At 32.6% G+C, this 126426-nt stretch overlaps 9 protein-coding genes and 1 long non-coding RNA gene across 11 annotated transcripts; 2 read left to right on the forward strand and 8 right to left on the reverse strand.

The window, feature by feature from the left end:
- Positions 1-1431: 1431 nt before the first annotated feature.
- On the reverse strand, positions 1432-4251 carry LOC139514966 (putative tyrosinase-like protein tyr-3). Its single transcript, XM_071304543.1, has 3 exons — positions 4108-4251; positions 3553-3681; positions 1432-1635 (listed from the first exon to the last, which is right to left on the reverse strand). The coding sequence occupies exons 1-3, from the start codon at positions 4208-4210 to the stop codon at positions 1517-1519; spliced, it is 351 nt and encodes a 116-aa protein (XP_071160644.1). The 5' UTR covers positions 4211-4251; the 3' UTR covers positions 1432-1516.
- Positions 4252-4772: 521 nt separating this feature from the next.
- LOC139514967 (uncharacterized) lies at positions 4773-20460 on the reverse strand. The gene is made up of 6 exons (XM_071304544.1): positions 20329-20460; positions 9584-9688; positions 8409-8591; positions 6752-7191; positions 6169-6346; positions 4773-5579 (listed from the first exon to the last, which is right to left on the reverse strand). Exons 1-6 carry the CDS (start codon positions 20411-20413, stop codon positions 5371-5373), a joined length of 1200 nt encoding a protein of 399 aa, XP_071160645.1. The 5' UTR covers positions 20414-20460; the 3' UTR covers positions 4773-5370.
- Positions 20461-30981: 10521 nt separating this feature from the next.
- Positions 30982-35969, reverse strand: LOC139514968 (putative tyrosinase-like protein tyr-3). The gene is made up of 6 exons (XM_071304545.1): positions 35851-35969; positions 35230-35349; positions 34311-34508; positions 33483-33608; positions 32855-32980; positions 30982-32249 (listed from the first exon to the last, which is right to left on the reverse strand). The coding sequence occupies exons 1-6, from the start codon at positions 35951-35953 to the stop codon at positions 32131-32133; spliced, it is 792 nt and encodes a 263-aa protein (XP_071160646.1). The 5' UTR covers positions 35954-35969; the 3' UTR covers positions 30982-32130.
- A 3190-nt stretch (positions 35970-39159) lies between these two features.
- Positions 39160-50734, reverse strand: LOC139514970 (uncharacterized). Its single transcript, XM_071304546.1, has 6 exons — positions 50528-50734; positions 45506-45616; positions 45034-45216; positions 43242-43681; positions 40246-40423; positions 39160-39419 (listed from the first exon to the last, which is right to left on the reverse strand). Exons 1-6 carry the CDS (start codon positions 50625-50627, stop codon positions 39271-39273), a joined length of 1161 nt encoding a protein of 386 aa, XP_071160647.1. The 5' UTR covers positions 50628-50734; the 3' UTR covers positions 39160-39270.
- A 6972-nt stretch (positions 50735-57706) lies between these two features.
- Positions 57707-68291, reverse strand: LOC139514613 (neutral cholesterol ester hydrolase 1-like). The gene is made up of 7 exons (XM_071304036.1): positions 68154-68291; positions 63337-63509; positions 62405-62515; positions 61355-61475; positions 60810-60873; positions 59124-59245; positions 57707-58384 (listed from the first exon to the last, which is right to left on the reverse strand). Exons 2-7 carry the CDS (start codon positions 63469-63471, stop codon positions 57729-57731), a joined length of 1209 nt encoding a protein of 402 aa, XP_071160137.1. The 5' UTR covers positions 63472-63509; positions 68154-68291; the 3' UTR covers positions 57707-57728.
- Positions 68292-70097: 1806 nt separating this feature from the next.
- On the forward strand, positions 70098-72543 carry LOC139515470 (uncharacterized). Its single transcript, XM_071305043.1, has 2 exons — positions 70098-70419; positions 71780-72543. The coding sequence occupies exons 1-2, from the start codon at positions 70098-70100 to the stop codon at positions 72541-72543; spliced, it is 1086 nt and encodes a 361-aa protein (XP_071161144.1).
- LOC139517674 (uncharacterized) lies at positions 72520-79906 on the reverse strand. Of its 2 annotated transcripts, none has more exons than XR_011663185.1 (2): positions 72863-79906; positions 72520-72593 (listed from the first exon to the last, which is right to left on the reverse strand). XR_011663185.1 is itself a non-coding variant. In XM_071308960.1 (2 exons), the coding sequence occupies exon 2, from the start codon at positions 79364-79366 to the stop codon at positions 73232-73234; it is 6135 nt and encodes a 2044-aa protein (XP_071165061.1). In that variant the 5' UTR covers positions 79367-79453; positions 79723-79906; the 3' UTR covers positions 72600-73231. The 2 variants fall into 2 exon arrangements, 1 of the variants encoding a protein (XP_071165061.1); XM_071308960.1 differs by lacking the exon at positions 72520-72593 and having other exon boundaries at positions 72600-79453; positions 79723-79906.
- A 4514-nt stretch (positions 79907-84420) lies between these two features.
- Positions 84421-86817, forward strand: LOC139517675 (uncharacterized). Its single transcript, XM_071308961.1, has 3 exons — positions 84421-85015; positions 85388-85494; positions 86044-86817. The coding sequence occupies exons 1-3, from the start codon at positions 84790-84792 to the stop codon at positions 86803-86805; spliced, it is 1095 nt and encodes a 364-aa protein (XP_071165062.1). The 5' UTR covers positions 84421-84789; the 3' UTR covers positions 86806-86817.
- An 11-nt stretch (positions 86818-86828) lies between these two features.
- LOC139517676 (uncharacterized) lies at positions 86829-89267 on the reverse strand. Its single transcript, XM_071308962.1, has 2 exons — positions 89134-89267; positions 86829-88297 (listed from the first exon to the last, which is right to left on the reverse strand). The coding sequence occupies exons 1-2, from the start codon at positions 89230-89232 to the stop codon at positions 87989-87991; spliced, it is 408 nt and encodes a 135-aa protein (XP_071165063.1). The 5' UTR covers positions 89233-89267; the 3' UTR covers positions 86829-87988.
- A 24387-nt stretch (positions 89268-113654) lies between these two features.
- LOC139514614 (uncharacterized) lies at positions 113655-119168 on the reverse strand. Its single transcript, XR_011662643.1, has 3 exons — positions 119056-119168; positions 117876-118313; positions 113655-114045 (listed from the first exon to the last, which is right to left on the reverse strand). It is a non-coding gene; the product is annotated as an uncharacterized lncRNA (long non-coding RNA).
- Positions 119169-126426: the final 7258 nt, after the last annotated feature.

A 126426-nucleotide genomic window follows, 5' to 3' on the forward strand; every position in this document is an offset into this window, starting at 1 on the left:
CCAACAACAAAAAGACACTAGGTACAGATCTGAAAGTACTCTCAGTTAACTGACAGCTAGTTCAAAGTCACTTACAGCCAATAAAAAAATCATGCATCTAAGACTAATGATGCCTTTTATCGCCGATCATACGCTATGGGTGTTTTTCATTGTTGAAACCGTGCGGTTGCATCCACTTCATTTGATCTTTGGTGGATAGTTGCCTAATTGGCAATCATACCACATCTTCTTATGTTTATAATTAACAGTTTTTAAAATGTTAGGGAAAATTGGTAAAGCCTAGACATTAAGATTATAAATTCAAAAAACGACTACTAAAGAATTACTATCTGCACCCAATTTCCACAATAACAAGAGGCTCTCAAGAGCCTCAATCGCTAACCTATAATTTTTTTCTTTAATCTTTCATCTATGATTATTTTTGCTTTTTAATTAATATTAATGAGTGGCTTAAACAAATCTATTTAAATGTTCTTTGTATCTGTCATATTTTCTTCAAAAGCCAAAAAATGCATATTAACCCTATCTTCCATTTTAGCCATAGTGGCTAATTCTCTTGACGTACAAGGAAATAGAATACAAAATTTATACTAGATTCTCTGAAACTCATTCAGCCCAAGTTCATGCAGCCTAAGCGGAAGTTTTAAAGGAGAAGATTTTTAAAGTAAGCAAACTAGATGAATAATTTGTAAAATAAAATTGTATTTAAAGGGCAATAACTCATTAAGGTGTCAATTGACAATTTTGGTCATATAAACTTATTTGTCGATCTTACTTTTTGCTGTTTACAGTTTTATCTTTATCCTTAATAGTATTCAAGATAATAACCGAAAACTGCAAAATTTTCTTAAAATAGCCAATTTAGTGGCAGCAATCCAACACATTTGAAAATTTAGTGGCAGATAGAACTTGACCTAATATAAAACAAGAAGATGTGGTATGATTGCCAGTGAGACAACTGTCCACAAGAGACCAAAATGACACAGACATTAACAACTATAGGTCACCGTACGGCCTACAATGCACATCAGATATGCTCTAAATGCTTAAGTATTTGAAAACTGCATTTGACCCTCTGTTCCATTTTTGTCCATGTCGGCGATGTTTGTATAGTAGGAAACTGAAAATAAAACACAAACTTTATTCTTGATACCCTAAGGTTCATTCAGTTGAAGTTTGGTAGAAATTGGTTCGGTAGTTTCAGAGGAGAAGATGTTTGAAATTGTTTACAGCGTAAGGACGATGACGACGGACGCCAAATGATGGCAAAAGCCAACAGTTCCTTGGGAAAGTAATCTAGTTGGTATATAGTTTATAATAGAACTGAGTATTACATGAGAATTTAACTACCGTCGATGCCGTGTTTTTTTTTGTTGCAGATTGAATTTTATAATCTAATTCAAAAATCGTTTTTTTTTAATATCTTCGATGAACATGCGTGAAATTATTTATTATTTAAGACAAACAGTGTTAGCACAAATTTGATCAAATCGCAGGAACATCAAAGGATTGTTCATCAACATACTTTACAGCTTCGTCTACATCTATAAAACATGTAGTTTGGATTTTTAACACATTCACCTATGAAGGCCCAGTAATGACAGCTTGTATTTTCATCTAAGCAGGGTTTATCTTCTAAAAATATATGTAAACAAAATATGACAAACAAACCAACAAGAACTTATCTGTACTTTATTATTGTTCATAGCTGCTGTTTTAAATAAGGTGAAACGCAACAAAAACGAGGTTTTAAAATTCAAAAGATTACTCATGACTAATTACAGTCACTGACTGGTAATTTAACAATTTAAATATAAAAGAGCATTGCATGCACAAATTCAGCACAGGTCATATAATGTACTAAAAGATAAAAGTGATATACTTTTTATTGTGTCTGTTCCAAGTCATAACATGCCTTCTGAACAGATTCATGTCCATACCTTTTTTGCATAATATATGTGGACATTAGTGTATTTTTTTTTGTGTTAATTATTCCTAACTTACAATTATGTGGAACATCCTGCATTTACAGGACGAGATAAATGATTTCAATAGCAGGTAGATCGAACTGAGAGGAATATGATTGTGTGTTTCATATTATCAGAAATTTAAATCTGAATGTGAAGTTAAATAATCTGGCTTCTTTGATCTTTTTGTTTTTGACTAGTGTCTGAAGGAACTCCTACTCAAATGAAGGTCGACAAAGCGAGGCTTTTCCTCAGGGCATCATGAAGATATTCACATTAGTTTAACTAAGACAGGCACTAAATTCAAACAGATTGACAGTACAATTTTCAAAGGAATTTATCTTAAACCAACTGAGACTTTAGAATGTATACAATATAAAATTGAGAAAGGAAATGGGGAATGTGTCGAAGCGACAACAACCCGACCATAGAGCAGACAACAGCCGAAGGCCACCAATGGGTCTTCAATGTAGCGAGAAACTCCCGCACTCGTAGGTGTCCTTTAGTTGCCCCCTATGTATATTATACACAACAACTTAATGTGCCAACAATTACTTTTCATAAGAACTTTCACTTGAGTTTTTTTCAGGGATTAGAGTAAAGCATAAGACTCATCAGTAATGCTCGTAGCAAAACTGTTGGAAAGACAAATCAGAAACGAAGTCAGATGGCATTACACACAGTACATTCCGATAAGTTTAACCAAATACAAATGTTTCAACATTTTAAAAAGAGTACAGTTACAGAAAATTATCGTAATAACGATATTTTATGTCTGCATAAAATGCTAACCACTTTGCAGGCGATACTTGCGACTAAGAATCTTTTACCAGCAGCGGTAACTTAATCTATAAAGGTGTCAGACCACCAATTACTTCCTCCAATTTAGAACGTAAAAGTAGTCCTACTTTGACACACAATAGTGCTTTTGATGTCATTGTTTACTTAAACTAACCAACAAATTTGCAGAAATGAAACTTTTGGTGAAAGGGAAATATATTTAGACCATTTTGAGCCAAAATTCACTTGTCTATGAGTTTGCATTAAAAATTCAGGATTAATGCGCTACATAGTACACTAATTTAAGATTCCAAGAAAACCGGGAGTTATTTTGGTAGTACCTGTCTTTTCAAAATCAGAAATTTGTAACAAGACTTTAAACATTGGTTGAAAATTGGCATGTAGGAAGGTGATACATGTACAATTCAGGATATACCTGGTTTCCTTGAAGTTAAACTTAAGGTAAAATATTTAGAAAGCTGTGAAAATTGCAAAATTTGGTTGAACAGATAGGGATTTTTAATTGGTGGTCTGACACCTATAAAATATATCAAAAACGTATGAAAAATGTTAATACATTTCTGTGTAATTTTTGTAACTTTGTATTTTTTTTAGAAATAAAAAGCACCAGAAAACGTATATATATAGTAAAACAAGAATGGTTCAAGAAAGCAAACTGTTGTTGTCTGTTTCTTGTCTGATTACAGGGAATACATTTTATATCCTTAACTTAAAATATCTTCTTATACATTTTTTATGTGATCAGTAATATTGATGTTGCAGTAAATATGTATATACAATTTACCTAAATCTTTGCGGCCACATACTTTGCAGCTTTTCTGACAATAATATAGCATGTACTTTGGGTTTTTGTGGCATTCACCATTTGCAGACCAGTTCGGACAGTTCTTGTTCTTGTCAAGACAACGGTAACCTATAAAACATCTTTTTAATGTATTTATTTGTATAAACTTAGATGCAAATGACTTTGCAATTCTAAATGGAAGACTGTGAGCACTTTGTTTTCTTTTAAAAATTTACCAGCATCACTTGCGAATAGCGGCGAAATTTCTGACACCTTCCTTTTTAAAGTTGTCGTTAATTGAACCGTGTCACACAGTAGTAAAATCTAAAAACCTTACATCTTTAAAATAATTAAATTAACAATAATATAAAAAGGTGGTAAGGGGATTTATTTACAACAGGCCACTATATATCTTATAAGTATACGTTAAAGAGACATAAGCTATGGTAATATATTTGAAAACGATGATAAAAAAAAATCATGCTCAAAAACTTACAGTTTAAATATTTACATCAGTCTGAATTACAAAATTTCAAAATAAGAGTTTATATTTACCTGTTATGGAGCCATCACAAACTCGACAACTCTTTTGACAATTGTAAACCATATAAAATGGATTTTTCGCACATTCCCCTTTACTTGCCCATATCATGCACATGTTGTTATCATCTTTGCAATCTGTATAAAACAAAAACTTGTTCATTATAAAAAAGGCGAAATATTTTCATATAAGAAAATTTGAAGCTACATGAAATACATGAGGATGTGTATTCTTTTGTTTTCATTGTCAAAAATTTTGTACTTTGGGGTCAATTGTGTGTTTCTGAGTGTTTGAATTCGTTGTTTTGACAAATTCTTAAAATTGAAGTAAAAAAATATGGCTTACTAGCAATATAAAACGAAATCAAGTCCACCATTTTCTATATAAGAACAAATGCCTGTATCTGGTCGGGAATAATCCAGTTGTTATCCATTCGTTTGATACGTTTGAGCTTTTGATTTTGCCACTTAATAAGCGACTTTTCGTTCCGAATTTTCCTATAGCTTGTTCTTATGTTGTACTGTTACACCACTGTCCCAGGTTAAGGAGAGGGTTGGAATCCGGGTAACATGTTAAAACCCGCCACATACTGTATGTATGTGTCTGTCCCAAGTCATGAACAAGTAATTCAGTGGTTGTTTGTATGTTGCTGTGTTATATATATTTTTTCGATCTATTATTGTATATAAACTCGGCAGTTAGTTTTCTAGTATAAATTGTTTTACATTTGTCATGAATGGGCTTTTTAAGGCTGACTATGCGGTATGGGATTTGTTCATTGTTGAAGGCCGTACAGTGAACTATAGTTGTTAATTTCTGTTGCATTTTGTCTTTAAAGAAGGGTTGTCCCATTGGCAATCATACCACATTTCTTTTTTTATGTAAAATAAATACATCCAAATCACATAGTAAATTGTCAAAAATGTTCAATATTTAAGGTTTCATATATGAATATGTAAAATAGAATATGTATGTCAACTGTGATAAAATTAAAACACGTTCGAAAGCCTTAAACTAAACGCGCATGTTACAAGTTAATCCTTGGAAATTTAAAAACTGTTGACTACACATCGAAATGCAGGTACTATGCCTTTACGATATCAGAACCGATAGACTATCACGCGTTTTAGTCAATTTGTAAATATTTTTTCAGACAGAAATACTGTTTTCATATTTAAATTCATCATACATCCCTTCTTCATCCTTTATATACCTATACGTATATATATACTTACACTTATTTACCAAACACTTTTCACTCTGTTACAATGGTTGAATTAAATAAATTGTATACACAAACCGTCTACATATATATATATATAGTTTACATTATTTAATATGAAACACTTAACTCCAATGCAACTGCTACGATCTCCTAGCCTTAAAATACCATATTTAAAATTCACATCTGGCAGACTGTTTTCGGTAATTTCTTTATCAGTGCTCGCTTTACAATTCATCTTTATGTCCTGTTCCAGCTCTTTACCTACATAATATTACACTTCAACGGGTTAATGTTCATCAAATGCAGACATAATCAACAGATTTCAAAATAATAATGAATCATATATTTATGATAACAATTTATTTAATATTTGATACAATATTAATGAACCATATTATTGGTCATAATGAATTTCTACCTAAAATAAATGCATATCATCAAACATCCTGTACAAGGTACAAAATCAAAGACAATTTGTAAACACATAGATAAAATATATAATTTTTGTGGTAGATCCAACTGAACGTTTTATTTTTTTATCTGTTAACTAAAAGTAGTAAAAGAGAGGCGAACGATAACAAAGCACGAACCCAACCAAAAACTTAGGGTGATCTCAGGTGTTCCGAAAGGGTAAGCACAATTAAAACATCCGTTTCATCAGAATACAATAAAGTTCTGTAATGCGTGTGATGGTATTGCTTATACATGTAGCATGAGTGTACATGCCGTGTGCTAAAAATTGCATAGCTGAAAGGCAAGTAAAACTTTCGCTATATATAAGAACTCTAAGTTGTGGACTTTGCTGATTAAATCTTTTAACCTGATCTTCGAATAAATGTGCAATACATACCTCTAGTCGATTCACATCGTTTGAGAAACGTATTTTTACATGGAAACACTTCATGAATCAAATTATATAATTCGGGATCATATTCTTGCAGTCTTTTTTGGTTGCTGATAGGACCATTAATTCCGTCAGTCTTATCCAAATGAGTATTGACATTAAAGTAACTTTGCACTCCTTCGGCCTATTAAAAAACGTTCATCTAAATTAATATTAACTCTTAGTTTAAGACAATACACTACAATGATAAAACGTACATCAACAGTATTTTGTAAGTTATGAATATAAAACAATTTTGAATTAAGGTAACTCTTAAGTTCTCTATGTTGTGTTCTCTGTACTATTTTTTTGTGTTTTTCAACTAGCCATGCAAGGCGTTGTCAGTTTATTTTCGACTTACGAGTTCATTTTTAGACTCTTAGTGAATCATGTCATTCAATAATTCCAAATCAGAAAGAAATGCAAAGCATTTTTGCAATAAAGTGCGGTTGCAAAAGCATAAATGTCTATGTTTCCACTATAAGAAAAGAAATACCATTATATCAAATAAACATATTTTATTGTGCGAAGAAACAAAAACATTACGTACAAAATATTCAGCCGATGAACTCATTGCGTACGTGCTTTTCCAAAGACCCTTTCTCTTTGCAGCTTCAAACTGTTTTATTAGTCTTTTATTCCAACCAGCAATAGCGTATTTTGCACCCAGAAGATGAGCTCCATGAGCAATTTCGTGGACAAATATATCTTCGAAAAAATATCTATCCTTGCAAAAACATGAGGCGTTTTCTTCTCCTGCAGTACACACCGGTGCATAATCCGTTGCTCCTAGACCACGTGCTCTCTCATTCATTCTTTTCGGAAGCCAACTGTGTTCTGGAATATCTGTCGTCCCCTCCGAAGCTCCAATTACTGCCACTCGTCCATGACGTTTGTAGTAGGACATTCGAACATCTTTGTTATCAGCAAACATAAATCTCACTACGTAACAAGCTCGTCTTAATGCATTATCTGATACTTGAGCTGATGCTTAAATGATATAGATTAAAACATAGTAAGGATTAATGAAATGTCGTTGACTTTGATCTTAAGCTGTATAACAAAACGAAACTCAACAAATGTTTGCTTCTAAACTATAGCTTAATCAAATGAAGATAAACTACATGTATGACTCGGTCAGATTAAGTAAAGTATCATGAGGAGAAACGATGGATAATTTACATCATGATCTGATGAGTCTTTTGTGGACGAAACTCGCGTCTGGAGTAAATATAAAATTTTAATCCTGGTATCTATGATGAGTTTATTCTTAATACAGAATCACACCAGAGATAATATCACTTCCTTTAAAGTCATTATACCATTTAACATGTTCGTTTTGTTAAAAATCATCGAAACCAGTTTCCCCCTTGGACCTACTTGCCAACTAACATTATTTTCAGTGACTGACCGCATACATATTCACATAAATAGGGTTGTGTTTTCAAGTCACTGACGTGTTAGCGATGTTTTGGACTTGCATAATAAAAACAAATTAAAATAAACTGATTACTACTAATGAATACTTATATAATATTTCGTTCTTGTTAACATTCAAAACAAAATGCATAACAAAACATGTTTTCTAGACTTGTTCTACATTTTTTCGATTTCCATAGCGTTGTTAGTTTTCCTCAACTTATAAGTTTTAGATATCCACTTTTTTCTTTAATGATGCCTTCCGTCTCTTTTCGTTAATGTTTTCAGTTTACACCGTCAAAATTGTAGCTTATGTCCCTAAACGCCAACTATTCATCAACTAAATCAATAAACTCATCATAAAACCAGGACTAAAATTTTACGTTTCGTCTACAAAAGACTCCTTAGTAACGCTCGATTAAAAAAAAATTTAAAAGGCCAAATAATTAATTACGAAGTTAAAGAGCATCGGGGACCAAAAATTCCTTAAAAGTTTTGCCAAATACAGCTTAGCAGGACAGTCTCATTGTAATAATTGAACAAAATGAAATATCCCTTTTACATTCCTTTGTAAAAGATCTCTAAAATCTGAGAATTTGAAAATGACAAGGCATTGTTTATAGATTTTGTTAGGCTTTAACATGTTGTATAGATACCGGTCTATGTACAAAGTATGTTTATAAACCTCTACATGTCGTAAGGTTATGAATGGTGTTATTTAACAATTTCATTGACCTTTACCCCTCATCTACTTTTATTTATAGTGGCTTTTATTATCTAGTGTATACCTATAACAGGAATACCATAAGCTTCCGTATATTTCTGGTAGAATGTATCTAGACCATTTGGTCGCATATTGTTTTTGTCCCGTAAGTCTTTCGGAACATCTCTTACATGACAACAACTATGTGATATCGATGGTGTTCCTGGTCGCAGATTAAATGCTGAACGACTGTTTCTAGTATTTAACTCTAAAAAAAGAGATAAATGACTTACTTAAACTGTACTAACTAAAATTACGATAGTTAAATATATTGTATAAATACGGACTTTTTTAATCAAATATTGCAAGACAATAAATGGCATGTGTACTTTTAAAACAGATAGTTTTCAATGAAAAATTCATGTCAGATTGGTAAGACATTATAATATGGGTCAAGTTATAACGTATTTCCTAAAAAAAAGTAAAATAACAAAAATACCGAACTCCAAGAAAAATTCAAAACGGAAAGTCCCTAACCAAATGGCAAAGTCAATTGCTACATGTACATGTAACACTCATCAAATAAATGCGGCGTAAAGCAACCAACAATCAATCAATCATCAAATGAATGGGTAACAACAGTCATATTCCTGGCTGGGTACAGGCATTTTTGTATGTAGAAAGTGGTGGATTTAAATAGCCTGGTTTTATAGCTAGTTGAACCTCTCACTTGCATAAAAGTCGCATAAATTCCATTATGTCGACAACGATGTGTGATCAGAACAAACAAGTGTCCCAAGTCGGGAGCAACTAGACTTTGTTAGTCGTGTATGCTTTTTAATTTCGGTTCATGAGTTAGTCGATTTTAACTGAACTAGTACACTTTTTTGTTTTGGGCCAGCTAAAGCACGCCTCTGGGTAGGGGATTTTCTCGCTGTCTTGGAGACCCATTGGAGGCCTTCGGCTGTTTTCTGTTCTTTTGTCGGGTTGTTGTCTCTTTGACACATTCTACATTTCCATTCTTAAATTTAAACATAATAGGTAAAATATCAAAATCGGTCAACATTATTTTATAATCTTAATTACAATAATAATACAAACACATATTGCAACAAAGAAACACAAAAAGTCTTACCGACACTGTCTTTAAGTACTTTCTTCAAGAAATATATGTTTCATTTTAATTTTGCTAAGCCAAAAAAAAAAATGCATCAGTTTTCGTTTACTCTATAAAATAAGAATAATATAATAACATCTTACCAGATTCAGTAAAATATCTGTAATAGTCAGCTTCTGATGATATACCCTTCATATCTATCAAGTTCAGTTCTAACTGTGATTTTGTTAGATTCACTTTTCTCCCATCTTGAAAAGAAATATTCGTTAATTATGATGTAAACTTTGACGAGCATGCTATATTCCCATGTTTTCAGAACATTTTCTTAAAAAGCTTTAAGCTTTCATGTTTGAGGCAGTTATCTTGTGTGTAAAACATTTGAGATTTTTAATTCCTGTAGTTAATGCAAGTCAACTAGAAAGATGAATTTATGAGATCAAACTTAACCCTATATCTATAAATACATTTTCAATGACTTTAAACATTGTTTTCCCTTTGATAAATAGTTCTGAATGTCTGCACTCGCAGACATTGATGGATCAATTAGTATTGAATAAACAAGATGATTCGGAATTTTCAGTCACTGATAAAAAACATATTCTAAATGATTATTGTTCCCCTTTTCCCATTTGAAATGAATCTGCATAAATAACTGGTTTTTTTTTGTTTCAAACATTTATGAAAAGAGAAATTTTGAAATAATATTTTCGCAGTCAATTTTGGTTCAATTTCGTCAAAATAAGCTCCAAACTTGGATAATTTATCTTGGCTCGCTAGTCAATATTCAACTCATTTGCATGCGAACCTCAGAACCTAAATGGGCTACGCTTGGGCTAAGCATGTTTACTTATTAATAAGAAAATAATGTGAACATTGAAATCCATTTCATCAAGTTTTTATTCAGGACATAAAATCAATTCAAGCAGCGTATTCACCTGAATTAACAATGTAAATAAAATCAGGCTTTCATTAAATCTTTTTTGGGGTAAGTTGATGCAAGTGTAAGATCTGTAATGTGTTATATACTATCAGGGGCAAATACTGTTTAACGACTATATTAAATTTATGTGTAATCACGTTAACTATGAGATATAAAAGTCAAATAGTTCGTACATTTTTCTTAAAAGGTCTTAAAAAAATCAAACAAAATTACTTTATTGTAGGTTAGCATTCGTTAGCTATCCTTCTGATATAGATTAGCAACTGTTGGTGATTTTGATAATTTATAGAATTTTTGAAATACTAAGGCTTTTCTACCTCAGGAATAGATTACCTTAGCTGTATTTGGCAAAACTTTTAGGAATTTTGGTCCTTAATGCTCTTCCACTTCGTACTTTATTTGGCCTTTTTTCACTTTCTTGGATTCGAGCGTCACTGATGAGTCTTTTGTAGACGAAACGCGCGTCTGGCGTATATACAAAATATATTCCTGATATCTATGATGAGTTTATTTAGAATATTCTTTGCAGGTTGAGTACGAATGTTTTGTTATTCGATTCTTTTTATGTTTCATTTGTATAAAAACGTCTAGTGAATCGATGCGTTTATTGCCTCGTTAACATTATAATAAAACTAAATATATTCAAGATTTTTTTTCTTTCATATCTAGAGGCATTATGTTTTGGAGTGTGCGTCTGTTCGTTCGTTTGTTCTTCTGTCCGTGTATCCCGCTTTAGGTAAATGTTTTTGATTCAGGTTGTTTTCGATGAAGTTGAAGTCTATCAAATTGAAATCTATGACAAGCATCTACCCCTTGCGAAGCAAAATCTGACACCCCGAGCGACACTATATATTTTGATGAATAACAGTTTTAAAACCAATTAATTTTAACTAAGAAACTGGTATTTGGTATAAGTCAATGAGAGGAATACAATTCTATATAAATGATACGGGGGATGGCTGTGTAGAGTAGTTTTTTATACCGAAATTTGCATATAAAGCCTCAAAATCTGCAACACGGAAAACTAGGGCGAGGTGTTTTAGAAAACTGAGCACTGAAAACGACTGCTTCTGCTTTCAGGAAATAGATTATGTTGCGGTTCCTTCCGTGCAATACATTATATGGTACTGAGAGTTCTAGAAATAAGAATTTTTTATGCTTGAACTTACCATGTTACTTTTTCGTCGCTTCAAAATTGCCACCCCATGTCAAACATAGCCGACACCCCACATGTGGCGTTCTTCACGGTGATACCTGACTTTCTCTTTTCGGTGAAATAATTGCCCATTTTCAGAATTTGGTTTTCTTATTGCTAAGGCAGAGATGCAACGTAATGCTTTGAAAAGATCAATCTATTATCTTTTTGTGAATTTTGTTATCGTCGACATTTGCACAAAGAAGATTCACCTATCACAATCTACTGTATTATGAAAAATGTGTTTATGATACGAAGGTTACAAATATATTATACTTTATTTGGCCTTTTTAACTTTTTTTGGATCGAGCGTCACTGATGAGTCTTTTGTAGACGAAACTCGCGTCTGGCACAAATAGATTGCCTGTGTTTTTATGTTTTATTATATTATTTTGGTTAACTAGCTTATATTACCTACAATAGTATTTAGATCATATCGAAGGTTAATAAGATGGTGTCTATTTTAAAATGCATGCTCTCAAGAAATGTTGATTCAATTTAACGAGTCCAAGTATTTTTATATTTGGATAAACGTTTTTAATTGCTCCGAATAAATTACACGTATCAGATTTTGAAGCGAAACGCTTACGTTGATTTGACTGCTAGTGTCCTATTGTATTGGCTTAAAATGATAAAATCTCCACAAACCAATGCACAAAATTGCATTAAGAAATTAGGAAGCTAAACATTTCATAAATCAAGAAATGTAGAAATTGATATAATGATTGAATGGATAAAACACATGTTACAAATTAAGGATTAACATTTTACAAGTTAAGAAATTGCATTTTACAAATTAAAAAAAAAATATTTACAAATTAAAATTATAACTTGATACGCCTTTTCATAACAACGCGACGACTCTACGCTTCGTATCATGTGTTAGTGTATTATTTTACATAAAACACCATTTATTTGAATGAATATAAAAAATAACGCAATATGTTACTGTATGGGCATTTTACATCATTAAAATGTAAATTTATCTGACAACAACACATCGATTATTAAGAAAATCTATAATGCACGGATTTCACAGAAAGTGTATACAGATAATTTTGACACAGTATAGGCCGTGTTCACATTGACCTAAATTCGGTGTTGTGTTAGTGTAACTCACACGTAAACTAAACACAATTGCGTTCCCATTGATAAAACTCAATGTTTACATGTAGTTTAAATCATGTTTTATCTACACACAGTCGATAGTCAATGTAGGCCTTGTGTAGGTTAAGTGTACACAAAACTAGGCATTTAGGACATTAGTTTTACCGTGTATATATATTTAAGGAGGAAACTATTTTTGAGTAAAATTGATATTTTTGATAATTATTAGTACATAGTTCTTTACAGAAATTATTGTCTAAATTTTACAGATTTTTTTTTGTTAAAAAAAATTAACGTTCTTTATCAAGACTCAAAGCAGCATCATTGCCGAACCCATAAGGCAGCAACCAATTGATTTTTCGGGGGGGGGGGGGGGTGCTATTATAGTTGAGTATAAAACATAAAGGCAAGGGGGTGGGGGTGGTGAGCTATGGATTTTGTTTTGGAAACCAAAAATGTTTCCAGTTATTGGCCCTGAATTTTTTTTTTCACCCTCAGCTGCCACTATATATAATGCTAAAATTGATTTCGACTTGTCACCAAAATTTGTCCTGAAAAAAATCAAAAGCCCACGCCCCCTACCCCCCTCCCCAAAAAATGGAGTAAATAGTTGCTGCCTAATTCATTTGAAAAGGTCTTCCCGAATCGACTTGGCGTACACAGAAATATTCGTCACTGGTCTTTACTCAAACAACGATTCACGCATAAATGCATGACTAAAAAAAGTGTGAGGTAAATGATACGTTTGTCTAGTATCTCAGATCCGTTAAATAACACTTAAAATAAATTTAAAAAAACGTTACCCTATTCCTTTACCAAATACTACTTGGAGAAGAAATACCATTTGAAACAAACAGAAAAGATAAAAATGTAGTGATCCCTAATATCTCAATCCTTTTTTTCGGCTGTAAGCACGCTGCTGCAGCTAACGTTTTCTAATGCGTAATCGAGACATCTCTAGTATATTCAAACTACTACAAATAATAAAAATGGCTTTCATAAAGTAGCAACCACTTAACTTAAAAAAAGGGGAGGGTTATTTTTTTTTTATCTGAGTCAGATTTTTTTTCGCGCGTACGTTTTTATTCCTTTTTTTTCGATGCTGGTGATCAAATACTTTTTTTTCAATATTTAACACTATAATGTATGGGGAAACTCTTGATTCAGAATAAAAAAAATTTTATCATGTGTATGACCACTTTTTTTTTTTTTATCAAATTGGGGAACGGAATATTTCCATTTCCACCCCACCCCCTTTTGAAGACAAATGGTTGTTCCCTTACCGCTAGAAAAATTGTCCAAAAATTTTGAATTCAGTTCTACGTAATGAACATTTAAATGACATATAGTTTACAAGTGGGAGCACATCTTATGTACAGGTAGCTAAACAAGGTGTATAGATGTGAACAAATGTAATGTGAAACCAGTGTACACTACACTAAACTAATTGTAAACATGTTTACTCTACACGGCGTTTGGTGTGAACACGGCCTTATAATTAGATAGATTGTATGTACATGATATACATGGTGTCATTCGGTTTAACGAGAGAAATGATCGTGAAAGAATATCTAACGGCGGTCAAGTATTGAGAGACGATCGTGAAAGCTCTGGTAACGGATTGTGAAAGACATTTAATGTAAATTCTAGTTCAGAATCTTTGAAAAAATCGCTTAATTTTCAAAACGCGGAACAATTCCGAACAAAAAAATATGTCTGTCAAAATGGTTTAACTTCCTCAACTTAACTGTGAAATAAGATAACGAAAATATGCAGTACTTTATGAAAAAAACAAATGGCGCAATGCATGTCTATGAAATTAATTACAAATAACACGCATTTTGTACCTATAATGGTAATTTATCAGTTTATCATGATATATTTGAAATTTAATCTTTGGTGTGTGTGATAGAACAATCAAATTAAAGTATGTTCTTCCCTTAAAAGCATTAACTTGTATATGAAAACCTTGAAGTTGTTGAATTTCTATCAAACTTGATCGTGAAAGATCAGGCAACGCATTATTTTGATCGTGAAAGATAATGCGTGACCAGACTTAATACTAGTAATCAGAAATCGGTATTTCTTTTACCATTTGATAAACCTGCAACTGGTTGAAGCCTGTAACTATTTTGATAAGGATGAACATTAACTAAAAGCTATCATGTTTTTTTATTCAACACTTCACCTCGAAATGTAAAAAAAACAACTAAAAACGTGTCTAAATAAGTGTGAAAGATTCAGATCTGAGAATCGGTCAAGTGCAATTCAGGCAGACCGACACTATTTAACCAAATAATATGGATATGCAACGTTTAAACCAAAATGATATCAATCAAACAAAAAATTACAGCAAAGCAGCATCTTTCATGAGCAATTTGAGATTGAATGATAACCAACATTTTCTTCAACAGTACTTTCATAAGTTCTTTATATACAACGCAGATATGGAATGATTTAACTATATACTAGACTATAAAATACCAGAGCACAAATGCTGTAATGTTTCGTCTGCTTTACTTATGATAGTATATTTGTTGAACGTCCATAATATCAAGGGTTTTACTAGAAGTGTCAAATGCGCTTAAGATTGTCAATGGTTCATAAAAAGAGTTCAAGGTCAGATAAACCATGCCATACAGATCTCTACAAATATCCCGTACACCAAATAAATGTGTTCCGATCCTTACAGTGCCTTAGAAACTGACAAATATAAAAGTTATGCTTGGCCAATGAATTCGGCACATAAGGTCAAAAGTATATGAACCCTGACCGACAGCCATACATAGACATCTTACTATCATTCAATATATCAAATACAATTGACGTCATCATGGTCATATATGAAACATGCAGACAGAAATGTACACCATACACGAAATACCTAGGCGCTATAGCATACAGGTATATATCTGTTCCGGACCACATAGGTATTTGGACCGTACGCGTATGGTCGGGGTAATTAACACTCTGTTACAGTTTATTTTTAATACTTCTAAACTCTTCATATGGTATGACCGTTCATTAAAAAGACGCTATCATATAAGTAATTTTATTATTATATTATTATATTTTAATAAAAAGATTAGTTAAATAAATATTAGAAGTTTCACATAGTTAATTTTACTTACTTGTCAAAACTATAATTAACACATTTTATAACGATGGTCATTACCGATGGTCATTATCAATTTGTTATTTCGAGTGAATGGCAATATGTCGACTTAAAAAATAAATTCTAAAATTTTCTTAATAAACTGTTACACAAGAATTCACTGGAAAGTAACATAGTTTATTTAAGTTGTCTTGCGAATATGGTGTATTACAATCATGTTACGATATTTAAGATCTAGAGCTTCTTAAAAACACCGTAGAAATATTAGAATGGTCAAAAACCTCGGTATCACTGTACGCAGCTACAAAAAGGCTAGCTTTTCACTCGCAAACAAAAGGTGTAAATGAAAAGGATCGTGCACAACCAAGACTTGCAAATGCAAAAAATCTATGATACCATGAGGAAGTAAATGTCACCTCATGCCTACATGCAAGAATGCAATTAGCGATGAAAACTAACTATGGCATCAATATTTAATTTTTACGTAGTATTTGAAATATAGAAAAATAATACATTGTCATGTAATCATCATTGTTTTTTTAGATACAGTTTTTGTATTATTGAAACTTTTATAATGTAATTTAAAAAACAAATACCTATATCTTCCAAATACTCATATGGTCCGGCCCGTTATTAACCAAACGAGTATTATACTCATATGGTCCGACCATACGCGTATGGTCCAAATACTTATGGTCCGGAACATATCCAAAAGGCTAAACAACATAAAACGATCATTGCCAAATGATGCATGATAATGAGTTCGATGCTATCTGAAACCTTGCAGAAGTCAAAAATGTACACCTTACAATCATAACAACAGACAGTCATCCTAAAGCTTAACGAATCCGTGATACGGACTTGACCACAAAAATGAATCTTCATCAATGAAATGAGGCAAATTCGGGGTCAGGTGAATCATGTCTGACGGACATGTAGTTTATAGGATCCAATATACAAAATGTGGGTATCTTATAAATCGTGATAAATGAGTACTTCACATGACAATACAAAGCTTTATCCTACAATCATCCAACTATTTTACATTTCATTTTCTGAAAATATAAATACTTTGAAAAGCTTAAACCTATTCAGGATGTTGACCTATCTAGCTTTTCTCAATACCAATAACCAATATTAATTACGATATAATTGAAGAATAATTTGAACGTCTTCGTAGCATCAGATCTTTCACGATTCTTCAAAAATGCGGTACGTAATCTTTTACGATCCGAAAAATCAATTTTTGTGTAAATAGTTCTTTTTTTACCAAGTTTCAGATTACGTTTATACAAAATAACTATGAGAACCATTTGATTAATACAAATAGAATGTCTTTATTCGGATAAAAGTAGTTTTTTTAGTCAAATTTGTAAATAAATCATGTTTGTTTACATTTTTTATGTCATTGAAATGTCGAGAAGCAATCTGCCTTTTGTTGTTTTGTAATAACTATGTACTTTTAAAACTGGATATTCTCACATACTTATCATAATTTTGAACCATTTTGACAGACAGTTTTATTTTGTCGTAAATGTTTACAATGTAATACACACAGAAACGGACCAAGCATCAGACAAAATCCCACGAGAAAAACAAATATAACATCAAAACCAAATACATGAATTTGGGACAGACAAGTACCGTGACACGTATTATTGCAATGTGAGTTTACACTCAAAATTAAGAGAAAACAAACGACGCAACGTTAACATGTAACACACACAGAAACGAACTATAATATAACAATGGCCATATTCCTGACTTGGTACAGGACATTTTTCAAGAACAAAATGGCGGGTTGAACCTGGTTTTGTGGCATGCCAAACCCCCCCCCCCCCCTTTTATAGCCATCTGAAATATAACATTAAAATGACAACTCAACACCACAGGACTACAATATAAATAAATTGGAGAATACAATTGACAAAAAAACACAAGAAAAACAGCCAACAAAAGGCAACAAGTTGAAAATTTTAATACGTCAGAAGTGCATTTTATCCACACAAGATCCACCAGTGACGCCCAGATACAAAAGTTTGAAAGCCGAAACAAGCACAAAGTCGAACAGCATCGAGGACCAAAAGATCCTAAAAGTTGTCCGCAATAATTATAATTTTTTTAAATATATAAAAATGAAATTTATAGATTTTTTAAATAAAATTTTTAGACTTTAAAATACTAGTTATAATTTTTTATGATGCAATTTCTTAATTAGTTAAATGTCATTTTAAAATTAAAATATGTATTTTTTTTCAATTCGTGATATGAATTACTACCTTTATTGATTTGTGAACTACAACTTCATGATTTATTCATTTGTCAACGTTTTTTCTTCGCTTCTTACATTTGTACATGAAATTCTACACTTCTTAATTTATGAAATGATATTCCTTTATTTGTTCAATTACATTTCTTCTTTCTGAATTGTAACTATAAAATTATGAATTTCTTAATTTGTAAATTAGAATGTTTAAGTTTGTATAGGGCGTAATTTTTTTCATTCAAACTAATGTTTGTTCCATCAAAACGGCAGTATGAAATGATAGATTTTGTCTCACTGTCCTTTCAAAATTTCGATCAAATTCAACAGACAGTCGAAAAAGATTTGCCACCGCAAAGTGTACCTATAGTTTCAAATTCAAAACTACTTACTCCACTAACTCCTATAAAATTGTCAAATCAAAATGGCAGGTTGGATTTATCAGAATTTAATCTATATTGTTTATAACTATCCTACAACATTCTAGTAAAATCAACTTGCCTGTATTAAAGGAGTTTCGTACACAACTACCACAGACAGACAGAACAATCTGTGATGGTTGACGCAAACCATTACTTATCATCTCCTCCATCACACTACCGGTGAGGACAAACATGTTCTGGTTCCAAAGATTTTTATTAATTTATGAGTAATATTTTAATACAGATTTTTAGCAAGCATATAGTGTGTTTTTCAGATTTCCAATTAAAATATATTTTTCGGGATATAGAAAAATCATTTGGTAGAAAAAAGATTTATATATCAATCTACAGGAAAGAATTTACGGAACCTTAATCGGTTATACATTTTTCGGACTCACTGCAAAGCATTCACCTTCAGATAAAAAGTTGTCTGAAATGCCGTTCCTTGTCGTCCATCTGGTATAAATGTCCAGTACCTTGATTTTTTTGCAGAAAAATTGTCTTTTGAGCTTTAATATACGATAAACATTATAGCATGGTCTTTTGTTGTTAATTTTTTGACACAAATGCTGTATTTTCTGTATCCCTTCACTGTGCTTCAAAGAAAAATGAAGAACAGCTTCTTTTTAATGAGTCTTTTGTAGACGAAACGCGCGTCTGGTGCAACTATATGATTTAAATCCTGGTAAATCTATGATGAGCGTTTGTGTCATTGAAGAACAGTACATACGATTCAATCACATTGTAGTCACATTAAAATAAAAATAATAATAAAAATAAAAAAAATATGAGACACATCTAAGTGCTTTTAGGAATACCAAAATCTATTTAAAATAACAAAAAATTAATTCATAATAAATAACTTTAAATTCAATAAGCCAACTACCATATAAGTAACACATAACATTTCAATTCCAACATTATTATTTCATTCCGGGGAATGATCCGCATTGGCTGCGGTCTTATATGCTGGGGATGTATAAAAGAATGGGCAGAACTACATGACAACGTCTTTGGTGATAATTTTCTACCAGGAATAATTTTTTACAACATAATGTTCCCTTGATTAACGTGATTCCCGCTACTTTTAAACAGAACTGAGACATGTATCGATTGCTAGAAGATTACCCATTAAGACACTACGTGTCACAAATCCATAAAAGTAGAAATTCATGTAACAGATGGGGGAAAAAAAGGTTACAAATTAGGATATTACATTTTACAAATTAAGAAAATGCATTTTACAAATTAAGGAATATATACTAATTTGTAATTATAGCAGATATTTTTTTCCATAGCATATTCAATCTTTTCAATAAAATGATAAAAAAAACTATCATTCTTTATTGACAATAATATCATTTATACACCTTGAATTTGTACCTAGTAGTTACATATTAATTTACACAATATTAAATGTCATAGCGAATGGAAGATCAGAAGGAAGGTTGCAATATAATATTTTATTTTAAATATAAAAGCGCTTGAAAATGTTTAATATGGTTTCCCATAGATAAATATTTCTTTTAAACGTTATATAAATTGTTCAAGTTTTCATCTATAAACTTTTACAGGGTCATTTCATAGAAAAATATTATTGATTCATATGTTTAAGATTATTAACTAGAAAACAAAAATGTGTTCTTTATAAGGTGAAAGAAAAATTACAGTTATCTGATGCAGTCGGAAAAAAGCTTTCTATTGTTTGTTTCTCATGTCACTTTTTTACATGGTTATCATTTAAAGAAATATTTCTAAATATCCACTTTTTTGCTCGTGGCCAGTTGGATATCAAATGTCGAATAAAGAACCGGCGGATTACTTAACATATATTTTAAATTGCTACCTTTATGCTGTAGATCTATGTGTCTTGCTTCAACAAAAAGAGCAGTTACGACAATTACTATCCACATCAACATGTCCTCTAGCATTGTATTTTGACGGTCTTTTGGAAAAAAAATTCACGACTTATCTCAATGTGTATGTGGGGGGAAAACGAAGGCTGTAACCGTATAAAAAATCTACATCATTAAAATGAAAATTGATCTGTAAACAACACATCGATTTTTAGGCAAAACATCTATGCTCTGGCATCAGAGAAAGAAAAATTTACGTATACGTATAGGTTTGACTTAGTTTTAGATCGATTGTATGTTTATTCCATAAGCATTTTTAACTATGTCATATATTTTCACTCAATAATATATTGGAAGTTTAACATTTTTGTTTCGATTTTCAATTTGAATTTAACGTTTTAAAATCTCTTGCAGTATTTTAACCAAATCAATTTACTGTATCCTGACCTTTATTATTTAAATATGTGCTGTAACGTAAGTCTTACGACTCATCTGGCTGTACATTGAAAGTTTATCATCATACTTTGTAACTGAAAAAAAGATATGATAAACACACCAGGAATATCGATCCGAATCAGCTGAGGGATTCAAATCCCGAGGACCGATTAACCGAAACCTCAAACGGTGGATAAGTTAAATCTGGATCCGATTCCAACGGAAGATTATTACTGACGTCTTTGTTTGCGGTTATAACGGACTTTTTTCGATTTTTCGAAATCAATATTATATTTTATATGTGGTCCACAACTACATTACTAATTTAATGTTGATAAAAAATAGTTTCCTTACACTGTGACAATGGCATTCATATATCACATTGTTTCAAGCATCATCGGTCTTCAATCTGAGTCGATTGACATTTTTTCTATTATGTTTGTTTGTTATAGTCAAACATTTTTGTCAATGTTATGGAATTGTATGCTTCTGTCACACAAGTAAGAGGTGTAGCTAGCAATAAATCTACCATCTTCTACGTAAGAAATACCTAGTCAGTAATGTGAAAGTTTCATTCGCTTGATGTGTTTGAGCTTCTTATTTTTTGCCAATTGATCAGAAACTTTCCAGTCCGTTTAGAATATTCCTCGAAGTACGTTTTTTTTTGTTTTTTTTTACTTTAAGATCGAAATGTGTGCCTTCAAAAAATAGGGTATTATCAGCAACATATCGACGAAATACATGCCTCATTAAATATGCTTTATTCAGGAGAATTATAAATATATTGTAAAATTATTTTAAGACAGAAAGCTAGATACTATAAAAATACTATGTATACACAGGCCAAAGTCTGAGCTTGATTTGCTATATGATATAAAAACTAAACTGATGACAAAAAGGTCATTTATTCAAAACATAAAATGCAAAAAATTTTGAAAATAAAACTGTTGACATAAAAGTTCATATTTAGAATGAAATAATAATACATAATTAATATGAGATGACATCAACGTATATCATATAAATTGAAAACATGACAAAGAATAGCAAAGGTGGCGAGAACAATCTGCCCCATAAATAAATACATACACATATCTACTTCAAAAGATAATATTAGGGAGGTATGTAGGTGGGAATTTCTAACAAATTGTTTGAAAAAAATCACAAGTTAACACATCAAATGCTGATGATAAAAGGAAGACAACACAACGCACTTACACGTGAAATTTCTCTGCACGAGAAAATATGTTATCTAATTTCAACAATTTATTGTTTAATTAAGTAGGACACTCTGACCCTTTGACCAGACTAAAGACATCATAAATTTACAGTATAAACAGCTCACCTTTTATTTAAGTCTAAGTAACAACCAATTAAAACAGAATTATCTTATCTGCTGTCTTAAATTATTTTATTCAGCTTAATTTTCAATTAGCAAATAAAATTTGTTATTTCTTCCAAAAATAACATTTCAAATAGTTTCAGGAAAATTAGAAAGTTATATACTTTATGGACGTCCATTATTGATAAACTAACAAATGTGACCCCGACACTTCAGATAACGGTTATAGCTCGTAAAAGGAAATCTACCCATCCTGGTGAACTACAACCCAATTTGAAAGTGACAATTTCGTTTCTATGGTTTCATCCAGTAAAATATATAGTGAGCAATGTATTTCCACGTTTGGTAAATTTGTTTGTGTATTTGTTACTTTATATTAAATATAGCATTTCAAGGACTAGAAAGCGGAATGTCCACCACTAGATATAGAGCTTCCACAATACGATTTCAGATGCAATTCTCTTTCTGTATAATACATGATAAAGATATTTATAATATTTGTAATTTATCAAGTAGACGAACAATACAAACAAACCAGAAAAAATTTATTTGATTGTTGCTTTATTTTAAATCATCTTTCCTTAAACGTGTTGAAATTTGAATAATCTATCAATGAAAATATTAAAACGATAGGACAAATGACAACACGAATACAATATTTGAACTGAAGAAAAAGACCAGTCGTATAACATAATTTGTCTAAAATCTGTATTTTGTTCTTTCGAATTGAAGGGATCTTGAAGTTTTTGTAATTTAAGGTAGATCATAAGTAAATCTTTTTTGAGACAGAATTTTCTTATACTTAGCCAGAATGAAGATTTTAATATGCTCTTTTCAAAAATATAATAAAAAGTAGGGGTCACCGTGCTATTTTTCAAGCTATGAGTCGTTGAAAATTGCCTAAATTTGGTTAGATTGTTAATGGAAAAACACAATTGTGTGCATAACAAATAATCTATGAGATAGAATTTTGAAATAAATTGTGAAAAGATAGGTTTTGTAATATGTTTTAAGAAAATAAAAAGAAAAAATGGTGTCACCAAACTTGTTTTCTTGCTACAAGTAAAAAGAAAAAAATTCCCTATCTGTCCAGTATAAATTTTTTACTAAAAGAGTTATCTTCCCTTAAATGGCTCATTTGAAAAAAATGATTCAAAAAGCAAAATAAAATGATATTTGTTTAATTATTTTGAATTATACAATAAATTGCCAAGTTTTCTTTATATTATTAAACAGTCTAACTATCAAATTGCAAATCTGTCTCCAAATTTGCAGATTTAGGCAAATAACTAGACCGATTTTTTACTGTGATTGTTCAATCCAAGATGGCGGTATACCATGAATCTACCTTAAAAATGTTTATTTAATGTGCGCCAGAAATAAGCAAACAATCTAAGCATTGTTTTCAGTTTTCAGTTTTCTGAGAAACTTTGTTAGCAGTAAATTAACCTTATTAAAACACGAATCAGGTTTCGATTCTCTCAGAATCGTAATAAACTGTGTATGTTTAACGGATTTAACTTATCAACTGTTCCAGCTCAGTTTCAATAAAAGAAACGAAATAAGGAAATGTTTACAAATAGTTTTGCCTCGTGCATATTGCTGATTCCTTATCAAAATATATATTTTGTCGACTGTGCTTCATTAACTGATCAACGATTTTATTTTACTGTATGTAAGCAGTTCTAAAAGGTAAAAACATAAAAATACTGAACTCCGAGAAAAATTCAAAAAGGAAAGTCCCAAATCAAATGGCAAAATCAAAAGTTTAAACACATCAAACGAATGGATAACAACTGTCATATTCCTGACTTGGTACAGGTATTTTCTTATGTAGAAAATGGTGGATTGAACCTGGTTTTATAGCTAGCTAAACCTCTCACTTGTATGACAGTCTCATCAAATTCCAGCATATTGTCAACGATGCGTGAACAAACAGACACAATAGGTAAAAATGTCAAAAATAGGGGTACATTGCAGTCAACATTGTGTTATCATCTTAATCACTATAAAAACAACAAATGTAACGAAGAAGCACAAAAAGGCATACATCGAATTTAACATCCTCATTTTGTTTATATTATACGATTTTATTTTTCTATGTAAAATCCACCCATAAATGATGGAAGGTTTTAAGTACTGGGTCGATAAATAATTTTGTCGTTCAAAGTATGACGGGATAAATAAATACAGAGTCACGTAAAATAGATATAACAAAATACAGACTTAACAGTAAAATTAATAATAATAAATAAAATAATTGTGTGGTTCAAATTATGAAGTGTTACTAACTCTCAACAACAACCAACGAAACAGTTTAATAATTTATTCAGAGACACATATATCATTAATAAATTTATATACACTTCACCTGGTAATTGGAATTCAATTGATACCACGTCAACCATGAGTTGTTAGTCATGTATAGTTATTGGCCTTCTATATCAATGAACTTTATTCTTCATACTAGTATACTGTTTTTTGCATCGAATCGAAAAAAGAAAACATAAAACTGTTGAAATTTGCTACCACACACATAAATCTGATTGACAGTAATAGTTCTTCTGCTGTTGTCTGTTATATGGTCGGGTTGTTGTCTCTGTGACACATTCTCCATTTCCATTTTCAATTTTATATTTTATTCGTTCATAAAGGACGAATTAAACGCAGGTTTGTAAATTAGACCAAATCAGTCTTAAACAATGCTGATATCAACCTATGATTTAAGTTTCATAAATTCGGGCATGAATTGTACATATGATATGAAAGCACCTACATTACCGTCCTCCATATAATTATATTTCCAAATGGCACAACTTTTTTTTAAATTAACTGATCGGCACTGATTTTTATCTTCGTCCAAGACATTGCTAATATAAACCTTCGATGTAAGTTTCAATAAAATTCTGGCAAGAATTGTACATATGAGAGAGTAATAAATGCAGTTTTTAATATAACTAATGTATCCAAGGGGCGTAACTCAAACCAATATAATTATGTAGAACGTTTTACATTTGCATTGGATTCGAGGATAGAACAAACATACTTTTGAACGCAAATGCATATTCTGAAATAATATCTTTGCAGTGTGCATGCTACTTTATTACTATTGTTATGTCAGAAATCACGAGTATACATTGTAGACACCAACGTTTATGTATATTATGGAAGCGTTAAGGTAAACCGGAGGAAGTATTCCAGTTTTTTTCTATACTGTAAACTGATCTCCAAGATCTCAGTTATTCTTAAAAATGGTTAGAACTCCTCATATCAGACTGAGTTATCAACTTCTTTTCAATATAAAACAACATTTAATTTGAATTAAAAAATTTGTCGGAAGTTGGTAACTTTTTAAAACAATGATCGTAAATTTGCCAAAATGTTCTGTACTTCATGACTGTTTGGTTAATTATGTGTTTAACTTATATTTTGTGCTTTTTCGTAATCCTTATTGGGTGTAATTTGACAAATATACTTGTTATTATTAGACAATGTATTTCCCTTGTATGCGAAAGGTAATATAGTATGACAAATACATCTTACAAAAGCACGTGGGAACGTAAACTTGGTTCAATTCCGATAAAACAAATTCGACGGATATCGGATTTCATTATATCCAATTTTAATTCAGCTTGCTTGTGAAATGAGTGTCGCTTATGTTTCAAGATTATCAATTTATAAAATAATGAATATGGTAGCAAGAAGATGTCATTGCAGAAAACATAAAATCCTTGTGGAATGATACCGTGCAAATTTTTCTTTCTTTGTTATAGTTTTAATACTAATAATTTCATTAGTGCATTCCTTCCAACTGGTGCCCATATTTTTATAAAACCATTCAACTATAAAACGTGGAGAATGATACACCTTTATTAATGATATATCTTCTTTCAGTTGAAGCTTAATATTTTTAACAATATCCTTTTGGTTGTTTTTTCTGTCAGTAACACCTGTGTCTATAGAATCTTTGAATAATTATGAAAAAAATTTAACAGACATATCGTATTGTTTTATTACCTGTTTGCCTTCCGACTTAATGATATAAACACACACTATCACGTTAAAGACATTTAGATCAGATTATATGATTACGTTTGGTTGTTATACAATGCACAATAACAGAACTAGGCACCATCTCAAAAATAGTTGATATTTACTAAACATTTACACCAACATGCATATGTTTCAAAGGGCTAATGCGATTGCAATATTTCAACTTTTGATTGATTGTTATTACTGCAATCTAGTTTACATGATTGATTTCCCCATCCACAAATGAAATTCAATTGTAATAATACACTATACCAAGATGTACACTGTCTTTTTAGTGACTGTAACAAAGACAAATAATTAACCATTAAATTTTTTTTAAGGTGTTCTGAAAATCTCGTTTCAGACGATATCTGTATGGCCCGTCGATTATTTACCAATATAGATGTTCGCCTTAAAATTAAGTACTTAAGTCGTGTTTCAAACTACAATTTAGCTACTGTGACTTTGTTTAAAGCGGGGCATACATAACTGTTTTTCTCTCAACATGAAAATATAGCAATATAGGTATTAATTGATTGGCATTTCATTGAGAATGACACAGCCGCTACCTATTTATTTCAAAGACCTAGCCTCTTTAACGAAATCGTCTTCTTGAGAAAATCTTACTGCTACAGTATTTCATTCATCTCCATTGTTTAGCAGACTTCATTCACTAATGAGTCTCATGTAGACGAAACGCGCGTCTGACGTATTAAATTATAATCCTGTTACTTTTGATAACTATTTATAGTATACCTCTTTTAGTCCAATATCTGTTTTTCCTGATTATTTGTTTTTAACTTTAATAGCTTTGTAGTAAAAGAGGGCTGAAAGATACCAGAGTGACAGTCAACTCATAGATCGAAAATAAACTGACCTGACAACGCCATGGCTATTATAGTTTAATCATTATAAAAAAATAGGCACATTTATAGTTATACAACTGCTTATTCTCACGATATCGTAGGAGGTCATCAAGGTTTTTAAATATGAAAATAATAACATAGTCTTTAGATATTTTTATTTGGGTTTGCGGTAAATTTGGGAATGTTGTGTTAAGTACTTTCAACTCACACCCGCACAAAATCAAGGATCTTTAACTATTTATTGAATTTGTTTTTAAGGTTTGTTTGATTTCATTATGATGATACTGAACTGCATATTGAAATTGGCAATTTATCTACCTTTTGTTAAACTGGCTAAAGAACGACCGGCACTTAGGCATTCAGGTAGGTTTTCCATATGAGTGTTATTTTTCTGTAAAATATATATCTTTCAATATATATTTATGATGTTCTGTTCATTAACAATCCAAACTTTTTTGATCGGATACCATTAAACATATTTTTCATTGGATACGATGAATAAATCAATCAGAACTTGTTTTTATCCTACTGATTGAACTGCTGTCTCACTCATTACAGTCTATTTTTGCAATTAAGCAGTTGTCCTTAAAATCATTTCTATTCTGTAGCCAACTCTCTGTTTTGTAGTATAAGAGACACATCTTTGGCGTGAATCTGTCAACCATCTACTCAGACGACTTGGTTAGCAAATAATGTTGCAGTCGTAAATATGTCACCAAAATGTCGTTGTGTTTAGAAATTGTATTGACCTGGCTGTGTCACTACATATTGACTTGGTCTTGGCTGGTTATTTACCAATCCCGCCTGTCTGTGTCATTTAAAAAAAATGTAAGTGGTGTTTCTGAGGTGCACAGCACGTTGATGTATTACCGGCTACGAAATGATTATGACCTGATTCTAATTTTCATTGTTCGGTCTCAAATATTGAAATAACTTTCTGACGGAGTTAAAACTTGGAATGGATTCCGAAGAAATGATGTACAAAAAACTTTTAATATTGTAAATGAGTTTCAAATTTAAGACTTATTTCGCCTTCTATAAGTCGGTATGTTCGATAACCCCAAAGAATTCGGTTATTATATTTTCCAAACAGAAAGAATTAGATCGCATTTTAGCATGTAAAGAAATTATATGATAATTAATAATGATTTTGTGAAAAAAAAATCACACTACATGTGTGTTGTGTTTTTAAAGTCCGCTAGTATAGGTTATAGCTCTTCATTTTCGATTTCAAATATTTTGGCCACGAGCATCACTGAAGAGACATGTATTGTCGAAATGCACATCTGGTGCAGGATAATTGTTACCGTTAATGTTATTATAGTATTATCACTACAAATTACATTTTTTTTGTATCAATTGTCCTATCTTTTGTTTTAATTAGGTGGCTCACGATTCGTATATAAGAACAGAAAGTGTCAGAGATGGGCATCGTCTAGCGATAAATGTAGGAAAAATCGCAAATACATGCTTCAGAACTGCAAAAAAAGTTGTAATTCGTGTTAGAATATCTGTACAGTATGAAACATATTTCAAAATAATTTAAAACAAATGCTGTAACAGTTTAATTTTATTACTTGGAACATTCAGATATCGTTTTTTTCTCAATCAAATGACATACATTATCTATGTAAAAATAACTGTTGAAGAATTTTTCACATATTGCCTCACCAATAAGCAATCAATCATAAATCCTCTTACTGCTCAATCAGTTGTATTGTAATGCATTAACCTGTAACATGAGTTTATCGTGTTTAACCAAAAGTTAAAAAAACACCGAACTTCACTTCAATGGGATAGGTCCACTCAATTACTGACAAAATCAAACTCCGTCAATCAACGAAATAATAAAATAAAATTGCTATATTCCTGACTTGGTACAGGCATCTTTTAAAGCAAGAGGTGGGTTTAACTTGGTTTTATAAATATCTACTAGAAAAGGGTACAGTAGCGAATGAATTAAACAATGACGTTAACAAAAAGTAAAACCACAAAAATACTGAAATCCGTGAAAATTAAAAACGGAAAGTCTATAATCAAATTGAAAATCAAAAGCTCAAACACATCAAACGAATGGATAACAACTGTCATATTTCAGACTTTTACATACATTTTCTTATGTAGAAAATGGTGCATTTAACCTGGCCTTATAGCATGAATAGCTAGCTAAACAACTCACTCAAACAGTTTTTGTCATTGATAGTACATACCGTGCATTAACTTTTACGATAAAGTAAGAATTCAGAAAATATGAATAGATAGCTAAACAAAATAGACACGACTTTGTCAATATCCTCCGTGTCTGAGGCAGGTAATAAGAAACTTCTCCTTAAGTTCTCGTAAGTTATAGTTTACGAAATCAAAAGAATTCGATAAGAATCTTTTAAGCGTGTAATCTGAACCATTCTTTCCTCGTCCCTTCCTTTCTCTTGTTGTTCAATAATACCATTAAGGCGGTGTTATTCTAAGCACACTTACTTAACTCCCGTCCTGTCAGTTAACGTTCACTTTCTTTGAGTTAGTCATTGCTAAATAAAAAATGTCTAGTGCTTTTGAAGTAACAGTACTTTTTGCAAAAATAGTCTGCCTAACTTTTGATCCTGATGAAGTTAACAACCGTTGGAAATTTAAAAGAAAGAAAGAACATAATAATAATGACTCAGTGTAAAAGACAATGAAATTTTCAAACAAGAGGAATTAGAAATTCTTGTGGATGAGATGAACAAAAAATGTACTGTTTGGGAAATTCACGGACACAACCACCAATGATAGAAAGGGGAAATTGTTGCGTGAAATTGCTGGAAGAATTCGTGATGTGGGGACAAAAAAAGAAACCCAGACGACGTTAGGACAAAATGGCAGGACTGGTCGAGTATCAAAAAATAAAGGAAAATAAAAGCAGGATCGAGAAAATGCAGAAATACGGGGCGGGGTAAGAACATCAGAAAATCTCTCTGTGCTGGAAGACAGGATTCTTGCTATAATGGACAAAACTGCATCAGATATTTGCTTGGTGATTTAGACACGCTCCCAACATTTACAGGCGAGTAAACCAATCTTAATATTGATGCAAGGACAGTATACTGTAAGACTCAGTAAGGATAGATTTTGTTAATAAAAAGTAGTTTGAATTGTAGAAGAGGGTAATTCCACTAAAAATGTCATTTACGAAAGTGATAATCAGTTATTAAAATGGTAAGTGAAAATGAATTAAATTGAAATAGTTCCCAAATTGAATCAATATCAGCAATCAGCCTGATAAAAAAAAAATCAACAAAACAAAATAGTGCCCATCTATGTATCGAATGAAGATGAATGCATACAGAAAAGAGAGACGATAGATACCAGAGGGATAGCCAAACTCATAGATTAAAAATAAACTGACAACGCCATGGCTAGAAATAAAAAGACAAACATACGCATAAAAGTACAGAAGACACAACATAGAAAACTAAAGACTAAGCAACACGAACCCCACCAAAAACTGTAGGTGATCTCATGTGCTCCGGAAGGGTGAACAGATCCTGCTCCACATGTGGCACCCGTGTTGCTTATGCTATTACAAATCCGGAAAATAGTCTAATTCGGTAGGTCACATTCGTGAAAAGGGAAGGGTAGTTACGACAGAAGTTGCTAAATTTTGAGATATACAGACTGAAATAGAACAAGAGAGATTAGAAATTGAGAAAGAAAGGATGAAAATAGAAAAAGAAAGACTAAACATTGAAATAAACATAAATTTGTATCGGTTGGTGACCTTCTGCTGTTGTTTTTTTTTCTATGGTCGGGTTGTTGTCTCTTTGGCACATTCCCCTTTTCCATTCTCAATTTTATAGATTGATTGTTTTGTCTAGTGGTTGTTATTTCAAGAATATTCAAGATCATGGTCAAAAGGCCTTATGATGAGCTAAAAATGCATATCTTAAAGGTAATGCATTTGCAATTTATTTGGTCTTTGGTGGGTAGTTGTCACTTTTTACATAATCCTACCATATCTTCTTATCTTATTTAAATAATTAGGATTCACAATACAACTATTGTAACTATTGTTTAAATGGAGATGTGTTATTAAGAATGTGTACAACAATACTAAAGGAGGATAAAAATAACACAATGAAATATCATACAAAACACACACACACACAATTAGAAAAAACAATATTACAGATAAAGCTTATAAAACATGGCAAAAAAAACATCTGCAGATAACCCATGTGCCTTGGATCAGTAAGCAGTTCTTATTCTAAATTAAAAAAAAAAGCATCCGTATCACATGCCGTATCATTCCGAGATACCAATATCAGACCTAGGGCCTTTAGTGATTTTGCAATGTATTATTCTCGATGTATTTTGGGCGCATGTATCTCAAATTTATAAACGATTGACAGGTATCCATTATAACACAATAACAGCATACTGCATTTATGCAATGGTACTGAATATTTCTGAATTTACCACAGTGGATAAGTCTGAAATTACACTGAATAGCTGAATACGGCTTTTCAGATCCTGATAAAAATAAACATGACCATTTTAGACCAAAATGTATTTACTAGCAGATGCTTAACGATTTATAAATGTTTTCAAAACAAAATATGTGCAGCAGTCTTTTGTAGAAGAAACGCGCGTCTGGCGTACACAAGTATAACCCTGGTATCGTTGGTACATTAAGTTTACAACTCCTTGGTAGATGCCTCTTCTGGTGGCGTTTTTTTCTCCAATAGTATAACCAGCGCCGAAGTAGTCAGTACTTCTGTCTTCATTGAAATGGTAATATTAATTAATTAACTGGTACATAAATTCGAATTGTTCGAAAAACGAAGGATTTCCTACCTAAAAACCGTATTTTGACAAAACATTTAGACATTTTATTCCTCAACACTTTTCAAGTGTATATTACCTTATTTGACCTTTAAACTTATTTTTATTTGAAGTCACTGATGATTTATTTTGTAGACGATAGTCGCATCTTGTGAAAAAAACCTAAGCTCAGTGGTAAGTTTTTTGTATAGGAAGATGGTTGTTTTAAAAGGCTCTGAAACTAAGTAACTTTGTATAATTCATTTCAGCCCGAAAGTTATTTTGTATGGAATCGCAGGAATAGAATGGATTGTTCATTAACATACATTGCAACTGTGTTTACATTTTGACAGCATGTAGTTTTGATTTTTAACACATTCACCTATGAAGGCCCAGTGGTTACACTTTGTATTTTCATCTACACAGTTGATATCACCTAAAATATAGAAAATTAAAATATAATACACTTAGTAACTTATATAAAAAAAACATTTGTATCTCCTTTAATCGATGATATTTTGAATTGAACAAACATTCTTTAAAATATTTTTCAACACATACACAATGATTGACGCGTTAGATTCACGATAATGTCAATTGCAACGCAAAAAAGCATAGCAAGCAAAACGCAACTAAAATACAAAAATGATCAACGTTATTCCATTTTATTACATGTTCAGGGTCAGGTTTGATGGTGTTTTTTTTTACAAATAAGAAATTGAAATGAATGTACCATTATCAGAAAAAAACATGTTTAATTCATATAGCATTGACATCATACACATTACCGCACCAATTATCGAATTATTTTGCTTAAAAATAACTGACTAAACTATATTCAATGTATATACAATAAATAAAACATCTTATCGCTCCAACAAATACTTTTAATAACTTTTTTTGAAGAATTTGTATTTTAAGCTGGTTGTTTAGAAACGATGATACTGAATCATCGAAGATACCAAGCTTCTTTTTTGGTATTCAAAGTGCGTGTTTCTATACTGCTACAAGTTAGATAATTTTTTAAGAACATGTCTTTACCGTTTTTCCTTGGACTTTCACATGCATCACAACTAAGCTTGCAATATTCAAACATGTAAGTTGAGTGTGTCTTGCATCTACCACTTGACGCCCAATCAGAACATTGGTGGTGCCAGTCTTTGCATTCTGCATATTGATACAAACATATATTTTTGTAATTGTGATTGTGATTTTACTTTTTATTACAAATTTGAGAGCATTGATTGTTTGACTAAACTAAAATAGATTAAAGAAAATCCTTCACCCGGTACACTCGAAACAAGTAATAATGCAATATACTTCAGTATAAAAACCAACTGAATCTAAATAAAACGTCACACAGTAGATTACAATGCCTGAGTAATGACAATAAGATGGATTATGCCCGTTTGCACCTGGAGCGGAAATAGTGAACGAGAGGTAATTTGAGGAGTTTTTTTTAATATGGAATAGAAATGAGCGTCCACTTCGTTTTGGTAACCTTTTTCATTAAGTTTTTATATTACTGCGGTATTAAACTTTAACGATAGGTGTAATCAGAATGAAAGCCAAAATTTTTATTTTCGTTACCCAGTAGGCAATGTTAATCATTTTTACAATATCCTCAATGCACTTTTTACGAGACAGATTTAGTTCTTTATCATAATACCTTTGGCAATTGCATCACCACAAGCATTACAACTCTTCTTACAGTTGTACAGCATATATTCTGGGTTCTGCTTGCATTCCTTTTGTAAAGCCCACATTAAACATTTTTCCTTAATGTCCGTGCAATCTTAAATAAATTATATTCAGTAAATAAATTTAGATTGTATTACAAATAAAATTTGATAAATGTTCTGTAAAAAGTAAAATAACAAAAATACTCTGAGGAATATTCATAACGGAAAGTCAAATGTTCTGCGTCACTGTCTTTGATATTCTGATGTGTTTGTCGTTGATGGAATATGTTGTTTTGCATGTTGTGTCGTCTATCATAGTATTTGTTTGTGCATTTTTCTGTAAGGAATGTTTTTGCGTGTGCTTGAGCATACCATTAAACCAGGTTCAACCTACCATACATTGTCCTGTACCAAGTCATGAATATGGCAGTTGTTATCAAATAGTGTGTTTCTATGGGTGTTAGCGTTTGATTTTGTCCCTGTTTTTCCTTTGTTTTTCTCTTATAGTTGATTAATTTCCCTCACTACCATGAGTTTTTTCTCGATCGAATTATGACGTTTGACATCGGTATAATACTGTTGCCTTCATTTTACTCAATATTATTGTAGTTGCATAAAGTCCCTCGTTTTGTAATAACGTTTACAATTATGATGTATGTTTATTTCGTAAATTGTGTTTCTGGTATTAAAAGAAAACCGCCCATCCTTCGACTGATTATATGAAGAAATAAAAGATCATGGTGTAGTAAAGCATCTCAAAAACATGGCATGCACATTTAATTAACGAACGAGATATGCTAAAGAAAAGCGAGTACCTGTTACACCATTGGTGGTCGTGTCGTTAGTTTGAAATTCATTCTCTTCTGTTTCCTTTTCTAATTGTGTTGATGCTGTTGAATCAGTTACGGTTAATTTGTCTTCGTTGTCTGCAATGGTGACTTCTTCTCTTGCTCCATTTGTTGTTTCAGCAGATTTCATTTCGTCTTTTATCTGAGTGTTTTCCTTGCTAATGCCTATTTGAGAGATTAACAAACTAATTGAGTGGAGTCTCCAACCTTCGGATTTGTTGATTGTTTGTGTCATTGCCCGTATAAAAAGTCTCTTTGATTTTCATCTACCCAATTTATGCATTGTCTATCAGATGGCTATAACAGTAAAATATCCTGACATAAACTCATTCATGCAAACTTCAACCATATGAATTCGAGTGACCTCGCTTTGAACTGACTTTCATTGTCCAATTCAAGACATTTACAACGAGAGAGATACTCAATTTTAAACTTCGTTATACAAGTATTGTTTTACTTTTTGTGAATGAAACAATGAGCCCACACTTCTCCATTTGTGCTACTGGTATGTCTTGACTGTTAACTTAAAATATCCACAATTGATAAATGTACATGATTATTCAGTGATTGCAACACAGTCACGATTTTATGATGACTTGTATCAGAGACGCTTTCTCTTTATTTTGCATATAATTTAGATACAAACATTTAAAGTGACTTTTTTTTTGTTTTTGGCATGTACAATATGCTTACCTCATAATCATAGTGCATTATATGAAATTGTTACAAGCACAGAATAACAAGGCAAATGATTCGTGTTTGTTTATTGTCTTGATGATTGCATTTTTAATATCCTTGACTTCGAAACATCTATCTTTTACATTATTTCTAAGTGAAGCAATATTATGAATGTTGCAGTAAATAAAGGCAACATTTTAACATTTACCTATTTTGCCGTCACATACTTTGCAGCTTTTTTGACAATTAAATAACATATACTTTGGGTTTTTGCGACATTCACCGTTTGCCGACCATTTTGAACAGCTCTTGTTCTTGTCTATACAATCTATAAAATTGTTTTAAAAATGCATATATTTGACGAATCTTGGTTGCATGTGACTTTGCAATTCTGAATCCAAAATAAGAGTAATTTTGATAAAGAAGTACACGAGCATCAATTGCTGTGTTATTTAAATGCAAGTAGGTTCTTCTTCTTCTGACGGATGTTCCAGCATCAACTTCTTTGCTATTTCGTGGCAGTTTGGGTACACGTACATCTATTGTTATAATCCAATTTGAGCTTATTTTTGTTTGACTATAAAACTAGCAGTCATGATGTACATTATAATACACATAATTATATGCAGGAGCTACTGTTTATTTTTCCTTTTAAATGGTACCTTTTGCTTTAGATAAAATTCGGATATATAAAAAGAAGATGTGGTATGATTCCCTATGAACATTTGAGACAACTCATCACAACACAAATGACATAGTTCATAGACTAGAACATAATATACTTGTCTAAATTTGTGATTATAATTCCATATTATATTTACATATATACCTGTAAAGGAACCACTGCAAACTTGACAACTGTTTTGGCAATTGAAAACCATGTAACCTTGATTCTTCGTACATTCCCCTTGAAATGCCCATAGCACGCACATTTTGTCATTATCTTTGCAATCTGTTTTTTAGAACACTATTTTATGATGCATGGTTCGAGATATGTTCGCATGAAGAACGGTTATAACTTATATAAATAATATGGAGTCTTTTCCTCGGAGTTCAGTAATTTTGTGATTTTACTTTTTGTTTTCATTAGCATCGATGTTGTAGATTGAGTATCAATTGTATTTACATGGATACTTGAACTCGATGTTTTGACCATGGCGACATACCCAAGACTATTTACCATTTGAATTTCGTTGAACACCAAAAGTCACGGCTTAAATATACACACACGAAAATGTGTCCGCCACGAATTTTAATGAACTCTTAGATAAGAAGATATAGTGGAGCAGGATCTGCTTACCCCTCCGGAGTACCTGAGATCACCCCTAGTTTTTTGGTGGGGTTCGTGTTGTTTATTCTTTAGTTTTCTATGTTGTGTCGTGTGTGCTGTTGTTTGTTTGTCTTTTTCATTTTTAGCCATGGTGTTGTCAGTGTTTTAAATTTATGAGTTTGACTGTCCCTTTGGTATCTTTCGTCCCACTTATATAGAACATACATTAATGCAACAGCAACCCAAGTAAAATATTTAGCCTATAAAGCCTACATAGAAAGCTAAATACAGTCCTCAATAATAGGCAGCTGGATGGTAATGAAATATGTCGTTATCTTAATCCTCCATCGTCTACATAAGTGACAATAAAAAATCAAAGATTGATCATGAATTGAAACAAGAGCTTGACTATATGTTGGGTTCAACTTGATTTTAAAATATCAACCCTCTCAATCTCCACGAGTAGACTTTTTACATAAAATACACAAAAATTCATTGAATAAAAATCAGTATATACAAGCAGCGAGCTCTAATTTAACCAGATAAAAAAAATCACAACCACAAACAAGCATTAAATAAACAAACGTGATGCGTACTATCTAAAACATATATAGTAAAATCGACATAGTCGTTAAATATTTGGAGTTCTATTTTTGAATGTCATAATTGCTTTTTGATATGATAACAAAAATAAGAAATATTATTATACCTGTTATTTTTCAAATATTTAAAACACAGCAATATGCCAAATATTGATACACAATTTTGTACAACTCAATTACGACATTATATCAGAGAAAATAAAATTCGATAATTACTATCGAGTTGTATGTTATTGGGTTTTTTAATTGTCAATAACTTGACAATAGACGAATAAGAAAATGAAAACTATCCTATCTAGAATCAAATGAACTTCAAACATAGTTAGTTCGGTATGTTTATTCGGTAAACACCTCCTACTCTGTATGAAGCATCTGTATTACAATTATAAGGTCACATACAATAATGGTACACGTCAAAGCTAGTCACATGGTGAGATTGGTAGCGTTGTCAGATTAATAAATGCGTTTTATAGTTACATAATAATCATTTTCCAATCTGTTAAATCAAATTGATCATTAGGCAGAAACAAACAAATATAAGGAAATTGATTGACTCACTGTTGACATTTTGGAAAAGTATGAGAAACATTTTATGTCAGGTTTTTAAATTTCTGACAATTGCTATTACTGTGCTATAACGTTAAAATGTGACATTTGATCTTCCGTCACTGTATTAGATACATAAGCTACACAAGTGTCTGTATAAACAACGTTATATCGATGGGTCGTCCTTCATTGTATTTGATAACTAAACTACATTAATGTTTTTACCAACAACGTTATATTGCTGGATCTTTCAAGTGATCCATAAACCCTCTTTCTAAATCATTAACATCCATTTTATTAGAAATCAAAGCCGCACTTCAAAGATTGTTTGCAACTTTCAATTCTAGAGGTGGCTTGGAGAAGTTGTGATTACTAAAATATTCCAAAAATCTTTTGCAGTACATACAGTCTACAACACTTTAATCTGGAAAAAGTATTTAAACATTTGACTTTTCTATCCTTTAGTACTTTCCATTTCAAACTAAAAGACAAATCGAGAGAGTTGGTCCATTTTCGTTTCCTAAAAAAACATGGAGAATTATCTTGTCTTTCGGGGGGATAAATCGTTCTTTTTAAAATAAAAAACACTCATCAATCAAACAAAACATTCTCTGAAACTGAAGTTATCAAACAGCGGTATACTACTGTAACCTTTAATTATCAATCTTTGATTTCTTGGTAGACAACATGACTTTTACGTTTTGATGACGTGTTTTGCAACATACAATCGGAATTCCCATGGAAATCAACTGTGCGTCTCTTCTTTTCGACTTTTACCTTTATTCATATGAGGCTGACTTCATGATCCGGATTTGTTTTCTTTCAATCGATTAATGACTTTCAAATAGCGGTATAATACTGTTGCCATTTTTCATTCATACAGGGATTTTTTTAAAAGACAAAAAAAAAAAGCAGTTTCTCTTTACTTCACTCTTGCTATATACTAGTAAATGATTTTGTCTCTCTGGATAATTTTATATTATTTTAATTATTTGTATCATCAAACTTGAGATGAAGGATACAATATATACAATTAAGTTTGTCTCACATATTGACTTACATTTAGAAGTTGGCAATGATGGTCGGTTTAAAGCTAAACCTTAGGACAAAAGAGATGATTACAGCCTTCGAATTGTAAACTTTTCATATCCATATAGAAACATTCAAGTAGCGCATGCATACGGAGTATATATCTCCTAGTTAATACAATATCCTAGGGTTTGTATTTTCTATCCTGATGTCCTTGACAGAGAGTTGCTGGTCCCATGAAGCTATTAAACAAAGAGATCCAAGTGGTGAAATCATCCCTTCGTAATTTTTAAGGACGCTATTACAAGTTGGTTGACCGTAATGGAATATCGGCTTCACAGATGACGAAGAATATGTTCCAATTGTCGTAACTACAATCTCGCTTCCTTTACTCTGAATGTGAACTACCAAATAAGACTTATAAGTCAGTTTATACTTACATGATCAACACGACGGGTACAACATGTTGAGCAGGATCTTCTAGCCTTACAGATTCACTCGAATCATCCCAGTTATGTAGTGGTTCGTGTTGCTCAAAGTTAAGTTTTGGAGAAGAAGTGTTTTTGTAATGTTTTTTCTCTGTTATTTTGTTTGTGTGTGTCTTTTTTATTTAGCTTTGGCGTTGTCAGGTTACTTTCAACTTATGATTTGAATGTCCCTTTGGTATTTTTTGCCCCCCCCCCTTTCCCTTTCGTTACAATGTAGTTTTTCATAAATGTCCATATAAATATGATTCTCTATTATAATGTTTGAGATGCAAGAGTTGTACATAAATATTTCCTGAATAACATACACTAATGGATTAAGTAAACTTAACTCCAATACAGCTGATGCGATCTCCTACCCGCAAACTATTATCCTCAAAATCGACATCTGACAGGCTGTAGTTGGAGATAGCTTCGTCAGATCTCTTTTTACAATTCATCTTAAGCTCCTGCTCCAGCTCTTTACCTACATTTACACTTTACATTTAGTTGATAAAATGCAGACACAATCAACAGATATTTGACACATAATAATATAATGAAAATTTGAATGAATAGTATAACACCTGCCATTTTTATCAACTCGTGCTGGTCTATGTAATAATATATACATATCATTTCTTTACCATTGACAAATTCATGAAAAGTTAAAGATTGACAAATTCATGTTTTCTCCGCAAAATTAATATGTCAGCTCAACTATTCGATTTTGGTAATATTGTATTTTGAATGCGAGATACGTTTGCGTTAAACAATACTAAAGACACATCAAAGCAAAAAACAGCAAGAAGTTGCCATTTGATTAGTAAACCATATAGAAAAATCTTTGGAATTCTGTTTCCTTTTTTGTGTCACTGTCTTATTGACGTGTACCCCCAACAATCTATATTTATTCGTTTTGATGTTCTATTTTACTGTTTGTAATATTAAATAAATAAAAAAGGGTAAGTCATGAACGTACAAACAATAACGAAATCCGGGTGGTCCAATTACCCTGACATGGTCCAGCAATAAAATTTGATTAAACCAGATTTAAACCAGTTTTACATAAACACAATTCTTCTTTTGTGTCTATCTGACCATATTGCAAAATTGCAAAGATGTTGACTGTGTTGATATCATCGTCCCAACTAAACTTCAGTTAGGTATGCTTCCATTCTGATTTTGACAATCCCTGCCTGTCAGGCCCTTGTGGTTCAGTTGTTTGTGTTTGTTGTATAACACATTTGGTTTTCGTTTAATTTTTTTCATAATCAATCAAACTGTACAAGTGTCAACTGTACAATACATACCTCTCGTTGATTCACATCGTTTGAGAAACCTGTTTTTACATGGAAAAACTTCATGAATTAAATCATATAAAACGGGATCATATTCTTCCAGTCTTTTTCGGTTGCTAATAGGACCATGAACTCCATCAGCCTTATCCAAATGAGTATTTACATTGAAGTAACTTTGTACTCCTTCAGCCTATACAAAAGAAATCAAATCATCTAAATTCAACTAAACGTTGTATGTAGCCAATAAATTTAAATAATAAAACGTACATATAAACAGCAAGTTATTAGTTGTGAATATAAAATTATTTCCAAGTAAGTTAACATGCATCATCTATATCCAAAATGAAATAATTGTCAAAATTTCTCATCATTGAAACCAGGAAATGTGTATGTTCAAATTGTTTACGCCAAAAAAGTCCATATATTTAATGAAATGGCCATATCTATAGAAGTAACTAGTCTCCTTATGTATGTTTCGGCAGAGCACAAAAACGTCGTCTACAGAAACCCCTACATAGATAATACTATGACAACCTTGTCCTGGGTGTGATATGGGAGAAAACGTTTTTTTCACATAAATACATTACTTAGATATAGGAAGATGTGGTGTGAGTGCCAATGAGACAATTCTCCATCCAAATAACAATTTAAAAAAGTAAACCATTATAGGTCAATGTACGGCCTTCAACACGGAGCCTTGGCTCACACCGAACAACAAGCTATAAAGGGACCCAAAATTACTAGTGTAAAACCATTCAAACGGGAAAACCAACGGTCTAATCTATATAAGATAAAAAAAAAACAAAAAAAACGAAAAACACGTAAAAATTACATAAACAAACGACAACTATGCCTGATGTTCATATGATGAAATCATAATCTTTCAGTCAGTTTAATTGAAGTCTGGAGCTGGCATGTCAGTTAACTGCTAGTAGTCTGTTGTTATTTATGTATTATTGTCATTTTGTTTATTTTCTTTGGTTACATCTTCTGACATCAGACTCGGACTTCTCTTGAACTGAATTTTAATGTGCGTATTATATGCGTTTACTTTTCTACATTGGCTACAGGTATAGGGGAGTGTTGAGATCTCACAAACATGTTAAACCCCGCCGCATGTTTGCGCCTGTCCCAAGTCAGGAGCCTCTGGCCTTTGTTAGTCTTGTATTATTTTAATTTTAGTTTCTTGTGTACAATTTGGAAATTAGTATGGCGTTCATTATCACTGAACTAGTATATATTTGTTTAGGGGCCAGCTGAAGGACGCCTCCGGGTGCGGGAATTTTTCGCTACATTGAAGACCTGTTGGTGACCTTCTGCTGTTGTTTTTCTGAATTTCCATTCTCAATTTTATACTGTACATCAAATTACTGGCTTATTATTGTATGTACTCAAAGCGTAAAAAATATATATATCACAACAAATGTGTGTAAAAAATCCAGACGACACTGAAAGATTGCCAAAAGCACTGTTATGAACGAAGTTGTAGGATTTATGTCAACCAGACAGCAATTTAAACAAATAAAACATTATGTCCATTAATATGGTATTTAACGATATGTACTCTATATGAAAAAACTCTACAAGAGAAACAGATTCAAAGCAAATTGTAAATCTGAACAAACCAATTCAATCTGACAATATATATTACAAAGGACAAATATCTTTACGATATAGACAAATGGAGGAACTAGTGACGTCCTTGAATTTTCAACAATCAGTCGAATATCACACATATTGAAAAGTTACACTAATTACACATTATTTCAGGACTTGCATTACTTACTGACAACCAATTAACATCGAATCATTAACCAAGAGGAAAACTACCAATATAGAATAGTTATAAGCATCAATGCAGATTTTATTCTGGATCATCATCAGTAGTTTTAGACAAAATCGTATGGTGTAACGATTTAACAAAACAGGAGAGAAGATTCCAAGGTCCATAAAAGAATACAAGTTCAAGAACGACGAACAAACCAAAAGGAAAACAGAGGCGGACAGGGAAACAGCAACAAACGACACCTAAGGAAACTAATAAACATTAATTCACGACAGAATATCCAGTCTTTGAACTGATTTAGTTTAATGTGCCCTGTTAGAGTATAACACTTTTTTTGCCATTTGTTACATAATGGTACCCCCTCTTTTGTACTGGTTACTATTTACAAACACTGGAAGATTATAGATTAGAACATATCCTATTGATCCAGTGTTGAAATTCAATACCCGTATTCTGTCATTGTAGCGCATCATGTCATTGAATATGTCGTAAAAGGTAGGAGGAATGTGCGATACGATTTTGTGCTCAACCTAACCTAACCTGGGGCAGTTGGTTAAATCATAACATATGAACCTGATGTTCAGTAGTTGTCGTTTGTTGATGTGGTTCATAAGTGTTTATCGTTTCTCGTTTTATATAAAGGTTAAACCGTTTGTTTCTGTTTGAATGGTTTTGACTACTTATTTTTGGAGCCCTTTATAGCGTGCTGTTCGGGGTGAGCAAAAGCTCCATGTTGAAGACCGTACATTGACCTATAATGAGTTACTTTTACAAATTGTCACTTGGATGGAGAGATGTCTAATCGGCACTCATAACACATATTCTTATATCTATATAAAAATCAATGGAAAAAGGCTAAACTCATCAGATCGATACTAAGTAGAAAAACAAGGAACAAAAGCTCAAAACGAACACAGTCGAGTATTTGTACATCCCCACAACAAAAATGACACTAAGTACAGATGTGTGTGTACTAGCACAGTTCTGGTAGTGAGTTGAAAACAAAAAACAACTATGTATCTAAGACTAAAATATCAATCAGTACAAAACCAACACCCAATGGATGAAATGTAAAGACGTCGTTAACAGTCAGAGAAAAAAACATGACCATGTACAATGCCAATTGATATGTTTACTATATTTGTATGAAAATAGAAATATTGCCCTTAAAGATCAGATTATCGTATTTTTACCGTTTGAAAATAAAATAGAAAATGCTTACAAAATATTCAGCCGATGAATTCATTGCATATGTGTCGTTCCAAAGACCAGTTCTCTGTGCATCTTCAAACTGATTGATAAGTTTTGTACTCCAACCATCAATAGCGTATTTTGCACCCAGAAAATGAGCTCCATGAGCAACTTCATGGACAAATATATCTTCAAGAAAGTATTTATCCTTGCAAAAACATGAAGCATTTTCTTCTCCTGCAGTACACACCGGTGCATAATCAGTTGCTCCTAGACCACGTGTTCTCTCATTCAATCGTTTTGGAAGCCAACTGTGTTCCGGAATATCTGTCGTCCCCTCCGAAGCTCCAATTACAGCCACTCGTCCATAACGTTTGTAGTAAGACGTTCGAACATTTTTGTTATCAGCAAACATAAATCTCACCACGTAACAAGCTCGTCTTAGTGCATTATCTGACACTTGATCAGATCCTTAAATGGAATGGTATTATGATGAAATTCGTTTAGATAATTCTATACTAGTAAATGTTTTAGTAGGTTTATTGTACAAATTGAAAAATTAAAATCGGCACCATTCCGTTTATTTCTCTCATACAAAACCCCTGATGCTTTAGACAATTTCGAGAATTTAAAATATGGCTATTTTCTTAAGACTGTCATAATGAGTAAACCGTTTCAAAACACCACTGCGCACACGAACATGTATTTGTTTATTAAAATAACTTTCTGTTTAATTATTTGATTTTATAAGACTCGGGGCAAATTAAAATTTGATATGTTTTATAGATACTTTTTTTCAGTCTATATATATATATTAACGTCTAAATGTCTTTTCGTTGTTGATCATATTTTGCTCTGACTGTTTATGACGTTTTCACACTAAATCCATTGGATGTTTGATGTGTACTACTTACTATTTAGTCTTACATACGTCTGGTTTTTTTTTTATTAGTTGTCTACTTTGTGTTTTTGTTAGATGTATTTCTCTTTGATTTCATCTGATGAGTTAATCCTTTTTTCAACTGATTTATATAGTTTGATTTTATACTGTACTATTTAACCATTGTCTAATGTTACGTGAGGCTCTCAAAAATGTTCATTCCCGCCACATTCTTTATGTTCCTGTCACAAGTCAGGAGTCTGTTACTGTAGTTCTGCGGTTGTCGTTGGTTCATGTCAGTCATATTTGTTTTTCTTTAGCTGTCTTCATTACGTTTTATAACGTTTAAAACAATAATTCAAATAGTAATTAACAGTCTACATGTTCGTCTATGTCATAAGTAATTTTTAATTGTCTGACTTGGTTTTATTACGACAAACAAACAAATACTTTTGTAGGCGTAAAACCACCATTGATTTTATCCGATTAGTCTTTGTTAAACTTGCACTTTTTTTTAATTTATCTTTGTTTAAATAAAGAAATACATGTACTTGCCATGGCATGAATAAACTTTAAGATTTATCCTACACAGTACTATGGACACAATTTCACAAACCATTTCATTGCATATAAGGAAATAACCATCACTGGAAGTCAACCAATCAAAATAATGTGCACATCTTTTTTACCTTTAGTAACCATGTAACCTCCAGTTTCCAAAATATTCTACAGAAACACCTAAGATATATGTTTTTTATCCAGATTTATTTTACTGCAATGAAATGTAGGATTCATTTACCCAATTGTCAAATTCAAGGGAATATTTTTTTCGACAATTTTTCGTACGCAATCGGATGTGAAATACTTTGATTTGGTGGTATCACTCTTTGCAGACATCATTTCGTAATGATTCAGAAGCATGTTAACATGATAAGTTTTATACCTATGACAGGAATACCATACGCTTCCGTATATTTCTGGTAGAATTGATCCAGACCATTTGGTTTCATAAAGTTTTTGCTGCGTAAATCTTTCGGGACCTCCCTAACATGGCAACAGCTATGTGATGACAATGGTTTCCCTGGTCGCAGATTAAATTCTGACCGTCTTTTTCTAGGATTAAACTCTTAAATAGAAATAAATTAGTAATGTTCATTGTACTTACTAAAATTACGGTATAATTACTATACATTGTATATATAACGTTACGGACTTTTCTATCGAATGTTGCAGCGAAATAAATGCCTTCTTCAGACAGTTGTCCATGGTAAATGACATCGTTTTTACAGTAAAGTAACCTTGGCTAAAAAACAACGTTTTTCCATTTAGTACATCTACCCTCAATGTGTCCATTATTTAGAGGTTTGTGTGCAGAAATACTGTAGGTTTTTTTTACTTCAAAGTAAATTTCTTACCAGATTCAGTAAAATATTTGTAATAATCGGCCTCTGATAGTATTTCCTCCTTATCCATCCAATTTAGTCCAAATTGGGATTGTATTACAGTGTCCATATCTTGTCGCCTTCCTTGGAAAGAAATATTCGTTAGTTATAATAGAAAATATGACGAACGTATATTATACATCTTGATTTAACGTGTTTGTTTAGATATAATGTATTATATTAAATACTAAATATGTTTCTTAAGTTTATAATCAAGGTTTACATGCATAAATGGTATACCAAATATATAATTGAAAATACACACGCAAAGGATGCTATAAGTGTAAAATACAAACTTGGAGATTAAAGCAGACCTTAAAACTATGTTTGAGAATTCATTAAATGAGTTTTACCTATTTAAGTTGACCTTTCATATTGCACATGTTAATTTTAATATTCATGCTGTGAAGTTTTGTTTGTCTTCCTTTTTTGTCTTTTTGAAGATGTCGATGATTTTCGACATATTCCTGTTTGTACTTTTCTTTTATTCTTTGAATTTAAATATTTACACAAAATTTTAATTAAAATAAAATCGCATACGTAGTTCATATGAACTAATGTTATTCTTAGAGTTATCAATTCAACATTGGATATTGCCCTTATCGTTACTAACATTGATTTTAAATTTGAACAAAAAAAAATATGTATACTATTGCTATCCAATAATTGACACTTATGGTCATACATCCGTTCGATTCTTATTTTTTAGTATGGTATTGGGTAATAAAGCTTATCTATATAAAAAGAAGATGTGGTATGATTGCCAATGAGACAACTATCCACAAAAGACCAAAATGACACAGACAATAACAACTATAGGTAACTAAAAGGCCCCGATAAGACAATGTAAAACAATTCAAACGAGAAAACTAACGACCTTATTTATGTAAAAAAAATGAACGAAAAACAAATATGTAACTTACACATAAACAAACGACAACCACTGAATTACAGGCTCCTGACTTGGGACAGGCACATACATAAATAATGTGGCGGGGTTAAACATGTTAGCGGGATCCCAGCCCTCCCCCTAACCTGAGACAGTGGTATAACAGTACAACATAAGAACGAACTATAAAAATCTGTTGAAAAAGGCTTAACTCATCAGATGGACAAAAATACAAGTGGACGTGGCTATGACTGCTTTTAATTGACAAATTATTGCTTGCTTACCTGTCAGTGGGGACATATTTGTTGCATTCCCAGGATGGGAATAAACTAACAATTTGTACAATAGTTAAAAATGTAGTTGCTGGCCTGGACGAAGTACGGGAAACTTAGACTGTCAACAGCAAATGAAGGTATATTGGTTAGGTACAGTAATTTTCCTCTGAAAGTTGTTGCAAGATTCTACAACTTTTATAGAGCATTACAACAAATTGCAAACTAAACGTCCCACAGGTATTTTCTGATGGACGGGTAACCATGTTTGTCTGTTTATGACATCTTTAGAATACATCGTTTGGTAGTGTACATATTGATTTTTAAGTATCATGGGGGGAATAAAATAGTTTATATATTAGTTAAAATCGGACTTGGACGTTACATTCAATAATTAAGAATATACTTAGATCGGTACTTTTTGTCTTTTGGTTTCTTATTTGTTTTCTGTTAATAGTGTCGGTCTTATATGTCTATTACTTTCTAACTGAGGATTACAGCTTGTGCAAGTGTCGTGTTGCTATTGTTAGAAGTAAGGGAATAGAGGACAGCACTTACACATATTTTAACCCGACACATGCTTGGTCTCTCATTAATCTGTACAGATTGGCTTATGTATACAAAAATGTATCTTTTATAATGTATTGTGTAATTTTATACATAAGGTGAGACGTAAATAAAATATTGAATTGAATTGAATTGAATTGATTAATACAAAAGCATGAGTCTATTTTCCAAAGCTTGTTATATGTTACTAGCTGCCATACTTGTTTGTTTTTTATATTGGTGAAACAGTTGTAGTAAATAAGCTTTCTATAAGCCTTCGGTTTTTTGTTTTTATTGTTTCTGAATTGAACACTCCTGGCTTAATTTCTATACGGTACTGTTTTTTGCTTGTTTTTTTTTTTTTTTTTGCTAGCCTGGTCCAAAGAACCAAGTAAGCTTTTCTCGTCTCTTGTCGGTCGTTGTCGTTATCGTCTGTCTATATCATCATCCATTAACTTCTACACAAGTATTCTCCTCTAAACACCGGAACCAAATTTCGCATTAATTGGCCACACTCCTTTGGGGTATTTTGAAAAAAATGACCTCGCTTGCCAACCGACATGCACATCGAATTGTTAAGATATCAACATAATACATGTGTTAGGATAGTTTAATGTTATAATCTTAGCTTAAAAATCGATTTACATATAGAAGATATGACAGGACAGAAATTTTACTGCAAGAAGACAATTCACGTCTTAAGGATTGAGATCGAACCCCAAGTTTCGCGTCTAATTTCAATTTCAATTTCAATTTCAATATTTTATTGGAAAGAGCACAATAGAGGCGTGATCAAAATACAGACAATTATAATATTAAAACAACATATAAATGAATTAAAGATGCATGTAACAACAAGTCATAGGCCAATTCTATGTATACCATTATAAATTGATATTGATACCATAAACTTATACATCAGTATTATTTTAAATTTTCATAAATTTACTTCAAACACACAATCGCCTATATGAGATATATGTGTATATGCACGAACTACTGTAAAAGATTATTACCTGATGAAACGGTATGGTGGTCTCTCAAATCAAGAGCTTCTTCAATATACATACAAATAGATTTTAATTCATAATAGATAACCTTGAAATCCTGTTAAATAACGAATTTTACCAATTGTTTGCGTTTTGTCTGAAATCTTTTATAGATAGGTAGAAATTTTAAAAAGAAAACAATAAAAGGATCAGCAAAAAAGATATAAAAAAAATCAAATGGTCGGTATTGTCATTTATTAACTTAAGACTTGAAAGTTCTTCAACGTTATTGATCTTTAAAGACACTCTTTACTTAGTCTACTTTTAAGTGTTTGTTCCTATTTTTCTTCAAAACCATTATGTTATCAGTTTTTGTCTGTTATCATGAAAACTCTAGAATATAGATAACACCAACAAGACAACATAATATACAAATAAGTCAATGTTTCCCAAATCGTTAATAGACTCTTTATAGGAATGATTGCCATTAATTGACAATGTTGTTGTTGCTGTTTGATAATTGCCCTGTCAATTGCATAAGAAAGTACGAAAGATATAGAAAATTGTAAAATACTCGATTAACAAGAAATACATTGCATTAACACAAAAAGTCATTCTATGCTAGTCTACAATGTGTGAACGTGTTCGTTGTTGAAGATTCACATATACGTTGAATAGGATTGCCCTCAAATAACTTTTTGTTGAAACAGGCCGATATCACGGTGTTAAAGGGGCACTTGCTTCGAGATAGATAAAAAATATAATATATGATTTTTTTGTTCAATCATTAATGATAGTGAAATTGTGAAATAATTCTTCGCTTTTAGCAGCCAATATGGTTCAATTTTGTCAAAATAAGGTAAGAAACATTGATGAATTATTCACTTGCAAGTGAATAATTCGACCTCATTGAATCTGTATTTATGTGAACTGCAATGTAACCCCTTAGCCACAGATGGATACCACGTGATGTGTATGTGTTAAGTTATTTAAAGGAAAAAATGTCAACATGGAAAGTGAAACAAATGAGAATCATTTGATTGACTGATTCGATCCACAAAAAACTAAGAAATTAAACAGACCTCGTTTTTTTGTCTTTATTTCTGTGTATGTCGCATATATGGTCATCGGATGACTTCGGAGGTCAAATCGATAGTTAATTAGATGGCGTCTAAACTAAAATACACACGAAACGAAGCTACGTATTATCATGCCCATGCCCTGTTAATTATTATTTTATGCTTTTAATAGTTTGGATATATGTTTAACATTGTTACAAGTCAAATATGAAAATTTGACTCAAATCGGTGAACATGAATTTGACAGCTACATGTAGTGCCCCTTTAATAGACCAGAAAAAAATGCATTTTTGTACTTGAAATACAATAGAAGACAGGTTTCATTTCATTTTACAGATATAATGCAATAAGGAGACAGTATATTAAGCCATATTATTATAGGCGTCCATCGTCATTTTAGCTTATACAGTTTTTGATCACAGAAAATATAAAAGACATAATTATGTAATAAACCTTTGTCCATTCTTTTCCATGCAATTAAACGTAAAGCAGACATGTTATAAGTAGCCGATACTTACATGTAATATAGATCATTATTCTTCTCGGATGTATTCATTTATCAGTTATGTATGCATTATGTATTTATTTATCATAAAAAAATATATTGTATTTGCATATATATTATATATATATATTACATGTCTTTCAAGTGATTAGCATTATTTTCTGAAAGTAATAAAATAATTGAAATAAATTGAACGTTGGACAATGCTCCTTCAATTGCTTTTGAATGTTGGAGGTCCTTCGGTGACTAGCAATTTTTCTCATCTTCGTTCATTGATCCATGTCATTTTTTTAATATACATTCTGCATTTTTAATAAATAAACCACTTTGATATTAAACATTATTTTAAAGTTTTCAACAAGCATTTTTATTGCATATTAGTAAATAAAATAAATATGATTAGTGTCATTCAAACCCCATGCATTGGTAGTAATACAACGAAGTAAATTAAACAGATGACAGCCAAAGTGTACTTTAAATATCGTGTGATTTGGATAAAATTAAATACAAATAGATGTTGTAAACAAGGGATATTTTGGACTAGATTGTGCATACTGAATCAATGAAGACTTTGTTGTCGTTTTCTTTTGTACCTAAAGTAGTCATTTGATGTTGTCAGCTTCACGATTACAATTTAACGAATCATTAATCATTATAACTGTGTTAATTTCAATCCTACATCGTCATGCCTATTTAAAATATTTAAAATTGGTACCTTCATGTTGTAGATCTATATGTTTTGCTTCAGCCAACGGAATCGTTACGGTAACTATAATCCACATCGAGATGTACTCTAGCATTGTTTTAACAAACATTACAAAGAAACACACTTAATATTTTCCTAGGTAGATACAACTATGATATAACTCATAAATAAGATTGTCAGGAAGAAACTGGACTTGTGAATCCAATACACACATCGGAAGGATTATGATCGTACACCAAGTTTTACGTCTAATTAGTAATTATTCATTATTAGATAGCTTAATAACCTTGAAATCATATTAATATACATAATTATGGAAATCACTTTAGCCTGTCTCGAATTATCATTGCGTGCCTATCGATAACACAAGTAATTACGGACGAAATTCGAAACGGACCTGTTGAATATTCGTTAAAAAAAAGAGGAAAAGAACAATACAAAAGTTTACATACAAGCACTGAAAACATATAGTTTCGTTTTATAATTAAAAGGCAAGGATGCAGTGAATCAATTCATAATAATACACAAAAATCGTCAAAGGCACATTAAGAATCAAAAGCGCCTTTATTGCTGTGTTTCATCTCAAAGTCACAATGATCACTTCAACAGGGAACAGCAATTCTGATCTAACTGCAAGTTCAAGATGGTCCATATCACCGGTTTGAGTTGAATCCCTGATAGATGTCGATCACGCTTCGACTGTAAAATTGATAAATTATGTTTATTGTATTCACTGTTTTTTAAAACAGTAACAAGGGTTACCATAAAATAAACTTTCAGTACTTTTTGATGAAATTAATAGCGCCAGCACAACTCGTACAATGCTCATTCCAACTGCCTTTGTAACGACAATCTGAACGAATTAACTGTATTCCTAACCAGGAAAGCTTAAAATTATTCAATGATCCAAGAAAATGAAGGCAAGGTCAGACGAACCCTGCAAGACAGACATGTCCACCTTATAATACTTGCATGCTTTAAATAAAGTTGACCTTCGGCATATAGTATCAAAGAAACAAACTTATCCAGGAAAACTGAAGATTAAATTGAAAAAGAGCTCATTGTCAGATGATAATTGAAAGTGAGACATAACCACCTCACAATCATTCACGAAAGATTGTTAACCTATTACTTATAGTGTTAGAAAAATAGACCCCGAAACAAACACTTAATTAACATTGAGTTATAGAAAGCCTCAGCTGTCATATATTAGAGATTTACAAAACGTTATGCTGAAGCTTAAAATGTAAAGTTTAGACATCGTGATATTGAATTGAGTCATCAAAATCCTAACTCTAAATTACAATATGCTAAGTTGAATCTGTGCAATGTTGACTTGCAATGACAAGTGCTTTAGTCATGATAGTATAATGATAAGTCACAATGTTGTGATGATATGCCAAACACACGTAACGTTGAGTTAAAAGTAAATGATGTGAAGTTGACGTTGCATGATGTTAGCTTGCAGATTGATAATGCTCAGTCATCCACTTATATTGCTATGATAATAAATAAATAGATAAAGTCCTTACACATTCCATCATTAGAGACGATATATGCCAAAGGGGTTTCAAACTCATAAGTCGAAAACAGACTGACAATACCATTGCAAAAAAATAAAAACAGACTGACAATGCCATGGCAAAAAATAAAAGAAATAAAAAAAAACCGAGGGAAGAATCGAAAAAAAAACCTGAATAAAAATACACAAAAATGGATAAAAGAAGGCGAAAGAAACAAAAAGGGATAGTAAAACTTTTAACAAAACTGACAGTGTCATGACAAAAACTCATCAGCTGAAATAAAGAGAGAAAAAAAAATAAAAGCCAAACAACAGTATATTAAGCGCAACATAGAAAACCAAAGACTGATCAACACGAAACCCTAAAAAAAGGTTTATCTTAGGTTCTCCTGAAGGGTAAGCAGATCCTGTTTTGTATGTGGCACCCGTCACTTGGCGATTTTGCAAATAAAGAAGGAATGTGTTATAATTTTCGAGGAACTCCAAAAAACATGAATTACAGGGTGTCAAGTTTATAAACGTGCTCAAAATAGATATAGGTAGATGTGGCTCCTTTTCATAAAAAAAACAATTGATGATAATGTATTTGTGTTTAAAGTGGAAAGTGGCAAATATTACATGCATATAAGGACGAGAGTGTGTAAGTGTGATATGAATATAAATACATCTTGGCTCTGTACAAGACATATTTTGCTTGCTTAGCCGAATTTTTGACACACTAGTTGACAAACCGTCTCTGACAATCTAATGACATTCAAATAGCATCGGTTTTGATTAAGACCAGATTTTGTGGTTTTATTTTGGGGAAAAGGGTGCGTTTTATGTACAGTGGCAAATATTACATGCATATCAGGACGAGAACATGTGATATGAATATGAATAAACCCTGCTTTGTTACCAGACATACTTTACTTGACTAGCCGAATTTTCAACGAACTAATCGACAAACCGTCTCTGACATTCTATGGAAATCTTTATCGCATCGGTTTTGATTAAGACCGGTTTCGTTTGTTTTATTTCGGGGAAAAGAACATTCAAATTTTCAGATACCTCTAACAAGGCCCGGGGTCACATTCTCATATAGCTCTGGTCCTCTCAGTCCTACGTTTTAGCGTAGTATTTGTCTTATCAGTTAATCTTTGTTTTTTAAGATTAGGACTCCAGATTCTTATGTTTTATTTCGCGGAAAAGGGGAGTGGTAAATACAAATTCTCCGATAACTCTTACATAGATGTGATTTTATATGAATAAATATTTGACCCTTACAGTCATATGTCATATAAAGCCACAACATTATGTTGTATATATCAACACACAACACAGATAAATATTTTCTTAAATATTGATCATAAAAAAGGTCTGGGTTTAAATCATAAAAAAAATAAAATCCAAAGAAAACATGTAAAATATACGGCAAAACTGTATTCAAGTGTAATATATAGCTATGGGTAAATTTTTTGCTTTATGAATTTATGGAAAACTTTCTTTGTATATCCTTTTGCCTCTTGAGTTAAATTTCATTAATATTCATCAAGTTGCAAATGAAGAAGAAAACATCCTGGGGGATTTGTCCCTCATTCTTTTCCATAGAATTTCAGTTTCAATTCACATAATTCTGTATTTGTTCTACGCATCATTATTGTCTTTCAATTTAACATAAAAACGATCTAACATTTGTACTATATTCGAAGTCAACACAAAAAATCTTCAATTCTGCGCAAGTATATGTCATCCTATCATTGTTTTAATTTGATTTTACGCTCTGTTTTTATAACATAACATTTAAATGTTTCAAGTAAAGCCAAACTACTTCAAATTTACATCGTGTAGTTTCAAGTCAACACATTGTATGTTACGCTTCTCGTGACGTGATAATGATATAACATCGTGCTATCTTAGCTCAACAACACGTACTTTCAACTGTACGTCGTGTAGTTCTGAATGGTAAAATTGTATGGCCAGCCTATCGTGATATTATTACGATATAACATCGTGGTATCATAGCTCAACATCACATACTTTCACTTGTACGTCATGTAGTTTTGAATGAGCATAGTGTATGGCCAGCCTGTCGTGATATTATCATGATATAACAACATGCTATCATAGCTTAACATCACATAATTTAAACTGTACGTTGTGTAGTTTTAAATGAGCATAGTGTATGGTAAGCCTATTGTGACATTCAAATGATATAACAACATGCTATCATAGCTTTACATCACATACTTTCAACTGTACGTTGTGTAGCTTTAAATGAGCATATCGTGTTGTAAACCTATCGTGACATTATACTGATATAACATCATGCTATCTTAGCTTAACATTACAAAATTTCAACTGTACGTCGTGTAGTTTTGAGTGAGCATATTGTATGTTGAGCCCATCGTGACATTATACTGATAAAACATCGTGATATCTTAGCTTAACATCGTGTACTTTCAACGTTGCATCGTGTTGTTTTAAGTCAAAATATTGTATGGTAGACCTTTCGTTTCAATATAGTGGTATAGCTTCGTGTTATCTTAACTTATCATCATGTACTTTCAACTGTACATCATCGTGTTTTAAATCAATACATTGCATGATTGACCTATCGTAATATCATAATGAGATAACATCGTACTATCTCAGCTCAACATTTATTAATAATAAGTCAGCACCATACATTTTAGCTATTCATTTTATTTATTATCATAGCAATGGAAGTGGATGACTGAGCATTATCAATCTGCAAGCTAACATCATGCAACGTCAACTTCACATCATTTACTTTTAACTCAACGTTACGTGTGTTTGGCATATCATCACAACATTGTGACTTATCATTATACTATCATGACTAAAGCACTTGTCATTGCAAGTCAACATTGCACAGATTCAACTTAGCATATTGTAATTTAGAGTTAGCATTTTGATGACTCAATTCAACATCACGCTGTCTAAACTTTACATTTTAAGCTTCAGCATAACGTTTTGTTGCAGGTTGCAGTCTTGTAATTGACTGCTCCATAGGCTTACATGCAAAACAGCTGATCTTTGAAAATAAAAAAATAAAAAATGATACATGGATAGAAAAAAAATTTCATGTTCATTACATGTATGTACTAATGTGAAATTGTGATTTAATCGGAAAAAAAGGGGGTCTTGCCACGAAGAATAAAAAGTTACGCAATCCTGAAATTAAAACATTTTTTTTCTAGTTTCTGTTTGCTATTTTTACTAGGCCGCACCACTTCCAGTAAACATGATATCCTTCCACTTTCCTGGATTGATATCCCCAAAAGATGCACGATTTTTTTAAAAGTCTATATATATGATTCAATTCAGCATAAACCTATAATCAAACAGAAAAAATTGAGTTCAGAAAAAAATTCAGAAAAAAATGCACTATTTTGTTTCCCTCCATGTTTTGACATGCACCGGAAAATGGAGTTGTTATACAAGACTGGTACCTTGTAAATCTCTAATATATGACAGCTGAGGCTTTCCACATTGAGCAATGAACCATAAAAATTACGTCCAGGTCAAATAACACATGCAAGGCTGACTGGTACATTTTAAAATATGTTCATACAACACCTAGTTGATATTGCATTCAGTTTTATAAAAACAAATAAAAAAAAAAAAAAACTTAATACTAACCACAGAACCATGAAAATGAGGTCAAGGTCAGATGAAAAGTGCCAGTTGAACATGTACACCTTACAATTATTCTATACACCAAATATAGTAGACACAAAAACTTAACTATAATAACTAATGAATCATGAAGATGAGGTAAAGGTTAGATGACACCAGTCAGTTTGACACTTATACCAAATATAGTACAGCTATTGCTTATAGGATCTGAGATATGGACTTGACCAACAAATCGTAACCTTGTTCAGTGATCCATATGAAATGAGGTCGAGGTCAAGTGAAAAATGTCTGACGGACATGAGGACCTTGTAATGTAACCTTGCACGTACTAAATATAGTTATCCTATCACCATGAATAGAGAGTCACTGAAACATGAAAATGAGGTACAGGACAAATGACTTGTGACAAAGAATCTTCCTAACATCAAACATATATATTCCAAGCATGAAGCATCCAGATTTACAACCTTCTAAAATATAAAGCTTTTAAGATAGCCGCCGTCACCGGATCACTATCACTAAGGCTCGACAAAAACACTTCAAATCCTCTTTCAATCTAATGTATAAAATAATTGAAATCTAAATCTGCAGACGTAGCATAAAAAATTCCAAAATTATACGAAAACTCTGTCAGTCGGATCAAACTTATTTGTAGCCATCATTTTAAAAAGAATTTACAAATACAACACCAAATCTGCAGGCGTTACAAAAAAAGTCAAGACAAGTACAATGGTCGCATTTCAGTAAATTAGATAAAACAAATAAAAACAGTACTCGATCTGTAAATCATCATTCGTGGAAACTCCCCATCAATACTGCATAAAAAAAAATAGTCAAGACAACTGTTAAAATTGTTACAATATAACCCCTATTGACGGGGATACAAAAATACATAGAATAATATTTAGAAAAGCCTTTACAAGAAAACGGGAAATAGGACATAGCAATTGCAATTAAACAACATACCACATAAGCACATTACATAAAAAATGTGAAACAATTTAAAACTATAGAAAACAAACGCCGTAACTTATTCAATTCAATACTGGTATACAAAAAACAAATATAACAGACATTTTTTATATAAATAAGACCGTTGGTTTTCCCGTTTGAATGGTTTTACACTAGTAATTTTGGGGCCCTTTAAAGCTTGTTGTTCGGTGTGAGCCAAGGCTCTGTGTTGAAGGCCGTGCAATTGACCTATAATGGTTTACTTTTATAAATTGTTATTTGGATGGAGAGTTGTCTCATTGGCACTCATACCACATCTTCATATATCTATAAACCAACAACAACAACTGGATTACAGGCTTCTGTATGACGGGACTAGCACATAAAGAATATGATGAGGTTGAAAAAAAAAAAAATATTGAATTGAATTGAATTGTTTGTGAGCGCTGAACCCTCCACATGACCTGGGACACCCATAAGAACAGGTGCCTAAATATCGATGTATGCTATTGATAAATTGATAATGAGCTTACGTTTGGCTGTGAGGAATATTTAAATAACCTCAAAATACAAACAAATAATTTTAATTAACTGTTGGTTTGTTTGTGTATTTGTAACTATATTTTTTTTCAATTTCGAAGGTAGTTTAAAATAAATGATAGGATGAAATCTATATATAAAAAAAATGCCACACATGTATGTTGTCGTTGATGATCAAATGTTGATACCATATCTTGAACAATCGCTGTTATTTTTATTCAAATGTTTTCAGACGCTATCCTGTTTTTAAAATGTCCACTTGTAGAGGCAACCGACTTATGTAACAGTTGATGCCAATACGGTCTTCTTTAGACAATGTCCTTGGTTTTTTTTTGTGTCGTTCGGTTGGCTTGCTGACTCATTGACGTATATCATAATAATCTTTTACTCGTAATTGTAACATGTATTTTAACATTGAAATAATATAATAAGTTTTCACTCTATTACACGAACATTACACCTATTGACAATTTTACTTATAGGATATGGCATATCCTTCCAATTGCCATACTTTATATAGATAAAACAACATGTAACAATTACATATTTACTGAGTTATACACTAACTTCTTTAATGTATGAAGATAAATGTTCTAATCCAGCTTTGTATGAATCATAAAATGAATAAATCATAAATCCATGTTCTACTCCATCCCAATGTTTATAGTTTAAAGGATGATTTATTCGTCGTAGGCGATGTCCCAAAATCATTCCTTCGTCCCGTAAACCGTCATATTCTGCTGTTATAAGGTAAGTTTTGGGAAGAAGCTTTAGCTCTTCGTCTGTTGCCATTAATGGTGCGAAATAAGGATTAAGTATAACATTGGCAACTTTGTTTGCAATTTCTATATTTTCTTTAGAGTTATCATCGTCTGGTATCATTTGGTACTTCCACGTTAGTTGGCTTGGATCGACCAATTTTCGGTATTTCTTCTTTGTTTCACGTGTTGTATGAGTGTTTTCTTTAAAATATTCCACGTACTGATCCCCGCCAAAACCATACAGATTATAGTAATGTATCATTGTAGTCTTGGTAACAGGTGTATAAGTATTTCTCATAGACAAATCAAACTCCCTGTACGACGATAAGTTGTAATCCATAGCTTGTAATATAGGGTAAATGAGACCTTGGAAATTTAACTTCGGTGTAATGTTTTCTTTCCCAAAATACAGGGAAACTGCCATTGCCAAATTTCCACCAGCACTATCACCTGTGAAACAAGAATGTGTCCTCAGTACACGAATGCCCCACTCGCACTATCATTTTCTATGTTCAGTGGACCGTGAAATTGGGGTAAAATCTCTAATTTGGCATTAAAATTAAAAAGATCATATCATAGGGAACATGTGTACCAAGTTTGAAGTCGATTGGACTTCAACTTCATCAAAAACTACCTCGACCAAAAACTTTAACCTGAAGCGGGACAGACGGACGAACGGACGAACGAACGAACGAACGAACGAACGAACGGACGGGCGGACGCACAGACCAGAAAACATAATGCCCCTCTACTATCGTAGGTGGGGCATAAAAACAAGATTAAGGTAATATTTTAAAAATGCTTAATGAAAGTGTCTTAATAAAATTTGCATTTGTTTAATGCAAGAACAGTGTATGTTGCACTTTATTTTAGGACAAAGAGAAAATTATCGTGTTTTTCAATTAGGTTTTGTTTTCTCTCATGCATTTTATTCCATGGGTAGCATTTGAGTTATATTCATTACGGAGACTACACATAATAATGGCAATGTACGTTCAGGTTCTGACATGCGTGCATACATCAATCTTTGGGTAAGATATAGCTTAGTGTTCATATTCAGTCGTTTATTTTTTTAATATCTATTAAAATGATTGAAAATCTTTAACTCATTAATCAATGAAAACAAATGTAACTTCAAAGCATTTCTAGCACATGATATGCGTAATGTAGCCAATATATTCATTATTACCTGCAACGCCAATTTTTGAGGAATCAACACCAAATACAGCTGCATTTTTCATAAAATATTTGGTTGCTTTCACACAATCATCAAACGCTGCTGGGAATACATGTTCTGGTGCAAGCCTGTAGCTATGATGAATAAAATAAATGGGACATCATTCAGTACAATTATTTAAAAATAACAAATTAAAAAGTGGTCACTATAGTTTAATTGGTATAAAAAATAATAATATGTTACACCCCTTAACTGTCAATTTATTATTTCTTGATAGAGACAAGTTATCTTATATATTGTGTTTTTATTACTTTTTACCCTTCCACGTCTGGTCTGTGTTTTAGTGTGATGTTATTCTACTTTGTATCGATTTGACGAGTGAAGCCTTTTTTTTTAATGTGCTGTTACACCACTCTCCCATGTTAGCGGAGGGTTGAGCGCTCACAAACATGTAAAACCCCTCCAAATGTTTTGAGTCTGACCCAAGCCAGGAGCCTGTAGTTCAGTGGTAAGCGTTGGTTCATGTCTTTTATGTCTGTTTTTCTTGTTTTCTTATGATATGATATAAATTAGGCCGTTAGTTTAGTAAATTGGATTGTTTCATATTTTTCATACCGCCGACTATAAGGTATTTGGTTTCTTATTGTTGAAGGCCGTATGGTTGCCCATAATTGCTTACATCCACTTTATATGACATAACTGTATTTTGTTGGATAGGTGTCTCATTGGCAATCATATGTCACCGGGGAAATGGGTGACTTATGAGGTTGTGCAACAAGAGCCTGACTGAATGGCCTCTTGTTCTGAAACTGTGTGATGGACCTGATCACACAACGAACGATTGCTCTGAATAGCAATGAGAACTACGGGTGAAACCTAACTTTTGAGACTCTGGAACAAAAACGCGATGAATAAACCAATAATTCAGCATGGAATACTAATACTTATATTACAGATGGACTGTGTTCGGTGTAAAGTCCCGAGTCCAAATCTTGCTTTTTCAAATTATAAGCAATTGAAATGACAAGAATACACATGACAAATAACAATTAGTTTGAGTGATATTGTTCACTGACAAAGGTTAAACTATTTTTAGAACTTGAAGAATAAATATTAAATGATAATCTGATTATGATAATTAAGAACATACATTATGAATAAGGTAAAATGTCACTAATTAGCTAACAGAGTATTACATGTCACTCAATATCCAAACTGAGAATTAAATGCATATCAAAGCATGTTGATTTTAAGTCCTGGATACGAAATGTAAATAGAAACGAAATTATAAAATAGAATGAATTATAAAACACAAAAAATTAAAGTCTAAAATATCACAATTGAGAATTTTATATTTAAGTCCAAAATATTAAACGAAGCTGCTTTTTCCCTGGTCACACATACACAAACCACATCTACTTATTTTTACAATTCAGCAATACTTCAGAAAAAATAAAGATGAATACTTTATATTTTTCACGATTCCTAGTTAAAATTCACCAAGTCAAAATTGTGTAAAATGACATATATCCCATTTACTGATTTTGACTTAGTTCACAGTTTTATAATTAACGTGAGAATAAGGTATTTATACGATAAAGCTATCAGATCGTCGACATACACTAATCTAATAATCGCTGTGAATATAAGATAGACCGATAGTAAATGAGTTTTTTATTCACCTGTGTAAATACTTACTCTACTGAAATGACTATTGCTTGGGTCTTTTTAGCAAGAGCTCTGGTAAATCTATCGTATCCGTCTTTAAAAAACACCAAAAAGTTAACAAAAAAAATCGACTATCATATTTTTTAAAATTTAATTGTTACTATTTTCAAAACAATTCATCATTTGACAAGATCAGAAAAATCAGAAATTACAGCCTTTCAAAAACGCCTTTCTCCCCCTTTTTTTAATAAATTTACACTTTATTGTAACGAACTGAATTCTATCGCATAAATACAACACCGGACTCGCATCTCAGTGGCCATACAAATGTGTGAATTCGGAGTTTATCATTCGTTCCCTGTTTCGTTTAATAGAGTTATTGTACGGTAGAACGATATATGCCTTTTCAAGTAAAAGAAAAACTACAGTATCATTTGTGTAATTAAAATTCTTTTTATTGTGTTTATATCGCTCGATGGAAGTTCAATGCAGTATTATCATTTATATTTTTGTTAAGAAATTTCCACATGCTCCGGATTCGTCTTTCCGTTTTATTATACGTGTCTAATTCTTACCGACGCTTAACAATGACCAGCCACCTCCATGTATATACACAACACCGGGTCGTAATTCTTTTGACGGTGTTGTTGGTTTGAATATTCTAACGCCAATGCCATCAAATGTACCTTCTTCTGCCTTTAATATATGATAAACAAAAAATTTATAAAAAAAACCCTTTAAGTTATATCATTATACTCAGTTCAGGATTTTTATCACATGAATACAAACCATTCAATTACCTACCATTCCTTTTACTTTAGCCAAGAAACATAGACGATAGTTTTCCTAATGCAATGAATGTTGTAAACGTCCAAACTATCGGCGAAATGGAAGCGGCTGCAATGCAGATGTTAAAGGCGCACTAGCTGTCATATTCATATTAACCGATTTGACTCAAAAAATATTTGCAAGTGAATAATTCATCATCAATTTTACTTAGCTTGTTTTGACAAAATGGACCATACTGGCTACTAAAAGTAAATTATTATTTCACTTTTTCACTTTCATTAATGATTGAACAAAAAAAATCATACTATAGATTGTTTACATATCTCGTAGCTAGTGCCCCTTTAACATTGCTTATCCGCAACAACTTAACATTTTGAAGCTCCAGACCAAATATTAAATCAGTCCTTTTCATAGATGTTTGACGAAAGTTTTCCAAGTATAAAGAGTCTTGTAAAATGCTAGAAAAGTTTGACGAAAGTTATATACTCATTCTATTTCCCACAGACGGGGTCGATTAGTTTTATATACTTGATTTCGCTTTGGCGACGCAGTTGAAACCAACAGTATCATCTATTGGAATGATACGATCGTATATGACTGATAAACGAAATATTTGTACGCGCACTCTTAAATCGGTACTTTGTGGGTTTTGTTTCCATTTGTACAGTGTGTTTCGTGCATATCTGTTAAGTTAAGTCCTTTCCTATTGTTATTTACAGATAGTTATTATGTAGCGTTTTTTTTTGGTCAGAATTCAATACCTGTTACATCTCATGTTCATATCATACATGGGCTTAACAATTAAAAAAGGACACAAAATTGATTTTTTTTTATACCTGAATGCCTTCTATTTTAGGATGTAAATATTTTCCAGCCATCAGAGACATATCCGTTACTGCACGAGTTGCATTTAAGCGTGAAAATCCAAACAATTCAGCAAGACGTCCCTATATGAAAAAGAAAAGATATTTACTTGTATATATTTTTTCATAATCATGTGCCAATGTAGAATATATCTGATTTATCGAAAACATACCTGAAGGCAAAAGAAACACTCATTTCAAAGCTTAGTAATATGACTTAAAACCACGGCTCATAATTATCACTTTCAGTAACATGTAGCAGTAATATCAATGTTTGAAGAAGAAAGAATGTTTCAATTTATACTCGTGAACCTTGTCAGGGTTTTTTTTTTGTACTTGGGGAAAATCTTGCGATTGTTTTCGATAATTTATTTTGTTGATAACTTGTGAACACTCGTGGCGATTTAGAACTTGGTATATCTGTGGTTTAGCCAATTGACCGTTGCTAAAGATCACATATTTCCTTATTGTGTTGTTAGATTGTTGCCTTATTGATAATTACTCCAGAAAGGTTTTTTTTTAACAAGCTAGGAATATGACAGTTGAAAATCATTTGTTTGATGTGTTTTTTTTCTGATTTTGCCATTTGATTAGCCTAAGGGATTACTTTTTTTTTAATTTACCTCAGTATTTTTGTGATTTTCCTTTTTTTTTCAAAAAGAAGCAAAAAAGACGCTTATTGCCTAGCGCTTTTAAAAAGAACGCGGTTACATAAGACGCATGACATTCATAAAGTATCATTTTAATTTTAATTAGAACGATAGCATTGTCTTCAAATATGACTCGATTTTTTTTTCTTTGTTTGCTTTTGATATATATATACATGTACATCTTATACTAAAAAACAGTTGTATAGTTCGGTGAATTCAGCAGTGAAAGTAGAAAAGGAAATATATTATACTTACAACATCGTCAACAATTTTGAGCGTTAATGCAGGAATGTGTTGTTTATATGGTTCAATGGCATCTTCAGGAAGTGGAATGTAAGCGTAATACGCCACGGAAAATAGAATGATGGGTGCAATTACCCATCGTTTCATTGTAAATCAATGGTTGATGAATGGAATGATAGAATTGTCTAAAGAAAATATAAAATACTTTAGTAACGTGTTATTGATAAACTCTATTTGTATAGACAAAATGTCAACTCAAATTCTTTTAAAAAATCATACAAAGAAATATGTTAGTTGTTAAAGCCCCAGTCCCACTAGACCACGATCGCACCACGCTCACCGCGATCTAAAATAAATTTAGATCGTGGTGAGGTCGCGGCATGAGCGGCATGAAAATGAAAATTTTCGTTTCTTTCACGATGCTACTACGTCATCTCTACGCTTCTACAAAGATCCCGCTACGATTATACCACGTTCTCACCGCGCTTATTCTGCGACCTCACTACGCTTATCAAGATCTTGCTACGCTCTTCACGTTCTCACTACGACCATACCACGAGTTATCCGATTGCAACACGATCTTACTGCGATTATAACACGTTCTTACCACGATTATACTACGTTCATAGCGCGATCTTACTACGTTCTCAGCAATTTAACGTCAACATCGTGTTCCATATCAATACAGTTCAATATTCCTTCTATTTCTGATTAAATCGTAGATTTCTCGGAAACAATACAGTCATGCCACCAAAAGGAAGATGTGGTATGAATGCCAATGAGACAACTCTCCATCCAAGTAACATTTATAATAGTAAACCATTATAGGCCAAGGTACGGCCTTCTACACGGAGCTTTAGCTCACACCAATCAGCACGTTATAAAGGATCCAAAATATTACTAGTGTTAAACCATTTAAACGGGAAAACCAACGGTCTAATAACGAGAAGCATGGTTGAGCCGTTAGAGCAAATAGATAATTACATTCAAACAAACAAAATCTAGGGAGCTTTTTTATATATTTTATGTGAAAATGACAATGAGAATGATGATCGTAGTGTGAACGTAGTCAGATCGTAAGAAGAGCGTGATGAGGACGGCAAGGGCGTGCTAGAATCGTACTATGGTCGTGAACAGCGTGGTATAGTCGTAGTGAAAGCGTAGTTGGGTCGCAGAGAGAACGTGATGGTCGTAGTGAGGTCGTGATAACGTCGCTGTGCGATAGTAGCGCAGTCTCTCCGAATAGAATCACGCTTTCGCTACGCTCTCACTACGATTGTACAGCGACCTTTGCGATCTTACTACGATCTTAGTGCGCTCTCACTACGCTTCTACTACGACCTGATTTCGCCACGACCGCACCACGATTGTTTTGAACATGTTCAAAGTTGGCCACGCTCTTCACGATCTTGAAGACCTCACAACGACCGTGATACGACCTTACTGCGATCTACACGATCGCACTACGATCATAAAAATTTGCATTTTTTTCACAGATCGTAGTGCGATCGTGGCCTAGTGGGACTAGGGTATTAAGTGATATAGATGCAATGGATAAGCGTTGATTCGTGAAAAACAAACCATTCGCCCTCCGGTTTTTCATGAATCAACGCTTATCCATTGTATCTATAACTTAAACTATTGTGTTAATGTCTTGTCAAAATTAACGCCTATTCTTAATTAGAAGGTATTGTAAGTGAGTTCAAATAACCATGTTATCGTGTCAAACGATCCATTACAATTAAATATCACAAATAAATGTTTAAAAATACAAATACATTATTACACAACACGTCTGCCCTTTAAGATCTTCATATTATCAGGCATCTGAATATTATCTGTTTATACAAAATAAGTTCTATTCGGACTCATTTCTATTAAAATTGAAAATGGAAAAAGATACATATAGTGCATATAATAAGTGTGTTTCCGAAATTTTTTAACACGAAGCCTAATTCTAGGCACATAACGATTTTCTAGCATAGGAATTTGCGAATTAACATTTGTAAAAGTATGTAGTAAAACAGATGAAATCATATTATATTAATTTATAAAACAATAATGGACAAAAATAATGTATTCATTTTTATTTCAAACATGTGGAATATAAAAAAAGAAGATGTGGTATGATTGTCAATGAGACAACTCTTATTATGAGACCAAAATAACACAGAAACTAACAACTATAGGTCACCATACGGCCTTTAACAATGAACAAAGCCCATACCGCATAGTCAGCTATAAAAGGCCCCGAAATGACAATGTAAAACAATTCAAACGTGAAAACTAATGGCTTATTTATGTAAAAATTGAACAAAAAACCCACTGAATTACAGCTATGCTCCTGACTTGGGACAGGCACATACATACAGAATGTGGCGGGGTTAAAAATGTTAGCGGGATCCCAACCCCCCTAACCTGTGACAGTGGTATAACAGTACAACATAAGAACGGACTATAAAAATCAGTTGAAACAGGCTTAACTCATCAGATGGACAGAAAAACAAGTGGACGTGGAATAGCCAACATTTATCCGATTATAAACGACTAAACTCGCTTTTATATGTCTATCCCAAATTACTTGTCTATCTTTTACGACTAAACTCGCTTTTATATGTCTATCCCTATTACTTGTCTATCCCAAATTCATGTATTTGGTTTTCTTGTTATATTTGTTATTCTCGTGGTGTTTTGTCTGATGCTTGGTCCGTTTCTGTGTGTGTTATGTCGTTGTTCTCCTCTTATATTTAATGCGTTTCCCTCGGTTTTAGTTTGTTACCCCGATTTTGTTTTTTGTCCCTGGATTTATGAGTTTTGAACAGCGGTATACTACTGTTGCCTTTATTTATTACACAAAATATCCACAATAACATACAAAACAAGAACAAAAACTGGAAAACCAGAGATTATTGACAACAAAGAGAATTCAGGGATTCGAACCTAAACAGACAAGACCTAAACTTTACCTCATTAATCTTAACAATGAAACCTCGTGGCTACCAACTTATACTGTACGTTTGCCTATTATTAATATATAAAGGTACAAGCCCTGTGTGTATGTTGAACCGATGTATATCATTTATTCATTTTTATATATAAAATAAACATATAAATCGTAACCAATTGGTAGCCCAGAGGTTTCATCGATATGTTGAAGTCAGTAACATTTAACAGAATTCATGGACGGGTTCGATTCCCAGTGAAGGCATACAGAAATTACAAAAATTAAAGGTAAGTTTTTAAAATAATTCCATTTGTGAACAGAAATCAGTAAATTAGTCAATTCAACCTTAATGAAATTAGACACACAAAGGAAACAAAATATAATCTGGTGAGTCCATTTCAGCGACGGATTTAGGAAGCGTAGATTCTTTAATAGTTATACCAAGTCCGAATGGGATAACTATTTTACATCCCAGATTTTAGATTAGACGGAAAACCATTTACAATTCATAAAATCTAGTTTAGAATGCCACACGACCATTATAATATACTTTATATATTACTATATGATGTATACCCTTAATGACCCTCAAACACGATGAGTAGATATCAAATAAGGTCAACTCGCCCTACTTACCAATCGGCCCACACTATATCGCCACTTTATAAAAAAAATTCCCCCACTCTTGTTTACCGACTCGCCCCACTTTTGAAAAAGTGTAAAATCAAATTGAACAATCAGTCTGAAAACTCACTTATTCATGTTATTAACGAAAAAGGTTTAAACCCCACTGAATAAAGGTTTGACAACTCGCCCCACTTATAAAAAGATCTTGCTTCCTTTAAGTATGTCAGATTACTATTATTTCGTATCCAGTCGTCCTGGTGTTATATTATGAAGGAACTTCTATTCCGTGACAGTAGTATGTGTCGTGGCTTGATATGCTAAAGGTCTTGAGTTCGAATCCCAGCATATACACTGTATTTTTTCTACGTGAATTTTGATAGATAGTCTTTTCCGTATAATTAATTACTAGTATAAGTTTTATAGTGGATTTGACATTCCCGCCAAAATGTTACAGAACAAAGGAAAGCATGCATAACAAAGAAACACAAACTGGGGTGATCTGGTAGGGGTGATCCGGCTCAGATCACCCCTGTTAGAACAAAGGAGCTGGGATGTAAAGAAAAAGAATTCACGGTAAATGAATAGGCTGACGTCACCACAATGGTTTAAGAACTTACATGTTGTTCCTGTATTCGGTTTTGTAAAATTAGCATGAGTTTTCATTCGAACATGTTAATAATTGCTGTGAAACTTTTTCTTGGTGCTTTCTTTTTAGTAAATTGTGTCGAGGATTGAAGTATTTGTTTACGTTATACATCTGATAGGCTGCTATTGACTCTTGAATTCATTGGCGTTTTCCATTTTAAGTGCCTAGATACATGTTTTAGCATGCCCATAAGCATTATTTGAATATACAAATGAAGATATGTTGTATGAATGCCAATTTAACAACTATCCATCGGAGTTGAAATGAAGTGATGTTAATATAATAAATGCCACATTATGTCCTTCAACAATGAGATAAATACACACGTTTGTACAGTAAAGTCAGCTATAATAAACCCCGACGTTATACTAATCTATTTATCTAACGTCCTTGTAATTCTTATATGATAACTCGGTGGGATAATATTTGCACGTACTCTTCACACCCTGTATGTTGGTCTTATAGATACCTTTTATTTTCAAATGTACTTTACACATTATTATGTTATTAATACATGAACCAAGATCTGATTTGATACAATGCAAAAGTACGTTTGAAATAAACAATAAAGTACGTTTAGAAAAATAATAATAATCTAATACTTGGGCTTACCTTGTCCACCTAAAATCCAGGTTATCATGAGTTATCCATGTGATTTAATGATATCTAATGTCATAAGTTTACAATTTATCATTTTACAAATGCACATGGTAAAATTGTACACACTATACATGTAAATACATTTACCCGTTTACATAGGTGTCTAAAGGAATCAATTTAATCTTTTGATTTAAATACATGTATACATTTATGTGCTTTTAGAGAGAACATGTTGATAATAGCACAGAATAATACTCATTATCTATAATACTTTTTTGTTAGTACATTTTTTTAGTACAATACGAAATATTGCATTGTCCTTTCCATATAAATACAATTGGTCAGTCATAACCTACAAATATAGAAAAGTGAAGAAAACAAAATATATTTAAAGTGGTTTATTTTATACGCTTTATCATATATTTCAACAGGAGAGTTATATTATATCAGTTGGAAAGCAGGTCACGGTTTGACCCCAAGTTTATCAGCAACAATAGAGTCACGTGACCGTGAAAATTCAGTAAAAAAACGGATGAGACAAACCTCTTTTTAACTCACTGAATACTATTGTCGTAATAAAAACTTATTGACCTAACTAATCTTGAGTATCCATAGTTTATTCTCGTCAAAGCTCACACATCAAATCAAAGTCCTTTATTCTTTATTTTATCTGCAAACTTGGAGTTTGGGTGAAAATTGTCAAGTCTCCTAAACGAAAAATCTAAATATTTACGAGGAAACTAAAAATGATGGGCTGAATTTAAATTTAATAAAGCATCTCATTAAGACAAACACTCGATATGAATATCTCGGCAATAGAATGTTGGATACGCAAACGTCAAATTGATTTCAAACCGAAGCGGTGGTTTTTATGCCGATTTGTTCAAGTGGTTATCTCCTCTTAATATCACCAGTCAAAAATAAAAACCCAGCAAAATGCATAAAAATTAAAAAAGGAGTTTACTTTACAAAAATTAGAAAGAAAATAAACTAAACTCAATTTATAACTATGTTATGATAATATAAAGAATACTTTCTCCTATTTTTCAGAGAAGGACTAAATGTAAATATTAAAAGACAAAATATTACTGCAGTAAAATAAAAATAATTCAAAAATGTGGATAATGACACCTATACATGTAAAATGAAAAACCTAGCTATATTGAAAGAAATTAGATCTGGCGGATGAAATATACTACATGTAATTTTTATATGTGGGATCATTCCTAGCAGAATTTTTTTATAAACACTTCTGATTATATTTAATGCAATAAAACATAGTTTATACAATTTCCATAATCTTTCTGAAAATTGATATAATTATTAAATAAATAGTACTGATCATATATATTTTATATTCTATAAAGTGTGACCAAGTTGAACAGTAAAATACAAAAAAGGGATTTATAAGTTTTATACCAAAAACATTGACAGAAATTCTGTAAAAAAATATGCTTTAAATTATAAGTGAAAGTGACACAATTTTGAATTTCAGAATCATTATTATTGTAAAATTGAACTATTAGATTAGCTTGCACAGTAGCCCTTTGTCTTATTTCTCAGGGTATTTTATAGATTATGAAAGTAAACTTTTTGGAAAAAATGGGGCTTCTTCTCTTGAACAGGTTGCTGTATCAGCTTCTTTTTTAAAATAATTACATATTTATAAACAAAGTTTTGTGTATATACTTTACCCGAATACTAGTAATAGGAAATTAAATGAAACTGGTGGGACAAATCTGGTGCATTTTACTTCAATAATGATCAAAGATGCTTAAATTTGACAAGAATTTGCCATTTGAATCAATTCAATTTTGTAAGAACACATCTCTATGAATAAACTTCATATAGATCTCTTTACGGATAAAACGCGCATAGCAGTTCGCGCATAACAAAGCGTTGCATTGTGGGATTGTTTGCGTCCTTAGTTTCCAGCTGTACAATACATAAAGAAAGATGACTGAGAATAAAAACGTTAAAGATTTAAAACGGGACGAGTTGGGAGTTTTTTTGCGGGACCGCGGAATTCCATACGCAAGTAGGAACAAAGAGGACAGACTGGTGTTGGCATCAATTGCTGAAAAGAGAAATGTACCCCTGAAATCTTCTGTTGATGACGACCTCAAGACAATCATTGAGGAACGGAAGAAGAAGATGGTATTAGAAGATGGGCTCATAAAGCTTCCCGATCCTGTGAAGATGTTAGCTGGGTGGGAGAATACATTTATTAACTTCCCGAATACATCAGCCACAGATGTGGAAGACTACATAAAGTTGTGTAAGAACAATATTATAAAACTATACCCCCCCCCCCTATATTCACTTATAAATATAAAGACATATAAAAGGCACGGACATTTTTTTTTCTAATGGGCAAAACTTGATGTAGGTGCTGTCAAGATTGTTTTTTTAACAACAATGAGAGCCAGAATAAAACCTAGTTTCCCCCAGAAAATCAAATGGTATATGCCAAAGTGTCAAAGTCATTTAAAAAAAAATAATAAAAAAAAATACACCATCAATTTCCTATTATATCTTATATATATATAAGGCTTATATTTTTTTCTACATCAGATGCGCATTGTGTCTATACAAGACTCATCAGTGATGACCAAATCACAATGATTATAATGTCTAATATAGTGAAAAGTTGAAGAAATAAAGAAAAAAAATCCTACAAAATGGAGTTGAAATACACTGTTAATGATTTGATTTTCTTATTAGATAAGTGGTGCCCCTAAATCACTATAACTGTAAATTCCAGTAAATTCCAGAGAGTAAATTGTCACTATAGTAAAAGAATCTTCGACTTGTTGAAGGAGGCTATTATTCGGCAGATGCAGATGCAGAATGGTGCCAAAAAAATCCTGTTACCATACTAAGGGAGCTACCATTTGATTTTTATGGGTGTAAGGGCTCTTAGAGATGAAATTAAAAAAAAAAGTCAGGACAAATATTTTGAGTAAAAAAAAGGCAGGATGAGCAACTGGACAAAAAAAAACAGGACAAACTTGTAAAAAAAATTCATCCTAGCCCCCCCCCCCCCCCCCCCCCCCCCCCCCCCATTAAAATCAAATGGTAGCTCCCTAATGTTGGAGCAGACAATTTTATGTTGGTATCATATGAAGGAATTTTTCATTTACCAAATAAAGTTTAGGCTGTCTTTGGGTAATATTTGGTAATTTATATCATATTAATGTGAGACTTCATTCCACCAGAGTTCAAATGACAAAGAGACATTAATACCGGTAAGCAAAAGGTCTCTATACAACCTTCAACAATGAAAAAAAACATACCACATAATCAGGTATAATTTTCATTCTCAATTTTATAAAAATGTGTGACATGACAAATCCAAAACAAGAAAATAAACAACCAAATTTATAAAAATACAGTTTCTTTAAGAATAAATCTGAGAGACTTGAACAAATGACAATAAGTGAATTACAGGATCCTGACGTACAATATAAGACAGTCAAACTGTTTTATTCGTATACAAATGTGCATTAAGTTAAATCAGAACAAGGCACTGGGTAACTTGTTTGTTTACATGTACTTTGATTACAACATCCTACAAAAATGAGAAGAAAACTACATGTATTTATGTAACAAGTATATATATGTAATAATTTTTACAGGTGCTGAGAACCATAATGTTCAAACAAAAGGAATTAAATCAACAAAAGAAGGAGAAAGTCTATACTTGTCTGGACACGTCACTGGAGTTGAATACCACCGCATCAGTCCTAATATTTCTTACTGCTACATAAAGGCTATTGTTGCAAGGCAAAAGGCACAGACACAAGCGCCATATAGTGTTTGGATTATCCTGCATAAGAGAACAGGTAAAGTCGAAAATGCATATTGCAATTGCCCTGCAGGTTTGCGAGGACATTGTAAACATTGTGTTTCTTTGTTGCATTTTATAGTTCGGCAAATAGAGGCAGGATGCAACAAAGCATGTACATCCAAACCACAGGAGTGGCACAAACCGCATGCTCAAGGGAAAAGGGTTACTCAACCTGACTTCGTACGCAATCTTGTTGTGAAAAAAGTAACTGGTAGATTTGATACTACTCCAGAAGATTTGAAAAAAAAGGGAAATAAATCAAGATTGGCATTTGACCCTAGAGCAGTTTGCTACAGAAAAGAAAAAACATTGTTAGATTTTGATTTGAAAAAGCTAGAAGACATTACAAATGGAAATTGTGGTGTTCTACTTTATTCACCAAGAAGTAATATTGAAAAAAATGCTGGGCATCCTGATATCGAAAATATACAAATTGAAGAGGAAGTAGAAACTATTTCAAAAACAATACCTGTTCTTGCTAACGAAATTATTGAAGCAAAACAAAACATTAATCAATGTGACTTTGGGGAGTATGATGTCTATACCAAATAAATACTAATTCCTTCCGTTCAAATCTCTTTATTCAGGTACGAAAAGATTAACTACAAAATAAAAGATAAAACACACTAAATTCTACTATCAAAACTAACATTTTGTGAATTATAATACAATACAAAAGTGCATCTATCATAACATTTACGGTAGTGACATACACTTGTTCTCATTCAAAAATGTAATATCATGAACATTTACGGTAAATAATTGCCAAATTATCAAGTTCAACTTTCATCGGTTTTAAATCAATTAAACTCAAAATTTCTAACTTTAAACATGAAAGATAATTTATCTGTAATAAATAAAAGAAACATACCATATTGGTTGACTCTGGTATTCCTAATTTTCATCATAATCTAAGATTTTCACCAAGCACGTTTCGTGCAAATTCCCTGAAGGGGTTCATTTAAGTAAAGGGAAAGTAACTTGTCTTAAAATAGAATATCACTAATTACCAAAAAATACAACAATAGGCAACAATGGTTTTGTTCTCAAATTTGGCCGCTACATTCCAGCCCCTTAATTGTGGTCTTAAAGAACTCAATTATCAAAAATTATAATAAGGCCAAATAATTTCCCAATTTAAGTGACAATCAATAACTAAACCTTTATATAGTCCATTTATACAACAAAGTACTTTCAAACACAAGTTACTGTTCTAACATGACTAGTTCAAACTATGACTCTAAATATCAGCTTCTAATACCAAACACAACTTTGCGACTGGTCGTAATAATGTTGTTGAATATGTTTTTAGCCTCACTATACGAACATTGTCTGACTTGTCCTTTAGTACTTCAATGATTCTTCCTAAGTTCCAAAGATTCCTCGGTGTATTATCCTGGATCAATACAATGTCTCCTATTTTCAAGTTTCGCTTTTCAGAGTTCCACTTTTGCCTACTTTGTAATAAAGGCAAATACTCATGAGTCCATCTCTTCCAGAAAATGTCTGCTAGATATTGTATTTGTCGCCAACGTCTTCTTACGTAATTGTCTGTCTTACAAAAAGTTCCTGGAGGAAAGTATTCGCCAGGTCTTAATAAGAGAAGATGGTTCGGAGTAAGCACCTTTAAATCGTCTACGTGTTCAGATACTTCAGAAATCGGACGGTTATTCAAGATTGCTTCCACTTCACAAAACAATGTATTCAGATTTTCATCGTTCAATCGAAGACTCTGCTCTTGCATGACAGAATATAACACCTTTCTTACTGATCTTATTAATCTCTCCCACACGCCTCCAAAGTGTGACGCGGCAGGAGGGTTGAATGCCCATTTTATACTTTTCTGAAGCATGAAATTATTTATCTTGTCTATGTTCCATCTTTCTATTTCTTCTCTCATTTCTCTTTCTGCTCCAACTAGATTTGTTCCGTTATCTGATCTTATGAATTCTGGCTTTCCTCTGCGAGATATCAAACGTCTGATTGCGTTTATACAAGAATCTGTATCCATAGAATGTGCGATTTCCAAGTGAACGGCACGAATGGAGAGACATGTAAAGATAACCCCATATCGTTTCACTAAACTTCTTCCTTGTTTGATCTGAAACGGTCCAAAAAAGTCCATTCCAACCATCGTAAATGGTGGTTTATCGGATATAAGTCTCTCCTTTGGTAAATTAGCCATTTTTTGGTCAACAAATGGTGCACAGTACTTCCTACAGATTACACATTTTGATACTATTCCTTTAATCATAGAGCTAGCACCAATAATCCAAAATGTTTGCCTTAGTTGCGCCAGAATTGAGTTTTTACCCAAGTGTCCTACTGAACGGTGAATGTCTTCAATGATCAACTTTGAAATGTTAGAGTCTTTCGGTAATAATATTGGATGTTTCGCATCATACGGTAAATCAGCACGCTCTAATCTTCCTCCTACTCTTAACAAACCATTCTCGTCTATAAATGGATTAAGTTTGAAGAGTTTAGATGACTTCTTTAACACTTTACCTCGGTCTATATTTTGAAGTACATGTATTTCTTCTTCAAAGTGAACACTTTGTTCATATTTAATGATAGCCATTTCTGATCTATTAAGAGTTTCAGTTGTCGGTAACGTGATCTGAACATCTTTCGTTACTCCGTTCAATGATTTTCTAACTGTTCGTTCATTCTGATTATCCACTGAGTTCTCACCTTCTGACTGACGTCTGTTTCTTATCTGTTTTCTTTCCTTAACAAGTTTCCTAAAGTTGTCCAACGCAATAAATAACCAACTAGTTATTTTCTTCAGTTTCTTCCATTCTGAGAATAGAGAGAACAGTCTATCTAATCCGTGATGTTCGCTTGACAATATTGTAGTGTTAACGACTCGTTTCACTTCTTTATCTTCATCAATAATAGTCTTGTCTATGCGCCCTTCTGGCCATTCTATTTCTGGTTTCCAAAGATACTCTGGTCCATTGAACCAGTCTGGGTTTGATTCAAACTTTGAAACTGACATTCCCCTAGATGCATAATCGGCGGGATTAAGCTTTGTATTTATATACTTCCACTGATCAACAATTGTAGCTTCATGAATGATTTCTAAGCGGTTTGCAACGAAAGTGTGGAAACGTATATTCTGATTGCTGATATAGCGTAATACTGACATACTGTCTGTCCAAAAGAATGTTTTGTCTATGCTGTAGTTTAACTCCTCTAATATTACTTTACTTAGTTTTACTGCTCGTGTTGCGGCTGTAAGTTCCATCCTAGGTATAGTTACCTTTTTCAATGGTGCTACCCGAGACTTGCCGAGTACAAAAGAACAATGAATCATACCTTCATCATCAACAAGGCGTAAATAAAATACCATTCCGTAGCCAATTTCACTAGCATCAGAAAAGCAATGAAGCTGAGATGAAACAACCTTTCCAAAGTTTTCAGGTTTATAGCACCTGTCTATTCTCACGTTCTCAAGGTCAGAAAGCTGATCTAACCAATCGTTCCATTTCTTTAAATCAGGTCCTGTAAGTTCTTTATCCCAACTAAACCCTTGTCTACACAAACCCTGTAGAATAGATTTCGCATTCAGCACGTACGGCGATATAATTCCTAAAGGATCGTATACTGAACTAGTGATTGAAAGAATACTTCTTCTAGTCGCTATCATTTCTTTGCACTTAATTCTGAATCCAAGAGTGTCAGTCTCTATAAACCATTGCACGCCTAATGCACGTTCAACCGGGAGGTCATCCTCAAGACTCCACTGCTTGACCTCTTTGGCACGCTCCTCCTCTGGTATCGATTTAATTACGAGTGGGCTGTTACTGATCCATTTTGTCATATGAAATCCACCCTTTTCACACAAAGAAGTCACGTTCTTTATCAACGATATTGCTTCAATGTCAGTCGATAATGACGAAAGACAATCATCAACATACATGCTCTTAGTTATTGTGTGTGCTACTTCTTTGTCGTAATGTTCACCGAAGTCTTCAGCTGTTCTTTTTAGCGCATAGTTACAGCAACTTGGTGATGATGTGGCACCGAACAAATGCACGGTCATTCTATACTGTTCCGGTTCATTCTCCATGTTACCGTTTGGCCACCAAAAGAATCTTAAACAGTCTCTATCAAGTGGTGGCACTTTCACCTGGTGAAACATAGCTTCTATATCTCCTAAAATTGCTACTTTCTCTTCACGGAATCTTATGAGAACACCTAGTAGGTTATTAGTGAGATCTGGTCCCTGTAAGAGTTGTTTATTCAGAGACACACCCATATATGTAGCTGAACAGTCAAACACAATTCTAATTTTGTCTGGTTTCTGACTGTGGTAAACACCATGATGCGGGATATACCATACTCGTCCATCGTTTCTGCTGAACTGTTCCTTTGGGACGTGTTCCATGTAACCTCTTTCTAACAGTTTGTCCATAAAATCAGTATAGTCCTGTTTGAATTTAGGATTCTTTATAAACTTGTTCTTAAGACTTCTCAATCGCTGCTGGCCCTGGGAAGCATTATTCGGCAGTTTCACATTGCTGTCACGGAAGGGTAGCGGAATGTAGTACTGTCCCTTCTCAAAATGAATATTCTTATTCACATAATCTAAGAAAGAATTGTCGTCTACTGAGTTTTCTCTCTTGTCATCTATAATGCGTTCAGGAAAATCAAAGTTCATAGATTTTTCAACTAACTCGTTAAGCCTTGAATGCTCTTCTTCATGAATCGCAGACATCTCTACTCGATTAACGACTTTATTAGTTCCTGTACATTCTCGTATCATGTTCCATATAATCCATCCCAATCTAGTGCGTGTGGCATGTGGGGATCCACTTGGTCCTGTTGCTACCTCAAATGGTGTGTAGGCATCTGGGACATTATTGCCTATCATAAGTCCAATACTAGCATCAAGGTTAGGCCATTTAATTCCCGACAAGTGACTCCATTTCGAGATTTCTTCTTGTTTCGGAATGTGATCCACTGAAACTGGCATCTCATCCTTTGTATAGACTCTTGGAAGTTCTACAACGTCATTCATTTCTAGGTCCAATACTTGTAATCCAGAAACTGCATAAGTTGTCATCTTATACGGTTCACCCATGGTATTCAGTGTAATCTGCATTCTTTTACCATTTCCACCTAGCTTGTGCAACAGATTTTCTGTACAGAATGATACGCTACTTCCTGAATCAAAAAATGCGTATGTCTCTACACAAGGTGCTTTATTCTTCAGTTTTACCCTTACTGGTATTATAGCCATTGCACATGACATATCTCCAGCCCCTACTTGGCTGTTATTATCTGATAAATAGCTTGTGCACGCGCTAGTCTTGTTTTCCACTTCTGTCGAACTTTCACTCTGTTTCATTGGTGTAACATCTCTTGGTACTTTGTCTTTGTCGTGAAGTAAAGTCGGATGTCTTTTGTTACAAATGAGGCATGTGGCTCTCATTTTACAGTTAACTGTCCTGTGTCCTATTTTGAGGCAACCAAAACAATGACCTTTGCTCTTTAAATGTTCATAACGGTTTCTAATACTCAAAGATAGTATGCTTTTGCAATCTTCTAATTTATGACAGTTTCCACAGTAGGTACATTTCAGTTCATTTACATGCTTATCATGTTCGTTTTTAACGTCTGTGGCAAAGCTCATTCTTTGAGTCTGTTTCGATTTGTTATCAGTCACATTTTTAGCCTTCTGGTCTCTTGTATTATTCTGTTTTGCAGAAACCGCTATATTACCATAAGTTGGGTCATTGGCCTTTTTAGCTTCCTGTTTAACAAACTGCACAAAATGTGTAAATGTTACTGACTCTTTCTTTTCCTTTGTTCGCATAACTACATTTCTCCATCGATCATGAAAGTAGAATGGTAATTTAATCATTAGTCGTTTAATGTTCTCGGAGTATTCCAGAATACGCATAGCTTCCATGCTTACAGCTGCATTTTCACATTCAATCAAAAATAAAGAGAAATCATCAAGTGACTTTGAATCTCCAGCTTGTATGGTAGGCCACTCTAGTGCTCTTTTAATGAATGCATTTGCAATAACTTCTGTATCTCCGTATCTTTCTTCTAACTGTTTGATTGCTGCACTATATGCATGTTCACCTATTAAATGGCTGAATCCACTTACTACTTTGCTTGCTTCGCCATATGTAAATTGTTCCAAATAAGTCATTTTCTCCTCCTCGTTATCTGTATTTGCAACTATTCTTGCTTGAAATTGTCTATAAAACTTTCTGTATTCTAAAGGGTTTCCTCCAAATTTCTTAATATCAGGTGTAGGTTTTCGTAAGTGTTTCACTACTGCAGACATACTATTTTCCGCTATATTGCTATTTTCCACTGTATTAGTCTGAATATTGTTCATATTTTCATCATGTTTAATGCTGGATTTTACAGTCCTAATATGTTCATTTTTAGGTTCTTGCAAATGTGTGTTGTTTGAGGTAGATATAATTTTATTGACCTGTAGGGCTTTAACTGGTCTAGTATCGAGTACTTCTTTTATCTCGTTCTTTGGTACAAACGGTTTTGCCATTACGTTATAATTCACAGCTGTTTTTTGTGCATTGTCAGATTTCTTTGGTTTTGATTGTACTTTCGAAACGTGAGTACTACATGTACTATTTGATTCAGATTCAAGATTTTCATACTTGTCTAATAATTTTGTTTTTGCGTCTGCTATAGCTATATCAGTGTCAAGTTGCAATTCTTCTTCTTCTAATTTTAATTTTAACTTTGCTAACTCAATGTCTTTCTTTCTTTTAAGTGCTGCCAATTTTGTCTCTAATTCAACTCGTTTTTGTTCTTCTTTTAACCTTTGCGATGATAAACTTGATCTTGAAAGTGATGATCGTTTACTAATTACACTTTTTGACCTCTGTGTTTGTTTATTTTCTTCGCGGATAGCGTTGAAATAATTTTCTATTGATCTCTTGATCTCACGTAAAGATTCATCTCTTTCTTGGAAAACCATCATATATGATTCTTTGTCTTCCTCATGACCTATCTTAGGCATAATGTTTTGGTGTTGTTCTAAGAACATCTCATATTTGTCCATCCATATTGAATACTTCCCTTTGATTGTATCATATGGTGCTTTATCTGCTATTAGATCAATAATGTTTTCAGAAAGACGATTTAAGCCACCGTAACTATGGGCAAGCTTATCAAATTCGTATTGTTGTCCTTTTTCTGATAATGTTCTTGCTCTGGCACCATCTACATGTTCTGATTCCAAACTACATGTAGTCGTACTGGTCGTTTCTTCCGTTTCATTTGTGTCCTTTATATTTGCACTTTCTTCAATTACATTTGTGTCTATTATATTTGCACTTTCTTCATCTTTAGTAGCTTTGGTGTCGCTTTCTGTTAAATCCATGTCAATATGTTAATGATATGATGTCTATACCAAATAAATACTAATTCCTTCCGTTCAAATCTCTTTATTCAGGTACGAAAAGATTAACTACAAAATAAAAGATAAAACACACTAAATTCTACTATCAAAACTAACATTTTGTGAATTATAATACAATACAAAAGTGCATCTATCATAACATTTACGGTAGTGACATACACTTGTTCTCATTCAAAAATGTAATATCATGAACATTTACGGTAAATAATTGCCAAATTATCAAGTTCAACTTTCATCGGTTTTAAATCAATTAAACTCAAAATTTCTAACTTTAAACATGAAAGATAATTTATCTGTAATAAATAAAAGAAACATACCATATTGGTTGACTCTGGTATTCCTAATTTTCATCATAATCTAAGATTTTCACCAAGCACGTTTCGTGCAAATTCCCTGAAGGGGTTCATTTAAGTAAAGGGAAAGTAACTTGTCTTAAAATAGAATATCACTAATTACCAAAAAATACAACAATAGGCAACAATGGTTTTGTTCTCAAATTTGGCCGCTACAGGGAGGAACTCCTGTTAAATCTTGATAATTCAATAACAGATGAAACGGTTGACTATGTTGTCCGCAAAACCTGCAAACAAAGCAGTTCAAAAATATGGTTTGATCACAGGATTGGACGCATAACTGCATCAGTGGCAAATGAATGTTCAAAAAAAGTTAATGAAAAAAATAACTCTGTTGTTGCGAAAATTTTCAATTATAAAAGTGCACCGGCTTATGTTAAATCCTTGAAATGGGGAAGAGAAAGAGAATTACCAGCAATAAAAGAATATGAAAAAAATGCAAAAGGCAAACACAAAGATTTCAATGTACAAAGCACAGGGCTTCACATTTGCAAAGAAAATCCTTGGTTGGCAGCCACACCAGACAGTTTAATAATATGTGATTGTTGTGGTCTTGGATGTTTAGAAATTAAAAATCCTGAAAAATATAAAAATGACACAATTCAACAAATGGCAACCTCAGACCAATCTTATTTAAATTATTCTGACAATAAACAAATCAGTCTTGACAAAAAACATCAATATTATACTCAAGTACAAATTCAGATGTATGCTACACATACTAAATATGCTGATTTTGTGGTAAAAACAGTTGCAGCAGATGACAACATTTTTATTCAAAGGATTGACTATGATGAAATTTTTACCATGAATGTAATACATAAATGCAAAGTTTTTTTCACCAAAGTTATCGTTCAGGAATTGTTAACACATAAAGTAAAATTGTACTATGAAAAACTTCAAAATAATGAACAAAACAGCGATCAAGTTTTCACAAATTCTAATTTAGAAATTAATGAAGTTGTCCAAGAAGTTGACACTGGCAGTGCTACTACATGTATGAATGAAGATAATACTGACATACATGTACCTTCTTCTAATCCAGCTGTTGTATGTCCAATCTGCAGCTGTGAATGTAAAGACGAGCCTTTGACTTTAAATGAAGAAAGTATTTGTTGCTCAAAATGTGACTTTTGGTTTCATTACCCATGTGTTGGAATAAAAGGGAATGAAAATGTTGTGAGGTCAAAATATAGAAATTGGTTTTGTAAGAGTTGCAAAGGCAAAAAATGATTTTTCTAAATATAAAGAATTTATATATATTTAATTATATATATTAATTTGTTACAGGTTTACTGTACATTGTACACACTTTAATAATACAATGTAACACATGCAGGACTTTCAACAATATTTTTAGAAGGTAAAATGATAGGTGTACAAGTCAAAATACAAACAATTATATACAACTTCATGTATTTCTATCAATACATCATCCTTGTAAGTTGTGTTAGTATTGAAAAAAATAATTGAAAATGTGGGGAAAGGGAGATAATCTGAATCCACAATAAAAGTCATATTACTTCACACAGATTTTTTCAACTGGCTTTTCCAAACTTCTGTAAATTTGATTTTTTTTTAAATTTAAGACTTTTATTTTGTCTTGAAAAAATGTTCATTTCATTGAATATTTTCAAATTAAAAATTTGTGAAAGAACAATATGCTTTAAAAAAAATTGTTCATTGTTTTGTATTTCTTATTATTTTACACATTAAATTAGACATGTATTTGTTGCTGTCATATATAAACTGTACAGTGAATTAATAAAATTTTGCAGTAGTATATGAACATGAATGCAAATTATGGATAAAAATAACATGTGGTATGAGTGCCAAAGGCAATGAGACAATATCAAAGTCAAAATGCATTTAAATTTAGCAATTATAGCTCACAGTACGGCCTTTAACACAGAGCATTGGGCTGGCATGACTGATCATATAGATGTACTTCATAGCTATTCATTACTCTGACTTATTATTTGTGTGTAGTGGTACCAACACACCAGACAGGTTTACCAGACAACCACATACAAAAACAATATTGTCAACTACATCACTTAAAATCAATGGAATTGGTCCTTGCAAGATTTTAAAATCTTTCATTCGTCCAATAACACGCTCAACATGAATCCGAGCATTTGAAATTTCAGTATTGCTGATATTTTTGGATTCCCTAAACTGAATGTTTTTTCTTGCAAATGCTGGAATTATTAGTTCAACATCTCCTAGTAGAAAGTCATCTTTATTATTAAGCCCTTATCTGCCATAACTTTATCACCTTCTTCAAATAAATCTAAAATGCCACATCTTCTAACAAGTTCAACATCTGACATGTCACCACCTGTTGCATGAGATACAAATGAGACTGTACCCCCTGGAGTACATGCAACTAAAACTTTGTATGTGTGTCTGGACTTGTAGTTAGAATATAAAGCAGAATTAGTGCTGTCCAAGGATGGCCTCTCTGTCTGTACCTCTGTGCAATCAATAATTGCCGTTACTTTTCCGTATTTAGAATAACAATCAGGATAATATTGATCCAATTGATCCCGTGTTGGCCAATGAATAAGCGGTCTTAACTCTAGGGCAAGAAGAGAAATCCAAGTAGTGATAATTAATGAAACTAGTGAGCTAGAAACATTAAACAAAGAGGCCATAAATTCCTGGTTCAAATTTAACCTTAATTTCATTAGAGTCATCAACAGTTCATCTTCTAAGGATAATTTGCGCTTTGGTCCAGGCTTTTTAGCATTATTTTCTTGGTAACTTGTTGTCTCATGAGAATCCTCACCTTTGTAATACTTCATATTTGAAGCTGGTACACTAACTTCATCAAGTAACCAACAAAATAAAGAATATGACGCTAATCCTGTATGTAGCCTTATAAGATTATCCGAATGTTTAATGCTGATTATACCAAATGAATTTTTTTTTCAAGATCCTTAATTTTTTCTTTTGCACTGGAAAGCTGATGGTCTTTTTCAGCCAGCTGGATTTTCAGGAATTGTATTTCTGCACTCAGACTTTCTTTTGATATTTCATTCTCATCAATTATATCATCAGATATATTACATGTACTTGAATCCGTACATATATTTGTTGTCAGACTAACATTTTCCGAGTCTACAAGTTCTGAAAGTTTTTTCCTGCTTTTTGAAGCCACAGGTTTTGAATGCACTTCAGTGTTTCTCATTAGAAGCCGTCTAGGAGTTGTTATTTCATACCCTTTCATATGAAGTTTGGGATGTGGTGCTAACTCACGTGGCTGACCATATTCAAAATGATTTGAACACACTCGTGTATTTTTGTTCACTTCATAGTTGTCCCTGTTAAGTAATTTGCTCCACTTTTTGTACCATTCTTCTTTTGGACATTTGTGTAGCTTTATTGATGCGTTTGAACCGAGATGTTCTTTCACATGGGGCATTACCAAAAACCTGAAAAAAGAAGGCTAAGTCAGGGTGGGGCCACTAAGCAATCTGCCCTCTTTGCAACCAGCTGATATTGATTAAAGCCTAGGGAAGGAATCGAACCTTCGTACCCTGACCAAGCCCTCTTATTTTTCAGAAATTTACAAATAAGTTTAGATACAAATGTAAATATAGTTTATTTTTAAGGAAGAAACATGGGGATCCACGGTAACACATATAAGGAAACACTGAAATAAGTAAAAAAACGTTAGTTCTGACGAATCTGTAAAATAATTTTTAGTCTGTGATTCCTTTACTAGCCAACGAAAAAGAACTATCAGCCAGAGTTATTCAGATCTATAGAAAACACAACCTCGAATCACACTTGAATTTCTTCTCATTTCTAAATGAAATTAAGTGTAATTTGCAACTCAATCTATCTCTAAATGTTTAATTACTTGAAATTAAAATATCATGCTTTATTATATTACCTGTCCTGCTGATCGTAATCATTATTGCATCCGTAAACTGCACACCTATGCGACATAGTTTTAGGCAAAATGGCGCTAGAGTAAACAACGCAAACTGTCCCACAATGCATTTCGGCGTCAGCCATCAATGATCCATGAAGAGATCTATGGCTGGTGGTCACTAAAATAGTCGACTTTCATATTATATTTGATGTAAGCGGTTATGCGTAACGTAAGCGGCCTACGTCACGTGATACCCGACAAGTTTTTTTCCGCGAAAATATAAACAAAGTAAAAAAGAATGGTAAAACGTTGTGTTTGGGGAACCTGCAACAGCGATGACAGATATAAGCATAAACCTCATATGTCAGGAGTGGAATTCTTTCCTATACCTAAGCCTAAAACAAGATTGGAAGAAACTTTACAGTGGGTAAAAGCTTGTGGCAGGAAAGATTACGCCGTATCCAATGTAAACAAACATGCCTATGTGTGCAGCAAGCACTTTGTTGATGGGAGACCTACCACCCAACATCCATACCCAATCATGGCTACCCCTTTAAAGCAAACTGTGCACAAATCCAGGAAACTTCCGTTTGACAGAGCCACTGTACATATCAAAGCCAGCATAACCACGCCCACTACCAGTAAAATTGTCGATCAAGTATGGAGGGATGTTGGGGCGTATGTAACTTTAAATGGATCCAACACATCAAAAGACCAACCTCTTCAGGCAACACCACATTTCTGTGAAGAACTTAAAGGTAATGACAGGTATAATATATATATGAAATGACAAGGCATTGACCGATAATAAGTAATCAAACTCCGAAAAGGGGGGGGGGTGAATTCCAAGTATCATGCGCCTCTAAATTGATGTATGTGTATGCTGTCCACTTGCTCTGTTTCTTAATAATGTCTGATGACTTATTATGTCTGAATCATTTAATCAATGTTGTATACCTGCTGTGCCTTACAGATGCTGCATTGGACTACCCTATCAGTAATCATCTAATGTTTTATGTGCATATATCCACCTATATAGTATATGTCCATATTTTTCTACAAAATATATGTCATCAGTACATTCTAAGTCTTTTGCTCAATATTAGTTGGTTTACAAATAATTTTGAAAATTGAAAATCAACCAAGTCATGCAATATATATTGAATCTTGATGTTTCAGTGGATGCAGACCATACTTACTATGCTGTAAAGAGGGGATTTCATGTACAAACTACAAGTATATCTACACAAACAGACATTACCATGGCAGAAATGGATTCTCTGACCGATAATATGATGGACACTGGTAGCATGAAGAGAAAGAATCTCATGAATGACATTATGAAAGACAACAAATCCTGCAAATTCTATACAGGTACATGTAACTTAAATTTTTAAAGATTTAAAAATGTATGGAAGCTTGATGGTATTTTATGCACATTTATAAATGGGTAATAAATTACAAATTACATTTATTCTGTATATTAACCATGAAAATAAATTATCACCCGACCACAAAAGGCTGAATTCATTTTGCCTATGGGTCAAATTGTCTAGACTAAGTGTGCTTGACACAGTACATGCAGGTGGTATTGTTTCAATTTCTTTAAAGTTTGAGATTAAATCCTATCTGGAGACAAAAAATATAATTTGATTGCTCAAATTTGCCTTTTTTAAATTGTTGTGTCAATATTTAGACGCTTTACCATGAGAAATAAGTATATACATTTTGTTTTCTTCATTCAAGGTGTATCACTGGCAGTATTTTGTTTCATCCTAAATTTCCTGAGGAAAAAGGCTTCATCCATGGTGTACTGGAACAGTGCAGATACATCCGAAAGGGAAAATTCTGAGGTAGAAGATATATTAAGAGGTTTATACTTTTTATTGTGTCCTTTAGCATGTTTAGTATACCAGAAAAAGCAGACGACAAAATTTTTGTTCACTTGTGTACATGTACATGTATTTATAATGTAATGTCAGTACCTTAAATCTGTTATCCAAATACATAAAACAAAATTAATATAAGAACAGTGTAAATGGTGAAAGTATTAGGACAGTTTCTGCTTGATATTCTGGAGCATCTAGCTACATTTGTTGTAATGTCATTTGAGTTTTTAAATTTTCACCATGGAAAAACTTCGAAGTCAATGAACCAATTTTTGCATGCCTCGAGGTGCAGGTACAATGTGTAATGTTTTTCAGTCTGTGCGTATGTTTGTTCAATATTGAATTGTTTGCCAAATTGATGTTTTGACCCGGATTTCGTGTTCCACCTATTTAACATTGAAAAATGACAGCACAAGTCTCAATAACAATTGATGGTAACTGAAAACATGACTCTAGAATCAATATAGGTTTCAGATTATATGAAGAATATGCATCATCATTTATTTATTTCAGACACCTCGCAAAGGACCGAGAAGAATATTAGACATAAAGGAGGAATTAGCACTCACTTTGTTAAGACTAAGAAGAGGATTCGATACCAAAACTCTTGGGGACATGTTTGCTATATCAGAAAGCTCTGTGTGTAGAATATTTACTACTTGGCTAAATCTAATGTATCATGATTTGAAGTTTTTGGTCAGATGGCCTTCAAGAGAACAAGTTCTTAAAAAAATGCCAAAATGTTTCAAACACTTTAAGAAAACAAAATGTATTATTGATTGCACAGATTTTTTTGTACAAAAACCTAGTCTGCCATCAGCTCAGCGAATTACATATTCTAGTTACAAACATCACAACACTTTTAAGTGTCTTGTTGGGATCACACCCAGAGGTTCATTTAGTTTTATATCCGACTTATTTACTGGTAGCATATCTGATCGTAAAATTGTACAAGATTCTGGCTTCCTACAGAAAGTTGAGTATGGTGATGATATAATGGCAGATAGAGGCTTCCTTATTCGAGGTGACTTAGCGCTTAAAGGAGCAACTTTAAATATCCCCCCTTTCTCAATGGGAAAGCAGATGTGTGCAAATGCAACTACAAAGACACGCAGAATTGCACGTGCAAGAATTCATGTGGAAAGGGCAATAGGAAGACTGAAGAACTTTACACTTTTACAGAGAACTATTCCACTGAGAATGAAACATACATTTAATCAAGTTGTAAAAGTGTGTGCCATTTTGTGCAATCTGGACAGTCAGTTGGTTAAATAATATATAACTTATTGTTGACTTTTTATTCCATTTCTTTAAATTACATGTATAAACAAATACATGTACATACATAGACATGATAAATAAGATGTTGACCAAAAAAAATTTTTAGGTCAAGTTTAAAAACAAAGATGATATGGTATGACGAATACCAATGAACTCTCCACAAGAGACCAAAATGACACAGAAAATAACAACTATATGTCACATAACAGACTTTAACATTGAGCAAAGTCTAAACCGCATAGTCGGCTATAAAAGATTCTGAAATGACAATGTAAAAAATCAAATGAGAAAACTAAAACCCTATTTATGTTAAAGTTAAGTCCATTCAAAATTGAATATAAAATAGAAGATGTGGTATGACTGCCATTGAATCACAACATTCAGACAAGTATCCATACAAGAGACATTTTATTGTAGTTAAAGTACTAAGCAATTATAGGAGACAGTACAACCTTCAACACAGAGCTTAGGCTCACCTTTATTAACAATCTATAAAGGGCACAAAAGATAACCAGTGTAAAACAAATAATAAACTGGAATACAAAATGAAAGAGACACACTGTAAAACCTGTTTAAAAAAGATTTACTCATCAAATTGATATTATGTTAATTATTAATAAGTAACATGTACATTTTATGACAAAATTCATTGACAAGATATAATTGCATTAGCCAAATGATTTCGGAAGAAAAGCTGAAACTTTTTACACATTCTTTCAAAAAACAGAGGATCAAATGTAGCACTAGCAACAGCAATTCCTTTCTTTGTGAATACAACCAAGTCTGATTTGTGGATTCCATATATACCCATTTGTCCTTGAATTTGATGGTAATATTCGCATTTGTCAGTTACTTGAAGTTCACCACTTGAATCTAGCACACATCCCTTTTTAATGGCAACTTCCTTAGGATTCAAGTTCTTGTCAGCAAATGGACATTTAACTTCCACTAGATTCTCACCATGACACTTACATGAGAACAGACCATCGACAGAACATCCAACATAAGGCAACCTTGTGTAGATACGAAGTCCCTTTTTCTCTTACATACAGCCTTTGTGTTTATGTCTGTTTACACGTATGTAAAGGTCTAATGCAGCTTTCTCTTTCCTCTTCCCCCATTCCAGAGATGGTACTTCAGAATGAGATAAATCATATTCCCCTAGTAGACTTTTCATTTACGAAGGAGGGCATTTCAAATTGTCAACAGCTCTACAGACTTTAAAAAAATTTGACGCAGTTATTCTACCTTTCCTCAACTTAAACCAAGTATCGTTATCTGACTGATCAACAGTACAACGTTCAACGTGCAACACTTCATCTCGTTCTATCAGAATAGTTGACAGGGTTTCTGGAGTAGCATTAGCATTAACAGCTGCTGACATCATCGACAAACTTTCACATCTATCACATGCTACGAAATCCACCTCTTCATCCAATTCTGATGGGTCCTCTAACAAATCTAATGCCTGCAGTTCTGGTGATATCTTGAAAAAGAAAAGATGAAAATATTAATTATGCAACTGCAAATGCACCATGGCAATTCACTATATATACATATATACTAAGTTTAGTTGGTGTAGACTTACCTATTTTAAAAATTGCATGGTCATAAAAGTATTGTCTGTAACACAGATACTGTTTATATAATTTTTCCAGCTTTATAGAAATTATTGCAATATTTTTTTAAAAATTTATACTGAAATATGTTTGTGCCTGTCCAAATCAGGATCCTCTGCCCTTTACTCGTCTTGTATTGTTTTTTTAATAAATTTTGGAGATAAGTATGACATCCAATATCACTAAACTAGTATATATTATTGTTTAGGGGCCTGCTGAAGGACGTCTGTGAGTACAGCATTTTCTCAATGCATTGAAGACCCATTGGTGTCCTTTGGTTGTTATTTGCTTTTTGATCAGGTTGTTTTCTTTTTGACACATTCCCCATTTCCATTCTCACTTTTATACTCTCTAACTTATTACAGGAGACATCTCATTAGGGTCTAGGTAATCTATTATTTACATTATGAAAATTTTTATGTAAATTTAATCACATACATGTAGTATTATGATAATTACTGAAATAAATTGGGTAATCAATTATTAATCAGAAAAATATTCTAAGATAATTAAACATCTATGAAATATGTGTTATGTTTGAATTAAAGTAATGAAATAATCACTGAAAAATTGTAAAGTTATCAAATATTATATAAATGAAATTGTTTGTTTCTATCTTATGAGCAGTTAAATTAAGATGCTCCCAATACCATGTGAAATATGGTAAATATATTACAGTTTAGAAAATCTAAATCAAACTTACTGCTTTTAACTGTCTAGCAATGTTTAACATTTGTTCAGCTCCATAATCATCTCTGTTGTCTGAAGACCGCGGGTCAAAATCATGGGCACCATCTTGCATTCCATTGTCAGCTTGATCAGCAGTTGAATACCTGAAAAAAAAGACAATACTTAAAATGCTTTGTTTTTATTTCATGCTTTTAGCTCAAATTTACAGAAAGATAAAATCTTGTGACACACAAATTCTGTTGTGTGCCTATTCCAAGCCATCAGTTGTTTCTAATGATGTCAAAGTAAACTAATTTATTTTTTTTATTTCTCAATTTCAGTTTAATATGAATATATATTCTTGTAAGGTTGTATAAGAGTTTCTCAATGCAAGTGGTGTTGCTTTCACTCAAATGAAATAAAAGTAAAAAATGATGGCTTTAAAACAGTGTATAAATTTGAAATAGGTTTCCCGGTTTCATTTAAGATTATAACCGTTCTTTTCTGTATTTGGATACGCAAACGTCAAATTAGGAAAAATCGATTTTTTTGGCGAACAAAAAAGATGGCTATTTTTTTTTAGAACGGACAGGATAAAGGAATAGCAATAACAAGCTATTTTTTGTAATGTTTTTATGTCGTAAAGAAATTATATTGGTCACAAAATCTACAAATTTTAAAATTTAATTGTAATAAAAGCATGACAAGTTGCAAAAAATACTTTAAACGTCAATCTTTTAGCCGATTGATTTGGCGGACTTTTTGACGTTACGGACGACTGTAGCGCCACCTAATTAATTCCCCCTGCTATTGTTGCTGATAAAGCTTGACGACAACGGACGTTTCCAAGGACTTGCTTTCCAACTGATATTATGTTATATTGTTGTATTTCGTTCGTGACGTCACATGTACATACCAAACAATGACGTCATTCAATAAATTGCGTCACGCCCGAATGACCGTACCTATTTTGAGGGAAAATATTTCTCAAGCTTACATAAATAAAAACTGACTATGTAAAAAAAAAAGTAGGGGTGTGATAAAGGGTGGTATGAGATAAAGGGTAGGGTGTGATAAAGGTATGCGATAAAGGGTGCGCTTCAAAGCTGCGCGATATGGATTAAACAGCAGGCTATTTATCAAATATGCAAAACTACTGTATCGCATACCTTTATCACACCCCTACCCTTTATCACAAAGATGGCATATTTTGGCTTTAATATTGATTAACTTTAGTGTCTTTGCATCGGAATTAAGCACATTTATTCTAAAACCAGTTTTTGGCATGACACGGGTTATGTTCTTCTCATATATTTCATGAGGGTATAATACTTAACCACTAACAGGAGAGATAGTGCCTGATATTCATATGATGAAGACATAATCTTTAAATCATTTCAATTAAGGTCTGGAGCTGGCATGTCAGTAACTGCTATTAGTCTGTTGCTATTTATGTATTATTGTCATTTTGTTTATTTTCTTTTGTTTCATATTCTGGCATCGGACTCGGACTTCTCTTTAAACGAGTTTTACTATGCGTATTGTTGTGCGCTTGTTTTTCTACATTGGTTAGAGGTATTTGGGGAGGGTTGAGATCTCAAAAAAACATGTTTTCCCCCGCTGCAATTTTGCGCCTGTCCCAAGTCAGGAGCCTCTGGCCTTTGCTAGTGTTGTATGATTTTTATTTTTAGATTCTTGTGTATAATTTGAAGTTTAGTATGACTTCCAATACTTATTGAACTAGATATAGGAAGATGTGGTGTGAGTGCCAATGAGACAACTCTCCATACAAATAACAATTTAAAAAGTAAACCATTATAGGTTAAAGTACGGCCTTCAACACGGAGCCTTAGCTCACACCGAACAACAAGCTATAAAGGGCCCCAAAATTACTAGTGTAAAACCATTCAAACGGGAAAACCAACGGTCTAATCTATATAAACAAAACGAGAAACGAGAAACACGTATATATTACATAAACAAACGACAACTACTGTACATCAGATTCCTGACTTAGGACAGGTGCAAACATTTCCAGCGGGATTAAACGTTTTAATGGATCCAAACCTTCTCCCTTTTTCTGAAACAACATATTTGTTTAGGGGCCAGCTGAAGGCCTAGGACGCTTCCGGGTGCGGGAGTTTCTCGCTACATTGAAGACCCATTGGTGGCCTTCGGCTGTTGTCTGCTCTATGGTCGGGTTGTTGTCGCTGTGACACATTCCCCATTTCCATTCTCAATTTCATTGATTAATTTATGTTAATACACATTTTAACAACATGTATTTCTATTATTTTTTTTTAACTAAGTAAACGATAATTGTTTGTTATTTGGTGAGTTTGTATTTAGTTCTGACAGGATATTTATTCATATCTATTTACAGAAAATATTTCACGGATAATGCAGATTTAAACAACCCACATAACTATTATAGTTAATATAGGATTATATGTATGAAGAATACATCCGGTGCATCGGAGAAAAGTGGGCTTAAGTTTTGGGAGTTGTCCCGATTTTTGCCTTTGTTGGAATTAATTTATTACAATGTATGAGTGACGTTGTTTACTGTAACGTCATAATCTTTCTCCCACCCTGCAGTAGAGAGAAGAAGATGTAAAAAAATCGGTTCCGTAGTTGAATCATCAAGTCATCAAGAACACAAGTCAATTTGGGTTTTTAGGTCTTGTGGTCGATTTTAATAAATAAGTCTAAAGAAGCTAAACGATCATACGATGGCTGTAGCTTATGATTGCATAGAAACAATAACAGGGTATGGTTGCATAACATTGGGGGCTCGTACCAATATAAAATAAATCCTCCAAATTGAATACTAGTACCCTCCAAAAATTGTAGTTATACATTGTGATGGTAATAGTATAGGGGCTTTACCACTCTGATTTGAGAGAAATCTTGAAGTCTGATATTTTAATAATATACGAAATGCTGTAACGCACAAACGAGGCATGGTCCCAGATTCTTATGCGTTATGCATTAGTTTTTCTATACCTACAGACAACTCTAATGATCTTTTTGCTGAAGGTAGGTACACTCGATTTTGATCTTCCATCGTCTGTGAATATTTATGCAGTTTGCCAAAATTATAATCTGATAATGAGGGTCAATATTTCTGGAACTTTATTTGTGCAAGTGTAAATATGTATAAAGGTTAATGTTCTTTTCGATCTGGCATGAATTAGTTGTTCTAGTTGTTCAGACAACTCTAATTATCGTTTTGCTATATTTTACGTAGCTGATAGAGACAATCTACTCAGCAACAAGAATGCTGAAAGCACCAAAGCAGTCACGACTTTTTATGATTATTGCATGACAGCGATGAGCTACTAGACAACAGTGGCCATTGACCTGCTACCCTATATAAATTTTGATGAACTGCGTGCAAAGGTCTATCCATCACTGCGGAACAAAAATGGAGAAAAATATGCGGTTCAAAGCTTGAGGTCAATACGGGCCGGCATTTAAAGGTAGGTACATTCGAGTTGCATCTTCCATAGTCTGAATACAGTTTGACAAAATTATAATCTTAGAAGACGTGTAAAATGTGTTTGAAGTGTTTTAGGTATGTTTATAATTTTAAATATTCGTGCATTTTGAACCAGATCTAGAATCAATTTGTTTACGTGTTCCGAACTTAGACATAAGGCAGAGACCATTTGATTTTCTGTAAGCCTGGGTTGGTTTTTTTTTTGCAGCTCAAATTGAATAACTTGTTTAATTTATGTACATTTTTAATATTCAGTCTATGAACATGATAAATGTACAAAACATAGCAATTTTAATTTGTATTCATATGTGCAGTTAATTTTTCGGACACGCCACTGTACCGCCACGTAGATGGGAGATCAAAATTATCAGCGGCGAAATACCCGTAGTAAGGCTAGTATGTTCGAGACTGTTTGTGTAGACCTGAACAAAAAGTGGTCTTGATGATGTAACCCACAAACCTGTGATAAACAATGAAGAATTGGAAAAGATATGTCACTATTTCAAAACTTAGAAAACAGATCAAGTATTCCTAATGCGAATGGTTTGGTTTGATCTCATGATTTTTTGCTGGCGTAGAAGAAAAGGAAGGGATGAGAGAACTTTCAAAAACTTCATTATTGATTGTTGATTTAGTCGGATTAGGTCAGCGACTTGTGTCTAGTTAGATTTTATACTTTTATTTTTGGAAATTTAACCCTACCTGTGATGTACTTTTTCGGCGTCCGCCAACGAATTACAAAATAGAGGATGAGACATGTTGGTAACAAACCATTGGGAAAAAATACTGTAGGTGTATTAATAGTGAAACTCTCTAAGTGCGGGATTATCAAAAGTATGCACAAACCACTCAATCAGATCTACATCTATCACAACTCTGAGTGAGAGTGGTTTCGAGGACAAAAAATCAAAACTGTATCATAACACAAGCTACTTCAAAGTATTAGAAGCTACTCCAGGGACTCTTCACTCCTTTAAAAGAAAAGGATGTCCAAAAGCTCTTGCGTTGTTATTATATAATACTAAGGCATAGATACATGTACCGTCTACAGATCTAGAACAATGCAATAAGCACTGTCAATAAAATTTCTCCATTAGAGCAACGACAACCGTTGCAGTACCAAAAACTATTCAAGACATAAAGTGTCTTGTACATGTTTGCAACTTGATGACATTGTTTTCTTAATGACAGTTTCTTCAATGAATCCACAGAATTGGTTAACGTACTGAACGAAATAAGTGCATCACAAAACAATGTTCAAAACAATTACTCAAGAAAACAGTCGATGTGCAACACAAATGACCAAAAGGTATCGGGTGGAGTGTTCAATTTCTATGTTTCTAAAGACTACATTTATACATGACTTTGTATAACTATGTGGATTTTTTTCCAGTTAAACATTTTCCTGTTTTCATTTTTATATACACCTTATCGCTAATCCCGGCTGACCCGGCCGCTTGAACTTTTTGACGCATACAACAATCACTTTTTCATTGTTGCGTCAGATATTTTGTATTATGACGTCGGAACCTGTGTGATATCCAGTAATGGCGGACAAATAGCGATAAGGTGTATTGCAGTTGTTTATCAGATTTCTTTGTTAATTATAAAATTATAGAAAACTTCATTTTGTATTCAAATACTGGCAAATTGCATTAAATGAATGGCAGGGACTTAACAGTTATGAATATGACTGGTCTTCATTCTTTCCTATTGCAATCGTACACTAACTCGAGTTTAATTTGAACAATTTGAAATTTTTGAATTTGTTTAAAACCATGGTTCCTCAATGAAATACACATAATTATGATAATAGCTAATGAAAAACTGGTCAGTCATTATCGCTGTCTCAGTCAATACCCCTAACTGTCCTGTAGGCAGTCCATATATCACGATAATGACCAGTTTTTAGTGGAAGAAGACTTCAAGTCTTCTGAAGGCTAATGGTGCCGACTTTAAAATCATTAATCCTCCGTATGCCGCATTCGTTTCTGTGTATTACCATTTCATAACAACTTCTGATTCCAGACACCGATTTTAACGCATGATTATGCATCTGAATCATTTAATTTGTTAATTAGGATTGAAAAACAATCACTATCGTAAATGTGTATCCTTTTAGTTATGTTAATCATTAGATTTCATCTCTTCTACATGAACGTTATTTGTTTATTTGTAACCGGATGTTTTTACTGTAGATATTTGTAGTACGCATGCGTGAATTTGGTATCGGGACAACTCGCCCTGTTTACATGTTCGCCCTTGAAGTTACGAATTTGCAATCTTGTAGACAAGAAGATTTTGTTTTTGATAAATAAAAGGGATCTATTTCTTATTAAATTGTTGTCTTTATTCATTGTTTTCCTTTGTCATGTGAATTAGATGCCCTTTTACTTCAAATGGTTTGAATCTATTTATAAAATTATTCAAGACTCAGTTGACAAGAGCACTACGTTGCTGTTGGGAGAATTTTTATTAAACTCTAAATGCTTATAGAATATGAAATATAATCTAAGCTGAATGTACCCCCTTCTGAATAATTTATTGCAATATAAATATAAATACCTTTTGACAAGAAAAACCTGATTTTTTTCAGAAATATTTTTTTCACATGTGCAAAGGTAATCACGTGTGGCGGCCATATTAGTCTGTTTACAAATTTGTTAAGAAGCCTCTAGAACCATGACCTAAACATAAATAGTCTTCCCAAAACGTAAACTTTATGCAATACTATTTTATCAATCATGATTATTTTCATAAATTTAAATTTGATTATTTAAAGAAATAAAATTATAACAATTACGATTTTAGATTAGAGATTCTCCACAGACATGCTTTGATCTATTTATAGCCAAATTAGTTTACTTGGATTCAAAGAAGAGTTAATTTTTAAACTGGAAACGCTTACAAGACACTTCTGTTTCAAGCTTCATTACAAAAGAATATCTCTACTGAAAAAGTTAGACGGCTGACAGTTATCATTAAGATACGGATGCTGAAACATGACAATGAAAAAGTGAAATAGTAGATAAATTTTTATAAATTATCATGAATGTTATTGTACACATAGATCACTATATTTTGTAACAAATATTCATTGTTATAAAGCTCTAAGAAAGCTATTTGCTGGTAAAATGATTGACTAATTATTTGAGTTATATGACTTCTGTAGATCGGTTTATCATTTTTATGTACATAATTTTATATTTTATATGCTATGATTCGTTTTTTTCTACAATTCACTGTCTATGTATAGCGCACCACCATTGGATTTTACCTTGATGTAATATATTTTATCTCTGTTTCTTCCCCCTTGTTTAATATTTTAATTTTACCCGATAAGGGGTGTTCCTTATAATAGGAAGCTCATACGAAGAAAAGAAAGAAAGAAAGTGTGAAAATGTAAATAATGGATATTTAATTTGTTTACTAAACAAGTAAAGACACACTATGGATGGGAGATAATAATTCACACAAATATTTCAGGACATTTGACTTATTTTAATAAACATAGGATTTAAAAACTGCAAGTGCAAACAAATTCAATCATTACATAATCAGCTGATAATTTTTTACGCAACCATCGTGGTGATGTAACTGATAAAAATCACTCCATCGGTCCTCCAGCACTTTTACATATTAAGCAATATATCTACTTAATTATTATTGCAGAATATTCAATGAATATACATTCATCGTCTAATTGAATATATCGGGTAATCTGATATTTTTAGCTGACATTTTGGGTATCCGGTTGGCCGGAGTCTACTGTACTACCTTAAAGCAAAAATTTTAAGATTTTTAACTCAAAAGTGGGAAAATTCATTATATTTGGAACAATTTTTCTAAATGAGGGGTCAAATTAATAAAGAAGATATAAATTAAGAAACATCACAAAATTCTTTTGACATGTGGCAATTTAATACTTAATAGATGCATAGTTCCTGGGGAAATGTTTCATCAAATAATATGAACATAAAGGTGCTCATTTTTTACAGTGGGTTGTAATGTTCTTCCAATGAGGGTTATCCCTCATTTGGAGTGTTGTTCCCAACCTGTTAAAAGTCCATCTTTGTGCATAATTCAAAATTGGAAATTTCAACAAGCCATGATCTAATATTCTTACACAAATAAATAAACCCTGATCTGCTAGCTACTTGTTCATCTTTTCTTCTACCGATTTAATAACTAGAATCATGCAAACACACTTAAGAAAAAGACATGCAAGTTTATCATACAAATATGCCGACACTTTTTCTAGACAATCCAGATCGTGCAAAATACTTTGCTAAAAATTGTAACGTTTGAAATTGTTGTTGCGCACTAAAAAAAACATGGGAACTTTCAAAAGTTGGCGGGTATGTAACAAGTCTTACTATCTTTATGCCCCATTTATGGGCATTATGTTTTCTGGTCTGTCCGCCCATCCTGCTTCAGGTTAAAGTTTATGGTCGAGGTAGTTTTTGATGAACTTGAAATCCAATCAACTTGAAACTTAGAACACATGTGTTTCTTATGATATGATCTTTCTATTTTCTTTCCATTTTTTAAGTAGCCACATTCCAGCAGCACCTGCATACGGGGTATATATCTCCCAATTGATACGATATTCCCGTGATTGCATTTCCTATCATGATTTCCTTGATAGAGGTTTGCTGCTCACAAGGAAGCTACTAAACCAAGAGTTCCAAATGGTGAAGTTGAAATCATCCCTTCGTAAATTTTACGGACGCCATCACGAGTTGGTTGACCGTTATGGAATAACCGTCTCACAAATGATATCGGATATGTTCCTTACGTCGTAACTACTATCCCCTTCCCTTTCATCAATATGACCTACTGAATTAGACTATTTACCGGATTTGTAATCACATAAGCAACACGACGGGTGCCACGTGTGGAGCAGGATCTGCTTACCCTTCCGGAGCACCTAAGATCACCCCTAGTTTTTGGTGGGGTTCGTGTTGTTTCTTCTTTAGTTTTCTATGTTGTGTCGTGTGTACTATTGTTTTTCTGTTTGTCTTTTTCATTTTTAGCCATGGCGTTGTCAGTTTGTTTTATATTTATGAGTTTGACTGTCCCTTTGGTATCTTTCGTCCCTCTTTTTCTAATTTATCGCCAAGTTAAAAGATTTTACCTAATTTTCACAGTCCACTGCACATAGAAAATGATTGTACGGATGGGAAATCCGTGTACTTATGACACATTCTTGTTTGAAGAAAAAAACCCCATCATAACGATAATGGAACAAAGCAGCCTGGGTTAGTGGGGCTGCTTTTATGGTAATTGAAGTTACCTTTTATTCACCTTCTACCACCTCAGAGCTATCAGCTCTTTGATTCAATTACTATTATGTACATAGTGTTTGATAGAGTAAAAACCAGAGTTTAAAGAAATTGGCAGTTTTGTTTGTAGGCAAACTTACGACCTTCAAGTTCGTTAGGGGACGACCATTTGATATTCTGGAAGGGGGAGGGGAGGAAGATTTTGAAAATAAAAAACTCAGCCTTGATAATCAAAACAAATAATGGTTTGTTCTGTGGTAGTTTGAAAACAAATTACCTGACTTGCAATGTATTGAAAATAAATAACTCAGTAGGTCTTATCGAAAGTATGAGATGGCACCAGATTAAATATACTTGAAATGTCTGAAAATTGGTTTCATTTAACATGAGGTATATTATCTCAGGAACACTTCCCTCACCTTTATTACAGAGCCGTAACTACATTGAGGCAAATGCCTCATGTAGGAAATTTCAAAACCAAACGTTTGTCTCCATATCAAACTGTGTTCACCGAGAGTGCCTTGCAAGAAGCAAGTTCTGTTCTCTTTCAGACGTAGCCCTTGATTTTTCGGGATCAATGCATCTTATTTATTTGTCTTTTGTTCGTTGATTGCACTTCTGTATTCTGTTAGTGTTGCATTCATTTTGTAATTTAGTTATTTAGTTGTTAACTTGATTATGAGTTAAAAAAAAAACCCAAAAAAACAGCAGCCACAGACTTAACTCTTTGAATTATATTGTTGCTTTATCATGCTTATTGGTCTTTTGTCACTCTTTTGATATTGTTCCTACAAACTTAAGTCTTACACTGAATCTATACATTTTGCTTTGAGATCAAAATATTGTCATAAATTATTAAAACAAAACTTGCATTTTCAGATTAAGAAAACACCCAGAAGCATAATTTTGCATCATTTGTTCTATAGCTTCTTGGGCCTTCAGCAGTTCCAAAACCCTTCCAAAACATAATTTGCCTAGCTCCGCTCGGCGAATCATGTTTGCCAATACTTTTAAAATAGCTTAGTTACAACCAATCTTTAATACTGTGTATGTATGCAATACATGTAGGTCCCAAGTCAGGAGCCTCTGGCCTTTGTTAGTCTTGTATGGTTTTTAATTTTAGTTTCTTGTGTATAATTCGGAGTTTAGTATGACGTCCATTATCACTGTACTAGTATACATATTTTTAGGGGCCAGCTGAAGGACACCTACGGGTGCGGGAATTCTCGCTACATTGAAGACCACTTGGTGGCTTTCGGCTGTTGTCTGCTCTATAGTTGGGTTATTGTAGCTTTGACCCATTCCCCATTTTCTTTCTCAATTTTATGTGTATCGGGGGATACATTATTATATGGAAGATTCATTTCTGCAGAGGATGATGATTAATTCTGATTAAACGGTACAGAATGCCTGACTATACATGTATTATTTATAATATATTTAAAAATTGAATGTTTTTGAATACATGTATTATAAATATAGTTGTGAAAATAAATATTATAAGTCCCTTGCTTTAATGAAAATGAAAAATCTTGCTTCAATAGTGCAGAAAATAGATAATCTGTCCTTTTAGTTTACAAAAATAAATAACCGACCCAAAACAAATCCTCCTGCATCCCCCCTCCCCCCCCCCCCCCACCAATATCAAATGGGCGTCCCCTTATTTAAATTTGTAAAAAAAAGTAAAATCCCAAAAATACTGAACTCCGAGGAAAATTCAAAACGGAAAGTCCCTAATTAAAATTCACAATAAATAAACTTTTAAAATTAGAATATCCAGGCCGGTGCAGCGCGGATTGTTACAGGGGGACAAAACTAACTAGCATCAATAAATTGTATATCAAAACTAAACTTAAATTATCCGCAAGAAGATGCAATCATAGCCATTTTCATCAAATTTTGAATAACACACACCAGGTTATACAAGAGACGCCCGATTCAGTGGGAAGTAGACATGACCATTATACAAGACCCCCGTAATAATGTTAAATAATCCGTTTATACTCCGAGTTTTTTTCCCAAGTAATAACCAAGTTTTGGAATAAACTACATTGTATGTTTAAATGTAAAATGTGATTTTTTTTCAATTTGTAAGAAACAAAATTTGTACTCAAAGTAGTACAGTCCCTGCTTATAAATATGTAGAAAATCGATTTAGACAAGTTCAGGATGAATCCCGGTATCTATGATGAGTTTATTTGAGTTCTCATCTTTCTCTTCGGAATTATGTACTCCCCAAACTGTCGTTGTAGTGACTTGTTTTTGGTGATATCCATTTGATGTGGCTCTGTACTTATGCATCCTGTCATTGTTTTGTTTGTATTATCTTTCATGTGTGACTTTTTGTGTTTTTATGATACATGTATATGTCGTGGATCTGTACTTAAACATCCCGCTATTGCGTTATTGTTCTATTACTATTTTTGTATTCTGGTCTTTAATATTTGCTAATGTTTTGTAATGCTAATGAATTTGAAAGGTAAACTTTTTTTAAATTCTGCAGAGGATATGCATAAAAAACTATAGACTATATTCTATACATTCTATGAGTAACTAAATAATTTTATATCTCTACATGTGTGACGTTTACATTCTGACGTCAATCGCGCGATTTTGCGTCAGAATTAATGTTAATCGTATTTGAACCATTCGGTACCGGTGCTTGAATTATTTCAATCATTTATGGATGGGTATACCATACAAAAACACAATTCAAAAATTAAAAAGCAATGGATGAGGTTGTTAAAATTGATATATGCCTTTGTGTGCTTTGATAAAATATTTGTTTGTTTTTATTATGATTAGGATACATGTGGTACTTGTACATCCTGTCATAATGTTATTGTTTATGATAATTCTCGTATTCTTGTCTTCCATATTTGCTGGTATGCGTTCTCGATATGTCTTTGGATGTTACTTCAATACATATAGCGTTGCTCTTTACTTATACATCATGTTATTGTGCTATTGTAAAACATGTTTGTCTTTCATTTTTGCTATTTTCCTTTTTGTGTTTCTTTGATACATATATGACGTGTCTCTTTCCTTAAACATCCCGTTATTGTTTTAATGTAATAAGGTCTTTAATGTTTGCAAATATGCTTGGTCTATATGCTGTTTTTTTTATCCTTGTTATATACTTATTTTATGTTTTAGTGATTAAGATTATAACACATTGTTGGCTGCGGAACCTCCTATTTTTGATATTTTGGACTAGTGTGTCCGATTGTTTTGTTCACGCATCGTTGTTGGTGCGGATGGGTTTGGTGCGTCTTCCATGCAAGTGAGGAGTTAAGTAAGTTATTAAACCAGTATGAAACCAATACATAAAGTATGATTGCCAATGAGACAACTATCCACAAGAGACCAAATTACACAGAAGTTAACAACTATAGGTAACCGCACGGCCTTCAACAATAAAAGTCTGTTTTGCACGTTCGAGTGTACTGTCAAACAAAATAGCAAGGTATTAATGTCAAATTGAATCCAGGAGTTCTTGCCTTACGTTTGGTTGGTCATTTCTGGAATCATGTCTTTCACCGGAAAAGATCGTCAATTTCGAACGCCTTTATGACGTCATTTACCAGATAGAAGGCGCGCCTGTATCCCTGCTCTATTAAAAGTTTCCAGCACTTTTATAATCATCATTCTGTAGGGTAGTATAGAACTAATTAATGTTCCGTAAGTAAACAATCGTAATTGCCGTATGACTTGGGGAGGGTGATCATTCTTTTAGATTTTAATTTCCCAAATATTTTGTGCAGTATAAAATAAAACATTTCTATGCATACATTTTTGTCACGTGGTGATGGAAGTCACATGACAGATTCGTCTGACAACCGTATTCTGGAACTGGCCTATTGTACAAGATAATAGGAAATGAGTATTTGTGTACAAAAAAGTAAAATCACAAAAATACTGAACTCTGAGGAAAATTCAAAGCGGAAAGTCCCTAATCAAATGGCAAAATCAAAAGCACAAACACATCAAACGAATATATTACAACTGTCATATTCCATACTTTTTTCAGACATTTTTTTATGTAGAAAATAGTGGATTGAACGTGGTTTTATAGCTAGCTAAACCTCTCACTTATAGGCAGTCGCATCAAATTCCATTATATTGAAAACGTTGCGTGAACAAAACAAACAGACATCATAGGTAAAAATATCAAAAATAAGAGTACAGCAGTCAACATTGTCTACCTACAATTTTTCAACTTATACATCAACCATGTTCAGCTGCCAGACAAACTTGACATGACTTGTAATGAGTTTAAGCTAGCGATAATGTAGAATCAAATTAAGTTTTCATCATCTTTCAACTTATACATAATATAAAGATATATCAAAGGGTTCCCTTAATTTTCCACAAACAATACGGAGAGGAAAACATTTTTTTGTTTCATGAATGATATGTATTTATTTCATGTAATGTATCATCAGGCGCAAATATTATCCAGTTTATCTTAATACTTACGTAGTCAGTCAAAGAGATCAATGTAACGATTTTTATATTTTGAAAATGAAAAAAGTTACTAATTTGTTTTGTACACAACTACGTATGAAATGGAAATGAATCACAATACAACTTGCTATAATACAATCCAAATAATTATGACGTCTTGGAAGGCTATTTTAATGTTTTGCTTTGACGCCTTCCTAAGACGATGTAAGGCGTCAAAGAAAAAAAAATAATAGCCTTTCAAGACGTCATAATCTACAATACCGTAGTTAGAAAGCAATGTATGTTTGTTGAATAGATACCACGGACCCCGAGAGAGAGTGTTAATAGTTTTAACGATCAAACGAGTATCCATTGTGTCATTTATTTAAACTTTAATTGTTGAGAAGTCTTTCCAAAATACAATTTCTTTCATTAATAAGACCCTGTTAGCAGACAGCCATCTAATTATCTTATATGGGTGTGTCTATTTTTGTGTTGGTTTGTGTAATGTATCCGTTCTTTTTCTCTGTTATTAGTTAATACTTCAATCTTATCATGTATATCTTTTATATAGTCATTTTATAAAATTTACTGTTTGCAAAAGTATTAATTATTCTAAATAATAAGGATGTTCTTATCCCATGCAGTAAACCCTAGCCGTATTTGGCACAACTTTTTTGAACATTTCCTCAGTGCTGTTCAATTTTGTACTTATTTTGGCTTTCGAAATTTTGTATATTGGCGTCACTAGTTAATCTTGTTTGTACGAGACACACTTCTGGCGTATTAAATTTTAAACCTGGTGCCTTTTGTTATCTATTATTCGTGTGTTTCTTTGTCCAATATGTTCTATTTATTTGTATTGTCGTCCTGTAATGTTGTCATTTTAATGTTATATTTAACATTGCCATTATAGCGGGAGGTTTGGCATGCCAAAAAAACAGGTTCAACCCACCATTTTTTTCTTTAAAAAATGTTCTGTACCAAGTCAAGAATATGGCCATTGTTATATTATAGTTCGTTTTTATATGTGTTACATTTTAGCGTTGTGTTTCTTATGTGTCGTTTGTTTCCTCTTATATTTGAGTGTGAAGTCACATTATTATAAGATGTGTCCCGGTACTTTTCTATCCCAAATTCATGTATTTAGTTTTGATGTTATATTTGTTATTCTCATCGGATTTTGTCTGATGCTTAGTTCGTTTCTATGTGTTTTACATTTTAATGTTATGTCGTTGTTCTCCTCTTATATTTAATGTGTTTCTCTCAGTTTTATTTTGTAACCCAGATTTGTTTGTTTCTATCGATTAATGAGTTGCGAACAGCGGTGATACTACTGTTGCCTTTATTTATGGTCATAAGATAGTATCCAGAAATAAATTTTGTCAAAAAAAACCCTGTTTATCCGTATTTTACATTTACTCTGTAATTTCAGTTTTTTTAAATTTTAATAACTTTCTTGCTTTTTTGGATTTTTACCAAACATGGACAAAAGTTTGTTTATGATCAGAAGATGGTATCCAGAAGTAAATTTTGTCAAAACATATTTTACATTAAAATGAATTTTGTTTTTCTGCAAGTAAACATACCATTCAATCTGTGGTTAAAGTTTTCAAAATTTTAATTACTTACTTAAACTATCCTGCATTTCTACCAAACTAGACAGAAGCTTGTAAATGATCAAAAGCTAATACCTAGAAGGAAATTTTGTAAAAATGTCCTGTTTTACGTATTTTTCTGATATATGGACGTTACATACAATCTGCAATTATGAATTATGAATTTCCTGTCGATATGCACATCTACATAACATGTCCTTATTATCTAAAAAGGTTTTATGAAATTCTGTTGTGTGGTTTCAGAGGAGATGCGAGGACAAGAACAGGACTGACGGACTAGTCAAAAACATAATACCCTCCGCAACTTCATTGCGTGGGGTAAAATTAAAGTTCCTAAATAAAGGCAACAGTAGTATACCGCTGTTCGAAACATTTAATAGCTTAATTAAGTAGGCAAGACACTGGGTTGGACCCTTACAAATTTTGTAATCAACAAGTTTAAACATAACTATATTTGAATGCTGTTCGAGTGGTTGTATGGATGTATAACTACACATCCACGTTAATTCTATATTTAGAGATATAGATTCTTCCACTGCATCATGTGTAACTCGATATTTATCCTCTCGAGACAATTAACCTTTTTTTTTTAAATATATCTGTCGAGAGTGGATGAATATCGTAATACACGAGATTATGTAGTGGTATCTGTTTCTCTAATGATTTATAGACGATATCCAGGACATTTTTGTTTATACTTTAATGATATGCAAAAAGATGTGTTTCTTCTATCTTTTATCTAATGAAATTAAATCATTAGAGAAACAGATACCACTACATATTCTCGTGTATTACGATATTCATTAAAAAGTTAATTGTCTCAGAGTGGATAAATATCAAATCACACTTGATGCAGTGGAAGAATTTATATCTCTAAATCTCAATGTGACGTCATCAAGCTTGGTCGCCTTTTTCATTACGTCTCAATATGAAATTCAGAGGCAATCAAGTAAATTTTACGTTTACGTCATAATCGAAATTTGACCAATGAAGAACTTCGACGAAACGGTTTGTTGATTAACTAAAAATTAATCAACAGTTCAGGAAAATGATAAATAAGCTTAGAATTAGAGAAATTAAATCTGAATAAAGGCAACAGTAGTATACCGCTTTACAAAATTCATAAATCGATAGAGAAAAAAACAATCCGGGTTACAAACTATAACTTAGGGAAACGTATCAAATATTAATGATCAATTATCAATGAATGTGTTTTTAATTTGATAGATGCTTTTGTTCTTTTTTGTACAAATGTTTCTTTTAAAATTGTAACACAGTGATGACTACTGTACCCATATTTTGACTACTGTATTTATTATGTCTGTTTTGTTCACGCATCGTTGTAAATATAACGGAATTAGATGAGACTGTCGTACAAGTGGGAGGTTTAGCGCTATAAAACCAGGTTCAATCCACCATTTTCTACATTTGAAAGTGCCTGTACCAAGTCAAGAATATGACAGTTGTTGTACATTCGTTTTTTATGTGTTTTGTCATTTGATTTTGCCATGTGATTAGGGACTTTCAGATGAAATTTTCCTAGCAGTTCAGTACTTTTGTGATTTTACTTTTTATTTTGTATAGATATAAAACACCATACATATTTATCCCAAGGTTAAATTCTTGTCTAATATTTGCTAATGTTCTTTGTCTATTATATGCCTTTTTGTGTTACCTCGAAAACATGTTTGCTGCTAGTCTTTCATGATCTTTCATTTTTGATGTGTGCATTGTCTATATTCCTTTTTATGTTTCTTTGTTACATATATGACGTGGCTCTGTACTTATACATCCCGTCTGTCATTGTATTATTGTACTATGATAAATATGTGTATTATTGTCTTTTATTTTTGTTGATATGCTTAAGCTTGGTCTATATTCCATTTTGTGCTTCTTTGTGACATATTTGTAAGTTTTTTTAATAATTAAGATTATAACACAATATTGACTGCTGTATTTTTGACATTTATACCTATTATGGTTATTGTTTTGTTCACGCAAACTCTGTCAATTTAGGTTAAGATAGCTGTAAATCCAGGTTCAATCCACCATTTTCTACATAATATATATACTCCGTATGTAGGCGCTGCAGGCATGTTGCCACAAAGAAATTGAAATTTCACAATTGGGACGCTGAAATAACCGCTTTTGTTGTAAAGTTTTTGCTTTCAACCGACCCTCATTGTCAATTCCTAGATGTAAGTGAAGATATGAGGCAGACTTAACGTACCTATAGTATCCGAGATCTCTAGTTCGATGGGATAGATTCGTTCAACATATTCACTAAAGTTTGTATTATTTAGTGAGAGAACATCATCTATATAGCGGAACGTAAAGTTAAATGATATTGCTAACTTCTTATCTTTCTTCCTAAGAAATTCGTGTATGAAGTCAGAAATAAAATATGAAAAAAAAAAATGAAATCAAGAAAATCATTTAAATCTTTAAAAGTTTTTAGGGATTATTATATTTGAATTTATCATTTACCTGAATTCGACCACCTGCTAACGCGATATTGTTTCCAGCAACATATCCGGGTTACACTAATGACAGGACGATTGCCCGGATTGTGACAGGATATTGACCTGATGAGATATGAATAGTCTGAACCTTTTTTGTTTTTTTTTTATATAATGACAACCACCTCAGTGGTCTTGTGGTAGCCTATTTGCCTCAAGTAAAAAAAGGTCGTGTGTTTGAACCCAAGTCGTTCAAATAGAAGACATTTAAAATCGTATTGGCTGCTTTTCGCTATTAGCACACCACATTAAGGAGTTAAAGTAAAGACTGGACTCCTGTATGAAAATTAAAACAGGAGTTCAACTGGACTCCGACTTGACTTATTCCAAAAATCAAATGAACGATTAATTATCAATCATTTTTATTGAGTGTGTCAGCATTTAGACATTGGTTGGCGTAATTTAATTGCCATTGGCTCATTTTAATCTGGCAACTTCATGTATAGTTTAAAGCAAAAGGTCAACACACAAAAATCAGAACCATAATCTGCACATGTAACGTAAGCATGCTGGCAACCAAATTTTCAAGTAACTGGAAAGCAAATAAAAAGTCAACTTTGATGAACAGATGCATAGACTTGCATTGTCTCTCAATGATACGCGAAGGTGCTGGTGCAGCAGATTGACGACCCCTGAAACCAATGCCACATATACAGTACCCATCTATCAATCTGCTAGAAATTTGACATGAGAATTAAAGAGATGTCATTACAGGTAGGTTTACCGAAGAAAAAGTAAAATCACAAAAAATACTACTCCTTGGAAAATTCTAAACGGAAAGTCCCTAATCGAATGACAAAAACAACTGTCATAACCCTGCCTTGGTACAGGCATTTTCTTATGTAGAAAAGAGTGGATTTAACATGTTTTGAAAGATAACTAAACCTCTCACTTGTATGACAGTCACAAAAAAAAACTATCATAATGACAACGATGTATGAACAAAACAAACGGACATAATAGGTGAAAATATCAAAAATAGAGGTACAGCAGTCAACAATGTGTTATTATCTTAATCACTATAAAAACAATTAAACAAATATATAAACTAACATTAACCACTGCAAAATAACACAATGACGGGATGTATACTTACAGAGCCCCGTAAAATGGATACCACGAAAAAACAGAATAAACAGTAAAAGTAACACTCATAAAGACAAATGAAAGAATATTACAACACGTTATTATGATGAAATACAACGTGAGTATCCAGAATCTATAATTAAAGACTTATACAGCTGGTATACCGTTTCCGCTTTTGAGGACTGTTCTACGTGCAAGCAGTGTTAACATTATTAAATTGGTCTTGGAAGAGTTTTTGGAGAAGAAAAAAAATGGTCAACAAACATATGGTATCCCTGTCCAACAATATCAGCTCCTTCTTTACATTTCTTGACAAGATTTGCACCCAACTATCCTTGTAGTCCACGATTATCCCTGTATAAACATGTATATAGCATATATATCATGTGTTGTTATTTGCCAATGCCCATATATTTATACACCATTTAGTTGGTTTGACTGGCGTATACTGCTCACATTTGGGGATCATACATTCATCCATTGTGACCTGTCGGGTAGACAAATTCTCTTTTCATTGACGTATTGAACATATTTCAGATGCTATTTTGTTTATATAGTTCATCATATGACGGATGATCTGGTTGTTGAGCATTGTGGTTGTCATTGAAATGAATGTACCTCATTATTAGCATACACCTATTTCTGGTCATTGTTTAACGGAATATTTGAGATTACATGATCAGTTGAGCAGTAAAGTTTGATTTATAGTTTAACATCAACTCCAATCAAAAGGCAAAGATTAATACAAGCTTTTATTTCTGGCAGACTTGATTTTGACCAAGGAAACTTAATTACGATCCTTATGAATCCTTTAAATAAAATTATTCTATATGGTTACCTCTTCAACACTAATTAAATCTTTGAATATTGTATTTATTGGTATAAATATTAATTTTTTTGTTGTAATCAGTAAATAAAAAAAAAACTATACTAAATAATAATATATCCTTTCACGGTAATACAATCTGTTGATACCTACATTTTAGCATTGCACAAGGTCATGTTTTCTCTGATAAAAAAAACTTAAAGGATATGACTGTTAGGGAAGTCTTTACACTAAATTCCTTTTGTTGTTGGATGTGTACTTAATATTTCAGTCTTTGATACATGTTTTTTTGGTTGTTATTGACTTTCAAATAGCTGCCAGTAAAAGACGGTACTCTCAGATCTGTACTTGGGTGTCTTTTTTTTTATTATTGTTATAGATGATAGATTAATATACACCCTGCTATATGTCTGTTTTTGTTCGATGTTTTTTGTGTGTATCGATTTGATAAGTGAAGCCTTTTCAATTGATTATACGTTTCTAACATCAAACACGTCATGTTAAAATCTGTTAAAGACCAATAAACATTCTATATTATTAGACTTGTATTAATAATATCTTTGTTTTCAAAATTCCAATAGGGAACATATCTTTTATAATTGTATAAATAAACCAATTGTTCAAGACGTTTCGGCCATTGGCCTTCTTCAGTTGTTTATTATTCCTCTAAACTACATGGCTGCCATTCTTTTTTAAATCATTGAAAAGATGTTATTAATAATATCTCTCAAGACATATCGAATCGTATTAAATGGCCAATTTATAATATGTTCTAAGTCATTGGTTAATAAATATATATGTAGTCGATTTTTTCCCCACATAAACTAAAAGTAATTTCATTATTCTTCCTGCTCAAAATGTCTCATTTGGCGATCTCACATTTGAGGAAAAGAGAACGTCAACCAATTCGTGATGGTTCACAATCAGCATATGGTGTCACAATATATTTGTCAGATATAATATAACTTTTTGACCCCGCATATGACTTACCAAAATTAAAAAAGAATTTTGTTGGACTTGAGAACCAAAATGCAATGAAACATCCGTTAAAAGAACTGTAGTATCTTAAACTTACATTGAAATTTTAAAACTAAAACAGCTGTTAAAAATAAATTATCAATGTGTCTGCTTAGTCAAATGTATAACAAAATAAATAGACGGGAGTCTTTGGTCAATATCATTATGAATACTAGAATATATGTGTACTTTAAAATTGGCGGAAGATATCAAGGGGACAGTTAAAACTCGATGTCGAAGGGAAACTTACAACACCATGATAAACACCGAAGGACGGCGAAACTAAAACAATTTACAATAAACCTCATAGAAAAGTTGGGACTAAGGACCACACACATGCAATTTAAACAATATACAATTATGGCCCGTTGAAAAGGTGAATATCAAAAATTGTCAGCACGAGAAGGTTATTTTATCGAAGGGTTTTAAGGGTTGACAGTTTTTTATATTCATCGATTCTAAGGGGCAACAATTGTTTTATTATACCGAACTAACAGTTAAAGGGTCTTTTGAACACTTAATATATGCTTTACATAACAAACACAAGCTGACGACTGTAAATTCATTTGTGTTCTAGAATTTCTCGAATGACAACAAAAGTAGAATCTTTTCGTAAAATATTGATTGCCCTGAAAAAAGTAAAATAACAAAAATACTGAACGCAGAGGAAAATCTAATCGGAAAGTCCATAATCAATTTCAAATGACAAAACACATAAAAAACAAATGAAAAAGAAATGTAATATTCCTGACTTGGTACATGCATTTTCAAATGTAGAAAATGGTGGATTAAACCTGGTTTTACAGCGCTAAACCTCTCACTTTGATTACAGTCTCATCAAATTCCGTTATATTTACAATGATGCGTGAACTAAACAGACACAATAAATAAAATATTCAAAATATGGGTACAGCAGTCATCATCGTGTAACAATTTTAAAAGGAACATTTAACAGAACACAAAAACATCTTTCTACAAACACATGCATTCATTCACGTGTCTGACGTCAGAAATTTTTATACTTCACATATATTTGTCGTTCAATGCAACGTCACGGTACCCAAATTGCAAAACAATAGCTGCGGAAATCTTACAAAATTTCCTAGAAACTTAACAATTTTTATGATTTGATACTATGCACGTCTTTCAACATAGGTAAACATATTTAGATATAGACAAAACGTTCACAGTATTTATCATCAGATGGAGTGTTTAGGGGACGACCATTTGATATTCTGGGGGGGGGGGGGGGGGTGAGGGGGGCCAGGGGATTTGTTTTTAATCGGTTATTTATTTTCGTAAACTAAGAGGACAGGTTATTCATTTTCTGCACTATTGAAGCAAGATTTTTCATTTTCATTAAAGCAAGGAAGGGACTGATTATTCATTTTCACAACTATATTTATGATATTCGAAAACATACAATTTTTAAACGATTTGTTTATTATAAATAATACATGTATAGTCAAGTCATTATGTAGCATTTAATCAGAATTAATCATCATCCTCTGCAGAAATGAATCTTTTATATTCCCAACTGCATATACATGTATTGCATACATACATAGTATTAAAGTTTGGTTGTAACTAGCACCTTTTAAAAGTAGTATTGGCAAACATATTTCAAAAAAAAATTTGAAGGGTTTTGGAGCTATTGAAGGCCCAAGAAGCTATAGAACAAATGATGCAAAATCATGCTTTCTGGGTGTTCCGAAGACCCTTTTATAATCTGAAAATGCAAGTTTTGTTTTAATAATTTGATGACAATATTTTGGTCTCAAAGCAAAATGCATAAATTCAGTGTAAGACTTAAGTTTCTAGGGACAACATCAAAATTAAAGACCATTGTGCATGATAAAGCAAAAACGGAATTCACATAGTTAAGTCTGTGGCTGCTGTTTTTTTTTTAAACCCATGATCAAGTTCATAACAAAACTACTAGATGTCAAAAAGGAATACAACACTTACAGAATACAGAAGGGCAATCAATGAACAAAAGACAAATAAATAAGAAACATTGATCCCGAAAAATCAGGGCTACGTCTGAGGGAAAACAGAACTTGGTTCTTGCAAGGGACTCGCCGTGAACACAATTTGATATGGAGACAAGCGTTTGGATTTGAAATTTCCTACATGAGGCATTTGCCTCAATGCAGTTACGACCCCGTTAAAATAAAAGTGAGGCAAGGTTTCCTGAGACAATATACCTCAAGTTAAATGAAATCAATTTTCAGACATTTCAAGTATATTTGAATAATATTTATACTTTTATTATTAAAAATATTGGGAAGAGTTTCTTGATTTTTTTTGGGGAAAAAGATGAATTTATGAAGAATCTGGTGCCATCTCATACTTTCGATAAGACCTGCTGAGTTATTTATTTTCAATATATTGCAAGTCAGGTAATTTATTTGCAAACTACCACAGAACAAACCAATGATTTTTGTGATTAACAAGGCCAAGTTATTTATTTTCAAAATCCTCCTGCCACCCCCCCCCCCCCCCACCCCACCCCTTTTCCCCAGAATATCAAATGGTCGTCCCCTAACTGAAAAAGCAAAATGTACGGAAACGTCATCTTTTTAAAATTAGCAAATACAATATGTTACAAGTATCCATTTCTTAAAAAATGAAGAGTACACATGGACTTGTATCCAATTGTTCAAAATTTTTGAAGAAATTAAACAAATTAAAGCGCTGTTATTTGACCTTTGACGATGCGAATTTAAACATGAATGCAATTTGGGTACACCTCATTACAGAATCATTGATGGTTTGGAGGTCAGTTCAGACCAATTTTGCTATGCTTCTATATGGATTTAAAATTAAATTGGTGAAACCATATCGTAAATAATGCTACATCTACAAAATAAATAAACTGATGAAAACTTTTGTCTGAAGCATTTATAAACGTAGGTTAAAGGACTGTCAAAATAGGTGCAATGTGGTTATGTTGAATACAAACAATTTTAAAATTTCATATGGGCAATGTTTGCATACAGAGTTAGAAAATCAAAAGTATGTAAGAATTAATTTCAGAAATAGACCGAGATTTAAAATAGTTCAAAAGTTATCTAGAATTTATAAGAATCCACACATAGTTCATTCCACTACGCGATTGAATAATTTTGACGTTTGTGGTTCAACGTATTTTTTAATAAATAATAGAAATATATCATAATGACATATAATAGAACAATATCATACTGACGGGATCTTTTAAAGTACAGAGTCACGTAATAAGAACCAAAGAAACACAAAAAGTCGCATATACAAAACACACCAGCAAATGATGAAAGATAATACAAGCACATTGACGGGATGTTTTTTAAAAGTACCGAGCCACGTTAAATGGATATCACATAAAACAATCCAACAGTAAAAGTTATATTAATAATAGAACAAAGACAAATGAAAGACCAATATAACACGTTGTAAAGATGATTAACAAGATCAGTACGCAGAATCTATACATCAATACCATCATGTATTATTTGTGAAGTTGATACATAATATTTATCAACAAGGTCTTGGTACCTTCCGATGAACTTTTTTTTAGAAAAAGGACGAGACGTTCTTTGACATACCCCTGGTTCATTAACTTTATACTCAGACACTAATGACATTTTACAAAGTCTGAGTAGAAGCTGCAAGCTCTTGAATATCGAATAAGTTTGGAAATATGCAGGTGAATGTATGGTACATGTATGTATATTGCTACTAAGGTGGGGGAAATTTATAATTTCAGAATTAAAATCGTCTCGTTTGTCATAGATTCTCGTACTGAAAAATACCGTTTATAAGAGATAGCATCGGCTGCTGGCACTCTAGTCATGTCCAACGCCCTGCTCCCTCGTCTCTCGATGGGCTGCCAGTGTAACGTGAACGCTGCCGTTTTGTTTATTTACGTCTGTGACGTCACTTTCATGGGAGGTAACTCGAGTGTTAATCTAGACACTCAAATTAAAAGGTTATTCGCCGGTGAATAATAGGGTTATTCACCGCTGGTGTAATTTTTTTCAGGGTTGTTCGTCCTCCCTAGTAATAAAATAAATTTAACTGAATTATTCTATGTCACGTGATAATGTGTTACCCAATAGAATTGTTCGTATATGTAAGGTGTAATACTAAAGTAATATAAATTAATGGAATATTAAGCGAACAGGCTATTTTTTTATTTTATTTTATTTAACAAACTAAAAAAATCAGTTTATCTATAGACTATGAACAAGGAAATATAACAATTAAATTAAAATCTGTTACATCTCACTGCTATATGTACATGTACAACGTTAGTAATTGTTACTTTTTACAAAACCTCATTGCATCAATAATTAGAACAAATAATATAGGCACACATATTAAAGCAACACCCGAGTAGCCCATTACTGCTGACGACTTTCTGTAATCCGGTGCTGAAATCTTTTTATTTCGAAACGCAGAAGTGGTTTTAGCGTCAATGATTAAATTTTGACGAATAGCGTCCAATTCACTTTTCAGGATCAAAATCAGATCGTTCCTCGATAAATTAAGACCGTTCAAATGACTCCATTTACCACATATACAAGCTCTGTGTGTACAATTATTGTTTACTGTAAAAGGTGTTGTAGTCTCTTGCTTTGTGTTTTGTGTCGTTTGAAAGTCTTCTGTAACGAGAAAAAAATGTACTTGAAACAAAGATGTATGTGTGTGTTGACCTTTCAATCTTGTCGTTTAATAATGGAAGGACAGCTAACAAATTGGACCTTGTTATTTTAGTATTATAGAAGTTGTTAATGTGAAACTCCAGTATTCAATTGTGAAGTTTATGTATTAAATACAGACAAGATATTTTCAAATTTGTAAGACCTGGAAATATGGTAGTTTTAAAGTATATCCTTATTTCGTACCATGTCGATAAAAAAAACTAATTAATGTTTGCGTTATAATTGGTAGATTTATATAGATCGTCCATCTGACAAAGCCCATTCAAAACAAGAGGCTCTCAAGAGCCTGAATCGCTCACCTTAATTCTTTTGGTTAAATCTCTCATCAATGATTATTTTGGCTTTTCAATTTATTTAAATGTTTTTTGGATCGTCCTATTTTCTTCAAAAGCCAAAAAAAAAATAATCATTTTCTCCTATGTTCTATTTTAGCCATAGGAGCTATGTTTCTTGACATACAAGGAAATAAAATATAAAATTTATACTGTCTAGATACTCTGAAACTCATTTAGCCTAAGTTTGGCTGAAATTGATACAGCAGTTTCAAAGGAGAAGATTTTTTAAAGTAAGTCAACATGATGAACAAATTGTGAAAAAAGTCTTTAAAGGGCAATAACTCCTTAAGGGGTCAATTGACAATTTTGGTCAAATTGACTTAATTGAAGATTTTACTTTGCTGAACATTATTGCTGTTTACAGTTTATTTTTATCTATAATTATATTCAAGATAATAAACAAAAACAGCAAAATTTCCTTAAAATTATCAATTCAGGGGCAGCAACCCAACAACAGATTGTCTGATTCATCTGAAAATTTCAGGGCAGATAGATCTTGACCTGATAAACAATATTACCCAACGTCAGATTTGCTCTAAATGCTTTGGTTTTTGAGTTATATAGCCAAAAACTGCATTTGACCCCTATGTTCTATTTTTAGCAATGGCGACCATGTTTGTTGATAGATCATAACTTCGGATACAATTTACAAACTAGATACCCTAAGGAACATTCAGTTAAAGTTTGGAAGTATTTGGCCCAGTAGTTTCAGAGGAGAAGATTTTTGTAAAAGATTACTAAGATTTACGAAAAATGGTTAAAAATTGACTATAAAGGGCAATAACTCATAAAGGGGTCAACTGACAATTTCCGTCATGTTGACTTATTTGTAAATCTTACTTTGCTGAACATTATTCCTGTTTACAGTTTATCTCTATCTATAATAATATTCAAGATAATAACCAAAAACAGCAAAATTTCCTTAAAATTACCAATTCAGGGGCAGCAACCCAACAACGGGTTGTCTGATTCATCTGAAAATTTCAGGGCAGATAGATCTTGACCTGATAAACAATATTACCACATGTCAGATTTGCTCTAAATGCTTTGGTTTTTGAGTTATAAGCCAAAAACTGCATTTGACCCCTATGTTCTATTTTTAGCAATGGCGACCATGTTTGTTGATAGATCAAAACTTCGGATACAATTTATAAATTAGATACCCTAAGGAACATTCAGTTAAAGTTTGAAAGTATTTGGCCCAGTAGTTTCAGAGGAGAAGATTCTTGAAATAGTTTACGACGACAGACGACGACAGACGACGGACGACGACGGACGCCAAGTGATGGCATAAGCTCACTTGTCCCTTCGGGCCAGGTGAGCTAAAAAAAGAAGGCTGAAGACGTTACATATAATTGTATCCTTCACTTTTCATTGACTGGTCAGGTCGTAAAGATAATTATACCTTTTAAATTGATATAACTTGTAACGAGCAAACATCGGACAGGATACCTATTGCCTGCATTGTCTCTCATCTCTAATTTGTTCATCGATTTTTTTCTGTATTTCACAATTTTTAAATATTATCGATCCTCAGAAAATGTTGACACATGGTTTTTGTCAGATTAACCGGATATATTAAATGTATATAGTATTGGATTTGATTTCACGTATTTCGCTTGAATTGTATTAACTGAGTTCATTGGAAGAATTGATGACAATATGTCTTTGTTTGTAAGCATGTTATTATTAGACATTTGCGGAAACTGTCATACACCTACGATTAGGATTACAATTACACTTATGGGTAGCATTTAAATCTTGGGCTTTCTCAAAGTGTAAAAAAAAATGTCGATCCAAAACAATGTAATAATAGTGATTTTTTTTTGTGGTTGAACAACGATTTTTGTTCTTATAAATTTGCAAAAATGTGTTAACATGTATTGTTGTATACGGTGTTATCCAGGTTGGAAATGCTGTAATTGTACGAAGGAGGATAGAATGAACTAACATTATTTTAAAAATAAATTTAACATGAGTCACACAAATTATCGCAATTGTCGTTGCAGTAGCTAGATTTGGACAATTGCTGAAAAAATTCGACAATGAATACTTTGTTTTAGGAAAGGTGCAATCAACCATAGAGCATGCTAGCATGTTTATGCTCAGACTTTATTTTCTCTTTTATTTTGTTTCAAAGAGAATGGTGAAATACAGCGGACGGGTGTTTTTGAGCTATGTATTCTTCATGAAATTCCACTTGCCGATCGGTATAACTTTACAATCTTTTATTTTTCCTAAATAGGACACACACTTTTGTCTACGTTTATGGTTCCAATATAAAAAAAAACTATTCGAGAACACCCCCCCCCCCCCCCCAAAAAAAAACAGTTATCAACGAACTTTTCTATGCCGGAAATATATTTTACACTGTTCGCCAGACTCAGTTGAAATGTACCCAAATAGTTAAAACTTTGCTATCTATGTTTTCAACAGCAACAAACAAAAAATGATAAACAAGTTCCAAGTTGTTTTTCTTTTATGCAAGTATTATAATGGAGATCTTGGGAATCATTCAGTATGGACGGTTTTTTTTTTCGCAGTGTCGATAATTATCCCCTAAGAACATGGATGGAAATGGTATGCTCTCAACATGAGATTTAACCCCTGTTCCGAGACTGGTACTTTTTTCCATGAAATTGTAATATATATGCAATGACGACGTAGTAGTCGATCCAGCCATTTTCAAACGGGGGTTCCAACCCAAGATAAAAGGGGGCGACCATATGTCCCTATTTAAAAGCATTGATCGGCAAGAAAAGGGGTGTTCAGCCCCCGACCAGCCCGTAATCTCTCACTGCGACGTTGTTCATCTCACACAAAGTTTATACGCAAATCTATTCAACTGATTGTTAGGGATAAAAAAAAAATGCAAAAGTGTAGCAGGCAAAAAGAAATTGTTAAAAAAAATCACAATCTGATTATGTCGGCAAGGCAACAGTTGCTGATACAAAGTTGTAATCGTGCATAACAAAAACGACACCAATAGAACTATTTTAAATGAAACATTTTGTACAGTACCCTCTGAATAATATGTTTGTTGGTCTTAGTATACTAACCATTGCATTAAATGTACCCTGTTTCGCGGGGAAAATCTATTACCCCTGGCTGCACCTTCGGTCCTTATAAATCATTGTCTTCAAATATTCAGCTTTGTGCGGTCCTGAAGGTAAATCCAGCAAAGTGCTTCGGACACATGAAATTTTAACGTGTTGTTTAAATCTTTTTTTTTATTTTTATAGAAGACACCATTTGCTATTTTGTATCTGTATTGTTGGTTTGTTTTTGTATTTTAAGATGACCCCTTGTTTTTGTCACCTGTAATCGTAAGTCTGAAGTGTAATCCTAGGTATAGACCTAGTTTCCGCAAATGTCTATTACAATAATACACAATTTCTTAAGCAGGCATTTTAAAATGATTATAAAGTTACTAACTTGTATGTGTTGAATTGAAATCGGTTGATTCTTGTATACTAAAAGTGGTCTTTGGATGCGTTGTATGGTCTAGGTTTGACGAAGTTGTTTGTGTTGAATTAAAATCGGTTGATCCTTCTTTTATATTAAAACTGGTCTTTGGGTGTGTGGTATGGTCTAGGTTCGACGAAGTTGTATGTGTTGAATTGAAATCGGTTGATCCTTCTTTTATATTAAAACTGGTCTTTGGATGCGTTGTTTTGTCTTGTTTGTTTGAAGAAGTACTATGTTCTAATGAATAAGTTGATTTTCTGTTAGTACTTCGGGTCGAAGCATTGGTTTGTTCCAAAAGTACTTCTGAAGTTGTAAATGCCACTTTTTTATGAGTGGTCGTGAACTCTTTTGTAAATTCCGTGGTGATGTCGTTTCCGCCTAAAGTTACGGGGACTTTTAAGCCAGCTACAGAACAAAAAAGAATAAACAAATAAACTAGTACAACTTTAGGTTTTTAATTTTATAAAATAAATATATCAAACACTGTTATCTTAAAAAAAACAAAACCATGTATTATCAGCATCGATTTTGTCCAATATTCTCTAGTGCTCGTTCAATTGCATATTCAATATCATTTAGCAATTATAAGTGATTTGTTCATTTTATTTAACTATACCATTGGAATTGCCACAATTTAGAAGATATGTTTCTATCAGATAGAAAGATTGAATTAAGTTTCATTGGTACTGCGCACTACCCAATGAAGGTTGTTCGAGAATTAGTTTTTTTGCCTGCAAACAATCCATACGAATGGGTCTTAAGTCTATTTGGTTTTATCAACCCTACAAAGTTTGCATTATGTGTTGGACTATTAAACATTTGTCCTTCAGCATCACGAAACAGACAGTTATTGTCGAAATGCCCATAAAGGAAGTCTCCACTTAAATTGGTAAATGTACTTTTGATATACACCGGCATTGGTATCATACATCCCTGGGCTCAACTCGATCCATGTCTATAGGGGGACTATCATTCTACAGAATGCAAGAAGACCCCTAAATGTTGAATTATGTTGGCAACATTCAAATTAAAAATTGTGTATGTTTATTTATGTTATATACTGTACAACAAATTCACTGTACTCCTTTATGTTTTGTTTAGCTAGAATAAAATAAAAATATAAATTTTAAGATATACAAGTTCTTACATATTTCGTAAACAGCTAATCTATAGTATCCACCACAGATATCCATAACTACTACTGGACACGGTGCAGAACATTTATCATCTGAATACACTCTGGTTATTGCCTGACTATGAAGTGTTAAGCCACAGTAACAGCCTTCTGGATCCTAAAGGCAGAATATAAGGCATGTATGATGTATGTAGGGTCAATATTTTCTGAAAACTTTGAACTAATTTCAATATTCAAGACTGTCCTGAACATCTGGAAAGCTAATGAATTAAATACGTTATTTTTTGTGTACCTGGGGTTTAGAAGGTCGTGACACTGGTACTGTACGTTAGTGTTCCTGAAATATAGTACATGGACCTTCTAATATTCTCAATATCCAGTACAGTTTCACTTTTCTTACAGAAATATTTATTTATAATGCCTTTGTATATTAATTTTGATTGTTTTTAGACATTTTGTTAGGTAGACAATATTTGTTAATACTACCAAAAGCATGCAGGTGCATATTTGTTTCGTCAGAAAGACTTTGAAGCAAAGATAAGACTTATAACACATGTTTTCGGACCCTTTAAATAGACTTTGTCTAATTTATTTTAGTAGTCCGCACATCATTTGATAGCAAGTGCATACCTTTTGCGTTCCAGCATATATGTAGCTCGGATTTACTGTTAGGCAAATATGTATGCAGTCAACCGTAGATGTTGCAGTTATTTGTTTATCTGGCAACGTGGTGCCATCATCATTCCAGTAACAGCCAAAAAGTGAAAGGCTTGCTCCTGTGAAAAGTAAAGACGTATCGGACTTCATAATAACATATATTTGTCATTTATAAATGTAGAATTTCACATGTAAATATCTTAAGAAATTTTTATTGTACATAACGAAATTGAAAGACTGACACTCGGTACTTTAAATTTGAGTTTGTATTTTGTTTCATAAGGTGACTACTAGAGGCTTTTTATGGGATTGCTTGTTGGATTCGAATCGTACATGTATATTGGATAGAGATATATTTTGCCTTGAAAATAGCCACTTAAAGACCCCTCGAAGAGTTATCGCAATGATTCTTAACTTACGGAGAGCGTAGACTCTCTTTACAAGCGACATCAGATTTTAAGCATTCCATTCTGAGCGGATGCGGCTGCATACTTGTAAATCTCGCCCAGCCTTGAAAAAAGTACACCCTACTTTGGAAAGGGGTTTACTCCTAGTCGGAAGAAAAATATATGTATTTTTCGAATTTGTCCTTTGTGCACTTTGTAAGGAAATAAATAAAAAGACAAATGTAGAAATAAGATGTGGAATGATTGCCAATGAGACAACTCTCAACAACCAAATGACAGAGACATCAACAAATATGTCACCGTACGGCCATTAAGAATGAATTAAAACCATACCGCAAATTTTTAAGAGGCACCGAAATGACAAATGTAAAACAATTCAAACGAAAAAAATAACGGCCTGATTTATGAACTAAACAATTATGATATACAGCAACAAACGATAAACACTGAAATACCGACTCCTTGTGTGGGACAAACACATGCACAAAATTTAGAGGTTAGCTTGTTAAAAGTCGCACTGTACAACATGAAAACAAACTTTAAAAATCAATTGAAAAAGGTTAAATTCATCAGATCGATACAAAGCAGAATTACATCTTACAAAAACACAGAATGGACGTGGCACGGTACTTATACATCTCCACAACAAAAAGACATGAAGTTTATATCCGAGAGTACTCGCACTTACTGACAGATAGTACCAAGCCAAAAAACAAACAAAAAATAACAAAGCATATATTAGATTTACGTAACTCAGATAAAATCCAACATGAATGGATTAAGTGTAAAGACGCCACTAACATTCAGAGATAAATGACTGTCCAATGCATGGATACAGGTATCGACAAATTGTAGAGCTATGAACGTGCATGTGTGTTTTAAAATTATATTTAGTTTGATTTTTATTTGCTGATAACAAAATCAATATTAATACCATCGTCAAAAAGTTATGTTGTGTAGCTCGGGGATTACGGATTATGACCTTTTCTAGTTCACTTCATTAAGAAGTTGGTATTAGTGGCCTTCGGCTGTTGTCTACTCTTTGTCGGGTTGTTTTCGCTTTGACACATTTCCCATTTCCTTTCTCAATTTTCTGACTTTGTTTCTTTAAAAAGAATGGCGAACGTTGATTCTAGTATCTTGTCTTGGGGAGGAATACATCTTAAACTAAAAGTTACTTTGTAAAGAATCACTCTGATTCGAATAAAAAAACTTCTCTGAAACTGACATTATCAAGATGATTCATTTCTTGATTGACAACATATTTGTTACGTTTGGAGGACATGTTTATCAAGACTGTCGGAATTCCAATGGGAACCAATTGTGCCCCTCTTCTTGCCGACTTGTTTCTTTATTATTATGAGGCTGACTTCATACAGGAACTTCTTAGGAAGAAAGATAAGAAGCTAGCAATATCCTTTAACTTTACGTTCCGTTATATAGATGATGTTCTCTCACTAAATAATACAAAGTTTGGTGACTATGTTTGACGAATCTATCCCATCGAACTAGAGATAACGGATTAATACAGATACAGTTAAGTTTGACGATGAGGGTCGGCTGAAAACAAAAACTTTACGACAAAAAAGATGATTTCTGCTTCCCAATTGTGAACTTTCCTTTACTATGTAGCAATATTCTAGAAGCGCCTGCAAACGGAGTATATATCTCCCAAATTGGTACGATATTCCCGGGCTTGTATTTCCTATCATGATTTCCTTGAGAGAGGATTGCTGCTCACAAGGAAGCTATGAAACCAAGAGTTCCAAATTGAGAAGTTGAAATCATACCTTTTTTAAAATTTTACGGATACCACCACGAGTTTGTTGACCGTTATGGAATAACCGTTTCACAGATGATTTCAATATATACCTTATGTCGTAACTACAATACTCCTCCCTTTTCACGAATATGACCTACCGAATTTGTTATAACATAAGCAACACGACGGTAGCCACATGTGGAGCAGGATCTGCTTATCCTTCTGGAGTTTTTGAGATCACCCCCAGTTTTTTGGTTGGGTTCGGGTCGCCTAGTCTTTAGTATTCTATGTTGTGTTTTCTGTACTGCAATGAATAATTATTTGTCTGTCTTATTTTTCAGCTATGGTGTCGTCAGTTTATTTTCAATCTGTGAGTTTTACTTTCCCTCTAGTATCTTTCGTCCCTTTTTTCAAAGTATTTTGTTTTAGTTAATGTACATTTGAAGCGATGGCAACATCAAGTCGATAAAATATTCTAAGTAAAAAAAGTTTTTTCGGACTATAATGGCACTAATGTAAAACATGGTTTCTCTAATTCTTCGTCAATTTATCCCTCTCTACATCCATTGTATTAGAAAATTTAATCAACGTTTGGTTTCCACCACCAAATCTCGTATAATACGATATTAAACCACTCTTGACTTTACATTTTATATATTTAAAACAGTCGGCGAGCCTCGCGTTTTAAATTTGAAAAATTAACTGTCTCGAGAGGATAAATATCGAATCACACTCGATGCAGTGGTAGAATTTATATTTATCGCTAACTCTTTGCTTAATGTTTCAAAAAATAATAAAAGTTTGATTTTAATAAACATGATTTGAGGAGAAAGTAAACCTGACAGCACGTAAACTGCATTATACAACATTGCTACGCCTTATCCAAAGGCTCCGCGCTTTAGAAATGAGGAGTTAAAGGCAAACAATTCAGTTTAGAACCACGATGAGGTGTTAACGAAAATAAATACATACATACAAATTATGTTTAACAGAGCCTAATAACATAGGACATCGTAGTATTATTTTCTATTTCTATATTTTCTGATATTTTCTTTTTGACTTATTTTACTGTTATCTCCCTTTTTTATTTTTTTTATTATCAATGTACCTACAACAAATATGTAAATATCAGTTTTAAAACGTGAAAAAATTAATAAGAATGTGAAGTCATATGTCATAGGACTATGTATAACCTAGTCAACTGAAATAAGTACATTTATTACATTGGTTGCAATGAATAAACTCATCATAGATACCAGGACTAAATTTTGTATATACGCCACGCAATACATTAATTTCCCAGTTAGATAAAAACCGATACTTTCACATGTGAAATAAATGTGGTTATATCGCTCTCTGACGTCATACAACAAAAGGCTTTGTCAAGACGTCGATAATGGCGGATCAAAACAAATTGTGAATGCGTAGAAAAAAGATATATTTCCTTACATGTTTTACCATTAATTTCATTAAAAAAAGCAATTTGTCAATGTAATAAAAAGAATAACTAATTAAAGAATTCTAATATCGAAAAATATTGAACTCCTGACCGAACAACACGCGCATGAGTTAATTAATTTTATCAGTGTTGTTCGGTCACTCGTTGAATATTTTTCTCTATTTGAATTCTTCGATTAGTTATTCTATAATTAATATAAAAAAATATATACTTTCACGTCCAATATATATTGGCGAGAAATTTTATACATTTTCAAGTAAAGATAACAGCACACTGACATCACGTTGAGCAAACTTTTTATAACTAACGACAAGTCAAACCGACCCAAATATTCTACTTAAAAGATAACTGTATTGTATTTGAAGCTTTAAGGACGTCCATCGGTAGTTTTACTGTCGCAAATTTAGTTTACCTGGCGACGCGGAGCGGAGACAGGTAAACGGGTATTTGCGACAGTAAAACTACCGATGGACGTCCGCAAAGCTTCAAATACAATACAGTTATCTCTATTCTAATGCAAAACAAGTTCATAATTAAATTTTAATCATTATTTCAGTATAAAATCTTCATTAAAGAAAATTCCGCGAAAAGATGTTATCTTCTTTGGTCCCTACACTAGGTGACGTCATAGGTATGCTTCCGGCGTCAAACATAAACACCGGGCGTTTTCTGGCTTCTGTGCCGCTTCAGAATGTAATAAAATTTCATAAAAAGAAGATTTTTAGACGCAACAAGTGAGTTTTTTGTTTATTATTGTAGAAATAACATGTCAATACATTCCGAAATTCAAAATGTCGGCTTCCTTAGTTACAGACAAGGAGATAGAGAATTTTACGTTTGCAGTCATCCAATCAGAACAATTGTTACAAAATAATTGCATTAGAATCCTTCTTTTCTGTACTTCTTCTTTAAAATAATGAGGAGCTTATCCAATTAGGATTTTAACAAACTAATGAGGCATATTTATTGTGTATCATCAATGACACTTATATTACACAGGTACAAATTGGCGATAGAATCATTGTAAGAAATATTTTAAATGCACATATCAAACTAATTGTCTCCCTTCTCTTTAAACCTGATGTAAAGCCGAAATATAGAGCTGATTGATTTTTCAGTTTTTCCATGAGTTGGTTCAGTAGGTAGGTAGTGTTCAAAACCTTTTCCGTATATTAACGAGACGGTTATACCTGCATATCTGTTAAGCAGGCTACAATATTTTACTTTTTCACAGACAGGGATTATAATGCTTGATTAAATATGTGCGCTGTTCTCTCATTATTGGATTGAGTATACTTAGTAAGTTTCAATATAGGCGTCACTTGTACAAATAGACTGTTTAAATCTCGTATTTAAATTTGAACTATATTTCGATTTGAATTATGCACAAAGACATGATTATTAAACTTCGACTAATGTACAAAAATTAGAAATAGAAACATGAAAATGCGAAAATGTAAATGATAAAAAATGTCCAATTGTAAAAATGATATTAAAGATATTACTTCAATGTCCAAAATATATAGAAGAGCACAGGCAATTTCTAGCATGTATAGAAGAATGTGTGCCAAATATAAAAACATAAGCTGATGAATCTAAGTTTGTCTGGCTTGTGAGCTCCGAGGATTCCAAGATATTAAAATTTTGAATAAATATTTTGTCTCATTATTTAAGAAAAGACACGAACTCCTACAAGTACCATAGTAAATCGACAGATTTTTTGATTTTTTTCAAATGAAATTTTAGCTATCTTTTGTTACAATAATAATATATAGTTAGAAATGGCAGGTAAATTTGGTCCAGATTGTCTAAGAACTGAGTTCCTGTACCTAATATATTATTAAATGTACCAGCTTTGGTCTTAAGGTGGTATGGGTGTCTTCCTCCATCTTGGATTGTAAAAAACAGAGAATCAAAGGTCCAGATTTTCCATCAAGTTAGCAAAATTTGATGCAGGAATGCAGATGTTTAATGTACATTTTCATTTAAAAGTACCAGTTTATAAGAATATAACTTCTAAATATTGATATTTTTGCAAATGTTAATTATTTTTGGTTGTTTTTTTTTTTTTTTTTAAATTGGCATTTTAAGGGGAGGTAACTCTAAAAAAGTGCATTTTCTGAAGGATTCTGTATGGAATTTTCCTATTTTGTATTTTAGCCGGAAAAAACGTACGGTGACCCTATCTTTCCTTTTGATATTCTCAAAGCAGTGTCTGAAAGCTATCTTTTCCTGAAGTATTTAACAATTCTATCATTTTGTTTAGTTTCTAATCACAAAATGGTGTTTTTTCCTGTATAATCCATACAAAATGTGTCATTTTGTCCCGTCCTGTAGCTTGAGAAAATGCGCGGTGACCTATCATTTGTATTATATTTTTAAACATGTATCAATAGATACAACGTTTTGGCAAAGTATGAACAAATTCTATCATTTTTATTTTAGACTCCCATACCACCTTAATGGAATAGTTTGATTTTTTTTGTTAGTTGATTTGTATTGTTTTCCTTGTGGATTGTTTTCATTTGTAATTGTTTAACACAATCATTGGTAACAGTAATCATTGTATATATTTAAAATTATTCCGCTGAACCTTCGGTGCTATGTTTAGTAATACAACATTATTCTATTCATGGCATGGATCTTATTCTTATGCAGATATACAATAAGATTTTTCAGAAACATTGTATAAGCCACAGATAAGCATGTATTATCCATTTAGAACTACTTAGATATATGTTTCAAGTTACGAGAACTTGAAATTATCACTCTTGTATATGTTTAATTCCTAATTAGATATATAATGACGGTTTTTCAATACATTGTTTCAAATTCCGAGAATGGAATTCTTTGTTCAGCTATGCGTTCATATCAACTTATATAGAGAAATTTCCCAAGACGACTTTCGGAAATTATTCTTTTCAAACATATACATTTTTTTAAGTATTGAAGACGGTATGAAACTAACACTGGGATTATGGTTATTGTGCTTTTTTTCTTCGCATGTGACATTGTGGTTCAATCTGAGGTTGAAGGATCGAACAATACATAAACATTCATATATTTCACTGTTATCGAATTTGCTTTCACGTACCATA

This window comes from Mytilus edulis, chromosome 3 (assembly GCF_963676685.1).
Source record: "Mytilus edulis chromosome 3, xbMytEdul2.2, whole genome shotgun sequence".
Classification (NCBI taxonomy): domain Eukaryota; kingdom Metazoa; phylum Mollusca; class Bivalvia; order Mytilida; family Mytilidae; genus Mytilus; species Mytilus edulis.

What these genes read in the sequence shown, in the direction of transcription:
- LOC139514613 (XM_071304036.1), bottom strand. Translation starts at nt 63,471, where the DNA reads ATGAAACGATGGGTAATTGCACCCATCATTCTATTTTCCGTGGCGTAT. An exon ending in CTGGTCATTGTTAAGCGTCG is followed by an intron (nt 60,874 to 61,354) that starts GTAAGAATTAGA and finishes TGTTTTTTAAAG; the next exon opens with ACGGATACGATAGATTTACC. An exon ending in GCAATAGTCATTTCAGTAGA is followed by an intron (nt 59,246 to 60,809) that starts GTAAGTATTTAC and finishes TATTCATCATAG; the next exon opens with CTACAGGCTTGCACCAGAAC.
- LOC139514968 (XM_071304545.1), bottom strand. Translation starts at nt 35,953, where the DNA reads ATGTGCGTGCTATGGGCATTTCAAGGGGAATGTACGAAGAATCAAGGT. An exon ending in TGGTGATGCAATTGCCAAAG is followed by an intron (nt 32,981 to 33,482) that starts GTATTATGATAA and finishes ATCAATATGCAG; the next exon opens with AATGCAAAGACTGGCACCAC. An exon ending in TGAAAGTCCAAGGAAAAACG is followed by an intron (nt 32,250 to 32,854) that starts GTAAAGACATGT and finishes TCTATATTTTAG; the next exon opens with GTGATATCAACTGTGTAGAT.
- LOC139517675 (XM_071308961.1), top strand. Translation starts at nt 84,790, where the DNA reads ATGCAATATATATTGAATCTTGATGTTTCAGTGGATGCAGACCATACT. An exon ending in ATCCTGCAAATTCTATACAG is followed by an intron (nt 85,016 to 85,387) that starts GTACATGTAACT and finishes TCTTCATTCAAG; the next exon opens with GTGTATCACTGGCAGTATTT. An exon ending in CCGAAAGGGAAAATTCTGAG is followed by an intron (nt 85,495 to 86,043) that starts GTAGAAGATATA and finishes TATTTATTTCAG; the next exon opens with ACACCTCGCAAAGGACCGAG.
- LOC139517676 (XM_071308962.1), bottom strand. Translation starts at nt 89,232, where the DNA reads ATGCAAGATGGTGCCCATGATTTTGACCCGCGGTCTTCAGACAACAGA. An exon ending in TTGCTAGACAGTTAAAAGCA is followed by an intron (nt 88,298 to 89,133) that starts GTAAGTTTGATT and finishes TTCTTTTTCAAG; the next exon opens with ATATCACCAGAACTGCAGGC.
- LOC139514967 (XM_071304544.1), bottom strand. Translation starts at nt 20,413, where the DNA reads ATGCTAGAGGACATGTTGATGTGGATAGTAATTGTCGTAACTGCTCTT. An exon ending in CAGATATTTTACTGAATCTG is followed by an intron (nt 8,592 to 9,583) that starts GTAAGATGTTAT and finishes CTCTTTTTTTAG; the next exon opens with AGTTAAATACTAGAAACAGT. An exon ending in GTTCATCGGCTGAATATTTT is followed by an intron (nt 6,347 to 6,751) that starts GTACGTAATGTT and finishes GTTTTTTAATAG; the next exon opens with GCCGAAGGAGTGCAAAGTTA.
- LOC139517674 (XM_071308960.1), bottom strand. Translation starts at nt 79,366, where the DNA reads ATGGATTTAACAGAAAGCGACACCAAAGCTACTAAAGATGAAGAAAGT.
- LOC139514970 (XM_071304546.1), bottom strand. Translation starts at nt 50,627, where the DNA reads ATGTTTGTTAAAACAATGCTAGAGTACATCTCGATGTGGATTATAGTT. An exon ending in CAAATATTTTACTGAATCTG is followed by an intron (nt 45,217 to 45,505) that starts GTAAGAAATTTA and finishes TTTCTATTTAAG; the next exon opens with AGTTTAATCCTAGAAAAAGA. An exon ending in ATTCATCGGCTGAATATTTT is followed by an intron (nt 40,424 to 43,241) that starts GTAAGCATTTTC and finishes TCTTTTGTATAG; the next exon opens with GCTGAAGGAGTACAAAGTTA.
- LOC139515470 (XM_071305043.1), top strand. Translation starts at nt 70,098, where the DNA reads ATGACTGAGAATAAAAACGTTAAAGATTTAAAACGGGACGAGTTGGGA. An exon ending in GGAAGACTACATAAAGTTGT is followed by an intron (nt 70,420 to 71,779) that starts GTAAGAACAATA and finishes TAATTTTTACAG; the next exon opens with GTGCTGAGAACCATAATGTT.
- LOC139514966 (XM_071304543.1), bottom strand. Translation starts at nt 4,210, where the DNA reads ATGTGCATGATATGGGCAAGTAAAGGGGAATGTGCGAAAAATCCATTT. An exon ending in TTGTGATGGCTCCATAACAG is followed by an intron (nt 3,682 to 4,107) that starts GTAAATATAAAC and finishes GATGTTTTATAG; the next exon opens with GTTACCGTTGTCTTGACAAG. An exon ending in ATGTGGCCGCAAAGATTTAG is followed by an intron (nt 1,636 to 3,552) that starts GTAAATTGTATA and finishes ATATATTTTTAG; the next exon opens with AAGATAAACCCTGCTTAGAT.